The sequence below is a fragment of the Trematomus bernacchii genome, unplaced genomic scaffold (genome assembly GCF_902827165.1).
Source record: "Trematomus bernacchii unplaced genomic scaffold, fTreBer1.1, whole genome shotgun sequence".
Classification (NCBI taxonomy): Eukaryota; Metazoa; Chordata; class Actinopteri; order Perciformes; family Nototheniidae; genus Trematomus; species Trematomus bernacchii.
The window spans coordinates 5,726,218-5,851,448 of record NW_022987698.1 but is presented as its reverse complement, the minus strand read 5'-3'; the positions used below and the strand labels follow the sequence as shown (position 1 = coordinate 5,851,448).

General features: G+C 40.4%; 10 protein-coding genes across 15 annotated transcripts; 3 read left to right on the top strand and 7 right to left on the bottom strand.

Annotated features, from left to right (window-relative positions):
• Nucleotides 1-5,334: 5,334 nt before the first annotated feature.
• On the top strand, nt 5,335-10,536 carry LOC117489498 (methyltransferase-like protein 7A). Its single transcript, XM_034138808.1, has 2 exons — nt 5,335-5,912; nt 9,193-10,536. The coding sequence occupies exons 1-2, from the start codon at nt 5,418-5,420 to the stop codon at nt 9,424-9,426; spliced, it is 729 nt and encodes a 242-aa protein (XP_033994699.1). The 5' UTR covers nt 5,335-5,417; the 3' UTR covers nt 9,427-10,536.
• Nucleotides 10,537-13,636: 3,100 nt separating this feature from the next.
• On the top strand, nt 13,637-17,269 carry si:ch211-173n18.3 (methyltransferase-like protein 7A). Its single transcript, XM_034138809.1, has 2 exons — nt 13,637-14,219; nt 16,883-17,269. The coding sequence occupies exons 1-2, from the start codon at nt 13,725-13,727 to the stop codon at nt 17,114-17,116; spliced, it is 729 nt and encodes a 242-aa protein (XP_033994700.1). The 5' UTR covers nt 13,637-13,724; the 3' UTR covers nt 17,117-17,269.
• Nucleotides 17,270-18,770: 1,501 nt separating this feature from the next.
• LOC117489497 (methyltransferase-like protein 7A) lies at nt 18,771-22,112 on the top strand. The gene is made up of 2 exons (XM_034138807.1): nt 18,771-19,531; nt 21,819-22,112. Exons 1-2 carry the CDS (start codon nt 19,034-19,036, stop codon nt 22,053-22,055), a joined length of 735 nt encoding a protein of 244 aa, XP_033994698.1. The 5' UTR covers nt 18,771-19,033; the 3' UTR covers nt 22,056-22,112.
• Nucleotides 22,113-22,294: 182 nt separating this feature from the next.
• atf1 (activating transcription factor 1) lies at nt 22,295-27,829 on the bottom strand. 2 transcript variants are annotated; one of them, XM_034138805.1, is made up of 8 exons: nt 27,646-27,829; nt 26,769-26,860; nt 25,768-25,893; nt 25,544-25,641; nt 25,329-25,453; nt 24,722-24,901; nt 23,695-23,860; nt 22,295-23,139 (listed from the first exon to the last, which is right to left on the bottom strand). In XM_034138805.1, the coding sequence occupies exons 2-8, from the start codon at nt 26,853-26,855 to the stop codon at nt 22,995-22,997; spliced, it is 927 nt and encodes a 308-aa protein (XP_033994696.1). In that variant the 5' UTR covers nt 26,856-26,860; nt 27,646-27,829; the 3' UTR covers nt 22,295-22,994. The 2 variants fall into 2 exon arrangements, with proteins under 2 accessions (XP_033994696.1, XP_033994697.1); XM_034138806.1 differs by having other exon boundaries at nt 23,707-23,860; nt 27,646-27,827.
• An 865-nt stretch (nt 27,830-28,694) lies between these two features.
• Nucleotides 28,695-69,872, bottom strand: dip2bb (disco-interacting protein 2 homolog Bb). The gene is given in 39 exon segments (XM_034138846.1): nt 28,695-31,832; nt 32,518-32,641; nt 32,845-33,019; nt 33,127-33,201; nt 33,494-33,551; nt 33,785-33,846; nt 34,175-34,345; nt 34,436-34,604; nt 34,693-34,823; nt 35,057-35,166; nt 36,201-36,312; nt 36,548-36,669; nt 36,767-36,890; nt 37,361-37,441; nt 38,190-38,302; nt 39,156-39,357; nt 39,820-39,934; nt 40,116-40,243; nt 40,367-40,447; nt 40,559-40,695; nt 41,167-41,306; nt 42,183-42,297; nt 42,395-42,514; nt 42,599-42,692; nt 43,133-43,197; nt 43,291-43,393; nt 43,602-43,711; nt 44,406-44,529; nt 44,620-44,730; nt 44,993-45,084; nt 45,971-46,168; nt 46,900-47,019; nt 47,667-47,810; nt 48,451-48,912; nt 49,009-49,021; nt 49,023-49,135; nt 52,650-52,802; nt 54,355-54,426; nt 69,174-69,872. Coding segments are annotated over 39 exon segments (4,977 nt in total). The 5' UTR covers nt 69,259-69,872; the 3' UTR covers nt 28,695-31,579.
• Nucleotides 69,873-71,363: 1,491 nt separating this feature from the next.
• On the bottom strand, nt 71,364-78,658 carry atf7b (activating transcription factor 7b). 4 transcript variants are annotated; one of them, XM_034139255.1, is made up of 12 exons: nt 78,412-78,658; nt 77,344-77,405; nt 76,837-76,933; nt 76,523-76,662; nt 76,276-76,416; nt 75,983-76,140; nt 74,528-74,624; nt 74,282-74,401; nt 73,981-74,130; nt 73,495-73,683; nt 73,107-73,212; nt 71,364-72,966 (listed from the first exon to the last, which is right to left on the bottom strand). In XM_034139255.1, the coding sequence occupies exons 2-12, from the start codon at nt 77,389-77,391 to the stop codon at nt 72,731-72,733; spliced, it is 1,482 nt and encodes a 493-aa protein (XP_033995146.1). In that variant the 5' UTR covers nt 77,392-77,405; nt 78,412-78,658; the 3' UTR covers nt 71,364-72,730. The 4 variants fall into 4 exon arrangements, with proteins under 4 accessions (XP_033995146.1, XP_033995144.1, XP_033995145.1 ...); XM_034139253.1 differs by having other exon boundaries at nt 78,408-78,511; XM_034139254.1 differs by having other exon boundaries at nt 76,523-76,647; nt 78,408-78,511.
• Nucleotides 78,659-79,013: 355 nt separating this feature from the next.
• larp4ab (La ribonucleoprotein 4Ab) lies at nt 79,014-92,792 on the bottom strand. The gene is made up of 15 exons (XM_034138952.1): nt 92,324-92,792; nt 90,514-90,652; nt 89,974-90,220; nt 89,740-89,876; nt 88,726-88,829; nt 88,304-88,414; nt 87,929-87,982; nt 87,005-87,217; nt 86,136-86,239; nt 85,796-86,014; nt 85,431-85,482; nt 85,108-85,272; nt 84,866-84,999; nt 84,600-84,780; nt 79,014-81,651 (listed from the first exon to the last, which is right to left on the bottom strand). The coding sequence occupies exons 1-15, from the start codon at nt 92,324-92,326 to the stop codon at nt 81,274-81,276; spliced, it is 2,241 nt and encodes a 746-aa protein (XP_033994843.1). The 5' UTR covers nt 92,327-92,792; the 3' UTR covers nt 79,014-81,273.
• Nucleotides 92,793-94,404: 1,612 nt separating this feature from the next.
• On the bottom strand, nt 94,405-96,862 carry pfdn5 (prefoldin 5). Its single transcript, XM_034139569.1, has 6 exons — nt 96,734-96,862; nt 96,272-96,374; nt 95,583-95,614; nt 95,398-95,472; nt 95,177-95,282; nt 94,405-94,812 (listed from the first exon to the last, which is right to left on the bottom strand). Exons 1-6 carry the CDS (start codon nt 96,797-96,799, stop codon nt 94,727-94,729), a joined length of 468 nt encoding a protein of 155 aa, XP_033995460.1. The 5' UTR covers nt 96,800-96,862; the 3' UTR covers nt 94,405-94,726.
• A 929-nt stretch (nt 96,863-97,791) lies between these two features.
• Nucleotides 97,792-114,313, bottom strand: espl1 (extra spindle pole bodies like 1, separase). Its single transcript, XM_034139098.1, has 32 exons — nt 114,181-114,313; nt 113,935-114,023; nt 113,390-113,692; nt 110,876-111,619; nt 110,663-110,764; nt 110,399-110,510; nt 109,884-110,011; nt 109,174-109,367; nt 108,814-109,056; nt 108,487-108,631; nt 108,153-108,312; nt 107,892-108,031; nt 107,247-107,381; nt 107,042-107,158; nt 106,770-106,941; nt 106,535-106,663; nt 106,052-106,208; nt 105,271-105,380; nt 103,967-105,084; nt 103,348-103,762; nt 103,053-103,178; nt 102,405-102,618; nt 102,065-102,270; nt 101,784-101,911; nt 101,083-101,205; nt 100,764-100,913; nt 99,980-100,147; nt 99,424-99,528; nt 99,113-99,228; nt 98,935-99,018; nt 98,351-98,515; nt 97,792-98,260 (listed from the first exon to the last, which is right to left on the bottom strand). The coding sequence occupies exons 1-32, from the start codon at nt 114,302-114,304 to the stop codon at nt 98,059-98,061; spliced, it is 6,624 nt and encodes a 2,207-aa protein (XP_033994989.1). The 5' UTR covers nt 114,305-114,313; the 3' UTR covers nt 97,792-98,058.
• Nucleotides 114,314-115,204: 891 nt separating this feature from the next.
• On the bottom strand, nt 115,205-122,538 carry pfkmb (phosphofructokinase, muscle b). 2 transcript variants are annotated; one of them, XM_034139099.1, is made up of 22 exons: nt 122,345-122,534; nt 121,070-121,143; nt 120,496-120,573; nt 120,074-120,263; nt 119,736-119,901; nt 119,392-119,436; nt 119,096-119,204; nt 118,919-119,014; nt 118,749-118,841; nt 118,508-118,633; nt 118,307-118,371; nt 118,159-118,222; nt 117,916-118,062; nt 117,770-117,840; nt 117,563-117,650; nt 117,319-117,471; nt 117,079-117,243; nt 116,938-116,999; nt 116,601-116,712; nt 116,404-116,503; nt 116,211-116,316; nt 115,206-115,521 (listed from the first exon to the last, which is right to left on the bottom strand). In XM_034139099.1, the coding sequence occupies exons 1-22, from the start codon at nt 122,427-122,429 to the stop codon at nt 115,383-115,385; spliced, it is 2,334 nt and encodes a 777-aa protein (XP_033994990.1). In that variant the 5' UTR covers nt 122,430-122,534; the 3' UTR covers nt 115,206-115,382. The 2 variants fall into 2 exon arrangements, with proteins under 2 accessions (XP_033994993.1, XP_033994990.1); XM_034139102.1 differs by having other exon boundaries at nt 115,205-115,521; nt 117,916-118,222; nt 122,345-122,538.
• Between the last annotated feature and the right edge of the window lie 2,693 nt (nt 122,539-125,231).

The following is a 125,231-nucleotide window of genomic DNA, read 5'->3' as shown; positions in this document are numbered from 1 at the left end:
TTCTATTGTTGTATTTTTTATTAAATCCAGCCTAGCTAAATCAACCTATAAATCAATAACTAACCAATGTGTGATGTTTAAGGTATACCAATTTTGAACTATGAACATCTATCCTACGGTATTTATCTTAATATTTACCTCAACTAAAAAAAATGGCTTTGGGTGGTACAAAGCTGTTTGGTATTGGATATATTTTATATACATTTTCCGAGCCGACATTTTGGCATATAAGGAGAAGCAAGTGTTCGTAACATTCATAATGATGGCTCTACGATTCAAGAGTCAGTGAGCCAGCATGAACAATACCAGAAACTAAAGCAGCTAAATTGATTTCACTCATCATTTATTTTGATATTTACACCTGTGCTTTACTCAGGGCCGGCCCTAGACTTTTGGGGGCCCTAAGCGAGCTTTGGCTTGCGTAAAGCAGTGGCAACTATGCCACCATTTCAGCTGACTTTTTCTCAGAAATACTGTCACATAACATCCATATATTTCAGTGCTAGGTTGATGCTTAGCTAAGCTAACTATGAAACACTTTAACTGACAGGACTCAGGATCAACTGTGTACTGTAAAGTAGCTTCTAGCTTCATGTCGAACAGTAAGTCAACATTTCCCAGAGAGCTTTCTTTGAAATCACCAGGTAACGCTAAAAAACATTACATTTAGATTGTATGACAAAGTGTTTATTTAATATATCTGGCTAGCTATAGCTACTTGCTAATGGTTTAGCTTAACGCCGCGATTCAAAGTAACGTCAAGGTAGCTGTAATTTCTCCTGGCTCAAGTGCTGGCTCTGGGGTTGTTGTGTGAACCACCACTTGAGAATTGTCGTCTTTTTTAAGAACAAATGTTCTTATGTCCATCTTCAAAAACTCGGAGTCTGAGACTGACAGTTTATTTTAAACATTGTCACAGCTCACAGGATAGGTACCTGTCAGCCAATAAGACAGATGTTTATTTCCATTCAACTCTCTGGTTGGTCGGGTGCCTTGCCTCTGTTGCATTCACTGAACACGGGAAATTACAATTCTGCCGTCCTCTCTAGTGTCATGATGAGGTTCAGGTAAAGCACGGTTAATGTATTCTATGATTGTCTCAATAATATAATACATGACTTTGAGAGTAGGCAATCTAGGCATATTAACAAAATTAATTAAACATACTTATCACGGCGACGGTATACTGGTGTACTGAGTGTACTTTCATTTTTTGCTAGGGGGCCCTTAGTGGCTGCGGGGCCCTAAGCGGCCGCTTATGTCGCTTAATGGGTCGGGCCGGCTCTGGCTTTACTGTTACATATAAAAAAGCCTTTATTTCTTGAAAATACCTACTAATGAAATTAAGACAAATACATTATATAGACCCAGTGACCAACATTTTAATGTATTCTGCATGAATATTCAAACGACCGAATAACTGTCTATGTAACCACATATACTAAACCCCTATCAATACTCATAGTCACTCATATGTCCCTTAAGCATAAGATTTCTGATGTAAGCACAGAATAATGTATCAGGGTTGTGAGCCCAGTCCCATAAGTGCATGTCCTACATGACAAAGGTTACAAACCTTGATTTATTTAATACAGTTCACTCTGCACTGTCTACCTTTATTGAACAAACAGATTTTAAAACAATTTATATGGGTAACTCAGCTAATTTTGTGTGTTCCTACATGCAATGAAGGTTTTTGAGCTCATTGTTGTTCTATTCTGCTCTCTTTTGCAAGACAAACCATACAAATAAAAAAAATGTACAGCTTTGTTAATACACAGCTGAAATTGAGTCTATGGAATACTTCATTTTGTTTTACCCTTTTTCTAAATTATTCACCCTTCAAAATACAGGGTTGTGGGATTTTATAAAAGAGGTGTTTTGAACCCAACACTGTCTCCACCTGGTGGACATTGGAAGAAGTTCACCTTCAGGTCTGCATGAAATAAAAGGGCTGGCTTTAATTTTCATTCATTCAGCTTCTTTGGATTTCAACATTATAGCGCATTTCAATAAGAAAGCATTGAACATAACCCCATTACCATTACATATTTACATATGTGCTGTAGAATTGACAAACAATGACCAAACTTAAACTCAAACTAAAGGCAGAGACAATGTATATCCTGGAACTACTAGGCCTCTTGGAATATAGCATTGCACCAACGTGGCCTGGACACAGGACAAGTCGATGGAATGCTTTCTAAAACAATGTTTTGTCTTAATTTGTATCTCAATAAATGTTAGTCAATACACACACCTCAGCAACCGGAAATGTATAACCTAGTTCAAGGTAGTCTAAAGTACAATTACTGAGCGAGCACTCAATAAATATCAGGAGCCTGACCTTTTATTGTTTTATAAATTAAATATTTACTATGAAGTCGTAGACATTCTTTTCCGATTTAGTTCAATGATCTGTCAAAACTCAAGTTTTAAGAGCATGGTCCGTTTACAGGAACTCCTTCAAGTGCTCAGAATAGTAAGAGATTTGAACATCCAAAGTTTAATGACAAATAGCCAATGTTATCCTCAGATGAGGACTTTGGACTTTGCCAGTGCTGCCATGCATGCAGGTTAGCACATGTGAGCCCTCACATCAGTTCAAACCATGGTTCAAACTCACTGTTAGCTCGGTCAGCACTGTTGCCGTTGTTTGTATTGTTTTAGCACTGTAATGGCGCATTTCCACTACACGGCCTCGCTCGGCCTCGCTCGGTATGGCTAGGCCTCGTTAGGACTGGCTCACTTTATGGCGCATTTCCATTACGGTTTAGGAACTGGGGTAGTATCTATAGTAACGCAGTGTAGGCGGAGCCGTGACGTCATCTTCAATGAGAACCCCAGAAAAACAACACAGCCGTTAGCTGTTAGCACTCAGAGCTCACAGCTCCTCATATATGTTCAGAAACTAGACAAAAGTTAAACAAGTACAAACCACAGACTGTCTGTGTCATGGCGAATACAGTCGCTGGTTTATTTATGTCTGTATAGGCCGTTGTTGTGAGTGTGGACGGTCGGAGCATATACTGCGTTAGCTTAGCCAATCTCCATTTAGAAAACACACATTTTAAAAGGTTTTTCGCCTGCCGTCTGTCTGCAGACTTGTCAAAGCATTAATTCATGGTTTTTACTAACCGGTATTAGTATGTTGTTACTTCGGCATCATTTTGAAACGTGTATTACAATTAAATCATGGTCAAATATGTCCATCTTGTTGTAGTTGTAGCCCCCTTGCCAGCGATTCTCTCTCTAGTTTAGCATACTCAGCCCGACTCAGCCTGGTTGTTCCTGGCCCTAGAACCACGATTTTATGGGGCCAGAAAAACTGTGAATTAGGACCCGCTAGCCGGTACTAGGCCAAGTGGAAACGCAACCAAAGACGGGCCGCTGACGTCACAGCTCTCTTAAACGGGGCTCCGCGCTGTAGTGGAAACGCGCCATTAGCTGCTAGGTGCCCCTTTAGTTATTGCCATATTTAGAGCCATGGGAAGGCAATCCCTAAATAATACATATGCAATTAATTACTTATAGAGAACTTAAAGGTGGGGTAGGTAATTTTGGAGAAACCAGCTCGAGTGCGCTAGAATTTGAAAATACACAATCGGAAAAAATCTGCCACTTCCTTACAGAGCCCCTCCTCCAACACACACGAACGCGCACATGACCAATGAGGGCACGAGATAAGTTTGTGCACAGATGGAAGGCTGACAGGCAGGTAGGCCATCCGGTTATTTTCGCCGGGCTGGCTAAAATGATTGGTCGTGCTTTTAACAGCGCTACGGCTTCCACAGATGACATTTTTTTATGTATCTATTGTCAAAGCATTTAATATATTCATTGCTATCGGGATGTTAAGAGCATTACATGGAATATAACAAAAAGTGTTTCTGAAATAAATTACATACCCCACCTTTAAGCTTTAATTTAAAGGTGTCAATATTTATGGATAGTCAGCTTCCCTTTACATTTGTTGAATGGCGTATTGCTGTGTTGTCTTAAGCAGTTAAACTAAATCTCAGCTGGACTCAGGTGACTGACTTGAACAGTCAATACATTTCACTATTTGCTCACTTTCTTGACCAATTATGGATGGACGCCCTCAACTGTATTTTATGGTATAACGACTAGAGGTAATCTGTGAAGTTTACCAAGAAGTGTCACCAAATGTTTCAAATTCTGCCTTTTTAATGTGTATTTTCTATAGACTGTAACTGAATATATAAAAGGTTTTATCTCTATGTTTTAGCCCAACACCAGTAGTTGATAATGTACAGTTTGACACAGCTCTCATCAACCCGAATTCTAGCAGCAGCAGCAGCATGCTCTGTTTTCAGCTAAACTGAAGTTAAGGTTATGGCAGAAGTCAGGGACCAACTCTTTAACATTTACTATTCAGATAGAACCAACAAGTAAGTAAGCTAAGGGCCGTCAATTTGCTAGCTGTAACACCTAACCTATGTTAAATAATTATCAGAGTAGTTGTTTGCCAGCTTGTTGGGGATTTATTTTACAAGTGACACAAACTACATTAATCAATGCAGCTTAAACATTGATGACTTGACCTGATGATGTAGGCTACTGTTTAAAAAAAACAAAAAACTGGACAAGACCCAAGTGTTTATCAATGTAATGTGTAATGCTAAGCTAATATAGCCTAACGTTACATTTGTGTTAAATTCAGGCAGCTAAAGTTAGCTTAGTTAAAACCAATGGTTAGCTATGGAACTAATAGTTAATTAAATATATAGCAATTATTCTAAAATACATCAAACATTTGTTTCTGTCTAGTAACGTAACGTCACTCACCGCTAGCTTGAATGGCGAACGTTAAAAGTTTGCATGTCCTATTCATGGTTGTATAAGATCCATATTCATATCTTTTGAATATATATATATATATATTTGTATATATAATATCTGCATGTATATTTTCTATTTTCTATTTCAACATGTATATTTTATATTTTATTTTATTTTTCTTTCTATTCTTGTATATTTTGTTTTATTGTAAAATGCCTTTTATGCTGCTGTAACAACAACGATTTCCCAATTTGGGTTCAATAAAGTACTATCTATCTATCTATCTATCTATATTCCGGCCGTTTGAATTCACTCAGGTAAATGTTAAAATGTACTTCAATGGTGACACATTTAACAGTTTTCAAACATAACACATGCGTAGCAAATAGATAATCATGGGATAGGGTTAATTCGTTGACTTATGTAACAGCATTGAGGGACAAACTTATTTCACACCAGTACGTTGCGTTAGGGTGGATTTTTGCCGGCTTTTATTTTGAAATGGTTTCAGAGCTTCCTGTTTCGAATGCATAAAGACAGCAGCAAGTTCTGTGGACAGTTTGCTGTTGTTGGTCGCTTGGTCACTTGGTCGCTACAGGGTCTAGAGCGGAAAAATGGCTCTCATAATGGCATTTTGCACTTTAATCTTCAATGTTTTATGCTTGCCTCTTCATCTGATCAAAGCACTCGGCATGTATGAAATATACAAACGTGTCTTCCCTATTTGTTTGTACCGATGTTCAATAATATACAACAACAAAATGCACGACAAGAAGAAGGAGCTGTTTCGCAGTCTACCCGAGTTCAACAGGCATGGCAAGCAGCTCACTATTTTGGAGATCGGCTGTGGAACTGGCACCAATTTTCAGTTTTATCCACCCGGATGCAAGGTGATCTGCACTGACCCCAACCCTCATTTCAAGAAATACCTGAAGAGCAGCATGGAAGGGAATGACCACATCACGTTTGACAGATTTGTGGTGGCGTCGGGGGAGGACATGGGGGCTATTGAGAGCGAGTCGGTAGACGTTGTTGTGTGCACCCTAGTGCTCTGCAGTGTCAACAACATCCCGAAAACCCTGCAGGAGACACGGCGCATGCTGAGACCGGTAAGACCCTGACTCCTGAAATAAGAACAAGTCCAAAGTAAATTCACTCCCATCGAAAGTCAAGGCCTGTATTTCTATTGAGGCTACTGTTCTAATGCTGCGTAACTACTGGATTAATCATTCACCAGTGGAGATTAAAAACTTGCTCACTAAACAAACAACAAGCAAAGAAGTCTACATTATTTATATATTTGTTTTAACACATGGATACGCAAAAATGATCCCTAACACATGTAGCCTACTAGCCAAATTAAGATTGTTTAATTCCTTAGGTTGTTACCAATTAATTTATCACAACCTTTAACCTACCTGCACTATTGCTTCTTGATACCTTTGACCTGTATGGTGACATAAATGGTGCCCTTATCTTTTTACTTTATATATATTGAAATTCAGTAGTTCAATCCAGAATGTCAAGTTTAATATAAATATTAAGCCTGTGTTGTAATTTAATTTCACTTAATTCTCCTCAGAGGCAAAACAATTTAACAAAAAAGCATTCATTATAAAACATGAACTATTTCTAGGGGACATAAGTGAACCACATGTACATTATACACAAAAATGATATATGGATGCACTCATGGTTTTATATCATTTAGTGCTTACTTGATAATTTTTTCTGTAAATACACAAAACATGTGTGTGCTATAATGCAGGGGGAGGCCACATATGGTCTTTAAGACTGGATGGCTGAAAATATTGCTTGTATTTCCAATGTGTTTATAAAATCAGATTTCTTCTTTAAACATGCATTTAGGAAAATGCACCAGTAATGCACCGGCAACCCCCATATATTATATTATATTATATTATATATATTAGGAACAAGAGGAAAAACGTTCAAGGTACAAAAAAACAAATACATTCTCAAATAGTCTCTGTCATGTTCAACAGGGGCAAGAAGCTAAAAAACTTTTCGTACATTTTTCTTGAAAATAAAAGATTAGGTCTTCGTCATCAGCATCCGTGATATTGGATTCATTGTTTTAAACAAATACTTTTTTTTGTACAAAACAACCAAAAATTACGGAGCCCCTAAAGGTTCATGGAGAAAAAAAAAACTATTTTGTGCGCACGAGATAGTATTTCGTGCGAACGATAAAGTATTTCGTTCGTTTCTCGTTCGCACGAGAAAGTTACAAGTAGTGCGCCAAGTAGGAAGTGGAGCACAGAGGAGACAACCGTTTCATTGCAGACTGTTATGTTTATGTGGAGAAATGGCAGTGCATACATTATTTGAGATATACTTCAAACTCAGACTTCATTTAGGGACATTTTGGCCAGGGGTTTAGAGCTATTTGTTTAAGCACCGGATTCGCAAAACAGAAGAGTCTGTAAACCAGTGGCGTTTTCTCCTGGAGGCCAAGGGAAGCCAGGCTTCCCCTGTTTTTTCGGATTGTAGTTATAATTTTAATAAATAAATAAAAACACTTTGTTTAGTTTCGGAAATTCTTCTTTGCTGTGTGTTGCTGCCAGCCCGTCTCTCCCCCATTCTCATTGAGTATTTTACAAAGAGTGAAACAGCGCCCCTCTAGATGTTATGGTAAAACAGTAGATTGCACTCTCTGTTGCGAGAGGAGGCCAGACGAAATTGGCTTCCCTTGGTGAAAAAAAATGGAGGGATTGACCAATCAGACAAGGCTCACGTCATGCCTCTGCCAACCTGTGATTAGTCAGAGCCATGCCAAGGGAAGCCAGAGGCGGCTGGCTTCCCTTGCCTCACAATCCAATCAAATCGCATCAACTTAGTGGTGCAGTGACGCGTCCTAAAACCCGGAAGTAAGCTGCGCTCGCGTTCCCTCGACAAAAAAGCAATGGGATGTCGGTTAGAAAGCAGGCGTGTGTAACCACCGGGTCCGTCTGCGCCGCGTTGCGGTTTTGGTCCGGCCTCCTCCGGCGTCATACCCTACCAGGCGCATTTCAGAAGCATTTCAGAAGCGGAGCGTCTTGCCTGCCGGCTTGCAGTTTTTGTTGATTTGGGCATATTTCCTGGACAGGCTACTTTGTACAGACAAAGTTAATAATAACTGTAATATTCCAGTTATAAACGACATGAATCACAGATGTGTTGCTGTATTTTAGTGGTAAAAAAATGCATTCATCATCATAATTATTCTATATATATATATAATTTACACAGTGCCTGTAAACCGGAGGAGAACGCTGGCATTTCTCCTCCTACTTGAAAGACTACGGAGGGATAGGGTCTGCAAAATTAGTGTGTGTGTATATATAGGTCTATATAGCTCTGAACGTTCCACTTCCTGCCTGCCCGACCTTACGTTACGGCTGCGCCGCGATAAAAATAGGATTCGATCCTAATTTTAGAGGAGCCCTGCGCCGAGCCGCTTCTGGGACGCTTCTGAGCCGTAACGCGCCGCGTGTGGTGGAATAGCACCCATTGACTAGAGTGGCCGCGATCGCCGTGAGCACCGCGGCGCAGCCGTAACGCGCCCGTAACGCGCCGCAGACGGACCCGGTGGAATCTAGGGGTTAGTCCTGCATCTGTATACAAATGTGTGTAAAATGATACCTGGCGCTGTAATCACTCATCTGGTTACAGCGTTGTGCTCAGCTCCGCTCTGTGTGTGTGTGTGTGTGTGTTCGGTGTGTTTGTGTGTGTCCGACACCGGCATTTGTTTTCAAATTACCATGAACAGTCATTTACACACATCTGGTTCTCCATAGTTATATGTGTATTCCCAAGTGAAAGAAATTCATTTAATCTTAATCTCGATGTAGTGCTATAGTCCTGCCGGAGTGCACCGGAACGAACGACACTATCATAAACAAATGCCCACACACACACGCCCTGGCGACCGGACATATTCTTCATAAAACTAATAATATGGTGTAATAATCGGGCAGTTCGATGTGTTTTACCATAAGAAAGTATCTTGTGCGAACGAGAAAGTATATCGTGCGCACAAGAAAGTATCTTGTGCGCACGAGAAAGTATCTTGTGCGAACAAGAAAGTATATCGTGCGCACAAATTAATAAAGCGTGGCCTCGTTTTATTTAAATTGAGGCCACGAATTACATCTCGTGCGCACAAATTAATAAAGCGTGGCCTCGTTTTATTTATTTTTCTCTCTATGAAGGGCTCCATAAAAAATAAATAACTTTGACAAGAAATAACAAGTATGAGTTCACAGGTCCTGCTCATAACCATTCAGGATTTGGTTTCTAAATAATAGTTTTAGTTTAGATAAACTTGCACAATATTTCAGTTCCATAAAGTACACAGTGTAGAAATAGCAAATATTTGCATTGCAGGGTGGAGGCTTCTTTTTCATGGAGCATGTTGTTGGAGAGCCCTCCAGCTGGACCTACTTCTTCCAGCATGTTCTGCAGCCCCCTTGGTACTACTTTGGGGATGGATGTGAGATCGTCCGGGACACGTGGAAACCTCTGGAGGCAGCTGGATTCTCCGACCTCAAGCTGAAACATGTGGAAGCACCACTCCTGTTCCTTATCAAGCCTCACATCATCGGTTACGCTGTGAAATAAATGCTGTCATTAGTTCTGCATTACACATAAATATATAGTCAAGCGCTTAATACCCCCCCCCTCTCTCTTTTATGATATGATAGATCATCAGTGATGGAGATAATGCCAATCACTTTAATACTAATTTTATTTTTGTATTTAAAAAAAACCTTCAGTGTTTGTGTTTTGTAAAGACACATTAAATTAACACATTGAATAAAAACATTGCATAGATAGCATTCAATACAAAATGAATATTTTAAATGTTTAATCTTCTATATGTCACTTCCCATTTCCAAGATGCTATGCTGTTACATCGATAAGATGCCACCATAAGACAATGTGTGTTCTGAATCTGTTTGTGTGCTACTGCTGGATTCAGCGTGTTCACACCAAGTACTTTGCCGTATTTAGTGCCGGCACTCAGTGCCCCAGCACTTATTACCCCAGGGCATTTAGTACAGATCGCGTTCACACCGGAATAAATTCCCTGAGGGAAGATAATGCAAATGAGCCGCTGACGTCACTTCGTCTTCTTCTGCTTTGGGTTTACTGGCAGGCCGCAAACAACTTCACGGCGTATACTGCCACCTGGAGTCCCCGGAGTTGGGGACTGGCTTCAGTAGAAGCTGCTGGGAGTCCCAGCAGCTTCTACTGAAGCCTTCAGAGTAAATCGCCAGAACGCCGACACCTCCTCATCTCCACCTCTCCCATGTTTTATTTTGTGTTGCCATAAGTTAGTCTCTCTGCGTTTGTGCGCTGGGCGAATGCTAATGCTAATGCGAGGATAATAAAATGGCGGCTCTACAAAACATTTCAGAGTTGTACGGGGCGTGGTTTGCAATTCGCCCAGCCAATCAGAACTGGGGCACTTTTTTCCCCCAGGAAAGTACCATCTCTCAGCAGGCACTAAAAATGGGGGTAAAAGTTCCCGAGATTAAGTGCTCTTTTTGGTGTGAACGCGACATAAGGGGTACTAACGGAACTAAACGTGAAAAGTACGGTGAAAAGTACTCCGGTGTGAACGCGGCTATTGGTGCCATTTATGACATGACAGGTGTGTCACTAAAAACATGTATTTTTGCTGTTAAGCTGATTGTGTTGTCTTATTAAAGACTTTCTGCTGCATGATTGGTGTTTTACTTATTAGACGAGTACTATATGGACAGGAAAGTCCAAAATCTGGAATTGCGCCATTCTGTGGTTAAATGCGGGACATACATTATCTCACAGGTATTAGTGTAATCCTGATCTTGTAAGTCGCCTGGCCTCCAGCAAGCATGTCTCATTAAATCATGCCGATTTATTTGTTTAATTTTGACTTTGCCTTTACATCTAATGGAGATCACAGGCCTGTACGGCATGTACAAACGCTTGTTTCCGTTGCTCGCCTACAATATAACATTTTCATACAACGACAAAATGCACAAAACGAAAAGGGATCTTTTTCGGAACGTGGGCAAATTTGCTGTGCAGATGCTCTTCACCTCCTCCCCTTCGTCAAATCCACCTGCCAAGATGATGGAGCAGGGCCGTCCCTGGCCAACTTGGGGCCCCATTTGACATTGTGAGATGAGGTGATCACATGATTTGACCTTAAGGGCTATACTGTATATGAGGCCCTAAGGCTGGAGCCACACGAGGACGAGAACGCAAACGGACCGAAATCGATATCAAAAAAGTATTCCGTCCACACGCAACAGGCACCAGAAACGTGTCCGTTCACACGAGACCGCTCGAAAGCGCTGGAGACGCTGTAGTACATATGCCGGGCCTGTAAGTGGCGCTGTACTCCTGCCACAAAAGCAGCCAAGAAGACTTCCCGCGCATGGTTGCCATGGTTGCCCTTCTGTTTATTCTCCGCTGTGGACGCTCTGGCTCTTTTTCTCCCTCCCCGAGGCAAGCGTGTGCTCCTGCTGTAAATCTCTCCGGTAGTCCACCAGCAGATGAAAAACACCCACCTCTCCACCTCTTCCAAGGGACGAGGGAACCGTGCGGCAGAGTTTCAGTTCGATTTTTTTTCGCCGGTCAACATGTCCGTTAAAGTTGAAATCTTCCGGTCAGAGGTCTTCTTTGTTATTTATTGAGCTTTAAAACAAATTGATAACGACTCTATATAAGAATAAAAAACGGAGCCTCTCTTTTCCTCCCCCTCTTCTGACAGCCCAGCAGCTGATCTCTGAGCAGGAGAGGTGGGAGAGGCGGGGCTATTGCTTCAACGTTATCAGGAAATGATCGTATAGGCGTAATCACGGAGCCGTTTGCCCCCCAGAGCGTTTCGTTCGCAGATCTACCCACCTCGGGACCCGTTATCGTTATCGTTTTCTGCGTTTCCATGTCGGCCTGCAACGGCAGGTGCAGGGTCGCCAGCAGCACCATCGGCTGCAGTTCTTTCATCGCTATTTCGTTTTAATAAATCCTTAGACCTTTTAAGCCAATTTCTGATGTCCATTTTGTAATTCAAACAGAAATGGGAGTCTACAGAATGCACAATAAACAATAAACAAATCCAGAATAGGCGGCAGAGTGTGACGCTGTGATTGGTCTAAATGTGGACGAATCACAAATCACAACAGACACATGAATTTATTTGACGTAGCCTGCGATTTTTTTTTGTAGTTACTATCTGACATCACATACATCGTAGCATAAAAGTTCACAGTTTATTTATAATTAAAAAAAAAAAAATCTTTAAAAAAAAAAAAATTGATAAATAATAAAAAACTTGTTTATTGGGGAGGGCAGGAATGTCAAATGGGAGGGCCTGGCCCTCCCACGGCGCCGGGCATGGTTCGGCCTACCATATGTGTTCGGGGTCCGTCGCTTACCAATGACGTCACGCATTGTGATTGGCTGTACGGTAATCGCACGCTGATTGGTGTAACTAGGGGCGCTGACGAGGGTATACGGGGGTCTGATTAAAGGATGAAGCTGTTAACGTGCTGCTACCATAAACTGGCTGTAGCCCACAAACTGAAGCAGAATGATCTAGGGCTGTCCCGAATACCATTTTTCGGGCTCCGGATATTCGGTAGTAATGCGGGGGGGCGTAGTAATCGGCAGCGAACTGCTTCAACGCGTGTATTTCGGTGTATTCACGGCATTCATTTTGTTATTCTACAGTATTGTTGTTTTATAGTTATTTGTTAATGTAACCCAATTTGTGTTCTTTGAAATTGAAAAGGATATCGCATTGTGTTTGTTACTTTCGTTGCAGTTGTATACGTCTTAAGTGTAATTTGGCTTGGTTTCCTATTTATGGACATGCTTTTATTTTGAAGGAGAGTTAGCGCAGTTGACAGGAAGTTGTTGTTGCTTTGGAAACAACGTGACAGAGATTAACGGAGAAAAGTAATATCTACATATAAAGACGGAGAAAGTAAACGATAACGTTTATGGTTAAGTGTTAGCACCCCCCGAAGAGGCACAAGCTCTTACGTTGATATTGGAGATTTCAATCAATTCAATTTGAAAAAAAACGGGGAAAAAACAAACAAAACGAATATCCGAATAACGAATGAAACCCGAAATAGTACTCCAACGAACGGATATTCGGATATACGGGTACAGGGCTGTACCCGAATACTATAATAAAGTTATAGTAAATAATAACAAACTCCAGTGTTAGAATTCCATAATTCCATATTCATAAATAAAATGATATGCAAATAACATTTTCTTGGCTGTGGACTTGTACTCTACATAATTATGTTGAGCTCATGGTAATCTAATTCAATAAACAATAACTGCAATGAACATATAGCATTTTCTGACTCGTAAAATGATTGGATATAGTGTAATTTGGTAAATGATTCTGTGTTGAAAAATGTATATCTTTAAAAACTGCGTTGGTGTATTAGGGCGGGCCATACTATTTCTTTTTTGTAAATCGATCGAGAGGAGTGTTCAAATAACGTATTTTGGTGTGTAGAACACACATCTATTTAGATTTATTTATTTTGAAGTTGTTGCTATGGAAACAACATGACGGAGAAAAAAGTAATATCTTCTACATATAATAACGGACAAAGTAAAGAATGAAGTGTATGTTTAAATGTTAGCACCCCCCGAAGAGGCTCAAGCTCTTACGTTGAGTCTGGAGTTTCAATACATTCGGAATTTGACCGTGTAAAATGTCCTCTTGGGTTAGCGTACAGCCAATGCGTGACGTCATTGGTAAGCGTAACGGACCCCGAACACATATGGTCCATATGGTAGGCCGAACACATATGGTACCTACACCGGCTCGTTCGCGACCGACACATCACTAGTTTGCTGTTGTTGACGGACTTGGTCGCCACAGGGTCTAGAGCGGAAAAATGGCTCTCATTATGGCATTTTGCACTTTAATCTTCAATGTTTTATGCTTGCCTCTTCATCTGATCAAAGCACTCGGCATGTATGAAATATACAAACGTGTCTTCCCTATTTGTTGGTACCGATGTTCAATAATATACAACAACAAAATGCACGACAAGAAGAAGGAGCTGTTTCGCAGTCTACCCGAGTTCAACAGGCATGGCAAGCAGCTCACTATTTTGGAGATCGGCTGTGGAACTGGCACCAATTTTCAGTTTTATCCACCCGGATGCAAGGTGATCTGCACTGACCCCAACCCTCATTTCAAGAAATACCTGAAGAGCAGCGTGGAAGGGAATGACCACATCACGTTTGACAGATTTGTGGTGGCGTCGGGGGAGGACATGGGGGCTATTGAGAGCGAGTCGGTAGACGTTGTTGTGTGCACCCTAGTACTCTGCAGTGTCAACAACATCCCGAAAACCCTGCAGGAGACACGGCGCATGCTGAGACCGGTAAGACCCTGACTCCTGAAATAAGAACAAGTCCAAAGTAAATTCACTCCCATCCAAAGTCAAGGCCTGTATTTCTATTGAGGCTACTGTTCTAATGCTGCATAACTACTGGATTAATCATAGACTGTATATATTGGGATTAATCCTTCACCAGTGGAGTTTAAAAACGTGCTCACTAAACAAACAAGCAAAGAAGTCTACATTATTTATATATTTGTTTTAACACATGGATACACAAAAATGAAGAGTAGCAAAAATGATCCCTAACACATGTAGCCTACTAGCCAAATTAAGATTGTTTAATTCCTTAGGTTGTTACCAATTAATTTATCACAACCTTTAACCTACCTGCACTATTGCTTCTTGATACCTTTGACCTGTATGGTGACATAAATGGTGCCCTTATCTTTTTACTTTATATATATTGAAACTCAGTAGTTCAATCCAGAATGTCAAGTTTAATATAAATATTAAGCCTGTGTTGTAATTTAATTTCACTTAATTCTCCTCAGATATAAGCCTGAGGCAAAACTATTTAACAAAAAAGCATTCATTATAAAACATGAACTATTTCTAGGGGACATAAGTGAACCACATGTATCAGCACATTATACACAAACATGATATATGGATGCACTCATGGTTTTATATCATTTAGTGCTTACTTGATAATTTTTCTGTAAATACACAAAACATGTGTGTGCTATAATGCAGGGGGAGGCCACATATGGTCTTTAAGACTGGATGGCTGAAAATATTGCTTGTATTTCCAATGTGTTTATAAAATCAGATTTCTTCTTTAAACATGCATTTAGGAAAATGCACCAGTAATGCACCGGCAACCTCCATATATTATATTATATATATTAGTCAATTTATTGAACATGTCAGAAACAAAACAAACAAAATCATAATAATAATTATAACAAAGAGAAGCAAAAAAAAGGAAAAACGTTCAAGGTACAAAAAAACAAATACATTCTCAAATAGTCTCTGTCATGTTCAACAGGGGCAAGAAGAAGCTAAAAAACTTTTCGTACACTTTTCTGAAAATAAAAGATTAGGTCTTCGTCATCAGCATCCGTGATATTGGATTCATTGTTTTAAACAAATACTTTTTTTTGTACAAAACAACCAAAAATTACGGAGCCCCTAAAGGTTCATGGAGAAAAAAAAAAGTATCTTGTTCGCACAAAATACTATTTTGTGCGCACAAGATAGTATTTTGTGTGAACGAGAAAGTATTTCGTGCGAACGAGAAAGTATTTCGTTAGTTTCTCGTTCGCACAAGAAAGTTACCGGTGCGCCAAGTAGGACGTGGAGCACAGAGACAACCGTTTCATTGCAGACTGTTATATTTATGTGGAGAAATGGCAGTGCATACATTATTTGAGATATATTTCAAACTCAGACTTCATTTAGGGACATTTTGGCCCCGTCCCTTTCACGTGAACGCGCTCTCAGCCGGACAGAGAAACCCTGGTTGATTTACGGAGTTGATAACCAGCTTCGTAGGACCGCTTGGCGAGATTGCGTTTGTTAGGGTTAGTTAAGCCGGGTAACTCAAACATATCCAGGGTCTGTTGAACTGGCTTCGTCGTACAGGGCACTGGAGGCAGTAACGTGTAACTCAGCAGAATCTGAGAAGAGCAGCACCAGCTGCAAAGAGCTGTGCCTTTTACTGTTCACTTCACTGTGTTTCCCTTCATTAGAACAGCTGAATAGAGATCGAGGCTGCTACGTTTAACCACACACACCTCTACACACATCGAACTGCCCGATTATTCCCCCTATTACTCGTTTTATGAAGGAGATGTCCGGTCACCAGGGCGCATGATGTGTGTGTCTTTGTGCTCAGCTCCGCTCTGTGTGTGTATTTGGTGTGTTTGTGTGGAATCTAGGGGTTAGTCCTGCATCTGTTTGATACAAATGTGTGTAAAATGATACCTGGCGCTGTAATCACTCATCTGGTTACAGCATTGTGCTCAGCTCCGCTCTGTGTGTGTGTGTGTGTGTGTGTTCGGTGTGTTTGTGTGTGTCCGACACCGGCATTTGTTTTCAAATTACCATGAACAGTCATTTACACACATCTGGTTCTCCATAGTTATATGTGTATTCCCAAGTGAAAGAAATTCATTTAATCTTAATCTCGATGTAGTGCTATAGTCCTGCCGGAGTGCACCGGAACGAACGACACTATCATAAACAAATGCCCACACACACACGCCCTGGCGACCGGACATATTCTTCATAAAACTAATAATATGGTGTAATAATCGGGCAGTTCGATGTGTTTTACCATAAGAAAGTATATATATAGTCGTGCGAACGAGAAAGTATCTCGTGCGAACGAGAAAGTATATCATGCGCACAAATTAATAAAGCATGGTCTCGTTTTATTAAATTGAGGCCACGAATTACATCTCGTGCGCACAAATTAATAAAACGTGGCCTCGTTTTATTTATTTTTCTCTCTATGAACCCTCCAGGGCTCCGTAAAAAATAAATAACTTTGACAAGAAATAACAAGTAGAGTTCACAGGTCCTGCTCATAACCATTCAGGATTTGGTTTCTAAATAATAGTTTTAGTTTAGATAAACTTGCACAATATTTCAGTTCCATAAAGTACACAGTGTGGAAATAACAAATATTTGCTTTGCAGGGTGGAGGCTTATTTTTCATGGAGCATGTTGTTGGAGAGCCCTCCAGCTGGACCTACTTCTTCCAGCATGTTCTGCAGCCCCCTTGGTACTACTTTGGGGATGGATGTGAGATCGTCCGGGACACGTGGAAACCTCTGGAGGCAGCTGGATTCTCCGACCTCAAGCTGAAACATGTGGAAGCACCACTCCTGTTCCTTATCAAGCCTCACATCATCGGTTACGCTGTGAAATAAATGCTGTCATTAGTTCTGCATTACACATGAATATATAGTCAAGCGCTAAATATCTCTCTTTTATGATATGATAGATCATCAGTGATGGAGATAATGCCAATCACTTTAATACTAGGGCTGTCAGTCGATTAAAATATTTAATCGCGATTAAACGCATGATTGTCCATAGTTAATCGCGATTAATCGCACATTTTTTATCTGTTCTAAATGTACCTTCGAGGGATATTTTTCAAGTTTTTAATACTCCTTATCAACATATGAGTGGACAAATATGCTTTATATGTTTGTTTATTATCATTTGAACAATGACAAATATTCTCATGAATATTAACCACAACAACCTCTGAACATTACAAATATTTGCCTCAATTCAACCTAGAACCTCTCTCATACAATAATAAATATTCTGGAGATGTTGTAATTTCTCCACAAAAGTGAGTTACAGGAACTGTACCCAAATCTCTGGATTGCCCTCCGCATTGCAGTAACTCTTCCTGTAACCCCTAGATTCCACCGGGTCCGTCTGCGGCGCGTTACGGGCGCGTTACGGCTGCGCCGCGGTGCTCACGGCGATCGCGGCCACTCTAGTCAATGGGTGCTATTCCACCACACGCGGCGCGTTACGGCTCAGAAGCGTCCCAGAAGCGGCTCGGCGCAGGGCTCCTCTAAAATTAGGATCGAATCCTATTTTTGTCGCGGCGCAGCCGTAACGTAAGGTCGGGCAGGCAGGAAGTGGAACGTTCAGAGCATATATAGCATATATATATATATAGATATATACACACACACAAACTAATTTTGCAGACCCTATCCCTCCGTAGTCTTTCAAGTAGGAGGAGAAATGCCAGCGTTCTCCTCCGTTTTACAGGCACTGTGTAAATTATATATATAGAATAATTATGATGATGAATGCATTTTTTTACCACTAAAATACAGCAACACATCTTTGATTCATGTCGTTTATAACTGGAATATTAGTTATTATTAACTTTGTCTGTACAAAGTAGCCTGTCCAGGAAATATGCCCAAATCAACAAAAACTGCGAGCCGGCAGGCAAGATGCTCCGCTTCTGAAATGCTTCTGAAACGCGCCTGGTAGGGTATGACGCCGGAGGAGGCCGGACCAAAACCGCAACGCGGCGCAGACGGACCCGGTGGAATCTAGGGGTTACAGTTGCGTCTGCTGAGAGAAGCTTTTCCAAACTGAAGCTTATGAAGACGTGCCTCCGGTCGTCAATGGCATAAGAACGCTTAAGTGGCCTGGCTATCATAAGCATCAACGCACAGTTGGCACAGCAGCTGTCATACAATGACCTTGTTAATGACTTTGCATCCAGGAAATGCCGACGTATTCACCTGTAAACGCATACTGAACGACATACATGCACATTTACCATTTACCTCACTGTATAAAAAAGTAACTGTGTTGACAATAATAATAAACAGGAATTATATTTGCAAAGTACTTTGTTTCCCAACATTTCTTTCACTCCTGTCGGTGGGGGTGGGGGGGGGCCTCATCTCACGATGTCGCTTGGAGCCCCAAGTTGGCCAGGGACGGCCCTGGCTATGCTGTTACATCGATATCGATAAGATGCCACCATAGGACAATGTGTGTTCTGAATCTGTTTGTGTGCTACTGCTGGATTCATTGGTGCCATTTATGACATGACAGGTGTGTCACTAAAAACATGTATTTTTGCTGTTAAGCTGATTGTGTTGTCTTATTAAAGACTTTTTGCTGCATGATTGGTGTTTTACTTATTAGACGAGTACTATATGGACAGGAAAGTACACAATCTGGAATTGCGCCATCCTGTGGTTAAATGCAGGACATACATGATCTCACAGGTATTAGTGTAATCCTGATCTTTTAAATCGCCTGGCCTCCAGCAAGCCCTTTTCCAACTGAATAAAATGGGGTCTTGTCTCATTAAATCATGCCGATTTATTTGTTTAATTTTGACTTTGCCTTTACATCTAATGGAGATCACAGGCCTGTACGGCATGTACAAACGCTTGTTTCCGTTGCTCGCCTACAATATAACATTTTCATACAACGACAAAATGCACAAAACGAAAAGGGATCTTTTTCGGAACGTGGGCAAATTTGCAAACCCCGATGGTACTCTTCGTTTGCTGGAGATCGGTTGCGGCAGCGGGGCAAACTTCAGGTTTTACCCGTACGGCTGCACGGTGATCTGCACCGACCCCAACCCGCACTTCGAGAAGTACCTGCGGATGAGCATGGAGGCGAACAAGCATTTGACCTATGAAACGTTTATGGTCGTCTCTGGGGAGGACATGGAGAAGGTGGAGAACGGGTCGGTGGACGTGGTGGTCTGCACCCTGGTCCTCTGCTCGGTCAGAAACGTGCAGGAAGTGCTGCAGGAAGTGCGACGCATCCTCAAACCTGTGAGTGTGCTGCCTTCACGTGCTGTAGGAAATATTTTCCTAGTGACTTCACGCACATTTATAGTGGTAGGTCTACATGGCTTGGTTATTAACCTTTTATGGGGGCATGGGGAACCACCCAAACTGTCCACTGTGTTTATTGTGTACTCGTAATACCTCCAAGTTTCTATCATATGCAGTGCACAAACTACAGACTGCACATTTGAAGCTGGAAGAATACCTCCAGTTCCGAAGATTTCTTGGTGTAACTAGAAACTAGATTTTGTGACAGTGCTAATCTCAAAGAAAAAGGCTACTGTGAGGTTCTGGGCAGGATTGGAAATTAGGTAAATTGAAATGTGTTGGTGGCTGCTTGATTTGCTTCACTCACTACACTAGCCAAACAAAGTTGGTTCTTATTGAGTAACTGGAAGATCTTGAAATCCACAAGCCAGTGGCAAGTGGACAAAACTGTTATTTTCCAACACTGGTGTGGGGTCACTTGTCAATCCTTGCAGATGAAGTACTCAGGGCTGTCCCTGGCCAATTTGGGGCCCCAAGCGACATTGTGAGATGAGCCCCCCCCCCCCAACTGACAGGAGTGAACAATTTTTTTTTGGAGACAAAGTACTTTGCAAATATAATTCCTGTTTATTATTATTATCAACACAGTTACTTTTTTATACACCGAGGTAAATGGTAAATGTGCATGTATGTCGTTCAGTTAGCGTTTACAGGTGAATACGTCTGCATTTCCTGCCAAATACTAGCCTCAAAAAGATTAAAATATAATTAATGCAAATAAACTACTTCTACTAATAATAATAATCATAATCAATTCAATAATATAAATACTATATTATTTTATTATAATATAGTTGTAATATAGTCAAGACAAAACATGCTTATTACATGCTCAAAAACTGATATTTCTTAAATCTGTATTCAAATGTAGTTCCCTCTGTCAGCAATGTATCAACAACTACACACACATTTCTATCAGTATTTTTCTGTGTTGTGGTTGACATGATGACTGTTACGGCCCGTCCACACGGCGGCGTGCGTTGAAGCTTGGCGGTGGGCGTGTGTGAAGCTTGGGGATTTCTCGCGAGCAACGCGACCAACAACCAATCACATGAATCTCCCGCCCCGACATACAAAGCAAAAAAGCCAGAAGTAAACAGGATATAAACTTCCCAAACAGGCGAAAACCTACCACTGTCTCTGCCACCTCCCTCCATGCCTGGCTCCTCCGGTTTGTATCCCGGTAGATAAAGAGGGACTGGTCGTATAGGACCGGGTGATTCCCTATTGCTATTATTATTTTATCCTCCACTTTTGGAACATGAGGAAATGACCTGCGGTATGGTTCTCCCAGCATACACGCGGTTTGATTGGCTAGCGCTTGTACTGTCAGATTTGCATAAGCGGGATTTGATTGGCTGACGCCTCCGTCGAAGCTTCAAAAGTTGAACATTGCTCAACTTTTGCAGCGAGCACCGCGAGCAACGCTCCCACAATGCAGTTTGGCGAAGCGTGACGTCACCCCATTCAAGGTGAATGGACAGAAGCGTTGAAGAGTCAACGCACGCCGCCGTGTGGAGGGGCCGTTAGGAGTTAAGGGGAGAGGCTGAGCATCACCATGAAATGTGCAAATTGACATAAAAATGTATAAAAGGGGAAGAAATGCTCCATGTTTTTTAGGCTGTAAACTTTAACTGTTATGTAAGCCAACTAGACAGTTTATCACTCTTCCTCCTGTACATTAGCAGATAAAAGGCATAAAATACTTGAATGAATGGTAAATAAAGAATGCTGGAAATAACTGCATCTCCATTAGCCTATATGCTATGCAGAGACTGCCTTCTTCATGTCGTGAATTGCAGCTGATGTTTTAATATGGCAATTGGCAAAAGTTTGACATTTGACTTATACAACATTCGCAAGTTGTACATTTGACTGAATTTGGGGGGGGGGTGCGTGGAGAACTGCGCTCAAGCCGAGCTCATAAGCCGAGGCCCCCTGCGCAATGTGAGGCCCTGTAGGGAGGGACGGCCCTGGAAGTACTGTTGTCTGATATATTTGCATTATACCTTTAAATTAACACATTTGCTCTGTATTTTCTATATTGGGAGGCTGCTTTGAAAGAGAATCATATTTCAATGGAATTACATCTATCTTGTTTTGTTTAACCTTTGAGATACAATCTCAGCCAGTTGGAAAATGACAGTCACTGTTATTGCAAAGTTGCAGAACCCGTTTTGATTAATGGTGCTCTTTACATGTTTGTGTTGGCTCTTTCTTGCAGGGAGGAGCCTTCTACTTTCTGGAGCATGTTGAGTCAGATCCTTCCTCCTGGACATTTTTCTTCCAGCATGTGTTTGAGCCCCTGTGGTACTATCTTGGAGATGGATGCATGATAACTAAAAAAACATGGAGAGACATAGAGGCAGCTGGTTTTTCTGAACTTCACTTAAAACACATCGAGGCTCCAAAGGTTTCACGGATGATAAGACCACATATCATGGGATACTCCATTAAATGATTGCAGGAAGGAATGGATTTATGTGCATCATATACACAAGCTTGAGGTTCATGTTTTTTTTTTAATGTCAGCACGGTCATAGGGAGAATATTTTACAAGCTACTTATTCTTCATTTACATTTTTACACTCAAATTCATTTGAAAACGATGTGTCCAAATTGAGTCTGCAATTATTACGAAGATGTTTAAATCTAACCATTTTAATTTCCACAGTACAAAAACACACTAGTCAAACTGCATTTATTGAGTGAAAATAGATTTATTTACTCATAGAATCAGCAACATTTCATACACAGTTTGTTCTCCTTCCCTACCCCTCCCAAGATGAACATAATAAATATTACCTGGACACTGTGCTTTTTTCCCTGATTGTCTAAGTAACTGCCAGAAACAACCAAACAAACCTCACTCAGTCATTATTTTTGTTACCCTTTATATTCCATTGCACAAAAATAAGGAATGACCATTGTAACATCTCCTTACAGGGAAATGAGGGGAATTGCTGGTTCACAATATAAACAGTAAATTATGTCTGTGTGGTAAATATACAGTCAACATTCTGCAGATGCTGTTCGATTATTTTAAAAAATAAAAAAAACTCCAACAGCAACATTTTTAAAAACACAAGAAGAAGAGGAGCAGGATACAAACTGAGACTCAAAGTTAAAGCTCACAATTTCAAACCTCCCATATTAAAAATGTACACAACTATAAATGTTATAGCATTAGCAAATTTTTATATAAAAAAACAGCAGGGGAAAAAATGTTTTTGAGTATATTTTACTGCCATCACAAGTCACTTTTATATCAAACAGAGTAAAAAAAACTGGAGGATGTCAGCCTGAATCGAAGTGTTCCCAGAAACCCAGTTCATGTCCAAATGTCTGAGCTGTGCTGCTCCCACATTATGTCCCAATCCTCAACCTCTACTCAGACAGGTTATCCTGTTTTAACACAATAAAGGTCCTTTAATGTTTTGAGTTCTTCAATCAGGGTCTTGTTTTGGTTTTCAAGAACAGCAACGCGGTTTTCGAGGCATTTAACATATTCCTTTTTCTTCCGCCGACATTCACGGGCTGCCTCTCTGAAAGAGGGACAGAAATGTGCAATTAGTCTAACTGAAAAAATGATGCAATTACTGCACCTACAGTAGGGATGCATTTAACTTATTTTAAAACTATAGTTTATTAACACCTCAGGGTTTAGAGAGCATATTTCTCTCTAGTAAAGTACATCAGAAAAGTTGTATTACAAATTGCGATTCCTGTAAACTGAAAAAACCTCCACAACATTTATCGCTCAACAGTCAGTGTACTGTGCTTGTTCCTCTTTTTCTCAGGGTGTAAGGAATTTGGCTTTGTATTAACAGCTGATAATGTAAAAGGTACCTTTTCCATTATAGGTCAAATTATTTATCATCCTGATTTATATGGTGCAGGCCTATCCTAGAGTACATCACAACGTAGAGTGTTGTCACTATAGCAACATTAAATGATGAATATTAATGCTTTACACTACAAATTTACAACAAAAAAGTTGCCTGTGATATCCATACAATTCCAGTAATGGAGGAACTTTAGCATCAGAAATCGCAATTTTCTGGGTATGTTAATATTTGTAATTTATCAAATTAGCTAACCTGTTAGCTAACCTGTTTTTAGCCAGCCTGATTTCCCTCTTCATCGTTGGATCGTCACTCTTGCCCTGAGAGTGCCCCATAGGAGAGGTCATGACGACGGTCTGGGGCACGGAGCCGGAGGAGGATGCTGTGCGGATCTGGTATGTTTGCATTTCTCCTCCTGCACCTGGAAACATGACAGTCAAAGGATGACAGCAGGGGTCATTAACAGCTCCGCCACAAACGATACATAACATGAGAGATCTCACTTGAGAAGTTTAGACATTAATTTGTTAACCATAAACAATCATACATTAAGAACCTATGAGAATATATAATTTAACTTGAAAATCACAAATATTGTGATACTAGATGAACCATCACCGTGGGTTATGGATATTGATTATATGTAATGCATACATTGTGTTTCCATGTTTTAAAGACTGCATTAAAAATGTAAAGTGATGTCATTTTCTAAACTTACCACAATGTTCTCTTCTATAATTTGCCGTAAACCACCTAGTCATTATATCCACATTACTCATGATGATTTATCAAAAGAATTCTTGGGGAAATATTTTGGGAAAAGCACCCAATAGTCAGCCATTTTAGCCTTCAATTTACTTTACCTAGTAGGTTTTCAAACCTGCGTGCCTGAAAAGCCATTTACTAGTTTACCTAAAGACATCCTTCTAAAGAAGCTTATTATGCTGGAATCAAAGCATCCTGCTGGAAGTAAGGCACCTTGAGGTAGCGCCTTTAGCATTTTAGACTTTTCTATTGCAGCCAGTGATGGCTAGTCCAATGAAAGTAGGTTACAAACGTTTATTGTTGTGTTATTGATTTATCTTTCACTGTTCAGAACCAAAAAACTAATAACAATGACAGCGGTGCGAACGCTAGATGGACTATCACTCTTTTTTCACAGTTTAAAGAAATGTAACCTCCACTACTTGGACAGTCTTCTTGAACTTTTGCGCTAACTACATAGCTATTTGCCAAACAGCTAGATACCGTTTAAAAAAAAAAATATGTCATGTTTTCTCACCTTGTACAACAACCTGGTTGCTAGGCAGCAGGATCTGCTGGCCGTCAGATGTCTGGGCATACTGAAGGATGGTCGCGCCTTGTTGTTGGCCAGCATTGGCCATGGTGACAGTCTGCAGCCCCTGAAGGCCTTCAGACCCCGAACCGGCCAGCTGGATTGTGCCATTAGCGGCTATGGTAACTAGAAGAATGAAAAAGACTGCATCAGAACTGGGTAAAGCACAAGTTAGACACCTTTGAACTAGCTAGGTTAAAATGTCTTGGTACTGCAGAATAGTTTGATTTGATTTTTTGATTTGATTTATTTCGAATGTGTAAAACAATAATAAAAAAATGTAACATGAGAATTATTATACAATACAAAGTTAATCAGTGTCAAATTGATATACAAAAATATTACTGATTCTAAATTGTGTATAAACAAATAATCTACTTAATTACACATCCGAAAACACCTAGTTGATTGATGAGTATTTTTTATAAATATTTCTCTGGTCTTCAGAAAAAAACATTTAAAAAATGAATGAAATTAGAGGCCATTTAATCCCACTTTGGGAAACACGTTTTTTTATTTATTGCAAGTGATATTAAAAAGGAGAAATACATACTGTACTGGCCGGAGGTGGTCTGGTAAATTTGGCCGGCGGGTAATGTAACCCCCGCGGAGACCTGGATGTTATCCTTTCCCTCACCGTGTGTCACTTCCTCCGATGATAGTTCATTTAGGATTTTTCTACAAGGCAAGAGAAGGAGGCTCACTTGAGTTAGTTTTCATCTTACAACAGTTTTGTGTCAAAGTCTGTGCTTTGTGTTTTTATTTTACCTGTATGACGGCCGTCTTGCCAGTATTTCTCGGGTCTTATGAGCTGTAGCTCCACTGTCTGAGGAGTCCTGTGAATCATCACTATCTGAATCCAGCGCCTTAAAAGAGGGAGGTGGATTAACAACTTGTTTAAGAGTAATATGGCATATTGACAGTTTGTAAAAAAGAAACTAAGGAAATTAATTCAAGATATATTTTCAAACAAAAAAACCAGGTGGTCTCACCTGTGCATTCTGCATCTGAGGGGACTGAATGACTGACGATTGTGCCGACTGGATCACTCCTTGAACCTGAAATTGACCCCCTGGCAGCTGTACAACGGACACAGAACCACCACCGGCAAGGGACATCTACAAAAACCCAAAGTCAATTCAACCACAGCAACAACATATCCATAAAAGCAAAGAAGTGATCTCAGAAGATAACTGAGACTCACATTTTACATGTAACCTCTTGTGGCATCAAGGCATTAAGATGTTTTGGTTTTATTTGCCTAGAATTGAATTATCTACCACTGACAATGAACACAAATGTAATTTTGCTTTTGTCTCTCAATGTAGCCCCGGTTACTCTGGATGATCGGCAGACCTCCCTTTGAATGGTTCCCTTCTGACCTACTTTCTATTTAGGAAATAGTCTCCAAGATTGATATCCCAACAAACCAAAACATTGCATTACTAAATGCCACAAGTAATTACAGGAAAATGTGTAATTTGGGTGAACTTATCCTGAAAAACACATGTTAAGAAACCGTCTCATTATTTATTGAATCCAAGTAATCATTTAATGGGTCTTGTCAATAAATGTAAGCCTAATTATGTGTTAAATTCACCGTACAGTATTCAAGCACACTTGAGGCAATTCAAGCAAAAAACACTGTCTTATCTGATGCTATGAACTCAGACAGGAACTGACTTCTCTAACTTTGCTGATGAAAGCTGACAAGATAACAGCTATGTTGAAGCTGCTTAGTGCATTATCATTGTTATTTTGGATGCATTTTACACATTCATTTGTATAACAGGCACAGCAAGAGTTAAACAAAAAACATGTTAAATAAACATTTAGCTATTATACAAAGCCAATATTAAAACTTCAAAGTAGGCTTTCTGAATTGCATTTATAAACAGAGTAGTGTTATTGGCATTGCAAGAGCTACAGTAGCAACACATACAAGCAGTATTATACGATTTGTAATGTTATTATAAGCGGATGTATTAGTTACCTGTTGGGCTAACTGTGAGAACTGAGAGGCTGTGATGGTGGTAGTCTGTAACTCAGTGCCATTGCTGCCCTGCTGTACTTCCTCCATAGCAACTGAGAACAAATAAATCAATATTACCGTTTTACAATGGCGCTAATATATCAACAACCTGCCTGCCTGTATCATGCTGTACTCCACTGTGGCCTGTGCGATATTTGTTAATTTTATAAACACTTCCCTTAAATTTGAAAGAGCTATCAAAGGAAAATATCTTACTTCAGCTTACATTTATTTCTAAAGTCAAACAGGTGAGTTTAAGCTAGACAAAACATCCACTTCCTCTTTGGTTCAAACGTGTTAGCCAATGCAACTAGCATTAACATGGAGTAACGAAACATAGCTAGGCCCGACAGTCTCTTAACTTTCTACCCTTAATAATGTATTGTATTTTTAAAACACATTTTTAACCGGGCGACTTCTATTCAAACACATGTCCACAGCTTGGGTGTAAAGTTATGATTTGTATCATACTTCTAGAATGCTCACTAACATTGCTGTTGCTAGTAAACGGTTGCTAACGTTCAGTTAAACGGACGTTAACCAGTTTAAACCGCTAAAAACAACAGTTTTAAATCTGCGAGCGGGTACAGTTGTGTTGCTCTGGTGCACAGGATGGATGAGCTTTTGTCTCAATGAGCAAATATATGTAACTCTGTCACTGGCACGCAAGTTACCGCGTCAATAGACGTCAGCGATACGAGGAGCCATTAAGCTAACTACACCTTCCCTTTTCGTAAAGCGGCGAGGAGTTGACGAAGCAGCAGCAGCCGCCATTACAGCCATAGCGGAGCACACAGACAGAGGAGCACAAAGCTGCTCTCAGCCGGCCAACATTTACCTTTTCAACGCCCGCGTTACTGCAAGTGTTCACAGCGTGGACTTCGTGCAATTCGTGTGTAAACTTTGACACGGGAGATACCTTAAAAAGTCACTTAGCTGCAAGGGCTAACGGCTAAAAATACAAAGATGTCAGCTAAAAAATAGCTGACCGCTTTTTTCCAAAAGGAAATGGGCGGCGCTGCTTGGCAAAGAAGCATTACGTAATAGTTTCTTTAGGCGTTGTGATTGGTGAGAAGAGTTTGAACAACTGATAAGATACAGAAGAACATTGCAAAACCTGCAACATGTAACACAATCAGACTGCTTTGCTTTTGTTATTTTAAATTAATGTATAAACTATGCATTATGAGTATTTAAATAATTGTAATATGAGCAATAAAGTGAATTCAACAATAAGTCTGTTTCTACACATTGTAGGCCTATGTCGCCAAATCATTACATGTGTGTCCTGTTATTTAATAAGCTTTCTACCGTTTACTTAAAAATATGTTATGTTATTATTCGGCATATTTTGTCAAATTATACTGTACTTATTTTTCCGTATATATCTATTTCATGTAAATATTTCTCTATATTTTAATGTTTAAATTGTTTTTCTTTAATTGTTTTTTATAATGGTTTTATTTTGTGTTAGTTTTTCTTACAATGTATCTTTTTTAACTGTGTTTATGTATGCACCATATACACCAAGGCAAATTCCTCATGTGTAAACCTACTTGGCAATAAACCTGTTTCTGATTTATTTGTATTTGTATTATGCCTGTTGTTGCTATACCCATATGCTGCTGTGAGACTGCAAATGTCCCCACTATGGGTATGTGAATTATTAAAATATGTAAATATATAATGCATGGAATGTGGGCCTTCTTCTTTCTCAATAAATGTTGGCCTTTTCAGCAACCATACACAGGGTTTTTGTGTTATGAAACATGCTCTCTGTCCATTATGTCAAATTCTCACGTGTTCACTGAAAAAAGTCCATGCTTTAAGGTCAATTTCAATCACTGTTACATCATTCATTAATCCATGAATATCAGGACACCCGAATTGATTAAATGCTTCTGTTTATTCCGTATTACTTTCACATAAAGTATAAAACAAAGTACAACAAACCAAAATAGAAAATAAGTGAGAAAAATGGGAAGGGGTGTACCACCTTAAATTCTCAACTATGTGAGTTTAAAACACCTCCCCAACATTAAAGATGTATCAGTGGGATCACACCCTCATGGAGCAGTTTAGATTGACCAAATAATTAATATACAACATACCAAGAGTGCATACATAAAATATTGATAGAACAACTCAAGAGAGATTAATACAGTCTTAAGTACACTACTGGTTACATTTCACCAGTCCTCTGTTCTTAGTCTATTACAAAATGTTTAAGCATCATGTTTATTTCACTGGACTGTGCAAGCTTTGAAATTAAATTGCACTGTCATTGAGATTGCATAGTGTGTTAGAACTCTGACAGAGAAAAAGAGCAGGAACCAAAGGAAGCCCTCGTAGACTTCCCAGTGAAGCAGGGAGATGGTGGATGGACTCTGGTCGTTGGTAACCCCTCTTTTTGCTCTTTACGTTAATTACAAGTGCATTTGTTTGGACAAACCTCTACATTTTATGGGAATTATTATTCACAGATTGCACCAAGGGACCACCTGGTCCATCCCTGTGTTAGGAGTTTTGTTCCCTGAATATGCAATTTCATACATGTACATCTCCTCCCACTTGTGTCCCTAAGGATGAGATGTGCCTTAAGCTGATTTATTTTTGTGCCTGGCTGAGTCATGCAAACATTATGTTGCAAATGAAGGATGCAATGTCAAAAATAAGATTAAGTGCTATTAGTCTTTTCTCTAGGTGGACTTAAACTGGGAAAAAGCATTATATTTCTCAAATTAGTAACACATTAAATATAACATGAAATGGGTATAGTTAGTCCACACAGTAGACACCTACTGTAAGTACCACCAGTGCAAAGTGCAGTAATTCAATGGATTATATTCCTGTTTACCTTTGTATGATTAAACAACGTTCTAATATTGTGTTTGGCATGATTGAATGTTATAGTGAGACAGTTGCAAAAGTCAAAAAATAACAAAAAACTATTTACATGTTGACATTTAGTGTTCATCACTGAGATACAGATTAATCCAGTACAAAGAACCTATAAATAATGGCAAAGAAGTACAAGGAAAGCACGAGCTTACAGGAAACAAAATACATTTTGCAAATATATCTTGCTGCATTTCTTCTTTCTTTTTTATACAATTACTTTCCTTACTTTCCAATCAAGGATTTTGTAAGTGTAGGCTCAGCTTTGCAACTGCATTTTCAAGTGCTTTTAATCCAGTGACTGAACACAGAAAATAATCCAGATACATGGTGACTTTCCTCTATTGACTACAGACTTAAAAGTTCCAACAACAATCCTGTTGGAATTTAAAGTAATTCTTTACAAAGTTGCACGAAGACAAGAGAAGAGGAAAAGGAAAGGGCCACGCTCTCAATCATTTCCTCTATTATGCAATACAAAACTGAAAGGGGGGGGGGGGGGCTTTTTAGTGATACTAAGTACAATAGTAATGGATATTAGATGAACAGTTGTGGGCATATTTATTACTTCTTTTGCATGTTTACAACATAACCTGGTTGTTTTAAAATAATCATGATATTGGTCTTTAGCCACGTTTTTCTTGTTCATTGAATGCCTGACAGGAAAGATCCCTGGCATTAACAGTGATAGCCCTCCCACTAAACTCTCAAAGCTCCTCAAGCATTCATCCTCAGAATATATGCTCCTAAACCATTCATTTTAATGCCTCATTGTTATAATAAAATAGACAATTTGTGAGAAAGTGCAATGTTGTAACTATCCTGGCTATCATTGCTTTAAAGTTAATCATCTCCACCCTCCATTATACTAACTATTATTCCATTTCAAAAGTACTGTCAAAGCTGTTAAATCTTATTTACAATCCTCTCTCTGCTACAATTATCATCTCTCGGCTGGGTAAAATATCCATATACCATCCACTGAGAGAGACAAGTCAAGCATGTATACATTTACACAATTAAAAATATCTATACAGTAACGTACAGTATCAAAATACAACAGGCCTTTATAGGTACAGTACAGAATATGGCCTCTTTTCTCTTTTAATTTGTTTACTTTGGATATCTGTCAGGATTTTCATTACTATTTAAATCCAAAGGAGACTAAAAAGCCACCTATAACAGATTTATTAAAAATTAAGATAGGAATGTATGGCTGAAGTTTTATAAGGCAGGAAATATATTAGGGCTTGAACGTTGTGAAAATGTATTTGGCTTCATTATCATGGGACGTTTTTCTAAAATTATGCACAGTCTTAGACTTGCTTCTCATTTGATGGTTTGTTTTATCTGCCCTCTTTTATTAATTCATGCTAGTGAGAAATGACAAGGGCTCAGGTCATGCGTTTCTGTGCGTTTGTTTGAAAGCTGCATGTAAAAAATATTTCAAGTTGTTGATCAAAGTTGAATAGCTCTTGGAATCTGTGTAGACACAGAAGGGAAAGTGTTTCTGGTAGGTACGGCATAAGACGACAGACTTTCACAAAAACATTAATATAGAATTAATTTTAAGAGTGGTCCTGTTTTTGTCCTTTCCCTAAAAAAGTGCAACAGGGGCTTTTTTTCCCCTTTGCCATATATATATACACATGTTGCTTCTGTCCCATTTTCAAAATTCTATCTATGAAACACAGTGAGGAACTCCAAACATGGCAGGTCCAATCACAGACATGCAGTGGCCAAGAAACGCTGGTGTCACACAGGGCTGGGTGGCAGTGCATATGGTTCATGCTCCTCCTTTTCACCCTCTGCCAAAGCTTTAGTTGGACCGGGCTGATGATGCAGACCATACAGACCCAGACCACCGCGACCCCTTACATGTTGTACGCAACATAGATGGGATCCAGCTGGTCAGCGAGGAAGGAGTCACGAAGGTGCATGCGTTGCTTCTCTCCCCTAGAGTTGATGGGTATAACCCCTGGGTCCACAATAACCACCACCCCCGTGATGAGGTGGTGCTCCTCCAGGACCACGTTGGTTATCAGAGGCACCAAGTCCAGAGCATCCTGCTCTGAACCACAAAGCTCTGACACCACCACCAGCAGGTTGGTCCATGTAAACACAGCACTGTGAGGAAAGAGAAACCAAAAGAAACGTTAAAAGAAAAATGTTACCTTTTAGGAAATAAGCTTATTTCCTTTATTAATTGAAGAAGACAAATCACAATAAGCTGCCATTGATTGTATAAATTATAAACCCATGTGTTTGTGGACTATGGTTTTTACGCCTGTAGTTTGGCATTTGTTAGCCACAATGCAACTTATAACTTCCATGAACTGAAAAAACACTGTGAAATGGTTAAAGTCTGAAGACTAAAACACATAAATCCAGAAAACACCCTGGTAGATGCTTTATTGTCTATTTTACTCTAAATGGGACTCACAAAATGAATGTCATGCTGTATTTAGACTGAAAACAAGTGATTGAGTTCATACACTCATTTGGAGAATGTTCACTGAGGTTATGAATCAAGTGAGAAGCAGGGTCATTTTCTTATAGACTTCTATGCAATCACTTGTATTTGCGACAGGAGGAGTGATTACAAAAAAGTAGGTTTGAGGCACTTAGGCATTGGCTTCACCTTTTACACCCTGATGTTGTTGAATCAGAGCCCTTAGCATTTTAGTGGTGGGTACAAATGTTCAATATGTAGTTGCCTTAGAACAATAGTAAAGTGTGTGTGTTTGTGTGTGTGTTTGTGTGTGTGTTTGTGTGTGTTTCAGTTAGGTATGTTTATCAGGACCATTCTCACCTCTCAGCTATACTGCGGTGAGCCCGGGACACTGAGGTTTCAATGTCAATTGGATGATAGCGCAGCCCTCTTAGCTCCAAGGTCTCATCGAGTGAGCCAACCACGAAGAGAGCGTCATGACGATCTGATCACAGAAATACAGGCAACATAAACCACCCAGAAGTGTATGCAGACAAAGAAGAAGAACATCTGTAAGCAGCTAAAAGTTAGCTTGCTGTTTAAAAGTGCTCATAATTTGCAATATATCTCATTAAAAACTCATTTAGACTGACTGTGTCCTTAATTTTTTTCTTTAAATCTTTCATTTCATCGTCAGGGTCTACTTACCCCCGCTGGCCTCCAACAGCTCAGTCCTTTTCACAAAGCCCAGGTACCCCGTTCTGGCCCATAAGGTCTGGGGGTCTCCAAAGCTGAGCTTGGTGTTGAAGTGGTTGGCCTGGAGACTCTCCTCTCCATAGATGGTGTAGTAGCCGCTGGCATTGTGAGGGCTGTTCACCCAGACCTGAGAGACAGAAACACACACTGGGTCCCAACTCTGTTGCAGAACCAAGAAGGCTTACTCACACTTATTACAATATATTGGGATGTTGTACAGTATATACTTCTCACCTCTCCTAGATGAGCATCACCAAGTGGACCTTTGGTTTCTGGATTTACGATGATCACCCGAACACCTGGCAGTATCTGTAAATGAAAAAAAGATTTGCATTATGTCAACAACCTAAATTCATTGACTGAATCAGAGCTAAACAATTTTTACATTTTAATTAATCACCGACTATTATACAATCGACCAAAGCATTTCAGTAATTTCTTTTAATTATTTGATTCCCTGAGTCCAGCATCTTAAATGTGAATATTGTCTGGTGTCAATAGTATTAAACAAGTAACACATCAACAGAATACTCTTCTAAATTAATCACTAGTTGCAGCCATAAATATAATATGTGCCTTGTGTTCACATGTAGCATCTCACCTTGCCAGACTCCATTAGTGGGAGACTCTGAGGCGCTCCTCTCTCCACGAGCCTCACTCTGTAAAAGACACGTACATAAGCAGACATACACAATCAGTCTACAATCCACATTTGATCTCTGCAACATCAGAAAGACCAAAACCCCCAAAACAGCATTCAGTAAGGCCTAAGATAATACTTATTTAAAATAAACAATACATTTAGAAAGCTCTTTTCAGGACACTAAAATACTTCACAACCCTTTTTTCAACCCCTTCATCCTGGTTTAATTTATTGATGTGTCTTCCTCACCTGTCATGACGAAGGGACTTCAAGTCCACATAAACTGTACAGGGGTCTGGACCAGTTGTTCCCTGTATCACAAAAAGAGCAGGTATATTCAGAATAGTTACATACACTTCGTTTTGGACCTTTGATTAGTCTTAGATTGTAAGATTAGACTAGTCTAACTAAGCATGGCTAATGCATAAATAATAAGACACAATTTGAGGAAGGTTAGCCACATCCACCCCAGTTAGCTTTTTTGCAATGGGAACAATCTGTGTCAGGTAGCCATCTATTTCGACAGTTTAGCTATTACTTTTAGCTAACAATTTCAACTGTTAATTCATTTATTTTTATTTTAATGAATCTAAAAATGTCATCTGTTACTACATTAATTTTAGCAGTTGGTTGGTGTACCTGCAGGCAGATGGCCAGATTAACCCTGGAACCAAAAGCAGTGCTAACAGCTCTGGGCGACAGCCCGATGTCCTTAAACAGTTTGGAGAAGGAGTGTGAGAGGGTGAGTCGAGGGCGTTCCTCTGCTATCACCACGCAGCTCCGCACACACGACAGGCTGACACCACGGGCCTGAAACAAACCGACACAAAAATGATAAAATCCTACAAAAATATCACATGTCAGTCCTTCATTAGTCTCTTTATATGTAGCCCTCCTTACCTTGAGTAACTCAGTCTGAGTGCCCAGTCCTTTAGTGCAGAGCTCCATGACGGAGTAGGAGCAGAAGGTGTCTCTGACGCGATACTGACTGAGCGTGCTCAGCCACAGAGAGCAGCAGCTCTCCAACTCGAAGGGAGGAATCAGGATGGATTGGTGACCTGAGTAAACACTATAAGAAAGAACATTTGATTAATAAAGGAGGAACAACACAACTGAGTAAACTAACATATCATTCATGTATTGTAAGTTTGCTCCACCTTGCGAGGCACCACAAGACAAAGCCTAGGCCACAGTAAGGATCCAGGCAGATGGCTATTTGGCGAGAGGAGTACAGTTCACACTGCAGCTTTACAGAGCGACAAATTGCACTGACCGCTGCATGAGAGATCTGCAACAAACAAAAATACATATATTAGGAACTCAAAGGAAAATGTCACACTGAAGCATATCCAGGAATTAATTACATCAGCGCAACTCCTTTTAATTGGAAGCACAAGAATCAAAAACAAGGTGGCTGAAAACATTCAGGCTTCTCACTTAATAAGCGTTGCAGAATTATGTTAATTTTAGATATCTACACAAACTTGGGATCAAACTTTTTTTTGGTAACATCTGTCTCACCTTGACCCCTGTGAGCATGCCTGTAGTGGACACGCTGAAGTCCAGATAAGCTATCATCTCGGCTGTGGGCGGCTTATAGATCTGTGGAGGCCGGCGGCGAGGAAGGTCATCTGCAAACAAGAACAGTTCATGTTTTACAGAGAACAGTTCATATTAAATTATACATGGTAATAAAGAGAGAACAAAGTTAACCATAACTACATGCGTCTTATTCCGTCAACTCTTGGTCTCAGAGACTAGTACTGAAGACATCTTCTCATTTAAATAAACATGTTTTAAGGAAGAGCTTTTAATGAAATAACAACATACTTAAAGGAAAGCTGACATAAAGAATGCACCAAGTACTAATCTCAATTTGAAATGACTGGAGAAATGCAGAGTAATGTCCCACTTCCTGTTTGTCTTAAAGCTAAAGCGATTCACAATGGCTGCTGACAGAACTGTACCCTTTTTATAAAGCTATACACTCACTATGAGGAATTCTTCATGAAATTGATCAGCCGTTTTTACTGTTTTGAATTCAGTAGAAGTCATTTGATATTACAAATACTTGGCAAAACTAGTAGAAGAGAAAATACCTTTTACACAGAAGATGTTTCAAAGTAAAAAAAAAAGTCAAAGTCAGCTTTATTGTCAAAAATTCTACAAGTGTTATACATCCAGAAATCTCGAAATATCGTTTCCCGCAGTCCCACAGTGTGACATGTATACATAAAACAAAACAAAAAGGGCCTAGATAAACGTGGTATACATTAAACAAAACAAAAAGGGCCTAGATAACCCGGGGTATACAGTTTAAAATGTTAATAATATATTTAAAGTGTTTAAAGTGTTCAAAGTACAGTTTCAGTGCAGTAGCAGCGGAGATGGGCAGAAAAGTGACTGGTGCTGGATGAGGGAAGGTTGTGTGTGTGTGTGTGTGGGGGGGGGGGTTAAAGTCCAGGACCATTTGGGGCAGGTTTTAAACTCATTTTGATTTTAACTGTATGTAACTCCCTCAGTCATGTTGCTTCACACTGTCATGGCTTACTGTGTCAGTTATAGAGCAGAGATAAAATAAATGCTATTACTAACACCTGTACTTTTCCTGTGATGACAAGCCAAAATGTCAGCTGGAAACAAGGCTAATATTTCGGTATCTTACCTGTGTCAATGATTGTTGGCCACGTCTTGATGTTTACTGAGGCAGCAGCCTCTTTGGAGCGCAGAATCCTCATGAGACTTTGAGTGGTAAGGATACATGCCGCTTTGCTGACCTGGTAGGAAAAACAAATATTCAAAAACAAAGTTAGCGACAAAAAAGAAAACGCATGCAGACAACATGATCTATCTTCTTATAGCCTAACCAATACTGGGTTTTGGAGCCAAATACACCATTGATTTTTGAGAAGTTTTTAATAATAATAATAATAATATCTACATACAGGCCACAACTAAAAAGACCCTGATAATAGGATAACATGAACCCTAACCCTAACAGCACACACTCACATCAATAATCATGCGGACAGTAGGCAACGTGGCTCCCAGGTTCTGAGGGTGTGGAGGTCGGACGTTCACGGGAACACATCCAGCGTAGAGACAGCCGTAGAAGGCAGCGATCAAATCAATGCCTGAGAGAAAGATGGTAGGAAGGTGGGGTCAAAAACAAGAAGGGAAAACTCGCAATAATTCATATAAATGAGAGTAAAATGTAGATGCAGGACTCACCAGGAGGATAAAGCAGCACCACGTTCTCTCCTGTGTTGATGCTTCCTTTCTCAGTTAGCGCTGCGGCTATCTTCTCGGCCCGCTTGTGAAGCTGGACGCAGGTCGCAGTGCTCACTGGAACACCCTGAAGGACAGGAGTAATGTACAGAGGGAGACATGCAAGAAGACATATTATTCATGTTGAGCTTCACAGTCCAAGTATATTGTATTTATTCTTGTAGTATTTTAGACTTTTTATTTTAATTATCCAGAATATTTTTATATAGTTTTGTTTATATTGTTTATATTTGATATAATAATTTTCATTTGTTCATTTTATTTTTAATTGTTAATGCTCTTTTCCACTTTTTTTTTTAGTATTTTAAGTATTGTATTTTAATGTCTGAACACACTTCTGCTTCTGTGACAAAATAATTTCCCAAATTGGGATCAATAAAGTAGATAGATAGAATCTGAGGGATGAAACCCCCTTTAATGGTCACACATGCAGAGCACACAGCACACACAGTGACATGTGTTCTCTGCATTTAACCCATCCTAGTAGTAGTATCTACCTATCTATGTTATTAGCATATGAACGGATGAGTTTGATACCTTGTTATTGAGAAGAACAAACAGGACGTGGTCTGCGTCTGTCTGTGCCCTCCACTGCAGAGCCTCTGTCAAATACTGATGCTGAAAAAACAAAATAATAATAGTTAGATGTATGTACAGTTTATCTGAGGGTGTGCTTAAAAGGTATTTGCACATTTTAACAAACACAACCATGGAAGGCTTACACAGGGAGGAGTTCAGTGTTTCATTTAATACACCTCAACAAAATACGATAGAGACTTAATAATTCATGCAAAGCTTTCTGGCATAAATCATCTCTAACCAACGAGCAAACAATTTTACACCGTATATTTTAAGCTATAAAAGAATAAACAATTTCTTACATGAAAAACTAGGGAAAGCTACAGAAGGTGCATATCTTGTAACACAAAAAAAAAATGAACATGCTTTTTGGCTTATGTCACATTTTAACACAAGCACACAAAATAAAACCACGATACAATTTAGATTAGAGCATGACAAGAGGTGGGGGGAAGATGCCAGAAGTGGTCCATCATTCTTACCATCACAGTAGGCCACATACAGAGCTACATCCAGAGAGAGAAGAGAGCAGAAAAAGAGAAAGGTCCAAGATTGTTCTTACATCTATAATACTGAGCGGTTGCTGAGCCTGGACCATTGTTACCATTGGCAAGTCTTTAAACCAAACTGTTAACATAGTGTTGAATTGGTACTGATCATGTGTTCTTGTTGATTCTAAAGGACTAGCACGTGGCTCTTTTGCAAATGGAAATGCGATGAAAAGGTTATCAGATACAGAGTTAGTGTGCGGTTATATTGGGAGTTACAGTGTTCAAGGTCTTTTTACCTTGCGGACAAGATCCTGGTCGTCAATCATGCCGAGGTCCCTGCCTGCAGCCTGGGCGATCCTCTTCCCTGCAACGAGGTTTCCCACCATCACAGACGCAGGACCTACACCAACTACAAGACAAACAGAGTGTGAGACAAACAGAAAGATACAGGAGGACAGAAGAAAGAGAGTAAAAGATGCAGAGAGACAAAGAGAGAGAGAGAGCTAAGCAATTTACTGCTTGTGTAAACAAATATTCTAAATAAAGCTCACACTTAAACTCATATTGGTTTTTTTGGTGGGCCTTTCTTTTTAAGTGGCTAAAATAAAGTACATTGCTTTGCTCCTGTCTGTTATGTATTACGTAGTAGAATAGAATAGAATCATTTATTGTCATTATACAAGTACAACGAGAAGAGTAAAGCTACTCCTTTTAAGGTGCCATCAAAACATTCAGAAAAGACAACATACAACAAAGACACGCAGCATTCATACATACATAATAAAATACAAATAATAACAAAATAAAGTGCAGAAAATAATTCAATTAGTATAGCATAATACATATATTATGTACACTGACCATGGATGATTACCTCATACAATCCCACATCAAAACATCCATTTCATACCTGTCACCTCAATGGTAACCCTGCCAGGACCTAGAATAGATTCATTTTTACGTAACTGGAAAATAAACATTGTAAACTGAATTAAGATATTGTGTAAAACACAGTCGTTGGATAGTGGCTATTTTCAAGTTTGCACATTGCGTGACATCTCTTGAACTTCAGCCAGGGGCCAACGCAGCAGAAACATTGCCATCCTAAATTCAGAAACTGTTATGTGTGCGTTATGTAACACTGCCGACTGGGCTTTTATTTGACAAAAAGCTTTATAACCCGGACTGACTCACGCGGGACATGGAAAAATGTCTCTAATCTTATGAGAAACTATCTACATGTACAGATAAGTGTCACCTACCGGGCTGCTTCTGGCGGGGCTTGGGCAGGTTGGTGACACACGTGTGGGGACACAATAGGATGTTGCAGGGGTGCAGGTTGCCTTCCAAGAAGTACTGCTTGGTGTCAGAGATGTGGATGCCACCCAGGGGTGTTTTGGGTAAGGTGTTGGCAGGGACCAGAGCCAGACAGTAGAGGCCCACCTGGTGGATGCTGTCGATAGCCTGCACAGGAAACAACAGGGAGACTGAAGGTGACTCAAGAGCTTGGCTGACAGAAAGGTGATCCTGTCTATACAGAACCACGAGTTGATCAGTAGTTATCAAAATAATAATACCAAGACTGTCACTAACAACAAGTGATTTTCTTATATTAAACATAATATGTGTATTTTATTTCCTGTTACTTGTACAGAAGCTGCTTCAGAACCATCAAAACAAAAGAAGAAAACGAAAAGTCCCGACCAACGAAGAATCACAATGAAAGACCAAACAATATTTAAATAAGTGATGCCTGTGGGGATGCAACTAGTCATCAATATGCACCTACCATAGAACATATATAATACTTTAGGACATGTTATTTACTTAAATTCTGATCATCTAAAATAAGAGTCTCTAAGACTTCCAAAGATCTCCAGGAACCGTGAATAAAAACATTTGAAAGCAAATGAGGAGGAGATGTACCTGAAGCACTCGGCTCATCCATTGGAAGCTGTCCTCTTCGCTGGCGTCCGGCCTCTGCTCCGCCACAATCACCACCCTCTCATCATAAAACACTGTGACTGAAAACACAGTGATCCTGGCACACAGAAAGATTGTTTTAAGAGTGGAAGTCAGACATCTTTCCACAACTTCACCATGACAGTTGTTCCCTGCTGTGCTTCTTTTGTACCTCCAGATGTCAGTAGTGGTACATTTGCATCCACTCAACATCTTTCTACACACACTTTGCATCAAGAAGAGTTCAGAGGTCCTCTTACCTCCCACGGTACACAGTCTTCACTGGCTCCACGGCCAGAGCGGTGGCCACCAGGTCGTCCGCGTTGTGTCTCCGCCCGCTCACCATCAGCAGACCCTCGATCTTCCCCACCACGAAGATCAGACTGCCCTGCAGAGGATACACAGCGGGGTCATTCACTGAACAAACACGGACCCATTTAAAGACAGAGAGAGGACTGTTTCCAGGATGTCTCAAACTGCTGCTGTCCCGTTATGTAACGGTCCTACTTACTGGGCCAACAAACCCCAGGAGTCCTGACCGCACAAAGGGAATCTCTCCAATGGGAACTCCATTGGCGTTAACCGGTATAACCTGAACACAACAACACAGAGAGAATGGAAAAGCACCACAGGAGAAAAACGAATTAGTTGTTTTATTGTAACAGAACAGGCAGATTGTGGGTGAGATTTATGGTTTTCATACCTCAAAGGTGTTTTTGGTGAGTCCAGGCAGGCCGTAGTACATGTTGCCCCCAGCACGGGAGTTGATTATTATCTCACCTATCTCATCTGTTTTGCACAACTGAGGAGGCCCTTCTGGCCTCACAATGCACATCAGAGCTGGAGACACACAAAGCCAACATTCAGACAACTATAGACTTCATAACAATTGAATAAATGTAACCACAATATTGCCTATTACTGCCCAGTTTCTTTAAACGCGCAACTTTATCCTTCTGGATGATAACGTTCTTTTTTAAAGTTGTAATATTGCTTAAACTACAAGCCAAAAATCTTAAGTTGCACATTTAAGTATTTGGAGCATATCAAATCTGAGCTGTGTAACTTTGGAGAGCTGAAGGGGAGTCCCATTATCCTTTTTAAGTACTAAAATGACTTCAAAGTTTCAATATTTTATGAAATGTTGTGTATAGGACAGTAATAAACACATACAGTAATACAATGCTTCATCAGCAACGTCAAAAATGTGAAAATTAAATGCAACACACTGCCCTTTCTTTTTTTGGCAGCTATCTGCCATTTATTTGTCTTGCTTTCCATCTGACTCATGTATCTTTCCTTCTGTCTCACCTCCAGGCATGACATGTCCCACATCTTGTACAGTCAGGGCGGAGTTCTTGTCCTCAGTGTTGACCCTGATGACCCCGTGGCTCAGGCCGCCCAAAGAAAGGATGGCACGGGCAGGGAGGGGGGTGCCTGGCACTCCCGGTCTACACAGGGGAGAGTTTGATCGAACATGAGCATTTCCATCCATCCCATCTGTTCTCACAGTTCGCCATCTGCCCACCCACCCATGTACAACACACAACAGACTACATCTTCATCCACCCTGCTACACCAGTAGAAATGAAAATCAACCATTAGTGAGGCAATGTCATGCTTTTACATTTTTCGTTTGTAGATTCTAATATTCTTTTAAGAAGAAATTTGAGAAAGAAGGGGGTTTTCTTATTTTGTGTGTTTGTCTTGTTCCTCTTATATAATTAATCTCCCGCCCCGGACACACAAGCACGCGGTTTGATTGGCTAGGGCTTGTACTGGCATATGATTTGATTGGCTGGCGCTTCCGTCGACGCTTGAAAAGTTGAACTTTTCTCAACTTTCGAAGCGAACAACGGAGGCAAAGCGACGCGACGGAACCACAATGCAGTTCGGCAAAGCGTGACGTCACCCCATTCAAAGTGAATGGGAAGCGTCTCCGTTGAAGCACGCGACGCTGCCGTGTGGACGTACCGTGAGCCCAGCTGTGTTCATGAGCATTGAGTCATGATGTGAAAACAACATGGACATGTTAAGAGCGTTTAAACAACTCGTTGATAAATGTTGTTGTTTTGACTTGAGGGCGTTTAAATACATTTGCCCAGTCGGGAACACATTTTTAAAATTATAACTATCTCGCAATGTTGACGCGAGTAAACCATAAATTGTGTTTTTGCCCCATGATAAGGATCGGCTCCATTATCCGTGGCCCATGCTCCACCCACCAAATTCCATGAAATTGGACCGGCAGTTATCTTAATCCTGCCGACAGACTTATAAACAGAGAGACAGATCGTCCTTTGCAGAGGTAGAAATGTGTGTCATACCTGCGTATAGCTACTGTCATAGCCTCAGGGGAGGTGGCACAGGGACATATGACCTCAGGCTTCAGCCCGTGGGACTGAAACACGTTCAGGAAGGCATCACAGGAAGACACCGACCCTAGACAGCAAGAGAAAGTGGATTCAACATTTTGCATTTAATTTGTGACCTTTTTAAATACCTAGTTAAACAAAGCTGGGGGGCACTAAGTACTCACAGGGATTAGCACCATCAGCAACAATCAGCATATGTAGTGAAGCCAGGCTGGTGTCTCTCTGTTCCCGATGAGCCATCATGGCCCAGTGTAAGTCACGGCACTTCACCAAAGCTATCCGAGCTGTATAAGAATAAGAATGAAGTTATGTTGACCATTTATTATACTTTCCTTTTCATGTAGCTCTAGCTGGGAGTCTGGTGTTACCTTTGTGGATGTGGACCCTCTGTACCCAGGAGAGGGGACATGCCTTCATTACTGCATAGGGAACACTGACAGTATGTACCCTATTCATCACGGCCTGGAAACAAACAAAACCGGAAGTCTTTGTTAGGAGCTGGATAAATGTAGCATTAAGCAGTTTCACAAAGCTGTATTTCTCTGATGCCATTCGACTGCTGCTGATATTTCTTAGCTTAAAAACGTAAGATCCAGACATCTGATGACTTAAATCCTTCATTCTTTCAAATATTTTGTTAAAAAAGACCCAGGTCTAAACAGTGTATTGTGAAAATGTTACCTAAAACTGAATACAATCTTGATATATTTACTGCATATGACAGACAATCACAATGTTGACGCTTATGCAAAGGATACGTCACTATCACTGGCAACTAAATGAAACAGGCTGTTGGAAACATTTTAGGTAATTTAGTCTCACGACTCAACAAAATATGTAACATAGGTTTAATCCTAAAGGCATTTTAATGCGCGATAATAAAACCCTCCACAAACACTTACCGTGAGAACTCCATGCCACAGCCCAATATCCTTCTTAAAGTCCAGCACATTGACTAAAGTTTCCCCTAAAGTGAAGAAAGACAAAAGTGACTTCAGACTCATAACAACTGTGTTGATGAAGAAACCTTGAGATGATAGATGATGACGTCATCCCTCACCTTCGCAGTAGTTGCAGGCCTGGGTCAGTGCTTGGCAGTGGGTCAACATGGCCACTTTAGACACAGCCACACCCACCACTGTGCCATCTTTACTGGCCTTGTACTACCCCAAGAGGAAACATGAGAGGAACATGTTAATACTTCTGAACACACTTTTATTTGTATATTAACTTTATAAGGATGCAGTTCAGGTTTCCTAATTTCCTTTTTAAATTGGGTACCAATAGACAACAGACAGTTACACAATAACTGTATTGTTAAAGTTATTAGGTATTGGAATAAGCTGCCCCAGCAGTAAGCAGCTCTGTTACCTCTATATAAGCAGGGTCAGTGTTGGCAGTGGGGATGTGCGGCTGCCAGTCTTTGGAAGGCTTGGTCAGGTATTTCGTGTCAGTCACCACCCACTTTAGTCGAGGCCAGCCTATGAGAGAAATTTAAATCAAGAGGGATTTATTTCCAAATGCTATATAACCATTTTTGGGAACATTTATGTCTGCAATTCATTGCCAATTCTTCATTAAAACACAGATTACATTGTATCCCAAACAGTCTAAAGGTTACCAGAAACATTTACGTTTTTATCGAGATGAATGACCCTAAATGAATCCAATAAAGTTCAATAAAACCAAATTGAAGTTGGAAGTGCAAAAGAGAAACGTGGTGTTTTTCTTCCTTTGATGTTGGAATGTTATTTTGTTTTGGAAACAGATGATTAAAGTTTCAGAGAGGGATTGGATAGAACCTTTCCAGAATCTTTCCAGCTGTGCTTATAGCTACACCCAAACATAAGTTTGGACTTGTATTGGCAAGCTTTATTGCCTCTTCAAGGATTATTCCCTGTGAATGGAGGAGCCAGAAGAAGAAAAAACAGGTCTTGCTGAGTGGTACAACATGATGACATACATTGCCTCTTTTAAAGGACTTAGAGCAAGGACTAATAAATACAAAGGCACGTTTAATGAATTTCAGAACCTGACAGGAAGTATTTACATGCTGCATCATTGTGTATATATATTTTTCTTCTGGTTTTGTGCGCCAGGTCTGTATGTATTAGAAAAGGTAATAAAACAACTTTAATAACAGAAGGTTCAATAAGCTCTGAAAGTCATACTGACCTTTATACTGCATTATTTCCCCAGTGGGAGTTTTGGGTAAACCCTTCAGGCAGATCTCACTGGTCAGAGCGAGACCCACACCACAGCTACCGAGCAGAAACCCCACCTGGCTGATACCTGCATCCTAAAAACACACACAAAACAAAATCACATTTTTAGATAGGGAAAAAAAGTATATCCTGTGGAAATAGAAAATGTCTCATGGTTTTCTTACTTTGCGAGACAGTGGTACTTCAATAGGTACAGGTATAACTTCAGCAAGGAGGCAGCCGTAGAAAGCTACCCAGAACATACCAGGGTCACTGTTGGGGAACACCAGCGCCACCTACCAAGACATATACAACTTTATAATTAGCACCCAGTTGCTGCAAATATAGCGGAAAAAACTTGTAGTGATGAAAAGGCTGGGGTGCAGAATTATTGCTGTACAAATGCCGTATAAATACCTGCTTATAGTAAACAAGTAGCCCACTTACAGTGTTCATTTTGGCTCTACATATATGACATTTATATTATATTTCTATACATTTTTTTGTTTACTTTACTCCCATGATACTTTGCCTCAGTAATTGTGTCAGCTCGCTCACCCTGTCCCCAGGTTTCAGTATTTGCTCGTTCTTGGTGCCCAGCTTGTTGAGGAGGGTGTATGCCAGCTTCACACTGCGACTCCACAGCTTCCCTAACAGACATAAGGTGGAGGGGGAGGAGGCATGTTAGGAGGACAGGTTATGTCTTACCACAGCAAAAACAACTCTTGTCACGGAGTACACAAATATCTCTTTATCTGAATGACATCTTGAACTGCGTGTGTTCTTCTGATAAAGCAATTTGTGCATTAAAAGGTTAATAGAAGCAGATATTTTGCAATGCACAATTTACCTTCCCTGAGAACAAATATATTAAAGGTCCCCTATTATACTGTTTTTCATCAATATATTATAGGTCTCAGATATATACAAAACATGTCTCTGAATTGTTTGGCTCGAAATACCAAACAGATCATGAATTGTAGCATCCCATAATCCCCTCTGTTTCAGCTCTGTTTCAAAAGTGCTGATTCTGTGTCTGTTACTTGAGATGAAAATAAGGAGCCACTCCCCACGCCCCTCTGAGAGATATATATATATTTTTTTAAAAACACAATGGTGCTTTAGGAGGAGATTCAGGTGATAAGGTGGGGGGGGGTTACCTTGGTTGGTTATTGGCTAATGGTTACACAAGCTAAAAAATCGTTATGACATCACAAAGTGGCCAAAATCGGATCAGCTCATTTTCAGACGGGTTTTTATATAAATGGATCAGGACAAAAAGAGAGGGAATCTTTTTTCCAGAAACTTTTAGAATGTCTTTACACAGAGGGGACACATGTTTATGTATAAAAGACGTGAAAAAGTGGATTTTGCATAATAGGTGACCTTTAAGTCATATTTAATTTATTCTATTGTTTTAAGAGTTTGTAACTAATAACAGTAACTAATCACACATGTTCAACACATTGCCTAACACTGGTTGTATGTTACTGATCTGAAACTGTAAACGTGCAGATAACCAGTCTTGTGTCTCACCGTAAGTCAGTGTGTAGAGCGGTTTGCCCGTGATATCAAGAGCAGTGAGTGCGGGGCTTTTCCCCTGAGTGGCCCCCCAACGTGCCAGCGATGCTTGTAGGGCTGGGGGCCAGTTACTGACCACCCCCAGAGGCTCCCCTTTCACCGGGATGATCTGACGCCCCTCCGGTTTGGGCGTGTTAGGGTCTGGCTGGGGCACTGGAAGAGAGAAGACAGAACAATATCGGGAAGATTAATGAGCTTCATCATTAAGGCCAACTGGATAAAATGCAGAATCGATCATCAATGCTGGTTTACAATGGTTTGTTTGCTTTAATGTGTCTTCCCTACATGTCCTTGTTCTCTGAAGTGTCGATGGTTTTAATAGAAGATTGGAAAAATGTAATCCTCAAGTCTTCATCTCACAACGAAATGTATATAATTATCTGTCTTAAGTCACCAAGTATGTAAACAAATATAGGTTTATCTTCCAATAAGGCTCGCTCTATATAAATTATAAGACTTTTAGCCATATTCATTGGTTATAAATCATTTTCCAAGGCTTCATAGATCACTTATAAGCCATTGATAGGAACACGTTTTGAAAATGCATTTGACCAAAATCTATTAATCAACTATTTATTTTTACCAACTTAAAAGATGAACTTATATATAAAGATTTCTGATGATTTATTAACCATCAACAGAACAGAACAATTAGTTACAATTTATAAACACTGAGTACATATTGATTTATCAGTGCTTCACAATATGTATTTTTTAGATTTAGAAAAATGTGTTGAATCTGTAAAAGTAATTCAAACTCAGATTAAGATACTGTAAAAGATGAAGTACAGCTTTGGAAAAAAACAACAACTTTTAAATCGACTTTAGTAGAAGTTTAAGGGGCTTATGTTGACCTCATCAAAGGGTTTCATGAAGCTGCGTACCTTCTACGATCTCCTCCTGATCGTCGGTGAAGAACTCGCTGAGCGGGGGCCTCTTGGGCCTCTTCAGGGTGTTGAGCAGCTGCTGGATCTTAGTGGACACTCTGCTGTTCACAGGAACTCCTACAAGGTCGATGAAGGTGGAGAGAGGCAGTGGCGGGACAAGCACACGGTCACACACACAGTGGCATGAACATCCAGGGACAAACATGTCTAAAGGTCTCACCATCTCATAGTCTGCTGCTCTTCATCTCATAACACAAGAGACTTTATTCTTCAGTTCAAATGGAATTCAAAATAACAAATGGTCTTATCTTTTGGGAATGAAAAGCAGCATACGTAGGTGGCAACAACACGAGGAGAACACAGTGAGAACTGGGGTAAAGGTATCTTTTTTTGGTTTGGGATCACACGTGAGGATTCATTCTGTGTCTGGATGTTGTTTTTGTGGCATCAACTTTATTAATCATTCATTTAAAAACAGGAAGGAGAGTAGAGGGTGCAACAGCAAACACAGAAGGCTAGGGACATTATACATGAAGTAGTTTCCTTACTCTGGATATTACCTCTCGCTATCGGCCAGTGAAAAAAACATGTGACAGGGCAGAGAAAGATCAAGAAGAAAAGAGAGCAGTGAAGTCTGATTAATGGTATGTCATGGTTGGAAGTCAACACTTATTTCGAAGAGAGAAGAGATTTGTGAGTGGAGTCAGACACAAGTTCCTGTGAAGATATAAACAAATGAGAATGTTGTGTGGTGTGGTAGTTACCGTCCGCAGTCTCCATCATGCTGGAGCGACTCTGCCCGCGGCTCATCCCCCGGACCGTGGCGCTGGGCAGGTCCACCCTCGTTGCTCTGGATGGAGGGGCCACAGCTGTAACATCTGGAGGGGGGGCGCTGTTCTCTGAGGGGGCTACAGGGGGAGAGAGGAAGGACATTCATTTGTTACTTTCAGCTTGCTTTCTAATACCAATACCAGGCAGTGGATAGCTGACGTAGATTTTTAAGTCATTTTAAAATACTTTTTTCCTACTGAATGTCTTATTTCAAAGAAACCTACGAGCACATCTCTGGTAAATACGCTACTCAAAGTTTATTTTGCATGATTTTTGGTGCAGTTTCAAAGATCTGTCAATAAAATCAACTAATGGATCATTCAAAGAGCTCATTTTACAGCCCTTGTTTTCCCTTCATTCCCTGAATTCATTAATATCAACACTATTAATTCCAAGCAAGTTGACACTTAATTCCACAGTACTAATAGGTTTTTCTCCTAGGAAGTTACAAGAGAAAAGCATGAAAATCATTAGGTTACTGAGTGCCAGGCAGGATCAATTATACCAAATAATACTAAGTATGCAAAACGAGCAGGTTGAAGATGGCATTACATCTGGGGAAGACTCGGAACAAAACGTTGAGGACTGGGGACTTGAGTGAAAATAATTGACACCTAGTTGTGACTTGCAAAACACTGACTTGGTCTCCTTTTGTTATCAACTAATACTTATTGGTGCTCATGAATATTTTTGTCATAAATTTGCCAAATGTCTCACCGATGCGACTGTGAGCCATCATGTCCGTCACAGCTGCAGTGTGGGCGGAGGGATGAGGCTGGTGCTGTGGTTGTTGATGCTGTTGATGCTGTGGGTGCTGCGGTTGTGTGTGCTGCGGCTGTTGGTGCTGTTGATGCTGCGGTTGGTGTTGCTGTTGCGGTTGTTGATGTGGTTGTTGATGTGGTTGTTGTTGCGGTTGGTGATGTGGTTGGTGCTGAGGCTGATACAGTGGCTGGTACTGCGGCTTGTACTGAGGCTGAGGCTTAGGCTGGCTCTGAGGCTGCGACTTGGCCTCCCCGTGGGACAAGGTGGAGGAGGCCGAGGAGGAGGTGGAGGAGCCCTGGACGGTGCGGTTGATCCAGGCGTCGGGGCTCTGCAGGTTGGGATTGACCGCAGGCTGAGGAACGATCAATGTAGACTGCCTGCGCACCGCCGTCTCATCTTCAGAACCTGAGGAGGAGTCTGAGAGCAAGAGGAGCACAAAGTGTGAAAATCAAGCATGGGATCCTCCGAGCTAAATGTAATGACAGAGCAGGAGGAATGTCCTTCTTTCCCTACCTGGTGGTGTGCGGGGTGTTGATTGGAGACGGGGCATAAGTGGAGCGTCGTTTGGTCGGCATGGGCAGCGCCATCTTCTCTTCTTTATGTTTGGCCAGGGCAGCTTGTACTGCCTCAGAGTGGATATCTGAATAGACAGAAACAAATACACATACTCTGTGTTAAGAATGGCAGCTTTGGATCTGGATTCAAAGCATTAAAACAATTAAGACAATGAAAACATTTTTTAAACTGATCTCTCAAAAGCCAGTTTGCCTAGAATACATAGATCTGCTCAACAAAGTTTTCAAATTATGCTCCAAAAATGATTTTCAAATCTCTTTCAATCTACAACAACTTGAAGGGAAACATGGCTTTGTTTTGATGTTCACAATATCAAACATGCAGTAACCACTGCTTCGTTCCTCTCCGGTAATTTTTAACAGCAACATTTCAAGTTTGATTTAGTGAGTCTTGTTGATGTGGCTAATTAAAATATCAGGAGGAAATCCTTAGAGGACAACTGTGTTTTCCCTCTGAAAAAGGAAACCATGGCATGAGAGAACAAAGCTGTGTATTAGCCCACACGCTTGCCTACACACAGTAATAAATGCAGGGATACTTTCACTTCATGACACCCACAGGCACATTAAAAGGACCATGTGATCAGCCACACATTCAGACTACGTAACAGAACATATGCAACAAAAGCCCACTCACTGACATATCCTTTAACTCAGGGGACACGATATTTCCTTTCAACTCATTTAAATCATCAAGTGCAGCTCTTCACGCAGCAGCGGGGACCATCATTACATAACGGCCATTCTGCTGAACAGATTGCTCGGGGTAAATCATCGTCATCATGTGCCGTCGTCCACTCTCACACAGGGCCGTCAAGAGAGGCCGACTCCTCACGCCTGTCTGCTGGGTTAAGGGCTGTCTCCGTGGCGATAAGGATGTGGGGTGTGTGGAGGACACCGGTGTGTTTTCCAGCTTCAATTAACACTAGAAAATGTGTGCAGCTAATCTGGTGTTATCTTTAATACCTGTTGGTTTACCATTTCACATTTGAATACACAGGAATCATTCAATTCATGTGCAGATGTAACAAGGTAATATTGTATTCTGGTTAATGCAGTAATAACTTGAGGAGGTGAGAGGGAATTGTATTATTAATAAATATAATGTGCAATATTCATTTTAATATTGTGCACACTATTACCATTCTGCTTGAGTTGTTTTATTACATGTTATAATTCTAATGTTATTCTGTAAGGCGCTGGTGGAGTATTATTTCCTCTACTCCTGATTTATAACTGTTTGGTTTTTTATTCTTCAATTACATTTTTGAACGATCTCTGGCATACGAATTTCCTTCAGGATTAATAAAGTTATATTTGTTCATCATTTTTAAGTGAAGGTTGTTCTGCACTTTCTTTGCAGCCATTTAAATGATGAGCACTTTCATTTCTTCAGCTCCAAATTGCTGCAGTGTTTTCCCATTTCTTCTTATTACCCGATTATTGTCTTTCTAACCATGCTAGCAGCGTAGCTCTAGCGATGGAATTAATTATCTTTCTGTCCTGATGGAAATATCTCATCAACATTTGGATAAACAGTCCATGAAATGTTCATCTGCCTGACAAATCTCATGGTAGATCTGTGTTTAAAATGAATGCATTTCAAAAAAGTGCCCTAAAAATGTTTCACTATTAAACTGAATTAGCACATTTTAGGAATGTATCTTACTGATGATGCAGTGTATCATTTGTTTTATAGTTTATAGAGTGTTTAATCCTTATCTTTCTAGCTTCATATATGAAATTGGCGATGGTGATAGATAGTGAATATGCCTTAAGTTACTATTATTCGAGTGTGCAGGAGTTTGTTTGCAACTATTGATCTACTCTTGCCATTCCTCCGCACCTGTGTTGGCGTTCATAACATCATGAAATCAGTGAATTTTAGCCTTTAATACGATTGCAAGTGATGCAGCACAATTCAAGTGTCTGAAATCAATTATTTGCTAACTTCAGAATAAACTATTGATTGTATCAGAAGTATAGTGAATGTATAGTGATTATAAGGGATGGATTTCAGAAATGTCACCAAAGACCACAGGCCTTACTGCTCCATTTGAGAGATACAGCAGCCTATTCGAAACTGAGCAGAGAACTTTTTCTGAACATGAAACTGTAATACACTGAACTCTGAGTAAAATGGAGGGTTATTATATGGCAAAAAGCTCATCGTCCCTCTCGTCCTTCATCTATGGTCTTCTCCTCAAGGCCGCCGCTTGCTGAATTCCTTTCTCTCAGTCAAGTCTTTATTTATTGTACCAATCTCAATTTTGCCTATTTTTGTCAGCTTTAATCCTCTCTGTGTTGAATCCTCCAACACAAATCTCCATTTGTATCCTTCAATCAGATACAAAATAATCTGGAAGTGGTCAGATTTTCCATGACAACGAAGCATCCACCAAACTCCGGCCTAACAGATTTTAGGTTTGTCATTAAGCATGCTTTAGTGTGAGGGTGTTTCATTTGAGAGGCAGACGTTTGAAAAGGCATGAGGAGAGAACTGATGAAAGAAACAGTTCTGCCGTCTGAACCTCATAACAGACCCTCTAACATCCCCCTCACATGCTCTGTGCTCTTTAACCTCAACTCTCCAGCTCTGTTTTCTTTTATCCTCTTGAGCGTCAGGTTTTCCCCTCTGGATAAGTATCCCCCCTGTTCTCCTCACAGACTCATTACACATAGCCATGCAGTGACATCACTCTGTTTTCACAGACTGGGGGTCCTCACTGAGGGGCTTCCCAGCTGCAGGGCTGCCCTGCCGCCTGTCTCACAAGTATCCTTATCCAACCAGTTTCTGTGTATATGCAGGTTTTTAAAAATAGGTGATAGATTCCCTTCCCATTGCCAGTAGATGAGTATGCATTTGTTTTATTTTCCCTGTTGGGTTTTGCTATCGTGTCTTATGTTTGATATCACTGGTGCTTGAATCAGGGCTGGTGAACAGTACATGGGGGTCACTTCTTTTTAACAATCTCTTATTAAAACTATCAAACCAGAGTTGATGATTCATAAATAAGTGGAAAGACTAACAAAGAGTGGGATTCAGGGTTAAAATGACAGTTTCTGTCAATGTAGTCTGCTGGGCTTGAGGAGAGCATATTAATGTTTTGTACATAAATCAGTTATAATAGTTGTAAAAATTCCCTATAGCTTCCAGTTAATATTTATCTACTTCAACATGAATCACATAGCATCGCTCTGGAAAAGGATTGAAAATGAGTGTTTCAACCCAGATTCATGTTTTCATTGCTGCTGATTGGAGTCGATAAATACCAGAGACAAGGGGATGAATGCAGATACTGTACACCCTTACCATTAACGACAAAATCCAGATATTATTGTGTTTTTTTTATCAAGTGGAAAGGGGCTACACAATCACACACTCACACAAACACACACACTAATTGGTCCCTTAGAAACAGCCGAGTGTCTGTGATTCAAACCTGGTTGGCTCAACAAGTGAGGTTGGTGTGGGCTCATTTGAGCGCTAAAAAGTTCCCTCACTGCATCAGAGGTGTCATTAGATTTTTGGGAAAAGTAAAGAAGCTGAATGTGGTGTTTTGATATTGGAGTTCTGACCTGATCTGTAGCGATCATCCCTGGTTCCTCCACTGCGATGTGATTTGCGGGAGCGACGTTCTCGGTGACGGGACGAGCTGGAGGGGGGAGGGCCGTGGCTGGAGGAGGAGCTGGGAGCAGGACGCTGAACATCATTCTGACGGGGCGGCTCCACTGTCAAACAAACACAACAAACATTATACCCAACATTATAATCCAATCAGCAAAGCAGAACCTTGCTTTCTGTCTTGCTTCTCATGGAAATCTCACTCTCTGCTTTAACAGGATTGGGATAAACCATTTCTGTCAACAGAGAACAAATCAATGGAAAGCTTGTTGTTGTTGTTGACAGAGAAAGAAAGAAGAAAGCTGTGGGATTCCCCAGTTGCCCTGAAGGATGACTTCTAAAAAAGTGTCATCCCTTTTAAATCACACTTTGCATAACAAGCTCTCTCTCAGCCTCACTATGCCTGTATAATAGCTGAAATAAGCCAAAAACAGACAAGACGCACATTAATATGAAGTTGAAGATTAATTTGATAATATTATTTGTTTTTCACACAAATGATGAGAGCTGAGGGTGACACAAACTGGTCCAAAAAACAGTAAACGGGAAGATGACATTTATCAAAAGGACACAGTCACATTCGGCTTATTCAATAAAGTAGCTTCAGAGTAGGGCTGTGCAATTAATCCTATTTTAATCGCAATTACGATTTTGGCCTGCCACAATTACGAAAACAACATAATCGAAAAAAACAATTATTTTGCTTTGCTAGGTTGTGACAGTGCACTGCAACATATTTGATCTAATTTATTTTGGTCTCATTTATTTGTATTTATCATATTTATATATGTTTAGTAGCTTGTGGAAGTGCGCTCCAAAATATTTGTTGATCTTGTTTATTGGTATTTATTATTTTGATATGATTTATTTAAATGTATCATTTATTTAATTTATTTTTGTATTGGTTTTTCAGTTGAATTATACGTTCAGGGTAATCAACAGTTAAAAAGATACTGTTCAAATTATTATTTGTATTTGTTTTAAAGTTCAATAAATGGATTTTTTCAAAGTCAATGAATAATCGTATTTAATAATCGTGATATCAATTATTGACCCAAATAATCGTGATTATGATTTTTGCCATAATCGCACAGCCCTACTTCAGAGTAATAAAATCTTCAATAAAGTAGCTTGAACTCTTTTCTATCCCTCTGCCGTATGTTTTTGGTAATTCCACCAGCTGCCTGGTTAAGCAACATTCAAACTGAGCCTCCAGCACGATGGAACATTTTGGATTCAGCTAACAGTTTATCATGTTTTGTGCTCCACCATCAATGGGATGAGTGGATATGAGCAGAGAGGTGGTGCCACTAGGAGGCAGCACTGAGCATCATCAGGTCTTAAAAATACAACACAGTGTCATTTACACAGAACAGAAACAGCCATTCACAAAACATTTACTGCAGTCTACATTGGAATCATATTGCATTGACATACATTGACATCATAATACTGCAATGCATTTAGAGTGGTAATATATAAAATACATGCATGTGGAAAAAAACATGTAAGACAGTTTAACTGACAGTAAACAGAGTATACATTTTCATGGCAATAATACACCAAAAATGTATTTGAAATCAGAGTCCAAATGGGAAAAATATATAGTGGATACACAGTTAGGCATTCCCCCCAAAAAAGTAGGAGACAGGTGTTTACCTGGAGCTTGGATGACGTATGGAGCCAGGAGTTTGGTCCTTTTCTTCTCATAGCCCTTCTGTGTTATATCACCTGTAAAAGACCAGAGAAGAAGAGTGACTTACAGACACGGCATAATAAGGCAAAGTCAAATCAACTTATATTTGAAAGGATTAGAACAAACACCAGTTCACTCGCAATGTCGGCATTACTATTGTTCAACATTGTGGTGGCAGTATTTTTTTAATTTTGCGTTACATAACAGAGATGTCTACAGTTTATGCTTGATAAAACGTGTCATTTTAAGTGTAAATGAGAGTGCCCTGTCACTGACGTTGTGTGAGATGATGTGATAATAGAGCAACAGTAAAGGAAAGAGATATAATGTATAATGAAAACAAAACTTAGTTTGGGAAATAAACAAAAACACAGATGGATGCACACAGTTTCTGCAGTAATCTCCAGAGATGGCTGAGAGCGCCAAAGCTGTGGCTCTGTTCCAGCCTCAAGTACGACATGTAGAGAAAAACAAAACAGGACTATATTTGGAAACCTGCGGAAGCGTGGGCAAGAAATGGGATGATTCAGAGACACAGAGCGAACACATAGAAGCATGAGAGCTGAGGATGAGAAAGGTGGGAGACACACCGAGATAAAAAGGGAAACACGGGAGAGAGGAAGTGACAGTGGTGAGTGACGGTGCATCGAGGTGACACAGGAGGAATCTCCCGTCACAATGAGCAAAATGTCCCTCCTGTCCCTCCTGTCCCCCCCCCCCCCCTGCATCTTCCTCCATCCTACCAGGCACAACACAGGCCCACTGAGGTCCTGCGCTGGCCCTGAGGCGATGCAGCGACTCTGACAAAGTCCTCTGTGGGCAAAGCTGTCATATTTTCAGACACATACTAAAAAATCCATCTGGAGAGCCTGCACTCAATTTTCCAGCAACAGTGTTGAGAAGGGATGATTCATTCAGTATGTCCACCTCTCTAAAACCTCCTCTTCTTCAAGACTCGATAAGTCAGTGATTTACAGTGTGTATAAGAATAAGAAAGGCCTGTCAATACTGAAAGAGCCTGGCGCTCTCTGTGTAATAACCCTGAGTCGTTTCCACTCGGTATGATGTTGGCCAGTCTGACAGATGATCCCATTTTGTGACCAGCACTGAGTCTTCCGCAGTTTGTCATCTGCCGGAGCACTGAGAGTTAATCCCTGATTTAAACATCACTGCTGAGAAGTGATACAAATGGTGAAGCTGTCTCCCAGTTGCATTTCAATGGGCTGAAAATGAGGATTTATTGGGAGTGTTGTCAATAGAGCTGCAACAACTAGTAGACGTATCAGTTGAACCACAGAAAATAGTGACCAACTATATGCAGATGTCCTGCTTTTCTCAATCAAATCTTATTTGAGATCTAAAGTCAAATCTGGGGGTTTGTACTTTTAAATATGTATAATAAGGTCCCCTATTATACTATTTTTAGGCATATATTATAGGTCTCAGATATATAAAAAAACATGTCTCTGAAGTGTTTTGCTCAAAATACCAAACAGATCACCCATTCTAGCCCTGCCTCATACCCCTCTGTTTCAGGAGGGGCTGATTCTGATTCTGGATTCAAAAAATATATAAAAAAATAAAAGAGAGGAGAGCTCATGCAGGAGAATTCTACCCAGATTCTCAGCTAAATGCTGCCGTGATGAAACGCCATATCATGTTCAAAACCACTTCAAGGATTATTTCTGAAACAGTATGGAGCTCATATGCTTCTTCTCGCGCGGGTTTACCACAAGGTGAGTCTTTTATGTATAAAAGACATCAAAAAGTGCATTTTGCATAATAGGTGACCTATGAGTTAGCGTTAGGTGTTCCCAGATCTTTGTATTAAAGGTAGGGTAGGTAAGTTTGAGAAACCGGCTCGAGATACACTTTTTGTTATATTCCATGGAATGCTCTTAACATCCCGATAGCAATGAATATCTTAAGTGCTTTGACAAAAAATCCATAAAGAAATGTCATCTGTGGAAGCCGTAGTACTGTAAAAAGCACGACCAATCATTTTAGCCGGCCTGGCTAAAATAACTGGATGGCCTACCTGCCTGTCAGCCTTCCATCTGTGCACAAACTTATCTCGTGCCCTCATTGGTCATGTGCACGTTCGTGTGTGTTGGAGGAGGGGCTCTATACGGAAGTGGCAGATTTTCTCCGGTTGTGTATTTTCAAATTCTAGCGATCTCCGGTTTCTCAAACTTACCTACCCTACCTTTAAAGCGGTGAGAAAACAACAACAAAAAAAGAAAAGTTGCAATAACCCAGAATGATACTTATTATTTACTCCTGGATTAAGGAAGAAACAATATATATATACATACATATGAGACAAAACACAGATCTAACCCTACAATGTAAACTACTTTACCATCAAGCTTTAACCATAACATCTTTACATCTATGACAGGTTCACCTCAGCACCCAGGGTTACTTTACCAGTTAAACCATTACACACCACAACACTGCTGAAACACTACAGAAGAGCTGACGAAAACGAGAGTGCTCATGTTTGGAGGATCTCGCCTAAGAGCGCACTCAAACACAATATCTTCACGGGGACTTTTATTATGAGGGAAAAAAGAAGGAAAGCAAACACTTCCATAAGTAATGCATGAACGTTACAGTTGGCCTGGCTCAGTCACAAGATGTATTTTTAGCTCATGTGAACAGGCAGTTTCTCTGCAAAAAGACACAGCGAGAGAGAGGGGGGGGAGAGAGAGAGAGAGAGAGAGAGAGAGAGAGAGAGAGAGAGAGAGAGAGAGAGAGATGAGAGAGAGAGAGAGAGAGAGAGAGAGAGAGAGAGAGAGAGAGAGAGAGAGAGAGAGTGTGATGGGGGAGGGGCTGGCTTGGCATTAAATGAATCTCAAAGTAATCACTCTTCCATCTGGATGATTTAAAATTCATCTGTTTTTTCATGGTTGCAATGCATCCTCAGATCCAGGCCCAGTGGGTTAAAACTCTTTAAACGCATGCATCCAATCAGGGAACTACAGTTCAATAGAGGTGTATATTATCAATCAGGAAGAAAAAAAAGTAGTAAAACAATACGAGAATATGTATCATAATTATCCTCAGAACCTTGGTCCGCCCTACCTGTATCTATGTATAAAACACGCTCCTCATACAAAAACGAATCATTTGCAGCACTGAGAATCTGTTTGTCTCCTCATTTACACTTTGATTAAAACAGTCAAAGGGGTCTGCTTAAGAGGCAGAGCATGGCTCCGCTGAGGTGAGGAGGGCCTCACCGTTCACCCACTCTCTCACAGTGACCCAGTCATGTCATGTCCTGATGTTGGACGTCAAATTAAACTATTTCAGTGATGAGAGCAACAGTCGGGAAGCTGCCTCAACTCTCCTCTTTAGTCTCGGTTTGACAAATGCATGGGTTGAGGGAGACTCACTCACCCCTGAGCGTATGTTTTATTTGTACACAATGTATAGAGAGAAACATCAAAGCAGTGCCTTCTCCCAACCCCGTCCACTCTCACACTCTCTAGCCTCGGATTATTTGAATTGCAGCGAGACCGCTCTCTCCTTCTACCCCACAGGCACTCTGTCTGAATAGTAATTAGCTACCAGGCTTTTTCTCTTTCGCTGCTCTTTCCCTTTCCTTCATTGCAACACGCTCAGTTGCTTTCTTTCTCAGGATAACAGTGTAAACACATGTCGACACCACATGCTCACCCAAAAAAGGATCCAAACAGGTTCAAATATTACAGGGACTTCCAGCTGTTATCTCACAGAAAACAGACATTCTAACAAGGTTGTACAATAAGCACAACAACACCATTTCTGCTTTGGTTATGTAACGAGCAAGAGGGACACATATTAAAGTCCAGGACACAGAATGAGATAAGGGCCTCTTTGGTCTGGTACTGAGCCGTGTCTGCATTTGTTGATATGAAAATGACAAATCAACCTGCCTTTTTGCACATCTCTCTCATTACACATACATTCTTCATCCTCCTTAGCATCCATGCATTATTGCATCAAGTGAACATATTCTGTGCATATCTGTGTACTAGGGCTGTGCAATTAATCGTATTTTAATCACAATTACGATTTTGGCCTGCCACAATTACGAAAACAACATAATCGAAAAAAACAATTATTTTGCTTTGCTAGGTTGTGACAGTGCACTGCAACATATTTGATCTAATTAATTTTGGTCTCATTTATTTGTATTTATCATATTTATATATGTTTAGTAGCTTGTTGAAGTGCGCTCCAAAATATTTGTTGATCTTGTTTATTGGTATTTATTATTTTGATATTATTTATTTAAATGTATCATTTATTTTATTTATTTTTGTATTGGTTTTTCAGTTGAATTATACGTTCAGGGTAATCAACAGTTAAAAAGATACTGTTCAAATTATTATTTGTATTTGTTTTAAAGTTCAATAAATGGATTTTTTCAAAGTCAATGAATAATTGTATTTAATAATCGTGATATCAATTATTGACCCAAATAATCGTGATTATGATTTTTGCCATAATCGCACAGCCCTACTGTGTACACACTTCCCCAAATAAAGCCTGACTTTTTCTTTGGTATATTTTGCCTCTCCAGAAAGAGCCTTACCATTTACTTTACTGCCACTAAAATATCCATGTATTATTGTTTCGGTCAAGACAGTTGAAAAAGTATAACAAAAGTTGTGTCTCTTTATATCAGCTCGACTTACATACAATAACCTGATTATAAAGTATGAATTAAAAACAGAAAATACAAGGAATATAAGAATAACCTCTCAGAACTGAGGATATTTCTTTTTTAAATGATCAGGGTTCTCACACTTTCTTTAACATCATTTTTAAGGAGTATTCAAGGACTTTCAATGCCTAAATCCTTCAAATTAAAAAGACCTAACACAACAAAGTTTAAGACATAGATCAAGGTTAATGGCTGTTATCACAGTGAGAATTATTATAGTGAGGACTTTACAGGCTTTACAAAGAGGACACTCCTCAATGTGTAGTGTTACTGGGAGGGCAGACAATGGGCTTTCTTGCTTTTTTACCAGCACAGCAAAGTAAAACAAGAAAAATAAATATCAAAATAACTTTAGTTTTTATTGTGGCCCTTGTACCTGTACAGTATAAGGATGTCAATTATGCAGCACAGACTAATGTATATTTATATTTAAGTACTTTATTTAACACTGTCCATAATACTGTTCATACTGCTAATAATGTATATATCCAGCATATTTATATCCACTCCTTAATGTCTATAATATACATTATGTAAACAACCAATAGGCATTAAGGACAGTAGGCTGCATTTAATAGTTTTTGCACAAACTGCATATCCTTGCCACAGTACCTTTACTACAGATATATATGCACATATTGACTCAAACAGGTATTACAGGCACTGGTGTATGAAGTGTTAAGTGCTTTTAACAAGTTTTAACAAGTCTACACACACACACACACACACACACACACACACACACACACACACACACACACACACACACACACACACACAACCACACACACACACACACACACACACACACACAGCACACACACACACACACACACATCACACACACACACACACACACACCACACACACACACACAACACACACACACACACACAACACACACAACACACACACACACACACACACACACACACACACACACACACACACACACACACACACACACACACACACACACACACACACACACACACACACACACACACACACACACACACACGTGGTCTCAAGTGGTTCTCCCCCTCTAGAGCAGCAGGTAGGGTGCGGCCAACTCAGGTAACAGAGTGATTCATGTTTCACTCACTCATTAAAATGAACTCCAACAGGGAGTGACGACTTCACACACACACACACACACAAACACACACCAGGGTCTTAAGGGCCAGTGGAAGTAATAATAGGGGTTAAAAAGCAGAGCGGCTAAGAAGTGCAGGAAGTTCACGGAACAGAAGACGTGACTCAGTGCCTCCTCTCTAACTCCTGTTTGTTCATCTCCGTCAGTGTACATCAGATGAATAAAGGAGGGCGTGGCTGACACACCTTACACACACACACACACACACACACACACACACACACACACACACACACACACACACACACACACACACACACACACACACACACACACACACACACACACACACACACACACACACACACACACACACACACACACACACACACACACACACACAACACACACACACACCACACACACACACACACACACACACACACACACACACACACACACTTCAACAGTTGGTGGAAAAGATGTTACAAATGTAACATAACACTTACAGGAGCAAATTCTCATGTGGGATCTACACACTGGTATTTATCATTGCCAGTAAGATGTGGCAGTTACAACACCAAGATATATGGATGTCTCTGAAGCAGAGGAACATCTGTGGATTTGTTTTTTACTGTCAATTATAAAAAAACAAATGACAGTTCTACGTGTGGGGGAAAACGGTGTAAAATGCTGCCTTTAAGTTCAAGACATTTTACTCTTTGTCGCCGTCACTGGAGATGATCTGGTGAGCAGATGCTAAGTCAAGTCAAAACAAGTTTATGTGAACAGCCCACTTCCACATGTCTACATCTGCTTTACTGCAGCAACGATTCCTGCCCAACCACTCTGTAAAGACAAGAGAAAAATGACTTCTAAAAACGAACTGCTTCAGATGGGATTATATCCATTAACAAACAATGGTTCATAGAAAAACAAAATACAACATATGATTATAATCCAAGAAAAAGGGTTGATAACATATACGAATATAGGAAGTCCAATTAAAAAAACAATGAAATAAGTCAAGAAATGATTGACATTAGGCTACGTGCCACCACATTTAAAGATGTTATATTCTAAAACAAAAGATGAGGGAAGACTAAGCAGGAATAAGATAACAGAGAATAGTTAATCTACAGGAGAATAAACGTTTCAAAGCAATATAAAATACCTGAGAGCATTACTGCATTATTTTCCTTTATGTTTAGATATATTGTCAGCTCACGTCTGAATTATGAGTTTTAATTTAAAGAAATAAAGACACCTCAGCCTGAATTGGTGCATTATAATTCACCCAAAAGATAAAAAAAATCGTTATCACGCAACATTCCTCCAGCTAGGACCACCCAGCTAAATATGTGCCCCCCCAACCCCCTAATGTTAAAACAAGCTATGCAGATGGTTGCCCCTCTGCTATAAGCTCCGTGCCCCACTTAGATATTTCTGCTGACGTTGGACAAAACTAGTGTCTACACTTCGTTAAAGGTGGGGTAGGTAAGTTTGAGAAACCGGCTCGATATCGCTAGAATTTGAAAATACACAACCGGAGAAAATCTGCCACTTCCTTATAGAGCCCCTCCTCCAACACACACGAACGCGCACATGACCAATGAGGGCACGAGATAAGTTTGTGCACAGATGGAAGGCTGACAGGCAGGTAGGCCATCCAGTTATTTTAGCCAGGCCGGCTAAAATGATTGGTCGTACTTTTTACAGTACTACGGCTTCCACAGATGACATTTTTTAATGGATTTTTTGTCAAAGCACTTAAAATATTCATTGCTATCGGGATGTTAAGAGCATTCCATGGAATATAACAAAAAGTGTATCTCGAGCCGGTTTCTCAAACTTACCTACCCCACCTTTAACTCATAGAATGTCAAAATGTATGGCCATGATGGATACATTCAGTGGCTTTTATTATGATGAGTTCATTAAATGACTAGTTACCAGGGAAATACAACATATTTACATATTTTCTGACTTTATTGGTTGATGAGAATCACCTGTATGCTACGCTTTATGGGACACAGACGGCTGCTAAAGATACACAGGTTGTATTCTCTTCCAAAGCCAGGCAGGAAACAGCTACATCTCTCCAACATTGTTGGTGAAGCACAGCTTGTAGACGAGTTATGATGGGATGGCAGAAAGCTCATGTTTCCTCTGTAATGGTTTTAACAGTTTAGCAGAGCAGTCAATTGTGTGACTGTACGTGCAGCTCTAACATATGGCCGTTCTAATCTGGGAAGGCTTTATGGAGAATACACAAAGTAAAAGTGGGTGTGTGTGTAAACAGGGGGGGGGGGGGTGTTGTTATTGGGGGCAGGGCGTGTGGGTACAACACAGGCCGTGTCCATAGAAACGTGGTGTATATTGTACTGCATGAGGGACCATGGTGATGAAACAGGCCAGCACCATTTAGTAAGAGTGGGATTAAATACATTCACACAAGGAAGCTGTGTGTCAGTCAATATACAGAAAATGAATCCACTTAACAGTCACTTGTCAAGTAAAAATGCAAAACATTTACTGGTTTTAGCTTCTCATATTAGGATTACATTATTTTCCTGTTGTTTAATTCATATATTTGAGCTTTGGACTGTTGGTCAGATAAACCAGCTGGTATGTAGAAGCCACCGAAGGCTGCAGGAACTAGGGCAGCATACAATATATCTTTATCAGTGATCAATCTGCCAGTCATTTATTTAAATCGTCAAATTAGTCAATAGTGGAGGATGTCCCTCACTAGTTCTCATAGCACAAGATACAAATAAACGAGGCCTAACTAATTTTCATATATTAAAAAATGCTTGATTTGCTTTTTTTGTTGTTGACTGTATATGCTATAGATTAATTTACAAGAAGAAAACACAAATTATATATTCATGTGTTGATGTACTGCTAGGAAAATGTATTTGTTTATAGCCTTTCTGTGGCCATACAGCGGTAATGTCCGAAATCGTTTCTGAAATTGTTTCGGTTGTGATTGTATTAGTCTTGTCTGTGGTTGTATTGTGACGTGACTGTGTTTTGTTTGTTTCGCTTTGTCTTTGTTTTCTTGTAACTGGCTTGCTGTTTGTAGGACCCCCTTGAAAACGAGATGGTTCATCTCAAGGCGTTTATCCTAAACTAATAACATTTCAATATATACAACAATATAGCATTTTATTTTTACAAATAAGTAAGCTGGCGAAGCTGTAACAAGATTTACCGTACAGTTAAAATATGCATTACTTGAGGTCATTTTTAACTGCTTAACGCACAAATAGCAGCAGAAGTGGGTCTGTTGACAGAAGGTAGAAGGTAACAGGACAGTGGACTCACTTGTGTGCAAAGTCTGAAGCACGTGCTGCAGAAAGACTGCAGCTACTTCCACGTGGCATCTTTTAATAATTCAGTGAACAGCACAGTGACCTGACCACTACTTAATCCTCTTCCTGCACCGCTGTCATTTTTTTGGGTTGTGTTACTTTTAGCTACAAGCGGCAGAAGTAAGAGAACAAATGGATCCGGGGAAGGTTGAGTCAAATAACCAGAAGGTTTATTGAAGCCCAGCTCTACAGCCAGAAGAGGTTGAGAGCCCACCTGCAGATCACTGTGGACTTGAAAGTGAGGTGGTTCAGATACCAAGCTGGCAGTGCGTGTCTGTGCAGAGGTGTGTGCTCGAGTCCCATCTAAATTATTCACTCTTTTTTTGTACACAAGGTCTCAATGCATCCTCAGTGTTTTTGTGTGTGTGGGTCTGTGTGCATGGTAACATTAGACACACAAGGTGTTACGTAATACTTGTATTTGAGTCCTAAAAACATAAAATAGAAAATGTAAATCATGTTGTTGTGGTTGTGTGAAATGGGTGGCACAAATGTTTGTGTTGTAAAAAAACAAGTCTGGGGCCTGAAGCGCTGGCCGGAGATCAGAGTGCAGCTCCTCGGCAGCTAATGAGCTTTTAAATAGATAGAAAACTAAATCAGCTTCCTTCCTATCACTGTCCATGCTGTGTGTACACACGTGCATGAATGATTGCTTGTGTAAGTGCAGGGACACATTTGTGCACAGACTCACAAATGTTAAACGTATTCCTCTGTGCCATGGACCTTCACTGCTCTTTAAAAGAAAATGTAAAAAGGCAGTGGGTCACATAGTTTTAGGGTGACAGGTTCTTTTGTTAAGATGGACAGGCTCTCTAGGTCATTTCACAAAAGCAATTAAGAGGTATTTTTGTTATCCTGCTTTAAGAAAAGTCAGAATGCATTATTTTTGATCGACTAAATGCTATAATAGCTAAGCAGAACTTTCTTTATTCAGCCTTATGCGGACACATTTGTGTGAGAATGTTATATATGGGAAATGTGACAAAAAAACTAAGCTATTTCTTATTTTTAAAATGTAAATTAAATAAAGACATGTCAATGAAATGTATACAGGCCTTGATGTTTTCCTCATGTCCTAGTGTGGCCCCCTTTGACAAAATAAAGCCGAAAATCTTCACACTTGAAAAATAGAAACTAAAACATGTATTTTGGTATTTTTGTTGGAAAAGAACAACACAACAAACGAATCAAATTAGTTACTGATAAATGTTCTTGCGATTATTTATTATTCATATCTATGTATTTAATAATTTGTTCAGCTCTAGATGCCACATACATTACCCAGCATTCATCATTACATCAATACTTATGGTACCAATACATTGGTCAACCACTTAGAGATGTCCCGCCCGAGCCTATCACGTAAAACGTGTTGGAGCACTAGCCAATAGAAGCGCGGGTGTTACGTAGTGATGTCACTTTATCGCAAAAGTAAACAAAGAAGTGGAATGGAGGCATTTCAGGCAGGGGGGGGGGGGGGTTGTGGGAAAGAAACTCCCTCTCGAGGGAACTTTGGGATTATAGCCTTTGCAGACCATTTACATGTTTAGTAAATATATAACCCTTTAAAGCATAAAAGGGCCCCTTTATCATGCTGAACATGAGTGCCATGGACAAGAGAGAGAGAGAGAGAGAGAGAGAGAGAGAGAGAGAGAGAGAGAGAGAGAGAGAGAGAGAGAGAGAGAGAGAGATCCCCAGCAGCAGTCCTGGCCCAGAGTGACTCACAGCTAAATGAGCCAGGCGTGTTGCCCCCTGATGCTCTGTGACCTAGATTGAGAGACGCAGGCAGGACCGTAATCTCTAATTTCTCTCCCTTTCTCTCTCTCCCCCTCTCTCTCTTCCAGTATGGAACAGGCATTAACGGCAACAGCAGCATCACAGACAGGCGGGCGGATGAGCGCTAGTCACTATCCACACATCCACTTATCAGCCTGGGCAGTTTTACAGCAGAGAACAAGACACCAATCAAATTAAAGCGTGCAGAAAATTACGACATAGCTGTGCAATCTGTGCAGAACGGTCTGCTCTACTGGACATGTGATACACTTATAGTATTTTATAAGCACTGTGTGGATAGCATGCATCACAGCTTATGAGTAGGGCTGTGTATCATTTGAATGTTTCGATATTAGTGACACTATGAAATCTGAGCTTCAACACCAACATGTTTTTGCAACAGTGACAGTCTATTGACTGCTATTGGATGGATTGCCAGGAACTTTGGTTTGTACATGTATGATCCCCTAAGAATGAATTATAGTAACGTTTGTGGTCCTCTGACCTCCCATATTTTCTTTATGGCCATATAATGACATCCCCATCAACTACAGCTGTATTTTGGGTTTAGTGCTGATAAGCAAATGTTAGCATGCTTATCTTTAGTCTTGCTGAATATTAAGTGGTGCATTTGAGTATACAGGCAATCTAACTGACCAACGCGTATTAACTCTATTGTTATTTTTCACATGGTGTGAAGGGTTAGTTTTTTTCCCATTATACCGTACATCTGACCGAAAGATAAGTAAACAAGACTACAAATCTTTCTGTTCTGAACAGTTGTCTGCTCTCTGTTCGACAGTAACATGATCAATGTCATGCTCTGCCTGTCATCTTCTTGGAAAAGCATCTGTATCAACTACCAAGCATATCATCTATGGTCATTGTCACATATTCAATATAAATATGAATGCTGCAGACACTACGATGCCCACACACTATGAAGCAGAGCAGCTTAAACAGTTGTTGTTCAGTGCTCTAAATTCCAGTCCGGCTCAATCCTCCAGTCTTTGATCCCTCAATGGCTGTCTTTGTGTCCTTACAGTCATGAAGTCAGAGTAGGTGGAGTTGCTCCATTTCTCTCACTCTCACATACACACACATGAATAGAAATACAGACCCACACACAAAATGCAGCCCACAACTATTGCTCTGAAAAAAAACTGCTGATGCATATTTTCTTCAGTTTGTTGCTAGGGGAGTCCCAAGTATCGGGACAACAATGGGGTGATTGTTGCTATGTAAAAGATATCCATGAGAAGGTTTCAGACACTTAGAGGTGGACAGCTGCTGCTCGCCTTGTCCCGACAGCGATGGGCAGACGGCAGACGCACTTCATAAGGCTAGAAGATGAGGATACACGAGCGGGGCATCTGGATAGCACCGGGTCTTTTTTATATTAGCAAAAGAGTTGTCTCTGATCTAAAGTTACAAAGGATGGAGTTGCAGTTCAAAACAGAGGGTCATTCACTCTGGGGGTGTCACCTTACCACTCACTTACACTTTAGCCTTAAAGAGACAAAGACAAGAGACTCTGACTATACTCACTTTAGTGCATAACACTGTTATACTGCAGCAGAAACACTGAAGAAAGTAAAACATAAGAGACAGGGAACAACGTCACATGACTTTGGCTCAATGCTGAATCAAGTCAATGTTATTACCTTGAGGCTTGTACATACTCTCCGCTTTGCAAGTATGCAGACCACACTAAAAACTGATGTTAGCTTTTAGTCTTTTCAAATAATAATTTTACTGAAAAGGTCTATCTTTTTATTACAGATATTTATCAGCTCGAGCAATGTTAACCTATATTTCCACAATCGACTTGTTTCAAAACTCCCAAGAATCCGGGTTATACCGAGCAAAACAAAGGCTTTTGCAATCATACCACAGTACTCTTAACGTGAATCCACACCAGGTAATCATTCTATTACTGTACCTGCCTTACATTCCTGACAAAGATGTGAGTAAATTGTTGTATGGTAATTTAAATATTGTTGTTATTCTTCTACAATTACTGTATTCCAATACACATTGTTACACAGTGAGTTCCAATCATCCTCTGCCTCTCATCCATGTAAAGTGCATTAAACACAGTGTGATCTTCCGCTCCTCCATTATACAGCCTCATTATCACATAGTTAATTGGTGTCTATTAATAACCAGAACACACACTGAACTCTACAGTAGCTCAGGTTAAAGCATAGCATGACGTCACTCTGTATAATGAATGACATACTGTCAAGGTAAACTGATACCTCCAAACGCGAGGCAGGCTATTAAAATAAATGTGTATTGTTTTTTTTAATAAACGTTAAAATTGTGTAGCTTATAGGTAGAAAAGCCAGAGCTTTGTTGTACTTTAGAGAAACTAAATTGAAACAAGTGACTGGGAAAATCATCGAGACCCACAGCCAGTTGTGTGGGAAAGACTGCCAGCTAGTTTGTCTATTTAAAACCTATTTGTTTGAATGAATGAGAGAAAATATTCCGAACACAACTCTGTTACTATATCCTGGGTTTTCTCATGTGATTGTGAATGAATACTTCACCCACAAAATATTGTATTATATTCACTTTCCCATCCCGTGTTATCTACTTAAAATCATCAATAAACTGTTTTTCTCGCACATTTTCTCATTTTTATTGAACAAATAATTCGAAATATCGACTAAAGTCGTGATGACTAATAAGAACCAGCTGTGTTTTAATATCAGCAAAAGAGCGTTTAAATAGTAAAGTTTTAGCGAAAATGTTTTAGGAAGTAGTTAGCATACAACTTGATGAATAAGACTTCTGTGAACGTTTATAAACAGATTGTTTTATGGATTTGCTGTTGTTTAATAAAGCCTCCATTTTGTTCAATTTATCAAGAATTTTCTCTGTATTTTACTGTGGAGGCAAACAAGAATCTCCTCAAGAGTTCAAGGCAAAACTGAGTGAGTAATTGATATACCACTGGTCCTTTTGTGGGAGAAGTATTCCTTAAAGTTTCACCTGTTCTTCTATATGAGCAGGATGAGGTCAAGGTAGCTCTGTGTGTCTAAGGTGCAAAAGGGGACTCAGGGGCATCATTAGTGGCCCATGCGTCCCCCTTGCTTGGCTCTATTGTGTTAAACACAACATTACTCATCCAAGCCTCGGGCACCTGAGAGCAGCACAGCACCAATCAAGCTGCTGCACTGTGATTCATAGTGTGAGGAGGGAGACTTGCATAACAGCCCTTTTCCCATATCTAACCGTTCTTCTAAAATAAATAACCCTCTTATATATTTGCTGCAGTTTCAGGGTTCAGGGCATCAGAGTGTTGGAGGGGCCACAGCATCATTTAGTGTCCACTGATGTCTGAGGCTGCACACACATACAGGGCCTCAGGGAAGACAAACTTGACCCATTTTCTTCGACAGGAGTGTTTATGCTTATATGGCTGTGATGATGAGCACTGTATGACTGTATGTAGGCAAATTATATGGATCAAAGCAAGACAATGGTGGAAAAAAAACTAAAACATGCCAGATGACAAACATAAACACACATTGTATTATATTATCTGTCGTAATCTATGCAAACAAATGTGTTTATGTGCTATAAAAGCAACAAGGATACTGCATGGAGAAATTACAGCTTCAAAAGGAGGTCAGTGTGTTTTTATCATTTGTTGTAGTCGTGCACTGCAGCAGCACTGAGGCTCAACCAGCTGACACAGGACGATTATCTGAAGCTGGATCATGTAAACACACTCAAGATGTACACTTTTCACTACACTTGATCCCCGCCGCAGCTGTAACTACTAAACCCGCTGTATGGGAACCTTACCTTCGGATAGCTCCAGATCCAACTCCGCCAGCTGGTCCCTGACCTCTTTAGGCAGAGCCGACAGATCAACGTTGCGGTCGGCCATCGTTGGAAGCACAGCAGCCTGCGGGATGTTTGCGATATCTCGGATGACGGTAGATACAGTCCAGCATGAAGCTAAAATAAAATCAAGATGAAGCAGTGGTGATGTTTACTCCATCTTCGCGACTTCCCGACACCGCCATGACTGTGGGAGATGGGAACAACTCGGAGCCAGAGGAGTCTGTCAGTCACATGACCGGGGCTGACGGTAATTGCTGTGACAGGACGGTGGGGATGAAGCAGGCTCTCTGCTCCCTCTGCCGTTGTGTTTTTACAGCAGGGAGGAGGAGAAGCAGCATTCCTCCAGAGTCAACTCACCTGCCACCCTCCCCTCAGGTGGAAAACTAGCCCCAGTTTGTGCCTCTCATAATTTAACATAACACCGGAGCCCAAAGCTAACAGTTAGCTTAGCCAGTTAACGTCTGCTTTCCCAAAAAATAACCAGTGTAAACTTTGAAAAAACCCTCTTATAGTCCTAAAACAACCCTTAATACCTTAGGTTACTAAATACATCTTAGAAAAAGTCACATTACCATCTGGAGGATAAGTAAACATCCTTGCTTGCGCACAATAAAAGATTAAGTTAAATATATTTAAATTAAGTTTCAATTGCGATAGTAGGCATGCTGCTGTGGCCCAACTAAACAAAGATGGCTGCCGGGGTAATAACCGGAAAAGCATGACATGTCTCCTTTAAAGGTCCCATGTCATGCTTTTCCGGTTATTACCCGTCCCCTTGTGTGTTATGAAGGTTTTTATGCATGTAAACGGTCTGCAGAGTCAAAACCCTCAAAGTACACCCTGTAGGGAGTAAAACTCTAACACAGAAAATACCTCCCCAAAACACCTCGTTGGAGATTTCTCATGTTCTTCCTGGGCATCGTGACGTCTGGATACCCAGTAGCCACGCTCACAGCTATGACGCGATACGGTCATGCGGTACCCGGAACGAAATGGACCAATCCGTGGAGCCGTTACGTTATGTCCGCGGAGCAGTTACGTTAAGCCCCCGCTGATTGGTTCAAATTGACCAATCCACGGACACACACACACACACACTGTGCAGGCAGCAGCTCTGCTGATTTCTCCTCCCTGTGCAGGCTGATAACACAGTTGGGATCACGGCGAAATTCTCTCTGCAGACCCATTCTCACAGCGTTTATCAACCTTTTTCTTACTCAATATCAAGCCACACTTATTGTTTTTACTTCGGCTGTGACTTTGTGTGTGCTCAGGATGAGTTTGGCTGTCGCTAAACAAGGAAACCACACCTCCACGGAGCTCAGCGCGATTCACAACGTCCCGACCAATCAGAGCACACTGTGCTCACAGGGAGGGTGGGGGCTGGAGCTATTGGAGCTCAACAATGGAATTATGATCAGTGGAAATGGCCATGACATGGGACCTTTAAAATGTTAGTGTCAGGTAAGGGCCCATACCAGAATTTTGCCAAGGGCCTCAGTTGGGTCAGGCCCTGTAGAAAGAAGATGTACGCACAACTCTAAAGTTGTGTCAACTTTCAAAGTTAAATAGCAGGGTTGCAAGTTGCAATTATATTCATTTGCAGTTCATCTGCCAATTAATTACTCAATTAATCATTTTTTCTATAAAATGTCAGAAAATAGGGAAAAATATACATGCCATTATCAAAGGTCAGAAATGGTGTCTTTAAACATCTAATTTAGCCAGTCAAAACCAAAAGGAAGTAAGTTAATGATGAACTAAAAGAGAAAAATGTCCATATTTGGGAGGCTGAACACAGCAATTTCTGCAATACAAGAGGCACAAAGTGGGGATAGGTGGGAACATTCTGATTATGGTTTCCTTTTCATTAATTTATTTTTAATATTTGCCCAAGACAATGTATTCATAAGATGAGACTATACACAAGTAATTTTCCCATCTTGAAGCCTGAGTATTCGACAAACTCTCCATACAGATAGAAACATGTTTTCATGTGGTTCAAGACATCTATGCTCTTAAACAAAATAAAAAGGGACATACAAATCACATGATGGGAAAAAAAGCCTGACATGCTCACAGAGAAAAAAATAAACATCTTAAAAACAATGACGTTATAAAAAAACAAAACACAGAATGACAAGGGGGGGGGGGGGGGGGGGGGGGGAAATGATAGTCTTGGAAGTACACTGCGGTATAAAATAATATGCATTTCAAAACTTAAATTTCAAAAGAAGCACCTCGCACAACTATTTGAGTCTTTATCATGATACAAGACAGCTTTTCAAATGTTGGAAAGCACCCAGGACTAGGACATCTGTAAGTTTCTACAGATCGGCACTAATCACTAATCTCATTCATTCAAAAAATATTCATTATCACATTCCCTCTGGTCACCTCATAACTTTAGCTTTCAACTGAAATGGATGAAACCCCTCTCAGCGGCTGGGCTACAGACAACAAATAAATGCAAGAACATTGATATTCAATAGAAAAATATATTGCACTACTCTTTTCCTCAAATGAAATGCCAGGGTAAATGATTTATTATCTATTATGTCTGATTATCATTTGAAGGCCATCTAAAGCTAACTATTTCAAGAGTGTTACATGAGGACTGAGGATTAAATCCGTATATAACGAGGACACTTTTTGCATCAGTAAATTGATGTTTAAAACAGAAGAAAAGCATAACAATAAACAGTAATAGTATGATGAAGCACAAACAGTGGTATTCTTCAGCCTCGAGTAATCCATGCAGTCAATAGGGTTTGATACATACACGACTAATGTAAAGACATACATTCCAATTAGGTTAAAATTGATGGTAAAAAAAGTCAGGCACACACTCACAGGATAAACTGTGTACACATCTACAATTTGTTTTTGTTTTTTGCACTCGGCTGACTAAACCGTCATGTGTGTTTAAAGAGAACACAAATGGTCAGATTGAAAAGTAAACAACAAAAAGACCACGTAAAAAAATTCCAGGCTGACTTTTACTGAAATCAGCCAGCCAATCTCTCACCATACTTTCACTGCATCAGCAAACATTATGTCGAATACCAGTATCAGGCATAAAAATCTTTTCATACAAATGAAAAATACAATTGTCAGCCTGGAAAGCAACCAACCTCATCACAGCCAGTGTGTGGGACTGAAGTTGAACTGAACATTTATTTTTAGATAAAATTAACTTTTTCCTACATACTTTTCATCCAAATGTATACCTTCAACTGTCACTAATTAACAAGAAATGACTACAAACTTAAGAGCGAGTGTTTGACGTGTTGTTCATATTTACATACAAAGAGTGCCCAAGCATCTCTTAACAGGGAGCCTGCTGGGACTGGAGGGTTGACGGAGGCACTGGGCCGTGTCTTTGTGTGATTATCATTGGCTGTGAGGGGACGAGTGTATCTTAGTCTGGGGTGGGATTTGAGGGTGAGTTTCTCTTTTACATCACCAGTACTGCCTCAGAATGCCACTTCATACCGGCTACCTGCGTCAGCACATCATCTCTGGGCCGACTGTGACTGAGTTGCCATTACAACACCCCCCGGCTGGCCTGACCCCATGCCAGCCAAGACCGACATGGCCACCGCCTCTGCAGCACGGACGCTCAGCCCGTTGATGGTGGCAACTGGGCTGGAGGCCGAGGCGGTTGGTGACGGCCCGTGCTGAATGACCGCCGCTGGGGAGCCGATGGGTTCACTGGAAGTATCCCTGGAGGTTTCCTCTCCTCCTGCAGCTATAGACAGAGAAAGAAACATTCACCCTTAAGAGAGGTGAGCGAGTAAAAAGAACACATTAGATGGATGAGGTGATAGATGGATCCTGACGAAAGAAAAAGATACAGCGCAGGATTCTTGTTTGCAGCTCAATGGTTACCTAAGAAAGCTGCCTTTTTCTGCATAACAGTGACCGGGCAGTCTTTGTGGGCCAGGAGGAGCTGCTTCAGCTGTGCCACCTCGTTCCTCAGTAGGCCCACTTCATTCTGATGGCAACACAAAACATCCAAATCATTTGCATGACCAATCTCTGTTCATGTTTAAACATGGATCCTACACATCACCAGGGATGGGATTATATAGGATAAAAACACACAATAAGTTGAGCAAGGGGAATTTCCATCATCTTGAGTATCCTCATGAATGACCCCAAAAACGCTGTTTAGCTATTAATTATGAATTGAAAAAGGTTTCACACTTTTCCAAGCTGAATATGAACCCCGTTTAAATTCTGGATACAACCCTGGACTGGGAAGTGGACGACTTACCGAAAGAGACACATTCATGTTGACCAGATCATCTGCCTTTTTCTCCAAAGAGTTAACCCACACTTTTCGTTTTTGCCTGCAACGGGAGGCGGCCGCCCGATTTCTCTCCAGGAAGCGCTCCCTCCTCTCATCAGGGTCCATCTCTGAAGCTCGCCGCCGCCGGCCTCCTGTTGGCTGAGCAGGGGACACCTGGAAAATGGGGAGGGAGGTGCGGTGAGCAAAGACAAATAAAAAACCTAAGTAAATCCAAAAATCTCACTTCACCTTGTTTGGCAAATAACCTTTAATAAATATAAATTCAACTAAATAATCAAAACCATCAATTGTCTATCTCAACTGTCTATCTACAACACTGGCTCAATAAATAAAAATACTATTATAATATCATATTTTATATACTCCTTGTTTAGGCAAAGAAATGGCTTATTATTATGATATTATTATTATTAGATAGTCTTCTCAATAAAAGGTTCTCATGTGTATTACCTGGGGTTGGGCAGGTGATGGTGCGTCAGAGTTTTGAGATGGTTGTTGGCTCTGTTCCTGTCGCTGGGGGACAGCAGGGTTAGATCCTGCCCCCCCACCAGCTCCATCTTGTGCTCCTGGGCCCTGGTGAGTGAGAGCTGCCTTCAGCCTCTATAAAGACACACAAATAACATTCCATGAAGAACATTTAACTTTAAGCTCACCAAAAAGACGCAATATAGAGAAGCAATTGTCACATAATACAACAGCTTTTCAGGGCCTGCCGCCTACAAACTTATGCCAACATGAGTGACCATCTCACCATCTTGGCCTCGGAGTGCAGGCTATACCCAGACGGGGAGGATGAGCCGCTGCTGGCCCCGCCAACTGGAGGCCCTGGAATCCCAGGGATGTAAGGCACAGAGTTCAATGGCCTCGCAAGCTACAAATGACCACACATAGACGAGAGAGAAAGAGAGAAACAGACACAAAATTGTACATTTTAAGAAAGACAATTTTAATAGAATCCTTTTTTATACATTTGTGCCAAGTTTTGTAAAAAGCTTACAGATATAACGGAGGTCATCTGAGAGGGACTGGGCAGTAGAGGGATTGTTTGCCCATTGGGGAGGTGCCTCACCAGTGGAAAAGCACTTGTTGGGGATCTGTTGACAAGAACAGTAAATTCTCAAATTCTCCGTTCTGTGACAAAATACAGATTGAGAACCAGATTTACAAAGTATTTTATTTTTTCCACAATCTCTGTCTCTTAGTGCTAACTGTACCCAAAGAAAAAGCAGTTGGAGCAACATAATATGTGGGCGAGGTATCCTTTTGAGAGGGATTTTATTTGATCTCTCAAAAGTAGGCGTAACTTAGACCCCGTTTACACGAGGACGAAACGGGTTGTATCCGCATAGTTTCTCTTGCGTATAGCCCTTTCGTTTACACGAGGCCGTAACAAAACGATAGAAACGGACCCTGCAAACGATAGCGGGTCCCAAGGTGAATAGATCTGCAAACGGAACGCCCTGGGGGGGGCAAACGGCTCCGCGTGTAAGCCTCTATACGATCATTTTCTGATAACGATGAAATAGCCCCGCCTCCCTCTCCCCACGTCTCCTGCTCAGAGATCAGCTGCTGGGCTGTCAGAAGAGGGGGGGGAAAAGAGAGGCTCCGTTTATTATTATTATATAGAGTCGTTATCAATTTGTTTTAAAGCTCAATAAATAACAAAGAAGACCTCTGACGGGCACTTTTCTAATTTTGTACGGAAGATTTAAACTTTAACGGACATGTTGACCGGCGAAAAAAAATGTTTACGGAAACTGCCGCATGGTGCCCTCGTCCCTTGGAAGAGGCGGAGAGGTGGGTGTTTTTCATCTGCTGGTGGACTACCGGAGAGATTTACAGCAGGAGCACACGCCGTCCACAGCGGAGAATAAACAGAAGGGCAACCATGGCAACCATGCTCCAGGGTCTTCTTCGCTGCTTTTGGTGTATTTTGTGGCGGCAGCAGCGCCACTTACAGGCCTGGCATATGTACTACAGCGTTTCCAGCGTTTCCAGCGGTCTCGTGTGAACGGACACGTTAAATGAATCGAATGCGTGTGAACGGAAGACTTTTTTGAAAACGCATACGGTGCATAAACGCAAACGTTCCCGTGTAAATGGGGTCTTGCAGCAATATGGAGCTAAAGAGGACAGTTAGCCTCCACCCACACCTGTTTCCACTGCGCTTTTAGATCAGGAAGCAGAGAATGATGGAGAAATATATAAACTGTACCTCAAACAGACAAACACAGAAGTGGGAAAGATACAAAATTAAGCACACTTATTCCACTGTGTTGACAAATACATTTTCTGACCAAACCTCTCTAAAAGTAGACTATATCAATGTTCCCACATGCTAATATCAAACAGCACTCCAAGACAGTGTACAGTTTCCCTGGAACAACCTCAATTTTAGGATGTTGAGCAAATACAGTCGTAGGCCTCAAGAAATGTGAACACTGCAGATTACCCGAGCTGTCTGTTGGAGGGCGGTGTTTGAGTGATGACAGACGTTGGAGATGGCATAGTGGGGTTTAGCGCGTCATTGCTAAGGTGAAGTGGAAGAGAACCTGGGCGCACAATGGTTGGAGTGGGGGTAGAGCTGGCAACCAGCTTCGTTAGAATCTCCTGGGGAGAAATATAATAATACCATGACTGCATGAATAGAGAACAAATTATTGATTTTCAAATGGCAACTCATGAACAAGAGCAAATTCATGAACCAGCGTGCTATCAGCATGCAATAACACTTTGGGACTGTACCTTTCCTCCTCTCATGCTCGAGTCTCTGCTGTTGTCTGACATGCTGGAGGAGGAATCCGGACTTCCAGGAGAGGAGGAATCCACTTGTAAAGGAACATCATCCTCAACTTTTACCTCAGATGGTGTTTGTAAAGGTGCAGCCTGAATAGAGCAGGAGATGAATATACCCTTTCAGTTAATGTAAAATAATAAAATAGTCTCACTATTTTTATGTTATACGGAAAACAACAGTGTTTTAATCATTCACCCTTCTATTCCTCTGGTCGTCCTCGTGTGCTTTGGAAAACTCATGTTCAAAGGAGGTCGCTAGCTCATTGAAAAGCCCAACCTCCTCACAGTTCTTTAGGAAACGTGTGGGTGTGGGTGTCTGATCTGCAAAAAATGGATCAGAGAAACAAAGAATAGATCATGTAAGTTCAGGGGGTTACAGGACATAAATTGCTCCCTACCAACAGACATCACCGTAGTAAATTGATACAGGTCTTCAGAACATTGAGAAGTTGATAACACTTCAGTTCAGCTTAATGTAAGAAATTCTTAAGTAAATGATATTGGAATTACCTGCAATGATAACAGTGTCTGTTCTGGCAGGACCAAATTTTAATGTCATTTCATGCTTGTGTTTGTGGACTGACAGGTGGTCTTCATTGGTGAATCTCTGCAAAGAAAATAACACAGCATATACATTTAGATATACAATAGTATAAAATGTAAAAAAGAAAAGCATAGCATTAGTAGTACTACTACTACTGTGTTGCTGACAGGTGACCAATAATTCATCAAAAGCTCTTTTTTATAGATGATGCAAGATGAACAATAACACTTGCTTTAGTGCAGATGGTCCACAGTGAAGTAGGGAATGATCCCTGACTACTTTGGCATTTGTACAGTACATTAACTGTTAAGTTAGCTGTTAGATAAATTGCAATGAGCCCATGTAGTAATAAGAAACAGGCGATGATGTGTTTAAGATTTTCAAGTTGGAGGCTTAGAGGTGTCAAATGTAAATAGAGTGAAAGAGGGTGTTATAAAGAGATGCATATTAATCGATGCGTTCAGAATTCATACCTGCCCACATCCAGGGGCAGTGCATACAAAAGGTCGATCATCCCCCATCTCAGACAAATGTTCTGCAAAAGAGAGCAAGAAAATAGCAACTTGTTATTGTCTGTATCATTGTATACATATGGAGCATTACAGCTGCTGATGCTCAAGTTAGGCACAAAGCTGTTCATTTCTGGTAATGTTTAAAAGCAATTGAATGTCAATAGTGTAACCAGAATATACTCAAAGTCTGACTATTATTTATGTTAGCTTGTGTTTTGAACATGCTAATGTCTCACACTACAACATCAGACTATATAGCATGACTGCCATTCACCTGTTGAGAACTACAATCTGTTTTGCGCCATGAATTGCATGTGCTCTCCTGTCACTAAAGAAAACACCCTAGTGACAACTGGTTAGGAGGTAAACAGGCCGGAGACTGTCGGCCTGAAGGAACATAGGTTCGCTCTTTCAGGAAATCAGGGACTAACGCCAAACGGGAGCGACAAGGCAGCAGAGCCAAAGCAAGCTACTATGCAATCCACCCCCACAGTGTCATCAAGCCATTGGCGCTAGCTGGCTCTCACTCGAGGTCGTTCCGCTGTGTAGCTAGCTAGGTGGCTTAGGTTACGGACTGTAGATAGGTTAACCTAAGTACCAATTCTTCCGTTAGCCCCTACTTTATGAGAGACGGGCCTTTAGCTAGCATAACCCTATCGCTAACCACACCAATATATTTGATTACTGAAACCTGACAGCCGTGTCTTTATGAAGAACGTGGAAGCTTACATCATGGAAACTAATAACCTATAAAGGACGAACGGATTCGCCCCTCCAAGCGAAACGTGTGGTGTAGATAACAGTCACAACACAGCAAGCTAAGCTAATGCTAACTGCTAACTGAAGCCGTTCACACTGGTCCGCCAAGTTAGTAGCTAACCGTTAGCACGCTAAAGCTAAACAAGCTGTGCTCATAAACTGAGCTACGATCGCCCCAAAACATCAGGTTTCATGCAAATTGACTGAATTAACTTCGCAAAATACCACATTTTACGTTGGATGATCATAAATGTGAGTAAACTCACCGACGTTTAAATATCCTCTGGACTCCCTCCTCCCTGCTCCGGACAGTATGCTGCTGCTTGTTGACACTCTGACACTTCCATTAGCAAAACAGCGCGAGAGTTGGAACATGGCAGAGTGTTACGTAACAAGATTGACGTGAGGAGGAAACGTGAAGGTTTATCCACCAATATTTTAACTAAAATATTTGTATTATTTTTATGTTAATATACTATTAACTATTATTTGGCCTTTGTTTAAATGCTATTTGTTGTCAAGCATCACTGAACTCTCTACAAACTCACTCAATAGTCTAAAACCAAATATGCTTAGAACCACAACAGTTACATAAAGTTTGTCTATTTCCGGATAATTACTTGGCAGATGTCATGTAGAAATCCTTTGACACTGCTTTTCTGGTGTGGCAGGACAGTGACAATGGGCATGTCTGTCCTGGCAGTTTTGCCTATTAAAAGAAAAACAATTCCAGTTTTAAATAGAAGAAAACAAGCCGGTCACCAATTAGGTGTCTGGTATTTATGATATTCATATCCAATGTATGTGAAACTTCAATCGCATCTGCTTCAACAACATAATGTGGTGCAAACATACAACGTACAAGACACGGCTGTTTTAAAAATAAATCTTTATTTTCATACCTTAGGCTTAGCAATAACATATTCACTTATTAAACCAGTGTGTACTTGGCTGTAATTTGTTTCATTGTGAGTAACAAGCAGTATTCTATAATAGGCCTAAAACTGCACTGACAAGCTAACAAAATCAACTGTATCATAGACATATGATGAACAGGCATGCACGCACACACACACATTAAGCTGAACTCCAACCAGCCCCAGCCCTGCAGCTGCAGCCACAATAAACTGAGATTAACATTGGGGAGGACCTAGTGTACCCAAGTGTCATACACTGATAATGCAGGATCTTTACAACCAATTAACCAGCCTTGTTTAGTCTGACAAATTGATGTGTTCACAATTCTTGCACTCTTTATACTGTAATTAAACACTGTTAAAAAGGCACTGGGGGTTTGCTTTGATATTATTGTTCCATGTAGTTTGAAGAAGCAATATCTTTCATACACATTTACAAGGACATGACATTTTAACTGCTGATTACAAGACACGATAATTTACATTGCAGTCCCTACAAGCTGAGAACTTTAAAAAAAAAAAAAAACACGATTAGAACTCCAAAAAGAAATGTTTTTAACCCCCGATGCTGAAAATCTGTAATTCCTTATCCTTACTCATCTGTTGTTCATTTCCATGTACAACATCACAGACTATTTGTTGAAATGAAAACACAAAATCGAAAGACATTTAAGCTTAAGTTGAGCATTTCTATGAAACAAGTTTCCTACTTCTATATATCCATCTCAGATGTCCATATCCAAGTATCTTTTCTCAGATCAATCTACACACACATTTACCAATATTACACTTAAATTCAATAACATGAGGAAAACATGACTTGATAGAAAATTAAACACGTCAGCAGAAAAAAAAAAAGGAAATTAACCCAAAAATAAATCTGTATATACACACACACAAGCTCAAGGCAAGCTGATACATAGACATTTACAAAATCAAACTCAAGTGTATCTTTTTGCCAAAAGGACTACATTCATTTGAAGTCTCATCTATTAAATCAAAACAGATGATGCAGGCACTCAATGTCCCCAAATCAAGTTTAGACACTGGCCATGGCATCAACATTAAAACAGTTCATCAACAGGAAGCCAAAACTCAAATTCAATTTGTCATCCTGAGATCCTTAGATCATCCAATTTGTTTTAGTAATTATCATGCAAATGCTAGTCGCAGATTAAAAAACAGCTCATACTTCATGATTTACCATCCTACTCTAAAAATAAATCAAGATAATCAAAATTAAGAACTAGCTAGAACAGAATCTGGGCCTTAAACCAAAATCAGCCACCGAACCCTGTAATCTAGCTTTCAGAGACACACAACAGCATTACTGACATTAGATAAAAACATTAAGACATTCATTCTGCTTACATCTAATAATCCTCAGAAACAGTAGGTCATTAGGATGATCACTAACTCATGAATATTCAAAAATACAATTTTTACAAGAAAGGGTTGAAAACACTAGTTAAATCACAAATTAAATCCTGTAGAAAAAGTAAAGAAGCAGCCCTACTACAGGGCTTAGTTCAAATGTCAGTGGTTTTGATATAATATCTGCATCGCAAAAATCTAATCATTTACACACCACAATTTTCTGAATCCATGTACGTTTGTTTTCACAAGCATTATTTGTGGATCGACAAACAGTATTCAGTATTCAACTACTCATAAATTCAAAGTTAAAATCAGTAGTGAACCGCAGTCCTGTTTCTACGATTCCGTCATGGATTAAATTCTCTATTCTATAAATAATCATAGATCCTTGATTTCAACGCAAAACAAATATGACAAGAAAGCTCAAGATGAATATGCCAACAATAAACATGCGGAGAAAAAAATGTGCCGTAATCATTTTGGGTGTTGGCAGAGCTTTTTAGATGTTAGACTACCTTATATTTTAAAAGTAACAGGATCCATCTCTCTCCTAAAACACAAACACACACAATACAGATCTTCTGAGAACTTCATTGTGATATAATTTGAAGCACAGTATTTTTTTTTTGTATCCATTCTGTCAGCAGAATAGATGCATTTAACCTCAAAAAGGTACAACTACTAAGTCTTTCTTAATAATTTCAGGTCTGCAACTAGATTAATTGAAAAAGTCTGTCAAATGAAATATATTCATCTGTGTATTTACATATATTATATATTTACATATATCGTTTTAGTTTCTGTTAAAGTCCATGTTTATAGGTTCCCTTTTCTTTAGTTATTTTGGTGACCTTGGGGGAATGTTCTGTTCTTTGCCACTGCGTCTGGCGGCTCCCCGCTGTGGGGAGAAAGGTTTGCCAGCATTACTCAAGCCTCTCTGATTCTCCCGCGTCTTCAGCCCTCCAGGTCGTACTTGGCCATTCGCCCCTCTGAAGGAGCGCAGTGGTTGACGAGGGGGGCGGCTGTCTCCGTGTTTCTCTCGGTTTTCTGTAGTGCGCCTGGAGTTGGGCCGATGCTCCTCGACTCTATTGACCTTGAGCTCCTGCAGGGGTTGGCCGGCGGAGGAGGCAGGGGGGGAGGGAGAGGGCGTCTGTGCTGCTGGTGGGTCCTTGGCCATTCTCTGGCAAACCTCTGCATAGCTCAGCTTTTTTGCCCCCTGGTAAGAACACAATGGGCAATCATTTAAAATTAAGATATAAAACAAACAAACAACACCAAACGTACCACATATCAGAGTTTCCGTTAGCCGGTAATTACCGGACTTTGACTGGTAAAATATGCTAATATCTAAAACTCTCCGGTCAAAATAATTTCCCCTTAGCGCAATACCGCATCAGTTGCGCCACTTATGTGACAAACAAGAAGAGTATGTGACAGACAAGAATAGTCAATTCTAATGTCTACCACTTAATGTGGAGAAAGAGATGTCCTGTATGGGTTGATTGTGCGTTGATCTGTTGGTAATGCCTCGGGGTTCCGGTGGGCATGTAAACAAATGCATAATGCTGCGCTATACTTTGTGGCCTCACCCGGTTGCATAGCGACGCTTATTGTTTAGGTGTCTTTTAATAAGCAGGTAGTCATATCATTAGCTAGAACTAGCTAGATCTGATCGATATGGACATAAACGCGAGTGAAGTCTAATCTGACGGGAGAGAGACCAGCTGCTGCTGCTGACGAGTCGACACGCAGCTCTACATGATCACCTGCAGCGGTGAGCGGAGCAAAACACAAACTTCAGGTTAGAAAATCACACTTAGCTATTTTAATTACCTCTCAAACTAGCTAGATATGTTTATTTTTACTGTCGGGTCACTCATTACTGGATCCGCATGATACTGACGGGCCGTCAGGAGAGGGAGAGAGCGCTCCGTTTATTATTCCTGTGTTATTATAAGTTACTGTACACTTGTGAATAATGTAGTTAATCAACTATAATTAGTTTGTTTAACCTGTTAAGCCCTGAGCCTGTTTATCAGGTCTCAGGCTCGAAAATGACATTCCCAAAACAAATGACAATAGCCGCTTTCACACCAAGTACTTTGCCGTACTTAGTGCCCAGCACTTAGTGCCAGCACTTAGTACCCCCATGGAACTAAGTACAGATCGCGTGCACACCGGAATAAGTTCCCAGAGGGAAGATTACGCAAATTAAGCCGCTGACGTCACTTCTTCTTCTTCGGGTTTACCGGCAGGCCGCAAACCACTTCACGGCGTATACTGCCACCCGAAGTTCCCGGCCAGAAGTCCCTGGAGTTGGGGACTGGCTTCAGTAGAAGCTGCTGGGACTCCCAGCAGCTTCTACTGAAGCCTTCCGAGTAAATCGCCAGAACGCCGACACCTCCTCATCACTTCACCGCTCCCATGTTTTTGTTTGTGTTGCCATAAGTTATTCTCTCTCCGTTGGTGCGCGGGGCTAATGCTAATGCTAATAATGCAAATACAATGGCGTTCTACGGGGCGTGGTTTGCAATTCGCCCAGCCAATCGAAATTGGTACTTTTTTCTCCCCAGGATAGTACCACCTCTCTAGCAGGAACTAAAAATGGGGGTAAAAGTTCTCGGAACTAAGTACTCTTTTTGGTGTGAACGCAAAATTCCAGGCACTAACGGAACTAAACGGGAAAAGTACGGGTAAAAGTACTCCGGTGTGAACGCGCCTTATAACTTCACTTCTAAAAAGGCGTAAATTAATCATCTTTTTTCTCAAAGCAATAATAAACCTGTGAGTTGGATGTAGAAAATCAATATAGATTTTTTTAATTTTAAAGTAAATTCAGATTGAACATAGTAAAAAAATGTAAATTAGTGTCCGTCCAAAAAAACTAAATTACTTATAGTGAAAACCACCCTTGAATGATGGGATAGTAGAGTAAAAGCTTTAGGAGTCCAACCTATAACATATAATAAGTAACCTGTATCAAGATTGATGCAAAACAAGTGACATTTGACCTTTTTAGAGAAATTTAGAAGGAAAAAAACCACTTCTGGGGTCATTTGGGTGGATTTTCCATATCTCTGGCCCCCCTCGTTCGATTTTGATGATTGACACCTCTTTTTAACCGTTAGAGCCAATAGAATCGAGGGGGGGTTCCTAAATCCATCAAAACATTACCCATTGGTGAATGAGTGCTGCGCAGCCAGAATGCCCCGGAACCGGAAGCTGCGATACACTCTGGTGGCTATCATTAGCAGCTAATATGAAATCTCCGTTTTTGACATAAAAATGGAATGATGGATTATCAGTAATCATTTCAAAGTGACACAGACACATTAGATTAACCTATGGATTAACCTTCAGCAGCGTTTTTATCGTTTTAATGCCATTGAACACGACTTTTGATCAAAATAACAGCTAAGGTGAGACGATCTCCCGTGAATGCTCCGTAATGCTACGTGTTGTGACGTCTGTGTTTGCTTCGCTGTCGCGAGTTCTGATCGCTCAGTGATGATACTAATACCTATAGAATCTGTGGAATCTCAGCTTTAATCTGATATCTTGTATGTGCAGTTACGATAAGTTATAAGGGTATTCTTACCTTGAGTTCTGTGCTAAGTGCGTTAGCATTTTTTCGCTCAGGGCTCATTTAGACGCTTCTTGTGAGACTTGTGTTTTGTTTCGGTAAAAATGGTTCGTATTGTCAGTTAGCTGAGTTTCTTCCCGTTAAATGGGTATGACACATTAATACGTTTTTAAATATTAAGAAGCCCTGAGACACAGTTTTGTGAAAAAACACCCCACAGCCCCCTGTACAGGGGGCTCTCAGGCTTAACAGGTTAATATCGAATCATATCAATTTGTTTAGAAAAATTCTAACGGAAACTCTGCCACATATGTAATAAAAACAGGACTAGTTGAAGTATTAAATGACTCCATTTACAAATGACCACTTACATCAATGGCAGAGAAGTAAATTATGCTGCATTGATATTTCGAGAAGTCATTTTTTTTTTTTTAAACATCTGACTTGTTTTCTACCTCTATTCTAACATAAGAATATCAACTGTTTATGTAATTTCCTACAATAATCAAATCTAAGAGGGTCTTGGAATGACCCATAAGCTGAGGTTGCTGTGAGCTAATGACACAAAAGGCAGGCCTTACCAGATCTGATGTTGGAGATGTTGGAGGAGATGGGGAAGGGACCTCTGTAGCGTCAGACTGGCTGCAGGAGGGGGGAGCCGGTTCAGAGGCTGTTGGGGAGGCAGGCTGCACCGAAGGGGAGACCGTTTCCTTTGGAATAGGAGGCTCAGCTTTTTCCTCTTCGTCTACCGTAGGAGAAACACTAAACAAAAAAACCGTAAAAGGTGAGTAATTTTCCTGGTATATGACCCTATGTCTATAACATTTTAGCTTGGAGTAAACTTTACCTTAAGACTGGAGGTGCCATTGCGAGCGGTGTCACAGGAGCAGGTTTAGCAGCCGGAGTAACAGGCTCTGGCGTGACGGCAGCATCTTCAGACTTGTTTGTGAGACGAGTCTCGTTAACCTCTTGGCTCACAGGCTAAAACCACAAAGAAGTTTAAATTATGTGCATTCATACAATTGTGATATAAACGCTACGTATACGAGTCATCAGAGTAAAAGGTATCAAGGAAGACAATCTTTTTACCTTGTTGGTCACCTTTAGGCCGCGCACAACATCAGAAAGGCGCACCTCTGGCATGGCATCTCCCCGCATGCTAACCACAGACCCCGGCAGAGGAGGGAAGCTCGAAGCCTCAAGGTCAAACTTCGGTGCAGGCTGTGCCTTGGCCTCCATCACAGGGACAGGCTTCTGTCATTAAAATACAGTTTCAGTAAAACGTGAAGTTTGCAATAAAAATACTATTATACCTGAAAAACGTTTGAATAGGAGATACCATCAGGACCTCATCGGTCTACACAGGAAAATCTACTTTAAAAATAAAGGGGTAAAAGAGGAAATTTGCTGACCAGGGAATGTTCATCTTCTCTTCTTCTCCTCATGCCTCTGTTGATACCTCTCCTAGAATAAAAAACATTATTATACATTAGATGGGTATTCATATCAATGTAACATTAACATTCAATAAACAACACGCAATGCAATGAGTGGAATTTTCCTGAAACTGACTATGAAAGCAAAAAAAGAGTTGGATTTACTATGTGGAGTCTAGACAATATAAAATGTCACGGTGAACAGAGAGTGACAGGACATGATACAAAAACTGAAATTATTCACAACACATAACATACACCTCAATACGCATTAGTTAGTCAAATTTTGGTTGCAAATCTTTATCTTCATAGTGTTAATAAGCAAGATAATATTTCCTCACCGGCCCCGGGCAGCTCCGTTCAGATACCCATTGGGTATGGAGGCGTGTGGAGAAAGGTCTTTGAAGCTGAAGGAGGGTACAGCGGCTGTTGTTGAAGCGGTGCCAGTCAGCGCTCCTGAGGTCTCACTGGGCTGTGGACTCAAGGGACCAGACAGACCGTCCATCAGGCTCACAAGAGGGGGCATGTCTCCGGGCCTTGGGTTGCCCTTAACATGATTTCTAGGAATCACAAGAGACACATATTTCTTATTACCGACTTCTACCATGAAGAAGCAGAATTAACCTCCTTCAGCTCTACTCTGAAAGAACACGTTATCATGTCATCGTGACTTGCACCTACCGGTTCCTGCTCATGGGTCGTGTGGTGTTGATAGAGCTGGAGTTTGCTTCGTAGTTCCCAGGATTGTTGTAACCATTTATGAATCTGCTGTGCGGGAAAGGGGCCTGGATAATCAGAAAAGCAGTAAGAGATCAAATTAGAGAAAATACTACCTGCAAAATGTATTTCATGGAATTTTTTTGATTGTGTAAATAGTTATAACAAATACATTTCCAAAGATCTGACTTCAAAATGACAGTACGAGCATGAGGTCTAAAACCACCAGACTGACAGTTTCATCCCATAGGCCATAAGAATGTTAAACACCTGAACTTTTGAAAGAACATAGATAACATTCATCCGTTTGCAACTCACATATATCATATATATCAATATTCCAATGACTGTATATAGACTATTCTGCACAGTTTCTATCACATTCTGTTTCTATTATATTCGATTTTATTTACTTGTACTATTTTATCTGTTTTATTGTATTGCACTGTTGGAGGAGCCTGTGACCTAAGATTTTCATTGTCATAACTACACTGTAGCTATGCACACATGACAATAAAAGCCTTGAAACATGACATTATTGTTACCAAGAATAATCACATTGGTATAATTGTACACATACAAAGGATGTTAAATCAAGCAGTCATGTTATTCTAATAAGTATAAAATATCCAGACTTATAGCTTATATGGCCACAAAGTCTGAACACAGAGATATTATTAATCAGTTAAAGGACTGGGGCTGAGAATATCGTTGTATCAAAAATCACATTAACTGCAATGAACACTCACTGCTATAAGTACCTTGACACAATTAATTTGTTCTTGACATTTCCCTTTTTTTAGATATACTGAACAACACATTCAGGTTCTCACCAGTGGTGTTTCAAAATAAGGCATGACGGAGGGGTTCCAGGTTGGAGAGACCACCGGGTACACGGGGTACTGCTGCTGAGCGCTGTATGGCTGCTGCATGTAGACCGGGGAGGCATACTGAGCCTGGGGCTGGGCATGCTGACTGTACACACTGGAGTCCACACTGCGGAAGGCGTTCTTACCAAAGAATGTGTTAATGGCCTTAATGCGAGCCTGGGGACAGAGAGACAGAGAAAGATAAAAAAAATGTAAAAAGAGATAATCATATGTTTGCCAAGAGTAAATATGTTTGACGCATCTAGTGTATGAGAAGCTTTGAAGATCTGTCCTTTAGTCCCCTTAGATCTCATAATCTCAGTCATTAGGTCATACAACGCTGCACTGACTAGGGGAAAGAAAGGGGGGGGGCAGGGAGATACAGAAGAAAAGTTCCTCCCAGCCAGCCACAGTGCATATGGGTCAATCCAAGCACGATACTGATCATCACCTGGGTTAAGACAGGACCGTTATTAAGTCATAGCCTCAATTGTTTTTATCAGAGGCACTGAAGGTCAATTCAAAGTCCAGCTGAAAAAGGATGTATTAGATAACGGAAACACAAGTGTAAATGTCACATTGTGATAAGAATGGATTATCAACCTCTCTGGAAATACTAGGTGTGTAAGGGTTCTGAGAAACACCTCCTTGCTTATCAAGTTCCTTTGCACACAAATCCCAAGGTCACTCCCGAGGCTACGGCTTAACCAGAGAGTAGCGACGGCTGACAACACAAGTCTAATCTTGTGAAACACAGGGCTTGCTGGGTTCCATACTAGCGTCTTAAACGGAACCAATTATAAACAGTGTTAAAGTCTGAAACAAATATTTAACTGAGTAGCGTACTGAAGTCAATCACAGGTAATTCATTGCAGTGACAATACTCACCATGATCGGTTTTCCCAGGAACGTTTTTACTTCCTCTCTGAGGTACCTGTAAGCCTGAGGACAAAAGGAAACGGAACAAAATGTTCAAAGTTCTTGTTTTCTTTTAGATCTGGGAAATAAAAGACAGTAGTGCCCTTCACTGTCAGGGTACTGGTGTATTTTTAGTTATTGTAACTGTAAACTTGTTACTTGGACATAAGTAAATGAAGTTACTGTAATAAGTCAAACATCTTTTACTACACCAAGGTCAAGTAAGACGCTTTTGGTTGCAAAAAATAATAGAATCAGATCACGTATAGTGATTAGTTCTACTGTAAACGTTATTAAAGAGCTATGTATGGCATACTAATAGTCTTTATAAATGTGGAGACTTACCTGTTGTGCATCCATGTCTGACTGAAATGTTATGTACCAGTTGCTGTTGTGTGCAAACTCAGCACTCAACACTTTAGGACAGTTTTCACCCTTAAAGAGAGCCTCCACTTCCTGTGGAAGAGATGCAAGGCACATATATTACATGTCTCCCTCCAACACTGAATTCACACAAAATGTCCCATCGGGTTACCCAGAAGGCTCTGAGATCATAAGTTATCAATGAGCCATGATATATAAACACTACAACAGATAAATCCCTATAGTTTAATATCAAAATGCAGTGAGGCTGGTAATGCACATCACGGTCTACACCCGTGACTGACTTCTTGTCAGCAGATTTGTGTGATCCCGTTGTGGACAAGCAAGAGCATGTTGGTGCAGTTTGAAGGATTTACTGCACAGTAAGATGGGCGGGTCTTTACCTCAACTGGAGTAGTCTCTGGCACCTCTCTCAGAATAATGATGCAGCGACTGTGGTTTGGGCGAACCTTCTCTCCAGTTTCATCAACTTGCACAATGGGAGAGGCTGTAACAGAGGAGAGACTTTAATACACGTGTCTCACCATCTGGAAGTAACACCTACACAGTATACTGTTGCAGACTAGGCTTCTCTCTCTGGTATATATATATCGGCATAAATTCATTTTTTAACTTGGTTTGTGCCAGGGGCTTTACTTTTACATTTATAAAGCACCTTTAAAAAATGTTACTCAAAGACACTTTACAGATACATGTTAAAACTAAATAACAAAAACAACAATATTAGTTACACATGAGAGCAGCTCCGAGTGGGAAGAGTTTGGCAGGTTAAAATATAAACTGTTTTTGTTCCGCCACCTCTGTAAAGTATTCTTTCTGGGTTGGACATATAGGTAGGATGTATCCCCACACAAAGAAAGACTTCTTTAGTGGCTCTGCAACTCTAAAGGTCAAGCTAAAGACATCAGACAGATAAAAGGCCCAAAGAAAATCCCCATCCATCAGCAGAAACCCACTGTGGTGTCAACATCATGTTGTGGGATCTTAGCAGTGACTCGCTCTATTTAATTGGTAACTAAAGTGGATCATTACACCATCTCATCTGTTGTGAACAGTCTACAACGTGACCAATCTAAACAGAAGTCTCACACATTGTGTGTATATATACACTTTGGTCAAAAATACTGTTCAGTGTTTCTATTCAATTACTCTTGTTGAGAAAAACCCTAAACACTGAAGTTGTTAAGTGTTTTAAGTGGGACAGGGAACCACCACAACTAACAAAAGCACCCAAAACATGCATTGTTCTCCCCATTTCACCTATGTTTTCTAATAAAATAAGTCCATTTAAGTAGAGAATGTTTTTTAAGTTTTGTATGGATTCAATCCATAAACGTAAGTATAAATGAATCTGCGAGAATTCCTCACAAATACAGGCAGAACCACAGTACTGGTACCTCGCAGTATTTCCAGGATTAGGTCCACGTCAGTGGTGAGGGCTTTGATGTCCTCCATGCAAGCAATGGTCCAGATGGGAACAAACTGATCACTGTCCATCTGGGATATTAGGTACAGGTCCTTAGATAGGTTCTCTCTGCAAACAGTCAAAACAACATACAATTTAACTATATTCAAGGGCAAATATCTATGTGTGGTATAAAGGGGACTTTGAACATTGCTTCAGTACTCACCTTGAAAAGCAGAACTCGAGCTGTTTCTTTAAAGACTCTCTGAGGCTCTCCTCAGACATTGGTTCTTCCTTACAAGCATCACCATCTACGGTTGATTCGCATTGTGGGTCAAAGGCTAAATATGCCAAGTCAGGGTTGTCAGTGCCATTAACAATGCCCTCTGTAGGTACAGAGGCAAAGTCAGCAGTGCTGTCAGGATATTCACCGTCACATCCTTTTCCCCCTGAAGAGGGAACGTCTGAGTAACCTAAGATAGGAGGCAAGCAGGAACAATGTTTGTGAAATAACTGCCATGTTAAGATAACAGCATCTATTGCTCTAAACAAACGTTGTCATGCTTCGTCTTTGTTGCATAACCACAACGGTTTCCTTAAATGCCATGTTTATCTGTGATAGGCTTTGTGATCAATAATACTATACATGTCTACGTGTCACATGGTCTTTCTCCAGACGTTAGTGCTGGGTCCACATTTACTGTATGTAAGGGGAAGATGGAGATAAACTAAAGTTCTCTGCACACAGAACTAAAAGAGCTCATACCGTCGGCCATCTCAGCGGGAGGAGGGTAGGTCAGCAGCCACGGAGCATCCTCGGTCCCCTCCGGGACGTCGCTCTGGCTGGCTGGGATCTCCTGCCACACTTTAGCATTGGGGTTCAGACCGGCTCCCTTTGTGGTAACCTGCATGATTATAAGCATGAGTAAACATCAATAAACATTGAGTCACAGAAAAAAGTTTGGGACACCTTTCACAGAACGTTACAAATAAACATAGCTGTTAGAGACGGATGCAGTGTTTCGATCATCTTCTTGTTTTAAAAAAACAGTAATATTTCACATGATGGTATGTAATACACTGTCATTTGGAAAGAATGGTACTCAAACTGTACTATGTTTCCTAACGTGGATTAAGGACTTGGAAACTCATTCATTTTGGATATTTAAATCTGGATCAACTTGTGAACAGAGATTTTAAAAGCAAATACAAATGACAAAAAACAAATACACATCAATGCTGACCATGACGGTAACAATGTTTTCACAGAAAAGGGGCTTGTTTTTTTGTTTGGATTTTACAAAAATAATGCATCCAACCCATGTCAATATATAAATGAAAGGCCAAAAAGGACCTCAGGAAAAAAACAGTATTCTATTACCAAGTAATGAAAATGGTATGAAAGCAGTTTTTACACGTCGCAAGCCATTCACCCATTCGTTTAAGTCACAACTGCTAACATCATGCCTCAAAATAACAGCTTTAGGACTGACTCCATTACTCTAATATATATTATAGCCAATCCAATGAATGAAGCAGATTCTTCACAGATCCCTTAAACTAGTTTTCCGCCTTTACAAGGGCTCAGCTCTTCACACACAAACCATCTGACTGGGTTTTCATTGGCTCCCTCATTACTCTGGCCTCGCCTCTCCAACGGTCACATGTTACCATACATGGCGCAGCTCTGCCTCACAAGCCTAGCAGCGTGACTTGAACAAGGCGTTTTGACCTGTCATCATTTGCAAAACCTTGAGTGTGTTGTGTCATTTCTATTAAACCAATACACGAATCTAAGTTTCAAAACATCCTGCACTCCAACATAAGGTTATAACTCAGCGTTTCTGGGTTTGCATTGAAGCACAGAAGCGTTGCTCTGAGGATCGGGAAGAAAGAGCACATGGTGCCCCCGCAACCACACAGCCATATGCGACGAAATGCAAGATCCTTTCTCTTAAGGTCGGATATTATAAAGCTGCATCCAAACAAAAGTAGTTTGTGGTTAAATGGGTATCAAATCATCTTTGCATTCTTCTTTCAAAGTGAACGTATCCGCGTCGTTTTGCCATGACCTTTATCGCGAAACTCTTTGATAGCTTATTAGCAGCTAACATTTAACACAAATCACCCGTAGTAGTCGCCAAACATGAAACGTAAATGAATTAAACAACACATTTAGCATAACGTGAAATAAGGCGAAGTGTCAATTTTCCCCATTCATTTTTTTATCTAAAACACGTGTTGGGTGGGTAAGCTTGTTTGTTGCGCAGTCCTGCCATATTGTGACTGGCGACTCCATAAATACCTTCGTTTAGCTTACTAGCTTAAGTTTACTAGTAGACCGTTAATATTATAACCGCATTACTTTACACCCCTGAGCTTATTTGTTTTAGAGGCTGACAGTAACGCCTGGTTAACTGTCCGTGTAAATAATGAAAGTCGTGGTGCATAACATGATATTATTTCCAGTTTTAGAGTGAAGTTACTACAATTAGGTCGAGCTACAAACGGGAAGAAGGACGCAAACAGGTTGTCGCATGTTAGCTAACGTTGCCTCTTCCAGGCCCAAAACTCACCATGCTGCTTCGATCCTCGCTTTCTTACAATGTCCTCCTCAGCTCCAGCAGATCTAATCCCGTGTTGGTTTTATTCTCTGCGACGAAGGTTCAAAAAAAATTACTGGCCCCACGTATTTAGAGCTTAGTCGTCCGTCGTCTCAACTACCGTCTCCCCGGTAACGTTATTCAAACGACCGAACGTGCTCCAGTCCAAACAGTGCGTACGTGCGGTCCACAACTTTGAAATATTCTAACGGATGATGACTGGTTTCACGTTAACAGAAAAAGCGTTTCCCCATTTAAAGAATTATGTTCTTTAAGATCTCTCCCTCATCCCGTAGGTCAGCTCCAAGGCACCGAACATCCAGCATGTGACAGCTGCGTCCTCTGTCTGCCCCCGTCCGTCCCGACCAACAGGCTGCACTCCGCCTCCACCTTACACCCGGCAACAGCGAAGCTAACGCGGCGTAGCAACTGTGACCCTATGTGAGGTCACCGCTGCAGTCGAGGCGATGCCTTCACAGACCTTGTGAATGATATGTAATATTACTTAGTGGTGCAAGAAGTATTCGGATTCTTTACGACAGTAAAAGTAGGAAAACCAGATTGGAAATAATCCACTGCAAATTAATGCGAATAAAAAGTTAAATGATGTAAAATGTACTTTAAAGTATGATTATAAAACATATTCTAATGCTGAAATACCCCTTTTGTTTTGTTTTGCTGTAGTTGGTTCAGGTGGAGCTACTTCGATCCATTTTAAATCCTTTTGATTGTTTGACAGACGAAAAATATAATGCTTTGTTTTTATGATTTATGGATGGATCATGTTTTGTATGTAGAAATCTAAGTCTGAAAAGTAACTAGTTACAAAAGCTGTGAGATGATTGTGGTGGAGTAAAATGTAGAACATTTCCTCTTGATGTGTTGTTTAGTAAATTGAAATACAAGTAAAGTTCAAGTGACTCAATTTGTACTTAAGTAGAGTACTAACATTTATTTAGTTAGTGTTCAATCCTGGTGATTAGACTAATACCCAACATTGGAAGAAGTATTCATAAATGTTACTGTAAAGTGTAGAGTAAAATAAAAAATAAATACTTATGTACAGTACTTAAAGGTAGGGTAGGTAAGTTTGAGAAACCGGCTCGAGATACACTTTTTGTTATATTCCATGGAATGCTCTTAACATCCCGATAGCAATGAATATCTTAAGTGCTTTGACAAAAAATCCATTAAAAAATGTCATCTGTGGAAGCCGTAATACTGTAAAAAGCACGACCAATCATTTTAGCCGGCCTGGCTAAAATAACTGGATGGCCTACCTGCCTGTCAGCCTTCCATCTGTGCACAAACTTATCTCGTGCCCTCATTGGTCATGTGCGCGTTCGTGTGTGTTGGAGGAGGGGCTCTATAAGGAAGTGGCAGATTTTCTCCGGTTGTGTATTTTCAAATTCTAGCGATCTCGAGCCGGTTTCTCAAATTTACCTACCCTACCTTTAAATGTCCTTAATTCAAAATGTTCTGTAATGACTTCGATAAATGTTATATATCATTTTTTGTGTGTAAAAAGCCACTAGTAGTAGCCTTAAGTGAGTGGACTTGAAATGGATATTGCAAACAAAAGCAATGTCTTTTAGTATGATGGCTGATCACTGCATAAATTAATGCAGGATAAAAGGTTAATACTAGTTTGCGATGTGCAAGTCTTGATAGAAACAGTTGTGATATAATTAATCTGTTTTTGCTGGAATAATTCGAATAGGACACTGCACGCTAAACAAGTGTTGTCAACTCTGCACTTCACTTATGCCTTACAGGCTTTACATAATTGGTAAACATACAGGCGATTACACTTGTGGCTGATCAGAGGATAGTATGGATGTCTACAGACTTGTGTAATTCTCAGTTTTTCTCTGTACTGCTTTAACCTGGGCAGTTTAATTAAATAGCTAAGTGAAAACACCTTTGTATGTAGGTCAATACATCTTATGTTGCAGTTAACTTACTTTTCTTTCCAAGAAAATCACAAATTAATATAGTATATGATACAATTGATTTTCAAGCACACTGATGAATACACAATGAGACAAACAATGTTCCTTGACTGCACAGTGACCTCTTTAATTTTTGCAAACTAAAGGAAAACCCAATTTAATTGATTAAAAAAATGTAGCCAAGTACACATGATTGCTTTACTGTGACAATAGCCTACTAATACTCTACTGGTGACAGGTTTAGTGCACTTATTTCAGGTAGAAACAAAAACGTCTTCATTATTCAGTATTTAACATGACATGCAAACTGATTTATTCAGATAAGAGGAGGGTATTTACTTGTCCTACAACAGCAGATGCGAGTAATTTGCACAGAAACATAAAAATCCATCCCAAACATGTAGAGTTCAAACAGGTGTTCTCATTAAGCTTTGGCGGGCCCAATCATCGGTGCCGACTGCTGGTTCTGTTGTAGCTGCTGGATCTTCACGTTCATTACTTCAATCACAGCTGTAAGAAAGAACAACATGTGCACAGTGAATACGCCGTCTGTGAAATACTGTCATAATAAAATATTGTTTTCTGGAAATTATGTTTTTTGGAAGCATATATATTAATACATTCATTTTATTTGTGTAAAATATTCTGCTGTTCAGTGTTAAATAAAGAAAATAATCCTTGTATATTTTAGAGAAAGTCTCACTGGAAATCTAGTGAAAATAGCTTTGTAATCATTTGATTTATAAACCCCTATGCATAATAATTATAGTACTTAGTATACAATTCTTTCAAATTATGCATTGGACATGCCTTTTAAGAAATTGCAATGACAACGTGAAAAAAGAAGGCAGATATCTATACAAATGTAACTTACCTTGCTTCATTCCATGTTTTTCCTGAAGCGCTGGCTGAATTTTCTCTATCTGCTTTGTGAGGAAGTCTATCTTGCGTTTGAAGAATTGTTTTGAGTCTTCCACATTCTAACAGACAAATTGAGAGTTTAAATGTTTTACATGAGAATCATTTACATTACATTTTTACACAAGTTATTCAGTATACAATTATTTATGGACAATCAAATACAAATATATTTGCCTTTTCAACATAGTAGCCTGTTCCAACATCCACTAGCACATTTTCCACATCATTTAATGTTCCAGGGACGTACATCTGAGAAGAAGAAACGTTAAGGACAAGTCTGTACATCTCAAGAAACACAACTTCATTTAAATCACATCACAAGATAAATATATATTTTTTCAATGTAAAACAAAGGATACAGAGCTGGTGAGTGGCACGAGCAGTTCTTTTCCTGTATGAGAATAAAGAGAAAGGGAAAAATAATAAAATTGACTTCAGCAGCAGATGTAGTGGATGATATCAAACACTTTCATCAAACTGACATTACACCTTAGAAAATATAATGCATATTTAAAGCACATACTTTTGCAACAGAATGAGTGGGCCAATTCAAGAGAACCGTTTTTACGTTAGTGAGAGAAAGCCTTGCAAAGTTTGACAGCTGTACTCATCACATTTCAACATCAAGAAGAGTGTAGTATTAATTATCAAAGCAAATTAAGGTCCACAGATGACCTCAATTAGCCAATCACTCCAGTAACTCAAGGTGCATCTTTGTCCCCCAGCTACATTTCCTCTCAATATTCCTAAGGTGATCAAATATTGTATGCATGTCTCCCTGTGTCAATATGTTGAAATCTTCAGAGCCAATAGCCTTCTGATGCTATACTCTTTAATACAACCTGAACATTGTGTAGAGGTTTTCTTGACTTTTTATATGTATTTCTACAGTGACTGGTCAGATTTTATCAGACTGCATTTGAAACATCCCTCTATCTTCCGTTTTTGACTTCTACTGCCAGTATAGTCCTTACCATTAACTTTCAGTGATTTAGATCCAGAGTCATAGGGACAATTCAAACCAAGCCAATATCCTATTAATACTCACCTTTATTTTTTTGGTTCATGACGTTCATACTGTCTTTTGCTTCAACATATTTCGTCTGGACAACTTTGAGCTGACCTATTGAAGAAGTCAAGAACTCAACCTCCTGCAAAACATTCACATGTACAAAAACACCAGACATTAGAGAAGATACAACAAGCGAACACACCTGTCAGAAGCCATATATAGCTAAAACGTACTTATTAACCACATGTGTTCCCACCTCATATGTCACATTTTTTTTAATGTACTGTGGTCTACATGTGTTAAACAATGCCGGACAGTCAAATCACGTTAAAATGTTCAGCTTGCACACCAGGCTCTGGGTATTTAATTACCGTTAGCTTCAGATGGGCTAGCTCGCCCCCCCCACACCCTCCCGTTTTCATTCAGATAATCGCCCGCATAAAGACAATATAAAAGAGCACAGCGACATTTAATACAAACACACCACACACATATTACCTGATCTAGTTGGGTTTTGAGTCCCTCCAATTGAGGCAGGGAGAGGTCTGTGAGATTCACCGCCATGTTGATAGCGCGATGCGAGATGACCCTTTGTGATTGTGTTTCCGGGTTAAGGGTGTGGGCGGGGATTTGTCTGAAACACCGCCCCCCTGTGGACAACAAAACAAATGCACCTGCTTCTTCCACCGAGAACTCAATTATTGTGCCATAACAGTCATTTGGTATGATGTAAAAAAACATTATGAAAAATGACAAAACGTTTGTTCTGATTGGTCATAAGTCAAGAAATGTGGTACGGACATATCTTGGGCACATTTTAGATGACATAATACAAATGTTTACCATTTTGTATTTATGTCTAAAGTCAGAACTTTGTTTTCGATCTGGAATAACACTAAAATTGTGTTTGATATATTCTATAGGATTTATTTTCACTGCGCATTTATTCAATATGTAACTTGCTATGAGTTCATGGATACCAAAGACTTGATTGTGTTCCTTGTAGTGTCTGAGATAAAGCCATTCTCTTATGACGCTTTATCTTTTACACATGGGGAAACTGTTTTTTTCCCCTTATATATAATCAATTCTATACAGTATTAGTAATAGTCCCATGTGCCCAAAGAATAAATATAGTATAAAATAAGCACAAGTACAGTAAAGTACAAATGTCAGAATGCACTTTGAAGTTCAAGTCAATTTCATTATTACTATAGAGGAATTGTATATATCAGTATAAACATTTATGGAGTTTATACTTTCATTTTGTCCGGATGTTTTTCATAATTTATTCATAAATGATGTGAATTCAACACCTTTAACAATACATGACCATATGTCACAAGTAGAGAAACTAGTATTGTAAAAATATATAATGTATAAGATTAAACTTGTTACCAAAGTAAACTGATTTTGTTCCAAATAAAAAGTAACTTGTTCACAGTTACAAAGCATGTTTCTTGTAAATTGTTAATAATACTGTATGTATAATTTTCCCCAGCTCTTTACATAATAGTGACTACTAACAAAGTCATTTTCACAACGCAGACACCGACTGTATGCAAGAACACATTTTATTGAAATTGTTTGATTACATAAAAAATGCATTCAACACCAATTGCTAATAATAGCAATATAATAAAAATCATTCACACCACAGTAAAAACATTTTAAACATGGAAGCATTGGTTTAAATATAGAGAAGGCATTTCTTTGATCTTGCTAAAACAAGAATTAATTTACAAGTCAAAGTCATATTCTCAAAAAATTGCAACTTTAAAAATATGTTAACATCCAGATATTAAAAAGGGTTTGAGGTCCATCTACTGAAGGTGAAGTGGTAAGCCATAGACCACAGGAGCCGCTCCGATGAGGTACTTCAGTTGTGTGGCCTGGCGTGAAGGGCCCATATAATCCAGGAGGGGGGCTCCAGACCCAGCAGAGAGCCAAGACTCCAACAAGTACTTGGTGAAGCGATCAATATCCCGATCTGTAACATCCCACAGGTTCCCCAAAACGAAGGGGCTGAGGAGAAAAAAATAAATAAAATGTATTAATAGCATTTATGATTATCACTGATCCTTATTCAGCTGCAAGTAAAGACGGGTATCTCACCAGCCTGCTATGAGATAGTTGAGGATGATGCCTTGTCCTTCCTGATCCCCACGCACTGCCAGAGCGGCACTGCTGCAGCCGAAGAGCATAGCCGCCGCTCTCATCTGACGCTTCAGGATCGTCTGGCTGTCCAGGAATCGTGCACCTGCACCGTGACCCACGTAACTAAAGATACACAGGGTAACATGGTGTAACATTGATGTTATAACGTAAAGCAGGATAGAATCTGGTGAATAATTCTTAATAAAACACAGTTAAATACCATCCTCTTCTGCATACTTGTAATATAAATGTTTTAACTTTTGACTGGGAGCTTTGAACAGAAAATGATCTACAACTGTTCATTTTATGCGGACATATTTTGTTTCCACAGCCTAAAACCTAAGAAAAGTGTATTCTCAAAGATTCAAGATGAAACGATTACTGTACAAACAATTGGAGTAATCATCACGTTTTTTGACTGTGTAATCTGTAACCAACTTCTGAATGATTTTAGTGTAACTTTTACTCCATCTTGCAGTGTTGTGAACTGTAATTATTTGTTTTATCCTCAGCCAGCCAGGTATTTAAGATCAAATACTCACATGTATAGATCCTTGGTAGCAACAGCTTCTTCCAACTGACCCGAGTCAGGAGCAACTCCACACACACCGTCCCAATCCGGTTTGCTATAACAAGAATTGTAAAGTAGTAAATGGGAAGAAAACACACCGTGGACTGAAAGACCAATGATATTGTTTCCCCCATGAGTGTTGGTCTCACCTGCTGAACCATTCCTTGAATCGTTCTTGAGAGTTTTCTAAATTGGCATCAGGGTTCAGCACATAAAACACCTGCTTTGTATCCACACCTTGCTTCAGGATGGAGTCAGAGTCATTCTGAAGGAGAAGATGTAAATAACAACAAATCAGTGCTATTTGTCAGTAAACTTACACAAACCTAGCAAAGCCAGTGTCATTCCTCCAGTTTTCACAGTTGTGGCAATAGACACAACTGAACTTCACTGTGAGGAAGTTAAACATATCAGCACCTTCACAGGCCGTATTGGCACAGTAATAGATCTTAAATCTTACCTCTTTCTGAATGCTCAGTCCAATCAGTGAGTGCAGAGAAGGCATCCGGCTGACCGAGCGAGACATTAACATGGAGATGCTCTCCCATGGCAGCTTCTGAAGGTACTGGAAACGTAAGAGGATAGAAGATTAAACTTCTACATTTGGGAGAAAAAAGGCTTCCAAAAGCACTACCAATGTTTCTCTAGGTTACAAAAAGTTAAATCTAAAGACTTAAAAACACATAGAATTAAATTAAACCCAGTAGTGGTCAGACTTAGTCATTTACGATGGAAAATAAGTATTGATGAAAACAAGTCGAAGACCTAAAATAACTAAGTACATGGACCAAATTAAATGATAAGTTAAGAATACAATTATAGTATAGAAACAGCAAGAACTGGCTAAAAGTACTTATAAAAACCCAATACAACAGATTTATTCTGATGAAGATCCACTTGATTATTTGCAGGTAACAATAGTAGAGCATTCATTTTGATAAAATGTCAGAGCTTTCTTCCAAATACAAAGCAGACTATAGGATAATGCAGTATTTAACAAAGCTAATGAAACCAACCTTGTCCAGGATGAGAACCACATGGCCGCGGGGCTCTTCTCTGTCAGCGAGCCGGGTCACAGCTGTAAGAAGGAGCCGCTCACACTCTGTGTCCCACTGTGGAGAAACTCCGAGACCAAATCTCCTTAGGTCTGCTTGGGAGAGCTCAGGGGAGGCAGAAAGCAAAACCTGAAACACAAGAGTCAAAGTGTTAGGGTCTGCCGTTATGCTGTTCCTAAATGGAAGGTCTGATGCTGCTGCTTATGTTTATGTTTATTAAGGATCCCCATTAGCTTTTGCTCTTGACAAAAGCTACTCTTCCTGGGGTCCGACACTTAAAACAATAATACAACATTCAAGACATAATTCCTGACATCATTAACATCACCAACAATCTCATCCACTTTCAATATCAATCTCAGCCAAGGATGAGTGCACAAGACACCCACCAGTACAAAGCATGAGATCAAATTAAATTAGGGTTCACAGCTCACAAGGGTACATGGTCATTAGTAGATGGCCCTTCAATCTCTTCTTGAAAGAGGCTCTGGACTCTATTTCAGCGAGGTAGTTCGGCAATGAGTTCCATTCCTTTATTGCTCTATAAGTCACTGAAGATTTCAGAAGATTTGTCCTGGGTTTAGGTGCCAGTAGATGGCCTGATGTAGCTTGTCTAGTCCTATGGTCATGCTCGTCTCTTGTGTAAACTATTTGATCATAAAAATACAGTGGTCTTTTGCTAAATTGGACATTTTATTGCAACTTTCTGCTAAAGGTCCATGGAGCTAAAAACAACAACACACACCTTTAACATGTCCTCACTAACTGTCACTCCCTTTGCAGATAAGGACTTGCAAAGGTGCCGGGATTGTTTGGAGAGCTCAGGATCCGATGAAAGAGGTAGAAGAAAGCTCTTCCAGCATCCCAGCAATCTCTCCATCTCCTTCAACAGTCGCTGAAAGAAAAAAAAGTAGGAGCTTAATTAGACAAAAACATTGATTGTGTCCTGTCAGTGGAAGAGTATAACTGAAGTATATCTATGTGAATAGAACAGGCATTGTAAACCCCTCAGGGTCCCGGGCAGCACCCTCGCTCTTCCTTCCTTCCTTCCCCCCCGTGCTTACCTCAACTCGAGAGTCAAGCGCCCAGCGGCCCTCCCACCACTTGGCTTTCTCAGACACGCAGCTCACAGCCTTCTGCGCCACCTGAATGCTATCGATCTCCTGCACCAGCCAACTGATGGGGTGCTGCAGAACACACAGATAAAGATAGAGTTATAATCTTAGATGTTAAGGATGAACAGGTAAATTACAGAGGTCACACTACACAAACGTATATTAGTGTAACAAGATTATTTCATTGCAAGATACTTTTTTTGTTGAATTTAGTGTGACATATTTACTAATTGATGCAAAGAAAGCAGATACTGTGTTCACCATTTTGGGTGTATGTGGGGTATTACATGTTACTTGTTAGACGCTTTTATCCAAAGCGACTTACATACTCAATACTGTGGGCAATCCCCACAGGAGCAATTTGGGGTGAAGTGTCTCAGGGACACAACGACATGCTGACTGCAGTGGGACTCGAACTTGCTATCCCCTGATTCAAAGTCCAGCACACTATCCACTGAGCCACAGCCTCATCATATTTACATTCAATTAAACTACAATAGTAAACTTGATTGGTTAATTGTTACTTGATAAAGAATGGACGTGTAAGCATGCGGAAATTCACCATGTTTCTTAAGCCGCAAGTAATTACAATAAAATGGTCTGGTTTCAGATTGGGTCTACCTACTCGTACCACAATTTGCCGTCCTCACCTGTTGTTTCGAGGTGGAGATGTGAACAGTGACCGGTGCAGCTCCCTTTTCAAGGCGGGACAATATGATGCTGTCACCCACCTCTCCAGGTTTTACTCCAAGCACAGAGAGCACACACACCGTCACCCCTGTAAAGGGAAAGAGAGGGATGCACCAAGAGAAAGGAGTTTGCTTATCTTATTAGGAACGTTAGCATCCAGTAATCTGAATTAAATGAAGTCATTAACAAGACAAAACCTTAAAATGTTCCCATTTTTGCTACTGAGATCTAGATTCTTTACCTGTGGGAAGGTGTTGCATTTGTTGGGTAAACTCTTGGCAGTGGCTCTTGGGGAAAGACGATGAGTCAGCAGTTGGGAAGGAGAAGATGTTCTCCAACTGCGTCAGCCTCTGTTCGGTAGAGTTCTTGGAATCGTTCGGGCCGGGCTCACCTAGCCTCAGAGCATCCATTTTGTCTGTGAGCTCATTGGATGCCTTTTTCAGCTTTCTGTTTAAAACACATCAAAGTAATGTGAATTAAACAATGTGTAAAATCATTGAATGTGGGATATCTGGATAAAAAAAACGAAATGTTGGTCAGAGAGAAATCTAGACTTCACAATATACAAACAAGATGCTTACTTGAGACAACAAGCTAAATGCCTGATTGTGTGATGACGACTTGTGATTCCCAAAGACTGGGCGTGCAGCATCGCTGTAGTTATGGGGTCCTGCTGTCCCTTGGTCAACGCAAGTAAAGCACAGAGGGTGGTGTAGATGGAGGGGCAGGGAAAGTGCTGGAGGGCCAGCCAGGCTGAGAGGAGCAACGACTCAACATCCTCCAGAGAAAGATTGTCTGAGAAAAAGAAAAAGAAAAATTATATAGACGGGATTCGATTAAGAAAGTTAAACAGCTACCTATAACAGTTTAAGACTGCTGACGTCTTTATCTCAGCTTCTGGCTGATCAACCACAATGCTGACTAATGTCCATAGGAGATACAGAGTGGGTCAGATGAAAGGCAAAGAAACAAGACAGGCCGCTGCCTTGATTAAAATGACTGATTTCTCTGAGTTTGAGAACAAACATTTGGAATAATGCAAATACATAAAACAACGAAAAACATAAATGGATCTAGTTATTAGACATTTGAATGCAGAAAAGTACATTTTAGATATCTTAGCCCTAACTATTGCTTTTGGAGTGTATTTCTATGGCGAAATGCTTGAACAAAGAATATGATCAATTACTGCTTTAAGAAAAGATTGTAGTGACATGTTCCCCTCTCACCTGGCCTGGTGTCGGAATGAGAGAGGTGGGTCGGTGGAGCTTCTCTCAGATGACCTCTGCTCTTCAGTTCAGACAGGGTGTCTCTCTCTAAAGCACAACACGTATCCCTCCGCAGCACCTCGAAATCTGTGTGGAAAGAGTTAAGAAGAGTTGTGGTCTGCATCCCATTACATGTTCTTGTATAGTGTAATCTAATGTACAGGATGGTATACACTCAGCTCAACGTGGCGTCTGTCAGATACGTTTAAGACATTCCCTAATTGATACAAAGTTCACCATTGCATAAAATACTCACCAATATCTTTACTAAGATTGTCCTCAGTCTCAGTGTCTGATGCCCTGAGCTGCTCCATGCTGATGTCCAGAACTCCAGTGGTTTCCTCCTCGATGGTCCGCATCTTGTCGGGCTTCTCCAGTGAATCTGGGTCTGGCCTGGACAGCTCCTTTCTGGGTCTTCCTCTTCTTGCTGTGGCAGTCTGACAGACCACAGTCTCGTCATCCTCAGAAGAAACCAACCGAGAGAGTGCGGTGGTCTTCCTCCCCCTGGTCTGCCTCTTGGCTGGGACCTTCTCTGCAGGAGGGGGGTCTGGAGCCGTTTTACTGTTCTGCGCAGCTCTTCTTGTGGTGGCTCGCTTTTTAGGGACATCGGTTTTTTCTTTAGGCTCGGCTTGGGTGTTGGATTCCGTGTCACTCTCATCGCTAAAATCCAGCTGTATGGAAATATTGCAAAGAAGATTAATTTCTTTTTTTATGCATGCTTCTTAGTTAATATTAAGCCGTCTTTGGCTCTTTTCTTGCTGTAACAAATGCACATTTCTCCTCTGAGGGACGAATAAAAAAGGTATTCTGATTCTCATTTACCCCCACATAATAAACACAAACAACTATATGTTATGCAGCAATAAAATGTTTACCTTGAAAAAGGATTTCTTTGTGCGTCTGGGGGCAGCAGGAACGGGTTGGGCTTTTTTCTGTTCTGGTGACAACTCTTCATACACATTGAACTGTATCTTAGGGGCAGTCCTCTGCGCTTTCTGCACTGTGGGAGGGGCTTTTAACTTTGGAATAGGAGTACAGGACAAAGTAGGCACCACTGTGTTAAAGCCAAAAGATCCAAGGTCAGGCTTCACCCTTACTGGCGTCATGGGAACCAGCCACTTTCCTTTGGTGGAGGAGCCAGCCCCCTGAATCCTGGGCGGGACAATCCTCACCTTCTTGGCCTCCTTTGTTTTGTCAGGAATGTTTTTAATGGACCCTTTGGGCTTTTTAAGCAAGGATGAGGGAAGCACTGCTTTCTCTTCTGATTTCAGATCTTCCTTTGATGTGTTCCAAGTCCAAGCATTTGAGAAGAGCTCTTCTGGAGTGCAGCCCTTTTTCTCAGCCAAGGTAACCAATGACACAATAGCTTTGATTGCCATTAGGCCTGCTCTCACGGGTCTCAGCACAGGTGAAGTTGTGTTATCAACAAATGCCAAACCAGCTTCCAGTACTTTCCATATCCCACAAACCTTGTTATGCCTTGGCTCCAGTGCAGACAGGGCCATGTGGAGGTAGACGCGGCCCACCACGTCCTGCATCAGGGAGGGTTTAGAGGATCTTTTTGAAGGTCCATGGGGAGGAAAGAGTTTAGCCAATTTTGCCCCAAGTTTGGCAGCGACACTCTTGCAGCGAGTTAATGTTGCCGATTGAAGTTTGAAACTGACTTTGGCGTCGTTGGGATCGAGCTGGAGGATGAGGTCGGCCTCAGCGGCGGCCCAGCGGGCGGTGGCGCGGCCCAGACAGGGCTCAGAGCAGCAGGGGCAGGGGCAGGCCGGTTCATGGGCCAGGGAGGAGAGCCAGCGGCGAGGCTGGACTTTAAGAGGGGGGGAGCAGCTCAGATTCCTCACTATAGGCTCTCTGTTACACCACCTGGTGCTCAGGATGTCTTTGAGATCATCCTCAAAAGCAGGAAGGGGCGACTGTGACTTCTTCACAGGGCGACCTTTCCTAGGTTTGATTTTCACTTCTGCCTTCTGCACGTGATCAGAGAAATCTGAAGAAAAACCAATAAAAAGAAGTCCATTTAGTTGTTAAAGAAAACTGATATGCTTCCTAATGCTGCTGGCAAAGAACACAAAACAAGTCATTATTACTTATTTTGCAAATGTCTGAGTACTTAGGATATACATCAATCACGTTACAATGTTACTAAAAACATGGTGCTTTGTTTCCAACAGACCTGCACATAGGTCCAGAAGATCTCCGACTTTGTCTAAATCAAATCCACTCTCATCTTTCTCCCCCTGCATCAGCTCCAACTCGGCTTTGATCACCAGTAGCTCCGCACAGCTTAAACAATGACAAAGTAAAGCAGGAGTTAATGCCATCACAAGTTTCCTCAGTTTTATATTCATTGTGCTGTGTCCTGGGCCTATTATAACTACAATACATTGTTAAGCATGCACTAATGGAACTAATGAATACGGTCACAATGTTTATAATAATAAAAAAAAAAAAAAAGGTACACATGAACAATACAGCACGTTAGAGCCCTGCAATACATGGAAAACACCGTTAACATAAAGCAGTTCAGCCACAGCACTACACAGCATACCGCATTAGAGTTAAATCACCACCTCTATGAAAACAAATCTATAATAAGCTGGTTTAATTAAGATGTATTACTGGGCCGTTCTATTGAATTGCATCAGACTGTACAGGAGGAGGTATCGGATAAAGTATAACATTTAGCAATTTTAAATCAATAAAGCGCAAGAGCACAATACTGTATAAATTGTATTTTACATGCTCAACCGAGCACTGGTGCATTTTCAGGTCTAATGAATATGCTTTAACACTATATCAAGCTTAACAGCCCAAAGAAGATTTAGCATTGTGCACTATAGGAAACTAAATATTTAAGAATAGCCGGTTCAAGCTAATAATATCAGGGCCCCATCCATCCTTTGGATCCTACTTTACCATTTAGAGTTAACCGACTATCATGCACATGTACGTACTGGCTGAGTGCTTGCAGCTTGATGGCCAGTTTCAAAGCTTCTAGACACTGGAGCCTGGCGTCATTGATGGCTCCACAGCTGCTCCTCACAGCCACCATCTTCATAGAGCAGTTCAGCAGCTCTGAGAGCAGCTGCCACTTCAGCACCAAGTTATCTCCTGCACAGGGCGAGGGGATCAGATGGAAAGAAAGATTGTATTACCCTTTTAGCAGACCTACAGGACAGTACATGTACAATGGAAATCTTGTGTACATCTCTTCGACTCAGCTCTCAAAACTGTTAAAACAGCATTAAGAGAAACTACATGTTTGAATAATACAAACTAAATACACACTATGAATTATATCCAAATACACACTATGAATTAAACAATTTCACAGAACAAAAGACTTTGTACAACCAACATTGCAGGAAAACACTACAAGAGACCTTATTGTTGTATTAGCAGCATGTATTGTCAGTCCATGTGTGGGACAAACGTACCTTGGTCGATGAAGCGCGTGTCTGAGCAGCTGCTGTTAGTCCCGTATAGCCCCTTCCCCACTAAAGTGACCAGCAGGCTGCACAGAAGCTTCAGGCTCTCATACAGGGCAGTGTCCAGGCTTCTTGTTCCTGAGAGACAATCACAAGTCCTTACTTGATGAAAGCTGCAATCCTCTCCTTTACAAAACGCAAAATTTAAACCATTTAGTTGAATGAAGTAAATGCCTTAGCTTACCGTGCTGGGTGATAAGGTTTCTCTGGGCTTGTGGCAGTGCACCTGAGTCCAAACTCAGATAGGAGCTGCAGGTCTGGAGCGTGCGAGCCCGCAGCAGGTACCAGCTCTTTGACTGCCTCCGCTTGTTCATTTCTTTCAGCACCTCACACAGATATGCTACTCCACGATCCACCTGATGTATGCCCAAACAGGAGAGGGGCAATTTGATACTGAACTACACCATCCAAAAAGCAATCTTATATCAAAATAAATACTGCTAGTGCGTGACCTACCTGTCCTGTGCTGTAGCAGTACTGAGCTTTCAGCAGAACGGCCGTCATAGACAGAGAAGAAGGTCCATCAGCGGAGGGAACAGAGGTAAGAAACTTCTCTGCTTGCTCTAGTTGGGCCTTCAAAATAGTACAATAAACAAAGTGAGATGTAGCACAACAAATAAAATGTGTTACTACAGTGTGAATAATTATAAAGCTGCATTACCAAAGCCAGATCAGGGGAGCCCATATCCAGAAGGATGCTGGCTGACTGACAGAGGGAGGTGGCACATCCAGTGGCGTCAGCGAGTTCACGTGAAAGTCCAATCGCAAGTTGGTAAGCTTCCAGAGCCTTCAAAGGCTATAAAAGAGAATAATGAGATTGTCATTAATACAGATGCTCTAATAAGTGAGCAACACTTATAACAATCTGACCGAGGAAAACACACTAAAATACCTCTTTTACACACGTCTTTTTACAGTAAAATAATCACTTTTTCTGATAATGGTTGAATCTACTATCAGAAACACATTTTCCATGAAATAAATTGCAAGAGAATGCTGAAATGTATGCCTTTCAAATATGGAGAAACCTGCTTTTTCTTAAAGCCGTTTTGGCTAAACAAAACAAGACATTTAAGGACAACATTTTGGCATTTTAGTAATTGCTAGGATTCTTTTTACTATTTTCTGACATTTAATTGACGACTAAACCATTAAATCTAGAAAGCAATCAAAATTGATAATGAAAATATTTTGAGTGGTTTTACTACCTTGTATGGAAAACCTTAGGGGAATTATGTCCATTTTAGTTTGACTTTTCATTAACAAACTGAGACAAAATGTTTGTGACCACATTTTGTGTCGTTACCTTTGCCATGAGTCTGAAGAGAGCCGCAGTCACAGCGAGGGAGCCACAGGTCTGTTTGGGGTTTCTGACAGAAGGCAGGGCTTTACTCTGCAGAAGAGCAGACCACTCATCCAGGGCTCTTTCCAGAGGTTTGCACAGCTCTTAAAAGAAAAAGATTTCAGCTAATGATAAACAAGCATCTTTTTTACTTTTTTTAAATCGTATTTAGTGAATAGTCATCATATTATACAGGTAAGATATAAAACACATGTATATTCTTACTGTTCTCTGCAGCCAGGTTGAAATGCAGGCCTTCATAGACCAGAATTATGTCCTGTGTTTTCTGCTTGTCTTCATAATCTAAATCATTAGTTCCTATGGGATTGGCTGAACATTGTGACTGCTCTCTTAACTCTCGCAGTGTTTTGTCCCCTTCAATGCCCTGACCAAAAGCACACAAACATCAGTAATTAATCACAAGATGCTTAGTCGGTCAATCAAATCAAGACTTAAACACAGATAGATAAAAAAAACAGTATAACAGTCTTAATTTCAGTTTCACTCTCGATTTTTATGACAGACAATAACTTGCATATTGATATCCTGACAAGCTCACCTCCTGAAGATTTTTCTCCAGAGTGCAGATATAGAGCCAGAGTAAAGCATGGGCCTTGTCATCCTTCAGCCTGTCTGCATTCTCCGGAGTCTCTGGTTCTTCTTCAAGTAGCCGTAGAGCTTCATGGGTGAAATCCACTGTCGTGCTGTGTAGTTACAAATTAGCAAACTGAGCATATGAACAGAAAGATGATGCACCTGTTGGTCCAGCTTGTTTAAGACTAACAATATAAATAGTTTTCCCTGAACACACAATTTAGTCTGGATTTGTACTATTCATCAATGAGCACCATTCATTAGGGAAAACGATCTAAATAAAAGCTCCTACCAGTCAGTCTGTTCACTGAAATCCTGGTAACACACAACTTGGGCCATTTCAGTGAGGTAGACAGCACGCAGATGTGTGTGTGAGCTGTCCTCATGGCAGATGTCCAACAGATCGCAGAGTGTGTTGTAACGCTCCTGAGACGTGTCTCCTGCCACATCCTTATAGGCACGCAGCTCTTCCTCCAATAAGCAGAGCATTACTCGCTCATCAGGGACGTCGGGTCCAAATCCATCATGTAATGTCCTGTTTCAGGATGGGACATGTTGCCTTTACATTAATATGCAATGATCTACATTCTTTGAGAGCTTAAATGTTGTCACAAACATCAGAAAGAGTCTTTGCATTATAATTTGTGTGTACCTGAGACGGATGTCCTCCTCAGAGTTACGGGCAGCGTCAGTCTTTGTTTTCACCCACAGAGAGACAGGTTCAGCCATGTGAGAAGTGATGTTGTCCCCCAGAGCCTTCAGCCACAGGATGACCCAGTCCAGCGCCCGCTCCAGATGTCCGGCCCGCCGAGACGTCTGCACAGCCAGCATGAACGGGCGGCTCAACTGAGGAGTGAAAAGCCATGTTAAATATGACATTTGTCTTGAACGTGAAAACATTATTACTTAACACAAATGGGAGTCAGATAAAAATGGTCCATATGATGACGCTGATGTGCACAAACTTCTGGAGCAAGCTCAAAAGTTATGAATCTCCACCTAATTTCCAAGAGTATTATATCAAATATCTTGCAAAGAACATACAGTACACCTATTAAGATACACACATTCAACAACAATATCTCACTGTGCCATAAATGTAAAGATATCATTTTAATTATGATCCGGCTTTGTGAAACGAATACAGAATAAAAAAAAAGAAAAATCACAAATTTTACATTTGTCAAAGTGGATATTCCTGAGGATCCTGAAATGTGGATCCTAGAAAACTTGAACCCATTGAGCAAATATAACTACTTCAAACTGATACATCATCGTAGGTAATCTGTATATTGACAACCAAGCATGATGTAATTTGTATAGTCTGTAATTCTTAAGACAATGTATATGATAAAAACTTACCCTATCGACACAGAGCGAGGTGGGGCAATTCTTGCTTAGTTCCCGACAGAGGATTTCAACCAGAGATAAGGCCTGGTCATAGAGACGCCGGTTGTAAAATCCACAAGCTAAGTTGCTCACAGCAATCACTGCAAGACACATGGTAATCATAAAATTAACTAAATGTCATACAATACAATATTATACATCTGTATTTTGCAATGCAAGTAAGCAGAGCTGCAACAATTGGCAGGATGAAAAACAACAACTTTTACTTTATCAATAAATAATATTTTAACAATAGGAGAAAATGCTGTTTTCAGTCTCTTAATTATGGAGGTAAAGTAAAAATCGTTGGGTTTTTAATTGACAAAGACATTTTAGGACATCAGCTCGAACCTTGAGATAGAAATGTCACTATTGTCTGACATTTGATAGACCAAAAGATCAGCAGATGAGCCGAACAAAAAAAAATCATCAGTTGCAGCCCTACATTTCTGAACCGCTAAAACATTAGTAATTGAGAATGTAATCACCTGATTTGACGAGAAGCCTTTCACTGGACAGTTTACGTAGTTCAGTCATCATCTGTCCAGCTGTGGCCTGGCAGTACAGCAGCACTCTGTCCAAGGTTTCACTGTTCTCCAGCTGAGAACAACAAATCACAATCAGTCAACTTGTAGCAGAGTACAATAACAACGGCAGGAGTAGTGGCATCTGTGCGACTCTTCAGTATTGATACTATCATAATAAAATACAAAAATAAATATGAAAAAAGGATGCAAAAGAAGCAACCTCACCTGTAATGCCACCATGCTCTCGTAGGCAAATTCAAAGCCTTGGTAGCTATTGATGCAGAGAGCCTGCTGCAGTCTGCTGAGCTCAGCCTGGCATGTCGAACTCTGAAAATCAAACAGGCCAAAGGTTATCTGTTGAAAATACATTGACCACCCCTTTAAGCAATTAAGCACAGCACAAACGTGATTATTTTCAAGCTCAGAAATTACACTTACCTTCTTTAGAACCTTTATTATCTGTTCTTGGTGCTCCTCAAGAAAAGAAAACAAAGCCAGGAGCACAGGTCCGCTCAATCCGTTGCTGTGGTCACTTTCGACAGCCCATAACACGAGTCCACATGCTTCTAGGACTGCGTGAGCTTCTCTGTCCCCCAGGTCAGCTGATAGAGACCTCAGGGCCCTCGCACACTCCGTCAGAGCCGGGCCACTCTCACCGCGGGCCTTCACTGTGGAATGAATCTTTACCGCCCACTTGCCGAGCACCACAGCTGTACACTGACAGTCAGCTAAGTCTTTGACCTTGCTCTCAATTTCACTCAAAAAGGTGGAGGCCAGATCATAGTGGGCAAACTTACAAAGCATCTTCACTATAATCAGTGCCATTTCTGAGAGTGTAAATATACTTGATGCCACAGACAACTGCTTGGACCCAGCGCCATCGCTGCCAGTCCAACATCTGTTGAAAAGCGTCTGCATTTTCTGAAGGAGAAAAGAAGCATCGTCCTTGGTTACCGTTTCAAAGCTACTCTCAAATTCAGTGATGGCATCCTCTGTGTAAATGGGGGCTTTAGAGATAGATGGGGTTGCACTGTCTGTGTCCAACAGCAAGAGGAAGCTCAGAGCTTGCATCTGGCAGTGAAGTTTGTCGTGTGGATTTAGGATTTTTATGTCTTTGGTTGCAGATAATCCATTCCAGAGCACCGAAAAGCAGCTTCGCACAACAACAAAGTAGTCCTCAGCCTATGGAGCATAAAACAATAACCTTGTTAGTTCTGACGCTGAAAAGAAAATCATGAAGTGAAGATTTGGAATAGTGCTGAAACTAACAACAACTTCCATTACAAATGAATCTTGGTCATGTTCAACATTCTCTGCATCATCTAGCTTATTGTATTTATTTATTTTCTGACATGTATATAGTTAACTTCATCTGCACTACTTGTGGACTGGTCTAGCTACATAACCTGCACTATTTTATTCTTTCATTTATTGTCTTGTGATATATATATATATATATATATATATATATATATATATATATATATATATATATATATATATATATATATATATATATAAAATATGTTGCATGTTGACCTAAGATAGCCGCTTTCACACCAAGTACTTACTTGCCGTACTTGGAGCCCCGGCACTTATTACCCCAGGGCAGTAAGTACCAAATCGCGTACTTTTCCCTGAGGGAAGATTACGAAAATGAGCCGCTGACGTCACTTTGTCTTCTTCTGCTTTGCGTTTACTGGCAGGCCGCAAACAACTTCACGGCGTATACTGCCACCAGAAGTCCCCGGAGTTGGGGACTTGCTTCAGTAGAAGCCTTCCGAGTAAATCGCCAGAATGCCGACACCTCCTCATCACTCCACCGCTCCCATGTTTTTTTTTGTGTTGCCATAAGTTATTCTCTCTCCGTTGGTGCGCGGGGCTAATGCTAATAATGCTAATGCCAGCAAATACAATGGCGGCTTCAAAAAACTGTTCAGGGCGTGGTTTGCAATTCGCCCAGCCAATAGCCGCGTTCACACCGGAGTACTTTTCCCCGTACTTTTCGCGTTTAGTTCCGTTAGTACCCCTTATGTCGCGTTCACACTAAAAAGAGTACTTCAAGCCGGGAACTTTTACCCCCATTTTTAGTGCCTGCTGAGAGATGGTACTTTCCTGGGGGGAAAAAGTGCCCCAGTTCTGATTGGCTGGGCGAATTGCAAACCACGCCCCGTAAAACTCTGAAATGTTTTGTAGAGCCGCCATTTTATTATCCTCGCATTAGCATTAGCATTCGCCCAGCGCACAAACGCAGAGAGACTAACTTATGGCAACACAAAATAAAACATGGGAGCGGTGGAGATGAGGAGGTGTCGGCGTTCTGGCGATTTACTCTGAAGGCTTCAGTAGAAGCTGCTGGGAGTCCCAGCAGCTTCTACTGAAGCCAGTCCCCAATCCGGGGACTTCGGGTGGCAGTATACACCGTGAAGTGGTTTGCGGCCTGCCAGTAAACCCAAAGCAGAAGAAGACGAAGTGACGTCAGCGGCTCATTTGCGTAATCTTCCCTCAGGGAACTTATTCCGGTGTGAACGCGATCTGTACTAAGTGCCCTGGGGTAATAAGTGCCGGGGCACTAAGTGCCGGCAAAGTACTTGGTGTGAACGCGGCTAAATTGGTACTTTTTTGGCACCACCTCTCTAGCAGGCACTGAATGGTGGTAAAAGTTCCCGGCACCAAGTAGTCTTTTTGGTGTGAACGCGACACCACTACTAACGGAACTAAACGGGAAAAGTACGGGGTAAAAGTACTCCGGTGTGAACTCGCCTAATGCCATAACTACACTGTAGCTACTGTGCATATGATAATAAAACCCTTGAATCCTAATCTGCTGATATTTTTTTCGTTTCATTCGTTTGGCCAATAAAATGTTAGAAAATTGTAAAATAAAGCAAAGAAATTATTAAAATAGTTTACAAATGTTTTTCTGTCAAAGAACATATACATTTAACATACCTGTTGAGCTGCAGAAAGCCTGCCGTAAAGCAACCCAGCTACATGGCTACATGGATTGTGAGCTTCAAGGGAGCTTAGCTTTTTGACAATATGGAAAATGATCTTCTCCATGTACAGCGGACTGCTCTGAGCAACAAGTGCTTCAGAAACATCATAGCCGTGAAGAGAAAGCTCCACCAGCTGGACCAACACACTGACATGGTCAGAAGTTGGAGATCCAACTCCGAGTTGATGGTTGCAGGCTCTGATGATCCTGTCACATAGTGTGCGACCCTGGAGGCCGGTTTGACTCTTCACATACTTCTGCAGAGAAAATAGATAAATAACAACAGGTTTAGAGTCTCTTTCAAATGAGTTGTGTCCGTTATCATACCGGGGTGGCACCACGCATGCTTTTTTAAAAACATATCAAAGGATATTGGCCCAATTTAACACGTTTTAAACAGGCGGTCGTGTTGTTTAAATGCAAGTGCTTAAAACACGTTAGTGAAATAAATACTTGTTTCGTCGCTAGGAGCATGTGGTAGGTGTAGTTGTTTGCTAACCTGTAGTTCTTGACGTAAAATATCCGTCTCTTTCACAGAAGCAGTCAGCTTGATATATTCTTCCACTTTCAAGCACTTCATGACGACAGCTGCATAAACAAGTTAATTCAGATTAAATACACTTTTGTTGATTTTGAATTTCGATAACGCGATTAGCTTAGTTTAGCTAACGTTAGCGTCAACGTTCATCACAACATGTTCTACCAACGTTAGTTTGGGATCGAATAACGTTAAACTGAGACTTACCTCTAGGGGAGAGTTTTGAAACAACACTTTCCTTTACAGCAGATAAAAAGGACACGTGTTCACAACGAAGCAGAGGTATGTTGTGTCTAAGATCAGTTTTAAGATTCAAATCCTCAGCTATCATGGAAACTACTCCCCGCACTGTTTTTGAAAGGTCTGCTAGCCAATCCGAGAGCATATCCGCTTTTACCCGGAAATGCTATGAATTGTGGGTGTCGTAGTTGTGTAAATAACTGCTTGGCGCATAGAGTGAGGACATGAATCATGATATTATAGAAAAACATACATTCAGCAGAATGTGGATTATACATTTTGCAGTATAAGTCAAGAGTAAAAATATATATATATGTGCTGATGTATGACTTGAAGTCCTGGTGGCGACATTTAGATTTTATATAAAGACTTCTTGCTGATAAGTTATTTTTTTAAAACACTACATTATTACAACAATACACCATGAAAAGCTCCCTGGGACAAATACTTGTTTTATGTTCAGTGTAAACCCCATATAGAGTGTGATTCCATTGGCAGTACATGTTTGTAATCCTTTTTTCTTTAATTGGTAGGTGGAGTGATCAGTAAATATGTTTTTGTTTGGAACATAACCACTAGAGGTCACATGTCCACACTTCCCTCTCTTGGCCCAATACAACAGTTCAAACTTCCCATCATCAATTGTGAGAAAATGCAGGGTCAAAAATATTTTCATATGGACTTCTGTCCGATTGATCTTTACAGGGCTGAGGGGGTGAGTGAACAAAGCTGTATAAATGCAAACGACCATTACTTATAATAAACCATATTTAAGGTAATCTATTTGTAATCTTTTGTTTTAATCAGATTATTTAATAGGTCTGTGGATTGAAAGGTAAAGCAAGCATGGATGTGACAGGATATGGAATTTGGAAAAAGTATGAATTAGATATGATTTAGTTGAGATTTCAATTGAATTTATACAGGGACAGAAAGGACATTTGATATGCAAAATACAGAATAAAACAACTGCAATGAAAAAATAAGTTATTGGAGGCAGCTATAAACCAGACCACACAAATACAATGTAATTTGTTTCTGTAAAAGAATAATCACCTGTGAGACTTGCTGTGTGGGGATATACTTGTGATCTTTATTTATATTGCACTTTTCATAGTCAGTGTTTACAAAGTGCTTTTAAGAGAAGACAAATAGACATACAACGGCAACTAAGGAACACCAGCTCTCTTCTTGATGACATGTTCCATCTCAGCCTTTTCAGTCGTGTCCAGATCCGTTTTGTACTTGGCCAGGATTTTCAGGATGGGCCTCAGCTTAAGCCACCACTGTATCTTGGGAATACGGTGCCTGTGGAGGACAACATTTGTCAGTGCAAAGCTGAAACTGAAAACAAGAACAATACTCTTGAAGCCTAGGAAGTCAAATTATTTAGGTAAGGTATTTCAAATAAAGCTGAATTACGTGATTGTTGGCCAGGTGACAGAAGGACTCAAAAGTAAACTCACCACAAGGGGGCTTAAGCTTCATATTCTTACTAGAATAGCTTTCTCTTAGTTGGTCATACTTCTGCTTTATTTGATAAATTACACATCACATGTCATTTTAACCTATCAACTCAATTTGATTTGATCTGCAGTGAAAAAACTGAAACGTTGCCTTTAAATAAATAAACGGATTTCACATAACTGTATTAGGTTAGCTGAAAGCAATAATATTTAGTTTAAATACAAATATGTAGTTTCAACTTAATATTATTGCTTTCAACTAACCTCATACAGTTATGTGCAATGTTTTTGACATAATACATTTAATTAAAGGCAACATTTCAGTTTTTTCAGTGTGATAATATGTCTTGCATTTTAAGTCTTTGTAAAGCACTTTTAAACTTGTTTTTCAAAAGCGTTATATGAAGTTATTTTTAATAATGACTTTAATTTACTTTAACCCTGGGTTTTTGGACCACTTAATAAAACAATGTCAGTAAATATAAAACAATGCAGAAGAGTTTAAGTAACACATTGGCAGGATAGTCTTACTCAAAGTCAGTGAGATCTTTAAGTTCTGACAGAGGCTGGAAAACCAAAGATCTCTTCTTCATGCCCAGCACACAGGCAGAATCCGGAGAGTTGGCAAAGATACGACCTGGAGGTTTTAGGATAAAAATAAAGTGTACATGATTCCAGAGAGCACAAGAATAATCACACCACAATTGTACAAAACAGTCCTCACCATGTCTGTAACAGTCCTTTAGCTTGTCAGTCAACCATAGCACTGCCTTGATCCCCATTTTGGTGGCAAAATTCCTGTCGAAGGGACTTGGAGTTCCACCCTTAAAACACACAAAAGGTTTCCCTGTGAAATTAAAGCCGATGGCAAATCAAATGAGTCTGCCAACAATAACAGAACATCTGCATCTGATGGCTCACCTGCTGCATGTGCCCAAGTACATTCTTCCTGCAGTCAAACACACCCTTGCCTTCCTCTGAATACAGGTTGAAGATGAAGTCTGTGGTATAGTTGGCATTGGATTTCTCATTTCTGAAAAAATATGTTTAATATTGTGTGAAAATATAAGCCACAGATGAAGTTCAAATATAACATTCTGATTAAATGTGCATTATCTGTTACATGTTGTTTTAAAGTTTCCCCTTCACCTTTTCAACATATTAAATGCAGTTTTGCACATCTGACGCATGAGAATGATAGCAATAACCACTAATAACACTCATTTGCTCGGCTAATATCTGTGGTTGGGTAACAAACCTCAGAATCAGTCCTCTCTTCACTGTTGTCTTCATCTTCTCCACCAGATGTTCCACATTCAACTACGCACAAATCAACCATTAGACCACTAATGTATGTCATCCCTAAGCTAGTCTCTTTAATACATTTACAAGGACAGACCTCTAGATCATGAATGTTGAACTTCTCCTCGTAAATGTAAGCAAAATCAGCTCCAGATGCCAAGCCAGCCATGGTTGCCAGGTAGCCGCAGTGTCCTCCCATAGTCTCAACAATGAACACTCTTCTCTTGGTGCCCGCAGCAGATTGTTTGATCCTGTCACATGTCTGAAAAAGGGAGATGGTTTAGATTTCGTTTTTTGAATTTGTCTGTGTTAGCTTTGTGCTCTCGAAGAGTTTTACCATGGTTATAGTGTTAAGTGCAGTGTCAGCGCCAATACTGAAGTCAGATCCAGGAACATTGTTGGAGACAGTTGCAGGAACTACGACAATAGGAATACAAAGTTCCTCAAACTTCTCTCTAGCCTGCACCATCTGCAGACCCCCAGCAAAAGCCTAGTGAAAACAGGAAGTAGGAAATCAGTAACATGTCATTTAAATGCTGTGGTTAATTATTGGTTAGTGACTCTTTATTGTGACTGCTTACCTCAAAGCCTCCAATAATGACTAGAGCATGAATGTTGAACTTAGCGATGTTCAGACTGATCTCGTCCATGAAGTCTTGTGGCAGTGCCCTTTATAAAAAGGGGGAAAATTCAGGATACACATGCTTAATGGTAAGTTACACGTTTATTTAATAAGACAGAATCATGCCCTGAACCAATCAACAGGGTGGCTTGTTGCAATATCTCACCTTTTTGTGCCCAGGTTGGAGCCCCCCTTTCCAGTCCATCCTGCCACTCCAGACCAATCAATAGGCTCAATCTGTACAGGGAAAGAATGCATGCTCTATCATGATCTGAAAGAAAAAAAGTGTTGTTTTATGTGAGTGTAATTTACCAATCCATGAGCCAGGCCATCGAAGCTGTCGTGCACTGCCAGCATCCGGTGGCCCTGCAGGAGTCCGGCCCTGACTGTTGAACGCACGGCAGCATTCATCCCAGCACACGGAGCTCCCACGTTCAATATGGCAATGTTGATATTACTCTGGCACAGCCCGGGTACATTCACAGAGACATTTGTCAGAATACATTTCCCACTGTGTGACAGTAAATGCACACAAAGGTGGTTCAACTTTCTCACCTTTTTTTCCGGGATGTGCACATGAGCCAGCATTTTGTAAGTGTTCCAATTGTTCTCAAAGCTCCTATTACACAGAAAAGTATTTGCATTCACATCTCCAAACAACACTAATTATTTGAAATAGATCATGCAAAAGTGCATGTCTCACTTTCCCCTGAGCATCACCGCATCGTCAAACCTCCCTTCAGCCATGGCTATGGTGACATCTTTAGTCTGATGAAAGGAAACAGAATTGAATAAGAACAACAACAAAAAAAGCTGAAACTTCTTGCTAATTCAAGTCACTTCTTAATTCAGTATACAATGTATAAGAATGATTTGTTTTGCGAATGGGCCAGATCTGACTCACCACTTGAACACACTCCATAAGAGGCAGCCTGACAGCCATGTTTCCAGACAAACTGACAACACATGCAGGAGTTTCTGGTGTGGCCTCCAGCAGAGCCATCACAGCCTCCACACCCATCCTGCTGGCCTGAATAATCAAAAGCAGACACTTTGAGGAGCAGGTCGTTTGTGTTTATTCACAGTGATTAAAGGCAAAAAGACGAATTGGTGAATTTGTAAAAGGTTTGTGTGTGACAAATTACCAGGATTCTGTCAAAGGCGGAAGGCGTTCCTCCTCTCTGCACATGGCCTAAGATGGTGGTGCGGGTGTCAAAGCCCAGTTTGGTTGATACCAGCTGCACAGAGAGATTATCATTGTATTTCTTATATGAAGAGCCACTCTGTATATGTGTACATTTCTGCCTATACTGACCTTTTTGACGTTTTCACATGTGATAGCTTTACCACTGCGGTCCATCGCTCCCTCTGCAACAATGATAATATTCAAACGGGAGCCACGGCCTCTTTGCTGAAAAGGAAAAAGAAAACGTTCAACAACCCAAGCAGACTTTTCTTATACTGTAGCACAGTCATTAAAAACAATATTTACTTCTGTCAGTCTTCTGCACAGATGCTCCTCCCATCCATCCTCTGGGGGCATCTCTGGGATGAACACCCAGTCAGCGCCACAGGCCAGGGCAGTCACACAAGCCAGGTAACTGTAGGTGCAGAGTCATACACTAAGCTTCAAATGTCTTGTATTACACTGAAAATGAAGTATCCAAAGATTAAGTTCCATATTATAAATTTGACTTTTGTCAAAAGTAACCAGCAGTCAAGCTTCTGTATCAATTATTTTCCAACCACATAACGACCACTCCTGCTCACCACAGAGACTGTACTCACCCACAGTGCCGGCCCATTACCTCCAGGATGAATGTTCTCTGGTGACTGCAGTGCACAACAACACATTTAAGATCAAGACTGTTAAAGTTGCATGGCAAGTCTATCCATCAAATAAATCTATGAATGGTTACATGCAGGGTATGACATTAGCACCTAAGTTATTCAGATTTAAGGATACGTGATATTTTTTTTATTTCTACTGTCTGGTATCACTGACAGAGGGTTTACAATTCTAAAGTGTCAATAGATTCAAAGAGTGGTATTGAAAGATAGAAATATTCAGTGACCTTTGGTAGAGGCAGTTGAGGAAAACACTTAATTTTAGACCCTGGTTACGTGCATACCTCTGTGCTGTGGTTGTGATGGCATCCACTATCTCTATGATGCGATGCAGGGCAGAGTCAGTGCCAATGGTCATGTCAGTGCCACAGAAGTCGTTGTCAATGGAGCCCACCATGCCAACGATGTTGAGATGGGAGGAAGCCTTGGCCTCAGCTGATGTGACCTTACCTGGGACCACAGATGACAACACTCTCAGATACCATTTATTGAAATAACTAACATGCCTAAAACAACATAAACTTGTATGCTAACATCAGTAGAGGGCTGATATGTGAATATAGATCTTTCATTTGGGGTTGTGTTTCTAAGAACAGTGAATTATGGGGTAAAAGTCTCTAACCAGCTTTGAGTAGGATTGCCAGCAGCTCGCTCCACTCTGTTCTGAACTGGTCGGCACCCGTCAGACTGCCATCACCTCCGATCACACACAGGTTTGTAATGCCTAGCTTGACCAAGTTACAGGCGGCCTTGGTGCGGCCCTCCTTGGTACGGAAATCCTGACAGCGGGCACTTCCAATCACAGTCCCACCCTGCAAGAGAAGAAGGGCTAGCGTTATCTGAAACCTACGCATTCATGTCTAACGTCCATTAAGTTCTGAGCTATTTAATGACATGTGGCATTTAAAGGACCATTTGACCTACAGAACTGCATTGTAAAGGTTAAAGATCATCCATTCCACTAACTCGTCACAAGTTAAAAACAGAGGTGAGATAAGGAACTTGCTGATGAATATGCTTTTACATCCTCGTGCTTGTTCTTACCAGCTGAAGCATCATTGACACACTCTCCCAAGTAGCTGGGCGGATATTGTCTCCTCCATCCACCAGACCCTGGTAACCCTGTCAACAAAAACAAAATATCAACTTTGGGAACAGGGGTCATTGCTAGAAAGATGCTTTAGCATTAATGATACATATTTTGACTCTACAATGTACATCTGTTTCAGTCAAAACAGTGTTTTTTTATTTTATTGGGATTTGCTGCTTATTTATAGGTCAGGTGAGAGGCCATGGAGTAATGCTGTACACATTTTGTGTATTAAAAGCAAATCCAATAGAATATGTATTGCCATTTCTCATGCAAGAATGGCAGACATTTGCTGGTTGTATCTTCAGTATCTCCAGTTGTAAGCATATGTTGCTTTGTTCTGTTTATATATGTTGTTTGAATAACTTTTGTGGTTTTAGTTTGTTGAACTAAAACCACAAAAGCTACGACCTGGAGTAATGAACATGAGGGGCATTTTCAACAATGTTTTTGTATTTGTTTTGACATTGTAGAGATCAAATGATTAATAAAAGAAAATAATAACAACACATTTTAACAGGTTTTTACCTCATGGACAAAATACACCTTGGCTCCAGTGTAAATTCCCACTCGAACTGTGGCCCTCACTGCTGCATTCATACCTGTAGGCACAGTGTTTGAGTACATTGTAATTAAAGCACCTTGTGCTCATACAGGTGAAAAGAATGGTTTTAAAAAATACCATTATGAAACAATTGTATAGCTATATTGTACATGACTTGAATTGTTGGTAAAGGTTAAATGATCAGTGATAGTGGAAATGTATTCCAAGAAACACAAATAGGCTGGCACCCTTAACACGCAGGGGTTCGCTTAAAGGACAAGATGTGGATAGATTAACATTATGGGTGCCAAGAGAATCTCCATTTACAGTGTAGAGGAGTAGAGGAGAGAAAGAAAATGAAGGAAGGCCGTCTCACTTCACCTCCCTGCTTTACAAACACATGACAGAAAGGTCATAGCTCTAAAATTAGCCCTCATAACAGAGTACAGTGTTGAAGAGAGAGAGGAAGGAGAAACAGATGAAGAAACGTTGACCTGTGGAAATAAGGATTACTAAAATGGTAAAGTTGTAATGACAATATTGGAGAGAAAAAAAGAAAAAGGGTGAGGGTTAGCAAACTCTGAAGTTTTGTATTATAGAAAATTCCCGTAAAGTCTTATCAAGATCATAGGCAGAAAAACAGATGCATGAACAACTCCCTGTGTCACACCCTCAGATGTTAAGGGTTGGGTGGGATGACTGACCTACTTCCCAAAGGTCACAGTGGAGATGTTCCTCATCAAGTTAAAGGTCAGGTGAAAGCTGTCTGCCTCAGGATTCCTAGACGCTCTAGATGAAGTAATTCGTGTGCCCTTTTCCATAAGTTAGCTCAATGAGATAGAAGGTCAAGGTAACTCAGTGGCAATAGGTATATCATTAAAGTATTATAATCACCAGTAAAAATACACGTGTTGTCAAATTTGATATAAAACTGAACACAATTATGATTGAATATAACACTTAGATGGTCTAGACTTTAGGTACAACTTTTATTTCCAAGGCTATACCTACCTTAAGGTCTTTCAGAACACTTAAACCCACGCTATACAGACATTTTTAGGCTACAGGTATTGTCAAAAACGACCAATGACTATTTTATATTTCAGGGTTTCTTGATCACTTGTGAACAATGTTTCACTATTTGTTTCTAAACCCTGCTGTTGAGATACAATGAGCTTCCCACCTGCTGAGACAAACACGCAGCACACATGCTCTTAGCACTCCACACTAACATGCCACCCTGGACAGCCTTCACTTACCCTGGGCATCGCCTCCCGAGGTAAGCACGGCGATCGACCGACCCGCTCCCATCTTGGTGGGGTCGGTGGAAGGCGGTTGTGCCATAGTCCTGGAGCAGAAGCCCGCTGAGGGAAAGAGGCCTTCAGTGTAAATCTGTGTGAAGTACAAGGAGCCTCTCACCTCTAACTCTGCCTGTGCTATGGAAAGTAATACCAGAGGCAAGAGTGCCCACCTTAACTATCCACTTGGCAGGCATCGAGACACACATAGTTGCACATTTAGACACACACATACACACACTCTATCCATTACTCTATGTCTTCATGTAAACCACACGTGGCAGCATACACGTTGTGTATATGTGATATGAGCTGTGATATGAGGTGATGGGTCAGTGTTATTTAAATCACTGCTGATTGACACACCACACACACACACACACACACACACACACACACACACACACACACACACACACACACACACACACACACACACACACACACACACACACACACACACAGGCTATTAAAAGTATTCAGCCCCTCGTATCTGTCACCAATACCATATCACAAATATCCTAATTGTAGTGTTTAATCACAGTGGGTTACTGTTAGTCTTTTCTCACACTTATCTTTAAAAAGAAATGAAAAACCTATAATATCTATACATTTAAATATAAAACACTAAATAATACATTGTATAATCTTTGCACATACATTTTTCACAATTTTTCCCATTTCAAGATGCATGGGCACCATGAGGGAACAGCAGTTTTCAAGTTTTGACACTAATCCTGAACACTGACCACTGCAGGACAAGGTCATCCTTATTTTATTTATAATTTGTACATTTGGGGCCTTGTCTTACTGGAACATTTGAATTCCTGCAGTTAAACTACTTTTGCAGACTACGGCAGTATTTTTGTTTATAACTCCTTACAAGAGAGAAGGGTAAACTATACTCAGATATGATTTGCTTGTATTATAATATACGTCAAAGTTTAGCTGGAGAAGTGAAAGGCATGGGAAGCAAAGCAAGGCATGTTAGGCATTTAACTATCTGCTGTCACAGCACCTGAAGGTACAACACCAATTAACGTGTGTTTTTGGGCACCATATACAATTACATTATGGGAAGGTGATCTCTGAAAGTGTTATGTATTTAACATTTCCCTGTCAAGGTAATGCAGTCAAGCTTACCAGTGACCCCAGGTTCATCAGAGTTTGAAGTCGGCTTGTTTTCCCATTCAGATGTTGAGAGGTCATTACAACCTGAGAATAGATAACCTTAACACTTACATGTAACCCAAATTGTATCCATAAGGCATTCCAGAGTGCATGGCAAAAAGGTACTGACATGATAAACCTTCCCTTATAAAGACAGAACACTCAAGCATTGTTCCTCCACACTTTGTCTCATTTAAAGCACTCGTGATCACTTTGTAACATCCTCTATCTGAACATGTCAGGTTAGTAGTGTGTACTGGGGAAAAAGCACATAAATAAATGTTGCACATATTTCTATGTAAAACAAAGAAACATATAGCCTTCTCTGAATTTAACAACTTACAATAGACACAACAGTTCTTTAAAGATTGATTGTTTTATTTTGTGCTAGAAGATGAAAATGGTTGCACACAAACAAGACCGCTGGGTATTATAAATGGATAGCTCCCACTCACAAAGCCTATAATTCAGAGCCTGTAATTCACACAACCATTTGTGCTTGGTTTGACATTTCCTAGCGTAAATGATTTCTGTTTCGAGGGAAATCCAAACCCCATGATGAGACAACTGTCAGTTACTTTTAAATTGACTCCTCTTCCACTAGCAGACACGTTATATTGAGTTAGTCTGGATATATGAAACTGAGTAATTAGATACAGTGCAGTTCTAGACCTACAAACAAAACAATCAATGTGACAACAGTGAGTGGGAGTAAATGTTGCAGGCAGCTCACTGAAGTTGTCTTTAAATAGATATCTGGATGTAGACACAGTGCTGCTATCTATAACAACACAAAAACCCCTCCCCCTGTTCGGCCATTACTGTAAAACTGCACTGTCATCCCTACTGAACATGTCAAAACATGTCATGCTTCTGTATTTATGACCTTTTGACCTGATACATGAATATACACTTCTTTACCCCTCAAAAAAGACACCTCAAGGTTTCCATATATAAAAAAATCAGGCAACTACAAGTATTCATATACAGTTAAATGCACAGACTGAAATGACCAATCAAAGAACAAAAATATGCGTTCATACCTTGACGTTTCTTTCTGAGCCAGAGCAGCAGCCAGGCCAGCAGAGGGACAGAGAGGAGCCACGCCGCTGACGGGACGCCCGGGTACCACATCCTCACAGCGTCTCTCTGTTTCAGAAACCATTCTGCATCTGATCTGTATTAATAGCTTTGATATCACTACTTCATTGTAGAGGGATGACCTTCATTGCTAAAGCATGGTGGGTAACTAAATACAATCCACAAGTCTCTGTAATTAACAGAAGGCAGCAGTGCTAGGGGGCGCGGCACAAGTAACACACTATTGTATAGAATTATAGTATAAAAAAGGCCATGTTGACAGAGTAATAGAAACCTCTTCAGATCTGAAATATTTTGTCTTCATGTGGCACATATAGTATAGCAAATACCTTTCATCAACACACCTATACACCTTTTCTTTGATTATATATATACCCAGTACATTTACTAGTGTTGGGAAGTAATTAACAAGTGGTTAAACTACATTAATTATTGCATATTGAATACACTAGTTAAATTATGATTACATTTTATGTTTTATTTTAGGCCATAAAACGATGTACGCAAAACTGATGAGTCAACCAACAGGCCCTGTGCTCAAGTTGGGCAAACAGTATAAAATGTGCAAGTTATAAAT

Excerpts from the sequence above, each read along its gene's own strand:
- LOC117489498 (XM_034138808.1), top strand. The coding sequence starts at position 5,418 with ATGGCTCTCATAATGGCATTTTGCACTTTAATCTTCAATGTTTTATGC. Across the intron at positions 5,913-9,192 it reads CACGGCGCATGCTGAGACCG|GGTGGAGGCTTCTTTTTCAT; the intron begins GTAAGACCCTGA and ends TTTGCATTGCAG.
- si:ch211-173n18.3 (XM_034138809.1), top strand. The coding sequence starts at position 13,725 with ATGGCTCTCATTATGGCATTTTGCACTTTAATCTTCAATGTTTTATGC. Across the intron at positions 14,220-16,882 it reads CACGGCGCATGCTGAGACCG|GGTGGAGGCTTATTTTTCAT; the intron begins GTAAGACCCTGA and ends TTTGCTTTGCAG.
- LOC117489497 (XM_034138807.1), top strand. The coding sequence starts at position 19,034 with ATGGGGTCTTGTCTCATTAAATCATGCCGATTTATTTGTTTAATTTTG. Across the intron at positions 19,532-21,818 it reads TGCGACGCATCCTCAAACCT|GGAGGAGCCTTCTACTTTCT; the intron begins GTGAGTGTGCTG and ends TCTTTCTTGCAG.
- atf1 (XM_034138805.1), bottom strand. The coding sequence starts at position 26,855 with ATGGAGGAAGTACAGCAGGGCAGCAATGGCACTGAGTTACAGACTACC. Across the intron at positions 25,894-26,768 it reads TCTCACAGTTAGCCCAACAG|ATGTCCCTTGCCGGTGGTGG; the intron begins GTAACTAATACA and ends GGGTTTTTGTAG. Across the intron at positions 25,454-25,543 it reads GCAAGACGGCCGTCATACAG|AAAAATCCTAAATGAACTAT; the intron begins GTAAAATAAAAA and ends CTTGCCTTGTAG.
- atf7b (XM_034139255.1), bottom strand. The coding sequence starts at position 77,391 with ATGGGGGATGATCGACCTTTTGTATGCACTGCCCCTGGATGTGGGCAG. Across the intron at positions 76,934-77,343 it reads CTGCCCCTGGATGTGGGCAG|AGATTCACCAATGAAGACCA; the intron begins GTATGAATTCTG and ends TTTTCTTTGCAG. Across the intron at positions 74,131-74,281 it reads TGCACTCCGAGGCCAAGATG|AGGCTGAAGGCAGCTCTCAC; the intron begins GTGAGATGGTCA and ends GTGTCTTTATAG.
- larp4ab (XM_034138952.1), bottom strand. Across the intron at positions 90,221-90,513 it reads TCCCGCTGAGATGGCCGACG|GTTACTCAGACGTTCCCTCT; the intron begins GTATGAGCTCTT and ends CTCCTATCTTAG. Across the intron at positions 85,273-85,430 it reads GAGAAGATGAACATTCCCTG|AAGCCTGTCCCTGTGATGGA; the intron begins GTCAGCAAATTT and ends TTTTAATGACAG.
- pfdn5 (XM_034139569.1), bottom strand. The coding sequence starts at position 96,799 with ATGGCGGTGAATCTCACAGACCTCTCCCTGCCTCAATTGGAGGGACTC. Across the intron at positions 95,283-95,397 it reads CAGGCTACTATGTTGAAAAG|AATGTGGAAGACTCAAAACA; the intron begins GCAAATATATTT and ends TTTGTCTGTTAG. Across the intron at positions 94,813-95,176 it reads AAAACATGGAATGAAGCAAG|CTGTGATTGAAGTAATGAAC; the intron begins GTAAGTTACATT and ends TCTTTCTTACAG.
- espl1 (XM_034139098.1), bottom strand. The coding sequence starts at position 114,304 with ATGATAGCTGAGGATTTGAATCTTAAAACTGATCTTAGACACAACATA. Across the intron at positions 110,765-110,875 it reads TAATAAAGGTTCTAAAGAAG|AGTTCGACATGCCAGGCTGA; the intron begins GTAAGTGTAATT and ends TTTGATTTTCAG. Across the intron at positions 107,159-107,246 it reads GCTCCCCTGATCTGGCTTTG|GCCCAACTAGAGCAAGCAGA; the intron begins GTAATGCAGCTT and ends ACTATTTTGAAG.
- pfkmb (XM_034139102.1), bottom strand. The coding sequence starts at position 122,429 with ATGGCACAACCGCCTTCCACCGACCCCACCAAGATGGGAGCGGGTCGG. Across the intron at positions 121,144-122,344 it reads CTCGGGAGGCGATGCCCAGG|GTATGAATGCAGCAGTGAGG; the intron begins GTAAGTGAAGGC and ends CTGTGCCTACAG. Across the intron at positions 118,634-118,748 it reads CCGCCTTTGACAGAATCCTG|GCCAGCAGGATGGGTGTGGA; the intron begins GTAATTTGTCAC and ends TTGATTATTCAG.